The 128,058-nt window shown below is 43.3% G+C and overlaps 1 protein-coding gene, 2 long non-coding RNA genes and 1 pseudogene across 9 annotated transcripts, besides 2 other annotated features; 2 read left to right on the top strand and 2 right to left on the bottom strand.

Annotated features, from left to right (window-relative positions):
* The first annotated feature begins 7,107 nt into the window (after positions 1 to 7,107).
* On the top strand, positions 7,108 to 45,389 carry SLC18A1 (solute carrier family 18 member A1). Of its 7 annotated transcripts, NM_001135691.3 has the most exons (17): positions 7,108 to 7,181; positions 8,292 to 8,495; positions 9,157 to 9,403; positions 10,760 to 11,123; positions 11,751 to 11,809; positions 15,800 to 15,883; positions 17,116 to 17,208; positions 18,750 to 18,839; positions 19,098 to 19,141; positions 25,137 to 25,197; positions 25,280 to 25,375; positions 39,500 to 39,578; positions 40,517 to 40,568; positions 42,174 to 42,237; positions 42,522 to 42,641; positions 42,853 to 42,986; positions 44,368 to 45,389. In NM_001135691.3, exons 3-17 carry the CDS (start codon positions 9,280 to 9,282, stop codon positions 44,479 to 44,481), a joined length of 1,578 nt encoding a protein of 525 aa, NP_001129163.1. In that variant the 5' UTR covers positions 7,108 to 7,181; positions 8,292 to 8,495; positions 9,157 to 9,279; the 3' UTR covers positions 44,482 to 45,389. The 7 variants fall into 7 exon arrangements, with proteins under 7 accessions (NP_001129163.1, NP_003044.1, NP_001135796.1 ...); NM_003053.4 differs by lacking the exon at positions 8,292 to 8,495; NM_001142324.2 differs by lacking the exon at positions 25,280 to 25,375.
* Positions 24,655 to 25,854: an enhancer, noted in NCBI's record as "CDK7 strongly-dependent group 2 enhancer chr8:20021901-20023100 (GRCh37/hg19 assembly coordinates)". NCBI's record gives its function as "activates an origin of replication core promoter dependent on BRD2, BRD4, P300/CBP, MED14 and CDK7 cofactors, with strong dependence on CDK7, by STARR-seq in HCT116 cells {active_cell/tissue: HCT116}" and the evidence as "EXISTENCE:reporter gene assay evidence [ECO:0000049][PMID:35650434]".
* Positions 45,390 to 56,925: 11,536 nt separating the features above from the next.
* Positions 56,926 to 64,811, bottom strand: LOC105379312 (uncharacterized). Its single transcript, XR_949563.2, has 3 exons — positions 63,130 to 64,811; positions 60,325 to 62,042; positions 56,926 to 57,238 (listed from the first exon to the last, which is right to left on the bottom strand). It is a non-coding gene; the product is annotated as an uncharacterized LOC105379312 (long non-coding RNA).
* A 575-nt stretch (positions 64,812 to 65,386) lies between these two features.
* On the bottom strand, positions 65,387 to 111,045 carry LOC105379311 (uncharacterized). Its single transcript, NR_188140.1, has 4 exons — positions 110,722 to 111,045; positions 71,466 to 72,609; positions 69,566 to 69,621; positions 65,387 to 65,740 (listed from the first exon to the last, which is right to left on the bottom strand). It is a non-coding gene; the product is annotated as an uncharacterized LOC105379311 (long non-coding RNA).
* RPL30P9 (ribosomal protein L30 pseudogene 9) lies at positions 76,587 to 76,908 on the top strand (annotated as a pseudogene).
* Positions 85,717 to 86,218: an enhancer, noted in NCBI's record as "H3K27ac hESC enhancer chr8:19961537-19962038 (GRCh37/hg19 assembly coordinates)". NCBI's record gives its function as "activates a minimal SCP1, AML or CMV promoter by ChIP-STARR-seq in naive H9 embryonic stem cells {active_cell/tissue: H9 hESC(naive)}" and the evidence as "EXISTENCE:reporter gene assay evidence [ECO:0000049][PMID:30033119]".
* Positions 111,046 to 128,058: the final 17,013 nt, after the last annotated feature.

Raw genomic sequence — 128,058 nt, 5'->3', positions numbered from 1 at the left:
CTTGTTTACAAATCTGGGTAAGTCTGAGAGATCCTTTCTGATGCAGAGTAATAGTGGAGGGTTTATTCTAACCCCATCTAAGGGAACTTCGGAAAACCAAATTAGTTCTAAGACAGTTGTGGGTGTCTGCTCCTCTGAAATAAAAATCTAAGACCCAGGATCTGACCTGGCATCTGCCTGAAGCCTCTTTTCTGTGTCAAAGATCACCTGGGGACCAACTGGACTGATAACATCGGACAGTATCTGGAAAAATTTTAGGGACATATTCTAATTTGGATCATTTCCACCAGTTGTCATGGCAATGTGGCAGCACTGTCTCAAAGTCTGAATCTGACCATTGCCAGAAAAGGCCTTAATTCTTGGCTTATTTATGATGTGTTCATCAGAGAAGTCAAAGTACTTGAATGACATTTTCTATCAGCAAGTACATACCAAGTGAGCACTGCTCATGAACTCAACGTGGTGTTGAAAACCGCAGAACCACAGAAGGACCGTAGGATATGTTTCTGCTCTCAGTGGTGAGTACATTGGACTGAGAGTTGAAGGAGCAGCCTCAGGTTTGCTCCTAATTGGTTCTGTGCCTCTGGGCTTGGGTTGCATCTTTAAAGCAAAGGCGACATTACTATGTAATACATTATTTCAAAGCAGCTAAAGGCTGAATTGTAGAGAAGATTAACACACATGATTTTTCATCCAAAACACTGTGGAAGAGCATGCTGGGTTGCCTACCTGATAAGAGAAAGGTCAGAGAGTAGTGGCTTAGGTCAGGTGGTTCTCCACAGGGGCGCTGGGGAGGGGAGGTGGGTTTTTTCAATTAGACATAACTTGGGAAGGATTTGATTTTGAGGAACTATGTTGGGTGGAAGTAAGTCTTGAGCAAGGTTTATGCATTCTCATGGTTAGCATGAGATAAGAGTTCTGAGGCAGTTCACGGTGAATGCTGCATTTAGAAGAGGAATTTATTTTAGGGAACTTAATGTTTAGAAATTCCCTCAACAAAAAGAAGAGTTCAGTGAGAGCAGAGTTAGTGGTTTACTGTTTTTCCACTAAGTAAGTGTATAGGATAAATATTATGTGCCTACTGTGTGCCAGGCACTCTTCTAAGTGTTTATTGTTCATTTATTTTCTCGAATCTTCACAAGAATGCTCTAAGTCAGCAAATGGAAGTACTAAGAAATCAGGTAGTGTGTCTAAAGTCTCACAGCTAAGTGAATGGCAGACCCAGGACTGAAACTGATCATTCAGATGCTTCTTTTCTGTGTCCTAGTATTTCTAAAAAGATATTTGTAGAAAACACGGCACTTGTCTCTAAGAGATATTAACACTGGTCCTTCCTGCTCCATTGAAATTATGGATATTTCCATAGACTCCCTGGTCACCCACAATGATTTTGGGGATGGTAGATATTTTTCTATACCTTGCATATAAATTAAACTTAACAAGGAGCCATTGCCAACGCTAATATCTCAAGAATCTGTGGTGGATTTTAAACGCGTCAGCTCTGCCTGTGAAATTCTGCGCACACAATCAAGGACAGATGGGGTTGAGAGCTGAATTGCAAGTGAAAGCTGGAATGTCCTTATTCCCATTCTGAAGCACCAGGGCTCTGGGAGGTGCATGTCTCCTTCAAAGCTTCCAATACCTTGCCAGTCTTATGTGATGCTCAGAGAGGCGAGAATGACTCCTCCTCATCATTACCAACAACAACCATCAATAGTTATTGATCACCTCTCCTGGGCCAGATGCTTGGTGATGGGTGGAATACCAAGACGGGTAGGATAAAACCCCTGCCCTTAAAGTTTAGGCTCTAGAGACAGATAACCATAATCCAGGGCAATATCTCCCACGTGTCATAGAACTTGATATCTCTGCTTCTGGATCTGGCCAGTCTACTTCTTAAGCATCTCCTGCATAGCTCCAAGATGAAACAAAGGGAAGGAGGCAGAAGTTCTGGCCAGTCGATGTAACTGTGGCTGCATTTTCCATGCAAAGCAGGTTTGAGTCAAACTAGGCAGTTAATCCATCCTGACAATCGGGGAAAGTGGCCAGGCTGACACTGGATAGTTAAAGAGGGTTTTTGAAATGGTATGTAATCATCTCTCAGTATCTGTGGGGCATTGGTTCCAGGACCTCCTGCAGAAACCAAAATCCATGAATGCTCAAGTCTCTGATATAAAATGGTGTGGTATTTGCACATAACCTATGTGCATCCTCTTGTATACTTTAAGTCATCTCTGGATTACTCTTAATACCTGATACAAGGTAAATGCTATAGAAGTAGTTATCGTACTTTATTTGTTTTTTACTTGTGTTATTTTTTATGGTTGCATTGGTTTTTTTTTGTTTGTTTGTTGGTTGGTTGATTGGATTTTTGTTGTTGTTGTTGTTTTGAGACATGGGTCTCACTCTGTCACCCAGGAGTGCAGTGGCGCGATCATGGCTCACTGTAGCCTCGACCTCCTGGGCTCAAGCAGTCCTCCTGCTTTGGCCTCCCAAAGCACTGGGATTATAGATGTCAGCCACCACACCCAGCCTGTATTGTTATTTTTTATTGTTTTATTTTCCAAATATTTTTGATGTTGTGAAGGGATGCCAGTTTTGGTGGTTGGTTGGGGGTAGGGCCTGAATTTTCCTAACTGAATTTTCCTATCACTTATTTGTTGCTGAGTTTGCTACCGCTGTCCCTACAATAGAACTGTTCAATGGGGTTCCAGCTGATGTTGATTTTACTTTTTTAGAGCCTCCTATTCCCTTGGATCTGAAACCAGCACTTCCCTTGCATGTTTACAGACACGCAGTTCCCTATCTTTATGGACACATATCCACTCCTACAGGGTCCACAGTGCCCTGTAGATCATGGCCGTAAAGTATCAGCCCTGATTCCTCTTTGGCTTTGTTTTCAGAAGCCTGTGACTTCTGAACCAAAGTCAGCCTCCAATCTGAGGCTGGGATAATGACATATGCTGAATGGAAGAAGTTGGAACTGATTGTTAAAATGTTTGAACAGCACAGGAAACAGGAAGCAATGAGAAACAAAAGCACCCTCCAGCTCTGAGTCACAGGGCCGTCTCCTCTGCCAGGCCATGTCAGCCACAGCCCAGGGTACATGTAATTGGGTAATAGATATTATTTGGCCCGGAGAAAAAGCTGTCCGTCTGAGGATGTTGTATGCCAACCACTTTAACTAGAAAGATAACAGAGCCACTATCAAAGAGCCTCAAACTTCAATTTCAGTCTCAGAGAGTTCTCAACAGGATGCTCTGGCTAGAAATTATTAGTTCTTTGCAAGGGCTCGGAGTCCACTAGTATAGACTGAGCTGTTACTTTTTACTGGCAATGCTTCATTTTTAAGTTTTGTTCACTATTATTTAAATAATAAATCAAGAATCTTCCACAACTTTGCCATTGGGCCTAACCACTTACATAATCACAATGTACATAAAGTGTTGTTTTTATGTTTTTAATTGTGGCAAAATATACATGACATAAAATTTACCATTTTAACCATTTTTAAGTGTATGGTTCAGTCGTGTTAACTATACCCACCTTATTGTGCAACTGACCAATCTCCAGAAGTTTTCATCTTGCAAAACTGAAACTCTACACCTATTAAACAATCACTTCCCATTTCCCTCTTCCCTCAGACCCTGGAAACCACCATCATATTTTCTATTTCTATGAAATTGACTGTTATACTTACATCATATAAATGGAATTACATAGTATTTGTCCTGTGGTGACTGGCTTATTTCACTTAGCATAATGTCCTCAAGATTCATCCGTGTTATAGCATGGGTCATAATTTCCTTTATTCATCCATTGAGGGACATGTAGGTTGCTTTCACCTTTTAGCTATTGTGCATAATGCTACCGTGAATTTACATAAAGGTTTTTTTGTTGGTTTTTTTTTGAGACAGAGTCTCACTCTATCGCATAGGCTGGAGTGCAGTGGAGCGATCTTGGCTTACTGCAACGTCTGCCTCCGTGTTCAAGTGATTCTTGTGCCTCAGCCCCTCAAGTAGTTGGGACTACAGGTGTGCAGCACCACGCCTGGCTAACTTTTGTATTTTTAGTAGAGACAAGATTTTGTCATGTTGGCCAGGCGGGTCTTGAACTCCTGACCTCAAGTAATCCACCTGCCTCAGCCTCCCAAAGTGGTGGGATTACAGGCATGAGCCACCACGCCCAGCCCCAATTTACAAAAAGTTTTATATTCTACCTTTTTACTTTCTGTCATAATATCTGTGTGTATATACATATAATATAAATTAAATATATTATGTATAACATATTATAGAATATAAATTACATGTTGTATATGTAATCTATAAATATAAATTACATGTTATATACGTAATCTATAAATATAAATTACAGGTTATATATGTAATCTATAAATATAAATTATATATTTATTTTTATATATACAGTTTTTTCCAGTTTGATATATAGTCTTCATCATAACCTTTTTTTACATCTGTTTTAAGGGCCACATGACAGTCCTTCAAGCTCATGCACTTAAATAATTTCTACAGTTGGACATTTGAGATGTTTGTAGTTTTTCTCTAAATCCTATGACAAAAATTTTGTACCTATGATTTCCCTCCCTTCCCCCATATTTTAGCATACCTTTTTAGATAGATTCCAAGGAAGTGAAATTACTGGGTCAAAAGCAACATACATTTTATAACTTAAAAGATAAAAGATAGAAAGCCGCATTGCTTTCTAAAAGAATGGTATTTCCCTAGCTACTAACAGTGTATGTGAATTTCCATTCCACAGTACTCACAGTTTTTTTTTTTATTCTATGATTAAAGGGAGGAAGTTGAGTGCTCATTCATTTTTAATGGACAACAATTTGATTATTAATAGTGATGGGCATTTGTGAGGAGACCCCAGACTTGGCCAGCCTGTGAATACTAGCATGGTTACAGTAAACTGAAAAAATATATCTATTTGATCTAATATGTATTATCCCTATAATATATGAGTATGTATTAGAAACATGCCCAAATAGTACGTAATCCATAAATGATAGCTACTGTTATTGTTGCTGTTATTCTTATTATTGCCCAACATGTGATGATTCTTAGTCTATACCTGCTTTCCCAGGCCCTCAATTTCCCAAAATCATGATTTCCCAATTTTTGGGGGGCATCCCCAGTTAGGTGCTGTCTCGGAACATTCCTGTGAGGCTGCTCTACCCAAGCCCTCTCCCTCTAGCGCCCTCTATTGGACACAGGTACACTATGCCGGAGGCTGTCAACCCTCAGAGTTCTAACACTGTACTTAGGGTGGAGGGCATGGTGGCAGAATTGTCACCTGGACTCCAAAAAGGATACTGCCTTATGCCCAGAGTCTTGCAAATATCTTTATTAATACAGTTCCTCCATCTTTTGGCCCTAACCCCCTCATTCCCTAGAGGCTCAGGCCACAGGCCCTGCATGTAAGTGGGGGGCAGTGTGCCATGCTCCCTGTAGGGAGTGGACAGTGGCACCCCAGAGATGTCCACCTCCTAATCCTGGAACCTGTGAGTATGTTGCCTTGGTAGTCCCCTATGGTAAAAGGGACTTTGCAGATATGATTAAGGATCTTGAGATGGGGAGGTGATCTTGGAATATCTGGGTGGGCCCAGGGTCATCCCGTGAGTCCTTACAAGTGAAAGAGGGAGGCAGAAGGCTCAGAGTCAGAGGGAGAGTTGAATATGCATTGCTGCTAGCTTTGAGGGTAAAAGTGGCTAGGAGCCAAGAAATGCAGGAGATCTCTGGAAGCTGGAAAAGGCAAGGAAACAACCATCCCCCAGAATCTCCAGAAGGAATGCAGCCCTGCCGACACATTCATTTTAACCCGGTGTGATGTATTTTGGACTTCTGACCTCCAGAACTGCAAGATACTAAATACGTGTTGTTTTAAGCCACCAGATTGTAGTAATTTGTTACAGCAGCAAACTATAGCGATGAATACATTCTGCTGATGTCTTTGTTTCCTATCCCTATTTCTCGCTCTAGGTTTACATTTTAAAACTGTTTCCATCTAGGCCGCGCGCTGTGGCTCGCGTCTGTAATTCCAGCACTTTGAGAGGCCAAGGCAGGAGGATCACTTGAGGTCAGGACTTCGAGACCAGCCTGGCCAACATGGTGAAACCCTGTCTCTACTGAAAATACAAAAATTAGCTGAGCATGGTGGCATGCACCTGTAATCCCAGCTACTCAGGAGGTTGAGATTAGAGGATTGCTTGAACCCAGGTGGTGGAGGTTGCAGTGAGCCAAGATCATGCCACTGCACTCTAGCCTGGGTGACATAGCGAGACTCTGTCTCAAAAATAAAAAAAATAAAATTAAAAAACTATTTTCTTTTTTTTTAGCGTTAAATCGAAAGTTCCCTAGTTAATTCCCACAATTAGGAGGGGCCCACCAGTTCCACAAATAGGAAATCTCTGCACTGCTCTTGCTCGTAAAGTGTATTTGCTTTTTCATAAATTGCTTATGTTCTTTGAGCCACCAATGGTTTAATGTCAGAATAATATAGATCATTAGAGCCTCTCAAGATCCCACAAGGAACTGCACTTTCTCCTGTAGTTAACCATCCAGTCATCCATGCAAGAAATATTTATTGGATGCTACCATGTATCAGGCACTGAGCCAGTATTGAGATGTGAAGACACAGTGCATAATCTAAGCCTTTACAGAGGCCACAGATGTTGGGTTTTTATGGCTTGAGAACAACATACATTGTTTCTTTCCAGGAAGCTAATTGGGGTACATGGAGCCACTTTGACTAAGTAGCAAGGAACAGGAACTGCACACTGGTTCCATCTTGGCTTCCAATTTGTATTCAGACCCAGGCAAGAGTTAAAGAGTTCGATGATAGATAAGCACAGATGCAAAACAGTACAGTCCAGTGCCTCTTTGCTTAGGCTAATATCTGCCCTCTCTTTATCCTCTCCAGCCCTGCCTTCCTGCCTTTGACGCAGGGAGCTAAGGGTCTGAATGAACCCTGTTGGAGGTTGCAATTAAATCTTTGTGGACAAAGGCACACACACACACACATACACAGAATCCTCAGATAACAGGAGGCAATAAATCCAACAGCACATCCACGTTCAGAGAACAGTGTCCCTGCTGTCTTGCTAACAGCTGCCAATACCTCACTGAGTGCCTCACACCAACATGGGCTCCAAGGTAAGATTTTTCTCTCTCCGGACAAATTTAATCTTTCCTTGTGATTTGTGTCTCTGTCAGAGGATTTTGACTGTTAAGTAAAGTTTACTATTGATTTGTTGGCAAATTCCTGGTTTTGTTTGTTTTTGTTTTGGGATTTGGGTGTGTGTGTTTCTCTCTCTTTGTAGTACTTACTTCACTCACTATGTTTTTTAATTTTCCATGGCTTGTCTTTTATTCTTATCCATACATATCCTAAGTCAATTTGTATTCAGAAATACCTCCTTTATATAGAGAAATGAAGGATCTTAAGTAATTGCATGCATTTACTGGTTAAAACTTAACTGAGAATTTGGTTCACTTAGGACCTTGGTCACGTTAATATGTAGTAGTGAGAGGGTTCTTCCAGCCCTGGGCTTAGAACAGAGTACCTCAGTGTTTGGGGTACTCCCAACACCTGAGGCTGACTATTGAATTTCAGTGATAATCATTTAAAATTATTTACTTCTTTAATTACAAAAGTAGCTCATTATTGAATATTTAGAAATACACAGAAGATAACTGAAGTCATTGATTATAAATAACTGGCATTTGAGTATCTCTCTACTCTCTCAAAAATGTGCCCATATATTTATATTTAGACAATTGAGATAAAGTTGAAAACACAGTTTAATTTCCCTTTTTTACTTAACGTTATAGTAATAGTATTTTCTGTATCATTAAAATTATTTGAAAATATAATTTTTAAGAGCCGCTTAATAATCCACCATTAACATGTTTGACTTTTTTCACTAAGAAAAATAATTCTGCAATTGATCATTTTGAGTATAAGTCTTTGGCTGCATCTCTGACCTTTTTTCTTTTGTAGGATGGGTTCCTTGTAGTAGAGTTACTAAGTCAAAGAGTATACAATTTTTAGGGCCTGATAGATTTCATGATGGTAATCTATTTTAAAATTTAAATGAGTGATATTGTTGATACCACAACAGAAGCCACGTCAAAGAAAATGAAATTCTCCCCAGAAACTCTTATTACTTGAAGTTTGACAAGGTACTGTGACTTAATGCTGACTAATGATATGAAATCCTGAATAGAGAACTAATCATGAAAGTCAATATTTTATTTTCACAGATGAAGGCATCTTTCTGATCAGGGGTTTGTAGCTCAAACAAAAGAATGAGCGTGCTTCTAGAACCACAGAGCAAGGGAACATGGTAGAGGATAAGCTGGCAAGTTGAAAAGCGTGGGATTTCATCCCAGTTTGACACTAACTGTGCAACCCCAAACAAATCTCCTAACCTTCAGAGGCTCGGATTTCTTGTCTATGAGATGAAGGTTGGTCTACATCAGTGTTTCTCAGTGGGCAGCCCAAGTGACACTGTGCCACATGAAATATTTTGGGGTAGCACCTAGAACAAAGGTCATACTTTTTTTGCATGCCACATAAAATAACTTTTTGAAACATGATATCAATATCTATGTTGGTTTTAAAAATTTTTTGAGAGTTAGGGGTCTTGCTATGTAGTCCAGGCTGGACTCAAACTCCTGGGCTCAAGATATCCTCCCACCTCAGCCTCCCAAGTAACTGAGACTCCAGGCACATCCCACCATACCTGGCAGTATCTCAATATTTTAAAAGAGTGGATCTAGAGGAAAAAGATGAAGTAAATGATAGTACAGGTAGTCCTTAGATATGACATAAACCATCAAGGTGATAGGCAAATAAATGTCGGATGTTTGAAAAACACAGGGTTAAGTGATCTGTAGAGCATCTATTTTTATCTGGATTTATACCTAGCCATTAAATTCAAGGGAAATTAATGGCTAGATATAAATCCAGACATAAATAGCTAGTAAGCGATGCTTACCAGGAAGGCATTCTGGGAACCAGGTAGAGTTATTGAGATTTATAAGAAGTGAACAGTGATACAGACATGGAGATGTTTCCAAATATCATCCTACTACTTGCAACCCTTTGCACTTTTCGTTTTAATAGTGAGTTTCCTTCGTCTGGGCAGACTCCCTCCCCTCTTCCATAAAGGCTGCAGGAGACCTGTAGCTGTCACAGGACCTTCCCTAAGAGCCCGCAGGGGAAGACTGCCCCAGTCCGGCCATCACCATGCTCCGGACCATTCTGGATGCTCCCCAGCGGTTGCTGAAGGAGGGGAGAGCGTCCCGGCAGCTGGTGCTGGTGGTGGTATTCGTCGCTTTGCTCCTGGACAACATGCTGTTTACTGTGGTGGGTACGTTTGTGGGTCTTTGTGCTGAGGGTTAATTTGCTGTGGGCCCCAGCAGGCAGTGTACACCCTGCTTGAGTTCAACAGTGAATCCATCTGAGAATTTTCCTTTTTATGCTCAAAAACACACAGAGGTTGTTGGGGACTGGAAAAAAGCCCTGCAGAAAATGGAGTCTGACACTTGTCAAACACAGCTAAAAGACTCAGGAGGTTCAAAGAGCAGGAGGTCCAGAGAGGGTCTGACTGGAGAAGAGGATGGCCCGGAGCCAGAACTGGCTGTGCTTTTCTTTCTCCCCACACTGTCTTCTCAAGGTGCTAATGACTCCAAGTGCCTCTGAGGCAGCGAGATCTTCTCACAGGGGTGCCTTTCTGGACTCTGCTCTATAAAAACAGCATATTTTATTTGGATATCTGATTTAGTATCAAGACCTTGCCTTCCTTGTGGTTCTTTCCCTCAGAATCCTGCTTTTTTTAGTTGATACTCTCCTAATCATTACATTAAGTTACACCCTTGTATAAATGGGCACTAAAAGGTTTCTCCTCTTGGGTAAAACATATGTTTTTAAAAAAGGATCTTTCTGAGACAAGTTGTTAATCCAATACAATCACTTCTCATTATTCATAGTTCTGTAGTTATAGTTATGCTCTATAAAGTCGCTGCAAACACTGAATTAGTGAATACTGAATCATTGCTCCCAGGGAAACACACACACACACACACACACACACACACACACAATTATAATCTTAAATCTTAAACATCGTGGTACATCGTGTTTTCTTTATAAAAGAGAAAAAGAAGTTCAGAAGTGTTAAGTGACTTGCCCAAGGCCTCTCCACTAGCAGGTGCCAGAGTTGGGATTCAAACCCTGTCCAGGGGTCCCAGAGCTGAGGCTCCTCTGACCACCCTGCCCTTCCTCCTCCCATCCCCTCCTGTGGCCAGGTCTGTGTGAGAGCTGGACATGTCTGTGAAATGTCGTGGTAGCTCAGTGTGTGTTGGTTTGGGGGGTTACATGTCAATCTAAGTGAGTAGGAGAGTTAGCCAATGTGGAAACCATGAACAATGAGGACTAACTGTATAAGGTCAGAATTTAGCTACTTTAGCTAATAGGATAACTTGGGCAGGCACAGTCTTTTAGTAGGTTTTAACCATGCCACTCCAGATACCAGCCTTGGGCATAAGGCTGAACCTCATCATAGTCCCCTGATCCTAGTAGTGGTAAGATGACATCTGTCCTTAGCCCCCATCACCTGTCCTCCTTGACTTTCAGTAGAATTGACATCTGTCCTTAGCCCCTTGAGTTTCAGTGGTAAGATGACATCGGTCCTTAGCCCCCATCACCTGTCCTCTTTGACTTTCAGTGCCAATTGTGCCCACCTTCCTATATGACATGGAGTTCAAAGAAGTCAACTCTTCTCTGCACCTCGGCCATGCCGGAAGTTCCCCACATGCCCTCGCCTCTCCTGCCTTTTCCACCATCTTCTCCTTCTTCAACAACAACACCGTGGCTGTTGAAGAAAGCGTACCTAGTGGAATAGCATGGATGAATGACACTGCCAGCACCATCCCACCTCCAGCCACTGAAGCCATCTCAGCTCATAAAAACAACTGCTTGCAAGGCACAGGTTTCTTGGAGGAAGAGATTACCCGGGTCGGGGTTCTGTTTGCTTCAAAGGCTGTGATGCAACTTCTGGTCAACCCATTCGTGGGCCCTCTCACCAACAGGTATCTCACTGGGTGCAGTGCCCCGCAGGGTACACAGGAGTAGGAGGACTAGAAAAGTATAGAAAGGGGGTTGGAAGGGAAAAAGAAGAAATACTCACTTGTATGATTCCTCAGGGGAGTCAGCTATTCGGAAAGCTCGTTACTCAAAGAATAACATGTTACTGATGAAATGTTATGGGATCAGATTTTCTTAGTGATATATTGAGTATTGAGTACCAAGAAGAGAACCATGAACAGCAGTGTGCTGTGATGTTCTATCAGTGACCTGGAGCATGGCTTGAATGGGAAAAGGGTATGAATGGGACAGTCCTGTTGTAATCTAGAGCACTGGCTTCCCAGGAGTTGTATTGACGATTATTCTGATATTTTCAAGAGATATACACTCCACCTAGGCTATCATTTCTGGAAATGAGAATTTTGGCCCTGATCTATGGTCATATCTGCATGTTTGTTTGTTTGCTCATACTCATCCACATGCCCTATTTCATCTCCACACTACATTCAGAGGCATGTTTTACCATACACCCAAATAGCTGCATTTCTGCTCCCACTTACATTTAAAAATGTAGTCCATGTATGTGAGTGCCTGTTGGAATTGTATCTTTTTTTTTTTCAATTCCCTTTTAGGATTGGATATCATATCCCCATGTTTGCTGGCTTTGTTATCATGTTTCTCTCCACAGTTAGTAAGTAATTTGCTTCCTCTTTTCTTCCCTTCACTGATTACCTTTGATTTTATCAAGTGAATGCGGTGTAGATAGCAGGGTAACCTAGAATGTAATTAGGCATCTGACTAAGCAGACTGGAATATTGGTTTAAATGCTCTGCTGTTTTTGGTATGTGGACTAGAACAGTAGTGACAATTCAGTCTAGTTGGAATTGGTCTATTCTGCTATAGAAGAACAGATATTTTATTCACTTCACTTCAGCTGGACATAATGAGAGCTGTTTGAATATGTATGCTACGGGGTGTGTGTGTGTGTGTGTGTGTGTGTGTGTTATATGCATCAGTAATCCCTTGAGCAAGTTTAATACAAACTTTCCATCTATGAGAAGCAATGATATTATTTTGTTATGCCATGGAAAAGGGCAACTCACAAAAAAATGGAAATTGGACAATAACATCTGGAAAATTCCAAAAAGCCTACTGCTTTTCAGTTAAGGGCTTTAAAGGTTAAGCTTAGAAAAGTAAATTTGCTAAAGAAACAAGAAAGAGAAAGACAAATACTCTATCCAGGATCAGCTAAATGTTTCTAATAAAATGGAGATGGGATAAACACAGTACATGAGAAAAGTAAGTCTGGAAATTGATGCTGAGAAGTAAAGGAAGAAGGAATGAAAAGGGTTAGCGTTAGCAGGTTAAGGCAGGGGAAGGCAGCCTGTGGATCCAGCCTTGGTTCCCGATGGCCCTGCTGAACCTCTGCTCTCCAACAACACACCTCCTTCTCCCTCGCGTTTTTCTTTTCTTTTCTTTTCTTTTTAATTATACTTTAAGTTCTAGGGTACACGTGCACAACGTGCAGGTTTGTTACGTATGTATACATGTGCCATGTTGGAGTACTGCACCCATTAACTCATCATTTACATTAGGTATATCTCCTAATGCTATCCCTCCCCTCTCCCCCGACTCCATGACAGGCCCCGGTGTGTGAAGTTCCCCTTCCGGTGTCCATGTGTTCTCTGTTCAATTCCCACCTATGAGTGAGAACATGCCTCTCATTTTTCTTATTACCTTTCTGTTCCTTGTCTACTTTCTGTCTTCCTCTTCCTCAACTTTTCTTCTTTCCCAGCACAGAACTTGATTCCTAGCAACCCAATATTTAACAAGAATTTGTTGCATTCTGGGCTGGAAGGCTGCAAACTGCAAGAACTTGAGATGTGAGGTTGTCTCTGAGAACTACGTCTTGTTTGTGAAATTTTAGTGGACTTGAAGAAAATGAAGAAATTCAAATTAGCACTGTTCATGGAACTTCTAGCAGTTCAGCCTAAGTTAGACAGCAAATTTAAAAATAATAAGATGCCAGGTGCCCTATTTCATCAAATGAGGCTTAAGATTTATTCCAAACAACTTTATGCAGTGCATGTATAATGCCCAGATGGCCATAGTCACATAAAGAATGAAAAGACATGATTCCAGCTATCAGAAGTGTATATGATGGTTGCCTGGGGAGACATGAGACACACACTGAGAAGTAAGACAATGCGGTGTGCTAGTGGATCTGAGACGTTTTAGCATGATATCCTTGCCTGATTCTCTGCCAAGAATTCATGTGTTAAAAGCTTTACTTTTAAAGTAAACTGTATATGTTAAGTAATTATTGTTTAACTTATACCAAACTATATATGTTAAATAATTATTATTTCCATAGGATAGCTGTGTTGCTATATGGAGTTGGCCTAATTCTAACCAAAAGAAAATACATTTGATGTTTAGGGTATCCTTGTCCAATGTTCTAAAAAATACTTAAAAGAGATTGTTGATGCCCGTTACTACCCTTAAACCCTCCACCCCCCAACTAGGAGCCATGCCTAATGTAATCAAGAGTGAAATGGTGGCCCATGTAAAGGGTCCAAAGTGAAAAAAATAATTGCTTTGGTATTCCTAAATAGAATGACCAACTCTCCTGGTTTGCCTAGAATTGAGGGGTGTCTTAGTCCATTTAGCATTGCTATAAAGGAGTACCTGAGGCTGGGTCATTTATATTAGAAAGAGGTTTGTTGGCTCATGGTTCTGCAGGCTCTACAAGAAGCATGACACCAGCATCTGCTTCTGGTGCGGGCCTCAGGGAGCTTCCACTCATGGTGGAAGGTGAAGGGGAGCTGGCTGTGCAGAGATGAGAGAGGAAGAAAGAGAGAGGAGAGGGAGGTGCCAGCCTTTTTTTAACCAGCAGCTCTTGAGAGAACTGTAGAGTGAGAACTCACTCACCACCAAAGGAAGACATTAAAGTATTCATGAGGGATCCTTCCCCATAACCCAAACACCTTCCACTGGGCCCCATCTCCAACACCGGGGATCAAATTTCAACATGAGATTTGGTGGGGACAAACAACCCATGTCCACACTGTAGTGAGGGGCTTCCCAGGATGTAAGACTTCCTGTTTTTGTGGGGTATTTTGAGTTTCAGTTTTAAAAACAAGGAAGTTCTGGGCAGACCAAGATGAGTGGGTCACTCTATTCTCAAAGGACATTGGGAGAGTAGACAGAAAAGACTGGAAATAACAAAGTCTGAGAAAAGATGCTGGTGGCCAGGAAAGAAGAGACCAAGAATGTGCATCTTTGGGAGACAAGGAGAAGTTCGGTGTGATCATGTCTGCCGGGAAGTAATGGGAGAAGATTAAAAACACAACCAAAGACATCTGTAATGAATGGGCAAAGGGATTACAATTCTTCTGATTCAGACACTTCGAGGAGATTATTCTTACCCTAGGAGACATTTTTCTGGAATTGGAGGTGAGACATGTCTGGACTTAACTACCCTGACCACCAGCACCCTCTGATTTAGTTTTGTGTTGCGGGAAGTCAGGGACCCTGAATGGAAGGACCTGCTGAAGCCATGACAGAAGAACATAAATCATGAAGATTTCATGGACATTTATTAGTTCCCCAAATTAATACTTTTATAATTTCTCACACTTGTCTTTACTGCAATCTCTGAACATAAAATTGTGAAGATTTCATGGACATTTATCACTTCCCCAATTATCAATACTCTTATAATTTCCTATGCCTGTCTTTACTTTAATCTCTTAATCCCATGGTCTTCGTAAACTGAGGATGTATGTCGACTCAGGACCCTGTGAGGATTGCGTTAACTGCACAAATTGTTCATAAAGCGTGTGTGTTTGAACAATATGAGATCTCAGAACCTTGAAAAAAGAATAGGATAATGGAGATGTTCAGGGAGCAAGGGGAGATAACCATTAGGTCTGACTGTCTGGGAGCCTGGCAGGACAGAGCCATATTTCTCTTATTGTTTTGGATGACATATTCCTGTTGGATCTCAGTTTCCTGGGTGTCCATCTTCAACACACTGCCTCTCTTCACGGACAATAACTAGATGTTATTTTTATTTTGCATTTGCTACAGAGTCTAGCAGAGCTGCGCATTCAGTATAATTTAATACCTGCTGATTTTGTCTGGTTAAAAGATCGTTCAATATAAGATATAAAAAAGGATCTGATTGTATCACAAGATATTATTTTCTACCCAATTCCTATAATCCTCGAAGCACCTACTTACTGTCACTGTACTCCAGATGATCCTGTGGGACCCAGCAATGGTAAAGACCAGATCTGGATTTTGCACATGGACGATCCAGGAGTATGATCTAAGAACCAGTTTCCAGCCTAGGACACTGAGCTTCATGGACATCCCTCATTTCAGTGGACAGAATGTTGGGTTCTTGGCAAGAGATGTACAGACTCAGCCTTCCATCTGCTGTGTGGTGACTCGGTTTATACTTCTGTGGTTTCTCAGTTTTCTTGCCATTTAAATAGCAAAACTGAGGAGTGGGAGATTGAAAAGACAACTCAAAAAACAGGGAACAGTCATCATGCTTTATTAAAAACATATGCATCAAGACTCATATCTGCAGTATCACGGGCATGTTCTCTGGCGGCTGGGGAAGCAAAGGCAATTTGCTAACTGCAGTTATCTTGCTATTCTCTCTGCCCAGTGTTTGCTTTTTCTGGGACCTATACTCTACTCTTTGTGGCCCGAACCCTTCAAGGCATTGGATCTTCATTTTCATCTGTTGCAGGTAACACTGGCAACTCATCATGCACACACACATGCAGGCATGCACACACACACATCTCTTACTACCTCAGATCCTATATTTACATGGAGAAATTAAGGAAAATGTCACCTGGATAGGTAGAAATTGTGATTCAGAAATAAGGGAATTGGGCTGGGCACAGTGGCTCACACCTGTAACCCCTGCACTTTGGGAAGCCAAGGCAGGAGGATAGCTTGATTCTAGGAGTCTGAGACCAACCCGGGCAGCCTGGGCAACATAGTGAGAGCCCTATTTCTATTAAAAAAAAGAGAGAATAAGTTAGCCAGGCATGGTGGTGTGCACCTGTGGTCCCAGCTACTTGGGAGGCTAAAGTGGGAGGATGGCTTGAGCTTGGGTGGTCAAGGCTGCAGTGAGCCATGATTGTGCCTCTGCACTTCAGCCTGGGTGACAGAGCTAGACCCTAACTCAAAAAAAAAAAAAAAAAAAGAAAGGAATTACAGAGTTTCTAACAGGGTCCATAGATCTCTGAGCCTGACATAACTTCCTCTGCTAATATTCAGATGCAGCTAGCTCAGGTCAGAGCAAGCCTCCAGTGAAGCTATGAAGAAGGGCAGGCTTTCATTTAGTGCCACTCTATGGTCCTTTTTCTGTCCCCCTCTTAGTACTTTATAGGAATAATCATGTTAGTACTACTGGTAACACCAGCACAGTTTTCAAAGTACTGGTGAATATAATATCTAATGCAATCTTATGAAGTTGGCATTTTATGCCATTTTACCCATAGCTATGAAGGCCAGAGGGTCCAGCTGCCGTACAGCACTAGCCCACACTTTCTTCCAGGTCTGCAGTGCTTTCCTGCTCTTCCCTGGGCACCCCTGTTAAATAGAATGGTCTCTGTGTGCCTAGATTTTCCTTTCCCTGATCTGCTCTGTAACCCCTCATTTTGGGAAATGTGCTAGGAAATGATAAAATGTTATGAAACATGGTATAATCAGACAATGGATTTTCTGTGTTATCCTTCCAGAGGGCTTGCACTATCAACAATATTCTGAACAGGAGTGGACAATGTGGGGGCTTGGGGGACTAGGGAGGGTAGTACTTGAAAAATACTACGGGTTAAGTTTTGTAAAACCCCTCAAACTGAAACTCTAGCTAAGATTGTCACTGAAGAGATAACAGGGTGGGACCAAGGGCTCTGAGAGGCGGATAGAAGCCCCCCAGGGGGCCAGCTGCATCTGTAACTCTCTGCGCAGGTCTTGGAATGCTGGCCAGTGTCTACACTGATGACCATGAGAGAGGACGAGCCATGGGAACTGCTCTGGGGGGCCTGGCCTTGGGGTTGCTGGGTAAGTGGCACCAGCTGGAGCTCTGGGTTCGGGAGGGTGGGACTCTAGGAAGCAGGTGTTCCCGAGGTGTAGAAGACGAGTATTTTCCTTCCCTTGTTGGCCTCATCCTATTTCAACTCCTTTAGAAATATCACTGAGAAAAGGTTAAATTTCCTTCTCCTTAAGAAGCTGGGAAACACATAAACGTCGGAGAAAGGTCCGGAAGCCCAGCCTGTTGGAGGAAGTGAGCCTCCCCGATTTAGAGGCCACTGCTTCGCCTCGGTTCCCATGCACACAGCACCAGAGCATGGCTGCTGCCAGATGCTCTGCTAAATCTGTTACACGCATAATCTCTTTTATTCCTCACCACCAGGAATGAAAGGAGGAATGATTTTCCCCATTATAGAGATGAAAATAAGAATGGCGAAAACACCATCCAACATCACACAGCTAGGAAACGCCACAGCCAGGATACAGACTCCGATTTTCTGGGCTTGGAAACCCAAGCCCCAAACGATAAAACTACCCTTTCTTTGAGGCTCCTCCCTCATACAACTTAATTGACAAGCTACATGCTTTCACTTATTACATGCCAAGCACAGTGCCAGTACTGTAGGGTGGGAAGCCCCAGGCATAGTTCCTGCCCTCTAGGAGCTTACAAGCTCATCGAAAACAAAACACCTGAAATTTCTTCCCCGGCCTATGCCCCACCCTCTAGCCCCATGGGAAGCAGAGGAAACAGAATCCCTGTTATTTGCTAGTATCCATCAACCCAAATGCCCAAGCTAAACCCTGTGCATCTTGAAATCCTTTATCATGTCCCAAATGAATAAGCTCCCAAATGAACAAGCTTGTTAGATCCTCAACAGCCACTCCTGGCTCCTTGTCACTTCTGGGTTAGAATCTGGCAGCATCCTCCCTCTTGTGTACTCCCTCCTTCCACCACGATGCTGCCTGAACAATCTTCCTGAGCCCAGAGCAGGTGATGTTTCTCACCTGATGTTTCTCCATAGGCCGCAAGGCCAAGTACATGACTCATCTGCATATACAAGGTTCCTGCATATGCAAGGCTCTACTTTTCTCCTCGCAAATATTCATACTCTGCTAACACCCGCTTTCTTCTTTTTCTTCTCCAACTACACACTCTTTTCTGACACCTCTGTGTTCTTCACACAAGCTTCTTCCCCTCCAGATACTCTACACTTGGCAAAGCCCTCGTGGCTGCCTGAAATTCCTGAGACATTGACTGTGCTTTCATTGCATGCAACATTTTACTGTCAAACTTTCACCATGCTTTAATTATCTGTGTCCCTCCCTACACACACACACACATACATACACACACGCGCGCGCACACACACACACACACACACACTTCCTCCACTAGAAAGTGGGCTTGATGGGGACAGGGATCATGTCTCCATCTCTGAATTCCCAGAGCCTCAGGTGGAGCTTAGCCCCTAGCAGGCCTTCTGCAAATGCTCACGGGGTAAATATGGATAATTCTCACTGCAAAGGACTCACCCTCACCTCTGGAATCTGTGTCTCCTATGCCTCTCCAGTGGGAGCTCCCTTTGGAAGTGTAATGTACGAGTTTGTTGGGAAGTCTGCACCCTTCCTCATCCTGGCCTTCCTGGCACTACTGGATGGAGGTAAGTCACCATCAGAGCCTCCAGCAGGTGACAGCCCAGGTCAGGTTGGGAATGCATTATGTTGTAGTGTCAGTCTTCACTAAGAATGGGCGGTTTGGACATGTTTTGATGGATCAAGGACTGCCCCGTTGTAGAAAAGAAAGAAGAAACTCAGGGAGTTAAATTTATGCATAATAGGGTGGTAGCACTACAGCTGTTATTGGAGCCCCCAGCTAATCAGTAGACACGCTGAACTGTCTCACCTTCTTTGTTTCTTAGCACTCCAGCTTTGCATCCTACAGCCTTCCAAAGTCTCTCCTGAGGTAAGCAGACACAAAGCTCCATTTCTAACAGTTATACAGGATGGCTGAATGCAGGAACCCAGGCATGCCTGCCAAACCATAAGAAGAAAAGTGAAGAGGAATAGGGTCAGCGAAAGTGAGAACTGTGTTTGGATTCCAGGATAGGGTTACGTTTCAGGTAGTGTGGGGGATAGTGACGTATTTGGCTTGATGTTGGACAAAGATGGTGGAAGAACCTTGTGCATAATCAAAGAAGCCATAGAGAATCTATCTATCTATCTATCTATATATTCGACACATATATGGGGTATGTATATATATATTCATGTATATCTGGAGATCTCCATATATATATATATATGTGCACACACACATGTAATTATAGCTAGGAGATAATGACATTGGGGACTGAGTATTTGGAGCTGTAACATCATCTCAGAGATGAAGGCTGTGGGGGCCACCTAGACAACATCTTCTGCAATAAAAGACATCCTGTGTGAATATCCCTAACTGTCATTCTGTCACAGTTAATAAATATCAGAGTTGGTACTTGTTTGACTCTAAGCCAAAAACAGCTCTGGAAAATCCATATCCCACCACGAAGGAAAAAAAGTAAGAAAGTGCATCAAGTGTAAAAATGTTTGATCTAAAGGCCTTGACTTTGCATTCCACAGCTTGTCAAGGTATTCCGGAAGTCATGACACTAACACCTCATCATTCTTCAGGGCTTTTCACGCACCAGGAGCTCAGCTTAGTGCGCCATCTATGCTGCATCTTACACATTCCATGAAATAAGTACAATTTTTAGCCTCACTCTACAGATAATGAAATCGAGGGTGAACAGAGAAGCATCTGAAAGAATTTGAAACTATGACATAATCAATACTTTTAGAGTGCCAATTCCCCCAGAGCAACTAGGAGCCTCCCGCAGTCTCCTGAGATGCTCTGCTCTTTACAGACTGGCTTTAGGAGTAGGATGTCTGGGTCCTGGAGAGGGAAGTCATAACCACCACCCATCCAGGACTCCTCAGGGCAAGGAGCACCAAATACCCTCTGCACAGGCTCCCAGGCCTGGCATATGCTTGGGCCCAGCACCCCTCCAGCCCTGGCCCAGGCGTAGGGACACTCATCCAGGTGGTTCAGCCACTGTTTATTATTAACTGTGCAGCAGTGGTGAATTACTCAGCAAGTAAATCCAGCTTGAGATTCCAGGAAAGTGAGGCACCCATAAATATCTACTTTTTTGAGACGGAGTCTTGCTCTGTCACCCAGGCTGGAGTACAGTGGGGCGATCTCGGCTCACTGCAACCTCTGCCTCCTAGGTTCAAATGATTCTCCTGTGTCAGCCTCCCAAGTAGCTGGGATTACAAGCACGCACCACCATGCCCAGCTAATTTTTATGTTTTTAGTAGAGACAGGATTTCACCATGTTGGCCAGGCTGGTCTCGAACTCCTGAGCTCAAGTGATCCATCCGCCTCAGCCTCCCAAAGTGCTGGGATTGTAGGCATGAGCCACCGCACCCAGCCCATTCTCTCTCTTTCTAACAAATATACATTATTATTATTATTACTAATGTTTTGAGCCAGTTGACAGTAGATTGATTGTATCGTTCCCTTACCCCTTGATACTTTAGAGCATTTTCCCTAAGAACAGGATTTTTTTTTATGTAATGTCAATGGAGCTATCAAATTCAGGAAATTTAACATGGATATAATACTTTAGTCTAATTTGCCGTGCCTACTCTGATTGTGTCAATTATTCCGATAATGTCTTCCATGGAAGTCTTTTTTTCTCTAATGCAAAGCCCAGTCCATGACTGTGTAAGACATTTATGCATCACACCTCTCTAGCCTCTTTTAATCTGGAAAAGTTCTCAGCCTTTATCTTTCATGACATTGACATTTGTGACAATTATCTATAGGGTATTCCTAAATTTGGTTTGTCTGATGTTTCTTCATGATACCGTAGCCTTCTGAGTTTCATGTCTGGAGGTATTTAATGCCCGTCGCCTCTCAGTGGTGATGTCCATTTTGATCACTGGGTCAAGGTGTTGTCTGGGTCTCTTGTGTAGTAATTACTTCTTCACCTTGTAACTAATATATAACATGTGGGAGATGTTGTAAAGTCATATAAATCTCCTACTCCTCCTTAAATTTCCTTTCTGCCTAGATTTGTTATCCATTGATGATTCTTGACTGACCCAATCTTTACTATAATGTTTACAAAATACTGGTTTTTCTAGTTCACCAATTCATCCAAATCATCAGTTGGCACTTTGCTGTAAGGAATAGCCATTCCTCCAAGGCAGGCGGATCACTTGAGACCAGGAGTTTGAGACCAGCCTGGCCAACATGGCAAAACCCTGTCTCTGCTAAAAGTACAAAAAAATTAGCTGGGCATGGTGGTGCACACCGTAATCCCAGCTACTCAGGAGGCTGAGGCAATAGAATCCCTTGAACCTAGGAGGCGGAGGTTGCAGTAAGCCACTGCACTCCAGCCTGGGTGACAAAGTAAGACTCTGTCTCAAAAAAAATACTCTAAAAAACAAAAAAGCAATAGCCATTCCTTTCTTACTCTCTTTATATGTATATATTTATAAATATTTATACCAAATAGGTATATAATAATTTTATGTACATGTGATTATGTTCACAAAAAACTTAAAAAACATTTATTTATCTGATATTATCAGTGTAGAATCATGGAGTCCTATTTTTGTAGTTCATCACTCTATTTACTTGTTTAATTTTTTTTTGGAGACAGGGCCTCTTTCTGTGACTGAGGCTGGAGTGTAGAGGTGTGATCATGGCTCACTGTAGCCTCCAACTCTTGGGTTCAAGTGACCCTCTTGCCTCAGCTTCTTGAGTAGCTGAGACTACACAGGCATGCCACCACACCCAGCTTAACTTTTTATAGAGACCGGGTCTGCCTGTGTTGCCCAGGCTGGCCTTGAACTCCTGGCCTCCCGTCCTTAATTATTTTGATGCTCAAATTGTCCTAGATTTGACAAGTCAAAGCCCATTAACTTGTTGCTGTGTCATTTTAACATACCTTCATTGTTTTTTGAGTAATGTTTTACTTTTCGATACAAAAATATGTCCTACGTTCATCTTGTACTTTCCCTGCCTCAGCCCTGAATTCATTTCCCCAAGGAGCCCAGGTTCTTGTTAGTAGGGAATGGTGTTTAGAAACCAAACTATGGGGCCGGGCACGGTGGTTCACGCCTGTAATCCCAGCAGTTTGGGAGGCCGAGGCAGGCGGATCATGAGGTCAGGAGATTGAGACCATCCTGGCTAACACAGTGAAATCCCGTCTCTACTAAAAATACAAAAAAATGAGCCAGGCGTGGCGGTGGGTGCCTGTAGTCCCAGCTACTCAGGAGGCTGAGGCAGGAGAATGGCATGAACCCAGGAGGAGGAGCTTGCAGTGAGCCAAGATCATGCCACTGCACTCCAGTCTGGGCTACAGAGCAAGACTCTGTCTCAAAAAAACAAAAAAAACAAAAAAAACAAAAAACTATGGGGACTCAATGTGCTCTTTGCCATTGGGGTCACCTTGTTTCCCTGCCATCTTGATGACAGAGCTAATACACACACACAAGTTTGTACTGAGACCTCCACTTCCAGCCCAACTCCACGGGATTTTTCCCTGCTTGCCCCATTCCATACATGTATTCTTCTTTCAAAGTAAGAAATTTGTCTCCCCCTATTATACAAATAGGTGAAACACCTATTTTACAAATAGATTAAAAAATTTACTTACTTGTATAATTCTATAATACTTACCCATGCCATTATAAAAAACAAAGCTACCAAGAAATATTCAAGACTTTTCAGTTCTTTTTCCCTTAGACTTAATGAATATAGCCAAATACTGTATCTAGAAATTACCGTACTTCCATTAGTTCTTTTTTCCACCTTTAGTGTGATTATGTAATGCATGATACATTTGAAATTCATTTGCATCCATTTGTGGGGTTTTTTTTTTTTGGCATTTAGTTTTAGTTTTTTTTCTCCATTCTGGCTAATTATCTTAGTCTGTTCAAGATGCCAGAACAAAATACTACAGATTGGGTAGCTTAAACAACACATATTTATTTTCTCACGACTCTGGAGGCTGAACGTCCATGGTCAAGGTACTGTTGAGGGTTGGTTTCTGGTGAGGCCTCTCTTCCTGGCTTGCAGACAGCCACCTTCTCAGTGCGTCCTCACATGGCCTTTACTCAGTGTGCATGCACAGAGGAAGAGAGCCCTGATGTCCCTTCCTCTTTTTATAAGGAAAACAGTTTTTCAGATTAGAGCCCCCACTCTTATGACCTCATTTAACCTTAATTACCTCCCTGAAGATACTGTCTCCAAACACAGTCATATTAGGTTAGGACTTCAACATACTAATTTGACTAAGGTGGGGGGACTCCATTCAGCCCATAACACTAATATAATTTATTTTTTTAATATATAGGACATTACCACCTAAAAGTCAAAATTATTCCAAAAGGTGTACTCAGAAAGTGTCAATCCCTCCAGTCTTTCTAACCCTCCCCCTCTCCCACCCCTACCACTCATAGGTAACCAATTTTAATGCCTTCTGGTTTGTCTTTCCTGTGTCTTAGTGTTTTTTCCTCAAAATAAATCGCTTATGTGTTTTCTTATTTTTCCCTTTTCTATTATATGAAAGGCAGCACACTATGTATTCTTTTTTTTGCGTTCTCCTTTTTTTCTCAATAATATGTCCTGAAAATTACTCTACTAGTTCACAGAATCTTTCCTTATTATTTTCCACCTGGTGGTGTATATATATATATATATATATATATATATATATATATATATAGACACACACACACCCACACACAATTTTGTATGTGTACACAATAGTGTGTGCGCCATATTTTATTCCATCTCCTATGTTTAGGTAGTTTTCAGTATTTTATAGTTATAAATAGTGCTGTAATTTGCATGACTGCATGTTTATAATGTTGTCATTAATCTTTAGAGTCAATTCCTAGAAGTGGGACTGTTGGGTCAAAGGGTTTATTGTACTTTTAAATGTATATTTTAATGATTTACATCAGTTTCTTTACTTCGAATAATAATTGGGTAAGCGAATGATCTCTTTAGTTTTAGGATCTCTAAATTTATCAATCCACTATTGTGTGTGTGCAGAGAGGGTTATCATACCAAAATGATCCAATCTATTACAAGATAGAAAGTAGTAAACACCATGAAGGATTAGGACATAGTGTTCAGGATGTCTGGAAGAGAGAGAAGCCCCAGCTACTGAGTCAGGGAGCTCTCTAGAAAAGAAGGAGCCATTTAAGCTTGACTTTAAAGAGTGGGTAGAACATGGAACTATGGAGAAGCTCAGAACGTGTAGTTTAGGCAAAGGCAATAATGATGGCTGAGGCACTGCTGGGATGCTTGGAAAGAGGGTGGGGCGACCAAGTTTAGATGAGAGTGTGTCCTGACGAGAGTGGGTCCTGGATGTTTAGGCTGTATTTTAACCCTGCTTCTTCTACCTTAGTTCAGTGTGGCTCAAAATGATCAGAATGAAGAATTCAGAAAGCTTGAGAGGCTTTCTGAGTTATGGCTTCTGTGCTTGCTTTTGGGATTCGGTGCTCTGCCTGTGGTTCTCCCAGGACAAATATTAGTACCAGGGAGATCTAGTGGAAACCAGGAGTCCAGACATCTATTGTCCAACCCTGACCTTGCTACCAATCCACTCTGACCTTGTTGATGGTCACGTGAACGCAGGAACCATGGCTGGAATATGTTGCTTCTCTATCTGTGACTATTACAGTGCCTACCTTTCACACAGGAGGGGTCCTGCCTCCAGCTTCCTCTGTGGCATCAGACAAGTCACTTTCTCTCCCTGTACTGGGGTTCCTGGTCTCTGCAGTAAAGGAGATACTGTAGATGGTCTCTAAGCCCATAATTGTACTTTCTCAGATTCTGTGAAAATAGGAGAGATGTATGCACTGTACAAATGGACATTTTTTGTTATCCATGTTCTCAGAGTGCCAAGGGGACTCCCCTCTTTATGCTTCTCAAAGACCCTTACATCCTGGTGGCTGCAGGTAAGCTGGCGATGACCTCCCATTGGGCGGGGAGTGTCTGGGCTTCAAGCAGCCACGGCTGCTCACAGAACAGTCTCCCCAGGGTCCATCTGCTTTGCCAACATGGGGGTGGCCATCCTGGAGCCCACACTGCCCATCTGGATGATGCAGACCATGTGCTCCCCCAAGTGGCAGCTGGGTAAGTGACCTCAGCACCCCCGCTCAGGGCCTGGCAGGAGGAGGTGGGTGCCATGAGTCCTTTCGTTCAATGTCACACAGGGACAACATGCTTCCTTTGTAGAATGACCTCCCACGTCCACACCCATGAATCAAGCCCAAGAGGGTGTGTGGTCCCTCAGAGAAGCAGTCTGAGAAAGGGGAGGGTGAGAGAGGATGAAAGGGGCTATGGAGAGGTCACATACCTAGCTGTGTAGTAGGATGATTAATGATTTCCAGTCCAAAGATTCAGGTTTTGGTTTCAGCTCCTTTGATTTTCTGTGAAAACTTGTGCAGATGCCTTAAACCCTCTGAGCATCACTTTTCTCATTGCTAAAATGAGCATCAAAATACTATCTAGTTCAAGAGAAATTGGATGAATAAATGACATATGAGGTGAAAATGCTTTGTACCCTGTACAATATTAATGTGCACCATTACCATCCACATTCTCCTCCCTTCAGCTCCTCATCCTCAAGACTACCCTTTGGTTATCTTTTTTACCTCTAAAAAGGGGTGTATGTAGCACTCACTTAGGAAAAGCTATGGGCCCAGGAGAGAGGGTTCCAGCTTCCTTTGTTCATGCAGCGACTTAGAGAGGAGCTTGGAGAGGAGGATCTAGCCCTTCCCAGGAACCCTGAGGAAAGAGGACAGGGAAGGCTACGTGCAAATTGCTCCATCACTGCAGGGAGGAGAGGCTTACGGGGCCAGAGGGGAAGCTGATAAGAACATGATATAGTTCAGCATGCAATAAAAAGCACTAAATCTAATTTTGGGGGGGCAATTCTAAGCAAGACTCCCAGCTGCACTCCTAGTGCCAAATTGAATTTTTATGGGTTGCAAGTGCTTTTGACCATGACGATTAATTGAGTTAGTCGGTATTCAGTGCAGATAATTCATCGCCTGCCCTAAGGCTCTGACCACTCAGGGTCTCGATACTAGTGAGCAGCTACAACACAGAGCAGCTCCTCCCCAGCAGCCTAGGGACCATTCTCAGTTGCCAGTTACCAATTACTCAGTTACCAGTCACTCAGTTGCCACCATCTTTTACAGCTTTCTCAATGCTATCTGGTCTGTAAAGTCTGACATCAAAGGTTGTCCAACAACTACATCAGAATCACCTAGAGAGCTTGTTAAAACTCTGATTGCTGGGAGACAGTAGGCAATTTAGTCAAAACAAGTTTTCATCCCTAGTAAGTCTGCAGGTGATGCTAATATAGCTGGTCAGTGATCACACCTAGAAAATCGCTGCTGTACATGAAGAGCATCCCTCAAAGGTGTTGGGAGCCAAAGGAGTCCATGCTTTTGAAAGTAATGTGTAGTCTGCCTCTGAGTGCTTGCTATGTGGCCCACCATATACTAGGTAGCATCACCAAGGGGAGGAAATAGCCCAGGTCCACCTGGGTTTGAATGCTGACCACGTCACTTACTGATTGTGACCTCGGATAAGTTATTTAACCTCTTTGACCTCTGATATGGTGTGAATGTGTCCCCCAAAATTTATATGTTGCAAATTGAATCCCCAGTGCAACAGTCTTGAGAAGTGGGACCTTTGAGAGATGATGAGATCATGGGAGCACCCTCATGAATGGATTAAGGCCATTATCATGGGAGTGAGTTTGTCATAATAAAAGGGGAGTTCAGCTCCCTTTACATCTCTCTCATGTGTGCTCTCTCTCCATGTGACCCCCTTTGGCCATGTTATGATCCAGCAACCAGGCACTCCCCAGGTGGCCAAACAGACACTAGAGGCTTGCCTTTGAACTTCTTAACCTCCAGAACCCTGAGCCAAATAAATCTCTTTCATTGATAAATCATGCACTCTGGTATTCTGTTATATTATAGCAGCAGAAAATGGACTAAGACAGAAAATGGGTAATGAGAAACCGGGCTGCTGCTATAACAAATACTTGAAAATATGGAAGCAGCTTTGGAACTGGAAAATTGGTAGAGGCTGCAATAATTTGGAGGAGCAGGCTAGAAAGAGCCTGTATTGCTGTGGTTAAGGCATTAAGGGTGATTCTGGTGAGGGCTCAGAAGAAGAGGAGAGCTATAGAGAAAGTCTGAATCTTTTTAGACATTGGTTAAGAGGTTGTGACCAGAATGTTGATAGAAATATGGACAGTGAAGGTCATTCTGACGAGGTCTCAGATAGAAATGAGGAACAAGGTATTGGACACTAGAGTAAAGGCCATCCTTGTTATACAGTTACAAAAAACTTGGCAGACTTGTATCCATAACCTAGGACTTCATGGAATGAAGAACTTAGAGGCAATAAACTAGGATATCTGGCAGAAGAAATATCTAAGCAGCAAAGCTTCAGGCTGCTTTGTGGCTGTTTTAACTGCATATATAGTGACATGTGAAAGCAAAGAAATGATTTAAAGGTGAAATTTATGGTTAAAAGAGAAACAAAACAGAAAGACTTGGAAAATTTGCTGCCTGGCCTTGGAAAGAAAGAAAAGGCATCTTTAGGAGAGCACACCAAGACTGTGGCCAAGCAACCTAAAGTGATTAGTGTGGATAAAAGTGAGCCAGGCACCACTTATTAAGACTGTGGGAGAAAGACCCAAAGGCATTTTAGAGACCTTCGAAGCTGTGCTTCCCATTACTGGCCCAGAGATGTAGGAGGGCAGAATGGTTTGGGAATAAGCCTGGGACACCCTCCATGGGCTCACTGCCCAGGACCACCTTGGGACTCTGCTCTCTGCGTTTCAGTGCAGTGCCCCTCAACTGTGCCAGCCATGGCTCAAGTGGGCCCAGATGTGGCCTGGCCTCCCACTCTGGAGGGTGCAAGTGGTAAGCCTTGGTGGTGTCTATGTGGTGCAAATTTTGCACGTGCGCAGAATGCAAGAGCTATGGGTGCATGACTTCTTCCACCTAAATTTCAAAAGATGCCATGCACAGCCACTTCCAAGATCACGGAACTGTAGGGGCACCAGCATGGTGGCCTGCAAGCACAAGACTCCAACCCATGATTGCTGCTGGGTAGACTCAGCCCGGAAAGACCACAGACATGGGGCTGCCTGATGCCTTAGGGGTCCAAACTCCACTCCAGTGTGCCCAGGATTTTGGACATGGAGTCAAAGGCAATTATTCTCCAGCTTTAAGACATAATATTGTTTTCTGTTTTGGGCTTTGGACTTTCGTGGGACCTGTTACCCCTTTCTTCTTCCCTGTTGCTTCCTTTTGAAATAAGAATGCCTGTTCTATCTTTGTTCCACCATTATTTTTGAAAGTAGGTAAATTATCCCTTGGTGTGCATAGGAGAGTGGTTCTAGGACTCCTCACGGATACCAAACTCAAAGGATGTTCAAGTCCCTTACATAGAATGGCATCGTATTTGCATATAATCTACACACGTACTTCCATGTACTATAATCATTTCTCAATGACTTGTAACACCTAATGCAATGGAAATGCTATATAAATAGTTGTTATACTGTATTATTTTCTTTTTTGTATTATTTTTATCTTGTACTGTTATTTTTATTTTTTTTCCTCATATATTTTTGATCTGCGATTAGTTGAATCCAAGGATGTGAAACCTGCAAATACAAAGGGCCAAGTATAATTTGTTTTGATTTCACACGCTCACAGCTGGAGGGAATTTGCCTCAGGATTAATCGTACCTTGAATCTCACCCATAACTAATTTAGACAAGACTCTGGATTTTGGACTTTTGAGTTTACACTGGAACCACTTAAGACTTCTGAAACTATTGGGATGGATTGAATGCATTTTGCATTGTGACAAGGACATGAATTTTGGAGGCCGGGGGTAGAATGCTATGTCCTCCAAAATTTGTGTGTTGGAAACTTAATCCCCAATGCAACAGTGTTGAGAAGTGGAACCTTTAGTAGGTGATAAAGTCCTAGGGGCACCACCTTTATGAATAGATTAAAGCAATTATCATAGGAGTGGGTTAGTCACAAAAGGGGGGAGTTTGGCCCCTTTTTCTTTTCTCTCTCAAATGCCCTTTCTCCATGTGATACCCTTCGGCTGTATTATGACCCAACAAGAAGTCCCTCACCAGATGGCCAAGCAGATGCTGGTGCCATGCACTTGCGATTCCCAGCTTCCAGCATTGTGATCCAAATACATCTTTTTTCTTTAAGAATTACCCAATCTGTGGTAATATGTTACAGCAGCAAAAATAAAACAGACTAAGACCAACTTCAGTTTTTTAATTTGTAAAAAAGTAGGTATTTTTCAGAGTCATTTTCATCTGGAATCCTAAATGGATTAGCCCAGTGCGTGGAATACAGGATACTATCAGTAAATAAAAAATTATTTGTACAATTTTACTTTAAACCATTTTGATAGTCACAAAATGTGTAATCCCTCACCCCTTAGAGATTCACTGTGAAAAACAGATGTTTTTCATGCAGGGGTCATGTATCTATAAATACATATTCTGGAGCACCTATTTTGCACAAAATACTGCTAAAATGTAAGCTATAATCAGGTCCTAAAGAACGAGCAACGTGGATTGAGAAAAATCTAATTAAGGAAATTTTACACCATTTAAAATGATGTCAAGGAGGTGTATCTAGGAGGCTGTAGGCTTCCTAGAGGTGCTTACTTCCACATACTAGATAAACAATTGAGTAGTTTTAATTTTTTTAAGCAATTAAATATAAACGAATGGGTACAGTTTGCAACAGATTGCCACCTGTCCAGGATAGCCTACACAAATACACTAAGGTGTGCTTACTTCTACTCCATAGAAGAGAATATTAAAAGCAAACAAGTTGTCAGCCAATAAATGGTTGATTGTTGACTTTTAATTTAATTGTAATTGCCATGGTATTTTTTGTTAGCCTGCACTGTTTTTTTCTAGGTATAGAGAGGGATTAAAAGGGCTGGTGAGATCCAGACAAACTCACTCTGCTGATCTCAAACAGTTCCTTATACCAGAGCCATCTGTGCTACCACGCTGGGGGTGTGGCATAGTGGAAACACTTGGAGTTAGAGTGAGATGGCCTGGACTCAAGTCCTGACATGCCACTCACGAGTTATGATGATAATAATCAAGACCAGTGCTTGTAGGGCCCTTACTCTGCGACAGGCACGATGCAAAATGTTTGATATGCACTATTTTGTTTAAACCTCACAACTGGCCTGTCTGGTAGAAATTATGATTATCCCCATATTTCAGAGATTTCTTTTCTTTTCTTTTTCTTTCTTTTTTTTTTTTTTTTTTTTTTTTTTTTTGGCAGCTGCAAGATTTAATAGAGTGAAAACAGAGCTACCATATAATGGGAGGCGGCCCAAAGGGAATTGCCACTGCTGGCTGGAATGCCTGGGGTTTATATCCCGATCATTGTCCCTCCCTCTGTGCTCTCAGGTGATAGATTATTTGATTATTTCTTTACCTCCTGCTTTTAGCCTAATTGGTATTTTAGTGAGCTCTCTTTACTATGTGATTGGTCAGGTGTGAGCTGAGTTACTAGCCCCTTGTTTAAAGGTGGGTGTGGTCACCTTCCCCAGCTAGGCTTAGGAATTCTTAATTGGCCTAGGAAATCCAGCTAGTCCTGTCTGTTAGTACCCCCTCTCAACAGGAAAACCCAAGTGCTGTTGGGGAGGTTGGCTGATGACCGCTCTAACTGCTTCCTGCCGAACTGGGGCATAGTAGGGGTCATGCAGTTGAAAGTTCCTTGAGAGGGGTGCTTTCGATGTCATCAACATTGGAGCATGGGCTAGCAGGCCAGTCCAGGGGTCTGTAGTAGATCTTAGTCACAGACTGCATCTGGGGCTCCATTTGAAGAACCATTTATAGTTTTACAGCTTCAATTCTGGAAGAGACAAACTTAACCAGGAGGTTAAGATACAGAGATTGAAATGTATAGCCTAAAGTGCAGCGGGAGGTACATCCAACAGTTAGTAGGATTTTGGCCAAGGTTCCATCGAGCCTAGTGAGGGTGGTATTAAATAGGCTTACCAGGCAAGTATGGGTACAGAGGGTCTTCAAAGGCATACAAGAATTGAGAGTCAGGATGTACAGGGATGTAGAAAAAGGCATCCTTAAGGTCCAGGACTGTGAGTCACTCTGCTTCCTCTGGTATTTGGGAAAGCAGAGTATAAGGGTTAGGTACAGCTTGGTATAGAGGGACAATAGCCTCACTGATAATCCTGAGATCTTGCACTAACCTCCACTGTCCGTTGGGTTTCTGGACTCCTAAAATTGGAGTACTGCAGGGGCTGTTGCATAGTTTTACAAGGCCTTGGGCTTTTAGGTCCTTAACAATCTTTTGGAGTCCTTGTTGGGCCTCAGGTCTAAGGGGGTACTGCCTTTGGTAGGGAAAGGAGGTGGAATCCTTTAGTTTAACTTGAACGGGACGGGCATTCTTCGCTCCTCCATATTGTCCTTCTGTTGCCCAGACTTCAGGATTAATTCCCTCCTCAAGCAGGGCACAACAAACAGGTGTTCCTTCTGTATGTTCAGGTGTATAATGGCCCCTGCTTTTGCGAGAATGTCTCTCCTTAACAAAGAAGTGGGGCCTTCAGGCATAATTAGAAAGGCATGTGAAAAGAGCAAAGTTCTCCAGTCACAACTTAGTGGCTGGGAGAAGTATCTAGTGACTGCCTGTCCTAGGACCTCTCAGATAGTGACAGATCTGGAGGACAGTTGTCAGGGACAGGAGAGTAAGACTGAGAAGGCTGCACCAGTGTCTAGGAGACAGTTAACCTCCTGGCCCTCAAAGGTCAAGCATACCCAGGGCTCTGTGAGGGTGATGACATGGGCTGGCACTTGCCCTGGGCACCCTCAGTCCTGCTGCTGGATCATCTGTTAGTGGCTTCTGACTCAGAGGACCTTCGTCCCCTGGGACAGTGGGCCTTCCAGTGATTCTCTTGACATAAGGGGCATAGATGAGGGGGTGGCTTATTTCTATTCGGACAATCTTTTTTAAAGCGTCCTTGTAGACTGCACTAGAAGCAAGCCCTATTAGGCATTTGATTTGCCCAGGCTTTCCATATTCCAGAGCCTCCAAAGTCCACTTGCCGAGGGACATGGCTAAAGGGGTGGCCTTCTTTTTCTCCCGTTCGTCCCATTCCACCTGCTCCTCCTGATCTCTATTATAAAAAACTGAGGTTGCCAAGTTCAGTAGGGTTTCTAAGTTTTGCTCTGGGCCTAAAGTGGACTTTTGAAGTTTGTTTCTAATATCTGCAGCTGACTGAGTGATAAACTTATCTTTTAAGATTAGTTGGCCTTCAATAGAGTCAGGTGACAGAGAGGTATGCTTCCTCAATGCCTCCCTTAGTGTCTCCAGAAAGGCAGTAGGATTTTCTTCCTTTCCCTGTGTTATAATGGATATCACTGAGTAATTCATAGCCTTCTTCCTAGTTTTCCTTAGTCCTTCTAGCACGCAAGTTAGCAAATGTCTGCGGCACCAATCTCCATGTTGTGATTCTGCATCATAATGAGAGTCTACACTAGGAACTGCCTACTGGCCTGTGGGGAATCGTTCTCTTTCCTCTGTTGTCACCCTATCATTGACCTGACTGAGATACCAGAGATCGCCAAACTCTCAGGCTGCAATTATAGCTGCCCTTCTTTCATTTGGGGTTAGTGTCTGATCTAGCAGTAACATTATATCTCTCCAGAATACATCTTAGGGGCGTTTTTGCCTTGGGGAAAACGTTTCCCATCTGAAAAAAGAACATGAGGATGCCAGCACCCCTAGTCATTTTCCGATGAGCATTAGTCCTAGAGTGTCCTCTATGGTCCTAATGCTTATTCCTTTCCAGGGTGTGTAACCACCCAGGGACATCTGCTTACCGGATTAGTTACGCTCACCGATGTAGCAGTCCTGCACCTGTTTTCCCGCCTTTCTTGACCACAAAGAAAGGAGTCCAGGCTGCTGGATTATGGTGGTCCATTACCAGCGTGCCCAACATTGCCTTTGCGATCAGGGGTGAGTTCTTGAGCTGGGCTGCGCAACCCAGTTGCCCCATCAAGATGCATTCCCATAAACAACAATTCTTATGCAAATTCATTTCAGAGAGGGTGTAGGTAACCCTTTGAGTCAGGATTGAGATAGAGTTTTTGCCCACTAGGGCATTTGTCCTTTTCCTTTGTAGGAATACACCCTAATTATTGATCTTAAACTTTTTGTTGCCCCGGATTAAGTCCTTTTGGGTAAGAAATATGAGAGATGGATCCTGTTTATCCTGTGTGCCTTTTTCCTAAAAGAAGAAGAGCAAGGAGAAAAAGATGGGCTTACTGGTTTTGTAAGTACTTTAAGGCTTGGCTGAATGCAAACAGCTCACACCTTTGAGCAGACCAATTATTAGGCAATTTTCCCAACTCTGCTTCTACAAGAGTTTCCTTATCAATTACTGAATACCCATTACGGTTTTTTCCCTCAGTCACCCGGGAGGAACCATCTATCTTCCTGTCCTTAAGGGGGTACCTCCTGAGTCTGGTCAGACCTTCGTATGGTAATTAAGATTAAAATCCCCTGTTAGGAAATTGGCTGGGTTAAGGGAATTTTCAGTGGTTAATGTTAAGTCATCTTTTTTTTTTTTTAACAGACTAGCCCCATACTTTAAGATTTTTGAGTTAGTAAGCTACTTTTTTTTTTTTTTTTGACTTAGGATAGTTCTGAACTGGTGAGGTGTGCTCACAATGAGGTTTCCTCTAAAAGTTATTTTTCTACTTCCTTCTGTTAGCAAAGCAGTTGCCACTACAGATTGAATGCATTTGGGGCATCCCTTTAATTTACTCAATTCACTTTGATACTGATCTATTATGTTGTCGCAGGCCCAGTTCCAGTGTTAAAGTACTGGGTCATCAGTTCTAAGGCCCTCGCCAAGGAGCTGAGGCTTGGAGATTGTATTGCACAGGGTGGGTAAGTTGGATAGAAATTGAGAGAGGAGAGTACTTACACAATGGCAGAGCAATCCTCCTAGCCATTTACAAACTTGTGGCCCTTGCAAGGGTGGTGGGGAACGGGTCCCACATAACTGCCCATGTTGAGAGCTGTATACCTAAATTGGGAGGGACACCAGGGGCAAGACTCCGTGGGTTCATAGCCTTGGTGCCTAAGGACACAGTGTAGAGCTTCCTTAGATCCCCTTTGGAGATACAACTTGCTCTAATACTTGGGAGAGGAAGTGAAAGTCTGAAGCATTAGTACCTAGGAGGCAGGGATTGGAGGAAGTAGATTCAGAGGTAAGGAGAATTCTGGGGCTACACTTTCAAGAAAGTCATGGTTGGAACCCAGGAGGTATGGGTCAGAAGAAGAGGTAGGGGTGCACACATGGGCAACTATAGAGTAGAGACTTCTGGTTGCATCATGATCTTGACTGATCAATGCCCGGAGTTTGGGATGACAGCTTTCTGCCTCTAGTCGGCCTTCGGCTTCCCCCAAGAAAATTGTGAAAGCAGAAGCTGGTTCCAGGCAGACCAATGCTCCCATCCTAGAAGGATTGGGTGTTGTTAGAAAGCCTTTTCCCAGAAAGCCTCCCAGCTGAGTCTTAAGTCCAGCAGCCACGCTAATCGTTTGTAACTGGCTGACAGGTGCTCGGTATTTTCCTCTGATTCTAAGGAAGGATAGGACAGAATAGCAAGCAAAAGTGATCCAATATTACTCACCACTTTGGAGAAGCCCTGTACAGGCCACCAGATGTTACTGGAGGGTCTTTGTTCTTAGAGCTCCCAAGATGGGGCGGGCTGCTCCTAAGATGGCAGCGAGCCTTTTGTTCTCTGACCTGGGGTTCTTGGCCTCACAGATTCCAAGGAATGGAACCTTGGGCCATGTGGTGAGTGTTATAGCTCTATTAGAAGCCGTGGGTCACAGAAGAGAACCGTGGAATGCAGTGACTAGTGTTCAGCTGGATTAGGATGAACCTGGGCACTTAGGTGTGCAGGAACAATGGCAAGCTTTTAGCCCAATCAGGAGTGGCAATGGGTGCCTTGCTGGATCAGAAGTGCAGTGGACACCCTGCCAGATCTGGAGGGGTGGAAGTCAATGGTGGGTCTGTGATGGCAGCGCTCAGCCGTGGTGGACGGCGAATGAAAGCTCAGCTCGAGCCAGAACAAACACGGACCAGAAGAGTGTACAGTTGCAAGATCTAATAGAGTGAAAACAGAGCTCCCAAAGGGGGTTGCCCTCAGAGATTTCTTGATCTTACCAAATTTCCCAGTGCTCTTTCAAATCCTGGACTTGTCATCAGCAAGCATCCTATGCCCTCATCCTTTTCTCTGAACATGTCTTTCATCTTCTTGCCCTACTGAGACCCAGATGTTTTCTGTGAACATTGTTTTCCTGCAACATCTAGATGGAAGTTCATGTTCCACACCTTGCTCTCCTTTGTTGCTTCCGAGTCATTTCTTCTCTATTCTCCTTCAAAGATCTCAGCTCCTTTGAATGTCATGTCGTTAGATTACACCACCGAACCCTTGTTTGTTGCAAACATCTAGTGACCTCTTAGTTGTCCCTCCTCATTCATTAAAGCTGTCAACATCTGGTCCATGTTCTTTTCACCTCTACTCCTGTCACCATTTTTGGTGACTTCAATATCCAGGTGGATAACTGTGGATCTTGGCCTCCTAATTTTTTAATCTACTCTTTTGCAATGATCCTTTCCTCCTTCTCACCTTAACCAATTTAATCCTATTTATGCCCTCACTTTGTGTATTAGTTCATTTTGCATGGCTATAAAGGAATATCTGAGGCTGGGTAATTTATAAAGAAAAGAGGTTTATTTGGCTTATGGTTCTACATGCTGTACAAGAAGCCTGGCACCAGCATCTGCCTCTGGTGAGGGCCTCAGGAGGCCCAGCTCTTTTAACAACCAGCTCTTGTGTGAACTTACAGAGCAAGAAGTCACTCATTACCGTGAGGATGGGGACAGCACCACGCCATTCACGAGGGATTCATTCCCATGACCCAAACACCTCCCACTCAGCCCCACCTTTACCACTGGAGATGAAGTTATAACGTGAAATTTCAAGAGGACAAATATCAAGCAATATCACCTTGATGTCAGTATTAATTATATTTCCTCTGAAATCTCAATTCCAAACAATCCAGTTCTCATCTTACATATTCCCTTCTCAGGTGTTCTAATAGTCCCATATCAACAATTTTGGACCAAACTGGGATCACCAATTCACTGTCCTGAGTAATTTTTCTTCCATCACTACTCCTGTCCTCACTTCTTTCTTTTTTTTTTTGAGACAGAGTCTTGCTCTGTCGCCCAGGCTGGAGTGCAGTGGCTCACTGCAAGCTCCGCCTCTCAGGTTCATGCCATTCTCCTGCCTCAGCCTCCTGAGTAGCTGGGACTACAGGTACCTGCCACCATGCCCAGCTAATTTTTTGTATTTTTTAGTAGAGATGGGGTTTCACTGTGTTAGCTAGGATGGTCTTGATCTCCTGACCTTGTGATCCACCCGCCTCTGCCTCCCAAAGTGCTGGGATTACAGGCGTGAGCCACAGCGCCCAGCCTGTCCTCACTTCTTTCTTTCCTCAACTTGGATTCAATGGCTCATGATGGATGTCACTCTTCTGAAACTCCTCACTCCCTCTGGGCTTGTCACTTGCCAAAAACTTCACTCTAGCTAAGCTATCTTGTTGCCTACTCCTTGTCTGTAACTGAGCCATGGCATGGGGCTGCAAAAAAAACGCACAACCACGCTGTTGGTCTCACCTTATATTTATGGCCACAAACCTAAAGTGGGTTTCACATTGTCCAACAATCTTTCTCTAAGCCCCTAGTTATGTCCTCCTTCTTCTTTTCCAAAATGACTATTTTATATTTCTTCATTTTAGCCCCATATGCACTCCCGTCCCTTCACCATCATCATTCTCAGTGGTTGACTTTGCCTCCTACTCATTGAGAAAACAGAAGCTATGATAAAATGGAAGCAATGAGAATGGAACTGTCGTGTTTCCATCACTAAGTGTACCCAATATCCTGCATCTGAACCCACATTCCCAGTCTTCTCTTTAATTATGGTTGGAGCATCCCAGCCCTGATCAAAGGCCAGACTCCTCTTCTCGATTCCATCTCCCCTCACCTACTTCATTGGCTACTCCTCATCTCCTGTGCTATCTCTGCCTTCTTTGCTAATGTCTAAAGATAGGAGTCCCCCAAGGCTCAGTCCTTGGATCTCTATTCTTTATTTGTTCTTTCATAGGCAATCCCATCCATTTGCATGGCTTTAAGTATCTAACTGCCTGACAGCTCTGCTTGAATATCTACCAGTCACTTCAAACCTCTCACGTTCCCCCCATGCTCTTGCACTTCAACCAGTCTTCCCTATCTCCAGCTACCCAATCGATTAAGACAAAAACCTAGGTTATCCCTGATTTCTCACTTCCCCTCCTCACTCCCGCTATGTCTTTACCCAATCAAACAGAAAATGTCACCAACTTACCTCCAAAACCTACCATTTTGTTCACTTCTCTCCACCATGACTTCTAATCTGAGGCACCATCACTTTTCTCTTGGATTCTGCAAATAGTCTGACTTCCACTCTTGTCCCATGAACCCATTCTTCTAGGGGATTTTAGAAAATATAAATCCAATTATGTCATTTCCTTCCAAAGCTTCCATTGCCCTTGGAATAACCAGATTCATTTCTAGGACCTTCATTTTCTCACCCTCCACTTTCCTCTTATATTTCAGGCACACAGATATCCTTTCTATTCTTAGAGCAAACTAAATGATTTCTTTAAGACATCTTAATTTCCATTAGGTGCTTTTTATTTTCTGCTTGAAGTGCTCTCTTTTGGTTATTAAGGTCTCAGTTTGAATGTCACTTCCCCAAAGAAGCCTTCCCCAACCCTGAAATCCCAGATAGCCCTTCTGAGTTGCTCTGCTATATCACCACATTAAATTTCATGCACATAACTCAACACTTTTCAAAATTATCTTTTTTGTGTATTTGTTTACTTGTTCATTGTATGTCTCCCTCCCCTGGAGTGTAAGCTAGCTGAGGGCTAGAATTTTGTTTGTCTTATTCACCGCTGTATTCCCAGCCCCCAGAATACCTGACACATGGTCAAAGTTTGTTAAAATGAATGAATGAATGAATGAATGAATGGAAGAGACTCAGACAGGTTAAGTAAATTGTCCAAAGTCACAGAGCTAACAAGTCATCAAGCCATGGTTTGAATGCAAAATTTGGAGCTTTGTGTGGCTCCAAAGCCCATGTTTCCTGAACACTTCCCTCTACTGTCACAAAAAGCCATGTGTTCAGGACTTCAATTTACAAAATACTTTTGCATGCATTACCTAATTTGCTCCACATTGTAACCCGGTATGATATAATCATAGCTTTGCTTTTTCCAGATGTGGAAACCAAGGCTCAGAAAGGTTTAGTAATTAATCCAAGATCCCTCTCAGAGAAATAGAAGGGCTGGTAAGTAGCAAGGCAGGAATTCACTTCCCAGGAATTATGTATGGGTATGTGGCACCCAACCACACCACCTCTGAAGCTCACATTCTCACGCTGATAATCAAGGGTATTTTATACATGAGAACGGCTCATCAGGGCCATTCATTAGGAATCTAAGTGGGGAGCTGGAAGCACATTAAATGTACTGAGGCTAGGCCAGGTGTGGGGGCTCACATCTGTAATCCCAGCACTTTGGGAGGCCAAGGCAGGCAGGATTTCATGACCAGCCTGGGCAACATGACGAGACTCCATCTCTACAAAACAAACAAACAAACAAACAAACAAAAAAAAAACAAAAAAAAACAACTAGGTGTGGTGGTGTTCATCTGTAATCCCAGCCACTTGGGAGGCTGAGCTGGGAGGATCACTTGATCCCAGGAGGTCGAGGCTGCAGTGGGCTGAGATTGTACCACTGCACTCCAGCCTGGGTGACAGAGTGAGGCCCTGTCTCAAAAAAAGAAAGAAAACAAAAAGAAAAGTACTGAGGCTAAACAAAGCCTTGCTCCTGAAGAAAGGAGAGGTGTGGGGGTCCTATGGCAACTACTGTGGGTTTGCACAAAGGTCCCCAGATCATAAAACAAAGTGGTTTGGGGATCTTGGAAGGTTACAGGGGTGGACTTCAGTGTCTTGTACGAGACAAGGCATTTTAGAGTAAATTGGACATGTCCTAAGGTAAGGATCTGTGTCCTTCCACAGGTCTAGCTTTCTTGCCTGCCAGTGTGTCCTACCTCATTGGCACCAACCTCTTTGGTGTGTTGGCCAACAAGATGGGTCGGTATGTAGCCTCGGGATCTGGGACGAACAGTAGAAATGTAAGATGGAAGAGCGCCCGTTCCTGATCTTGGAATGATGAACAGCTTCCATACGGTTGAAAGTTTAGGATGAGTACACACCGATAAAAACTTCCCACTGGGAGGATGGGCAGTGAGTGAGTGGTGAGGGTGGTATGGAGAATGGATTGTCCTGAGCTCTGAGCTGATTGTTATAGAAGAGGCAGTGGATACATGAGGGGCACCCCTTACTTTCCATCCATTTGCTGTCCAGTTGAGGAGATAAAATAACCACAACAGAGAACAGCTATGAAAAATGCAGTACTTTGGGAAAGTAGTTTTCAAATTATGTTCTGTGGAATCCTAAGGAGTTCTATAGAGGCACCCCAGAGGCCACTGAGGAGGAAGGGTTGGGGGCCAAGAGCTATGAGTCTCCATTCTGTCCCTTCACTACAATAAGGACAGCTTTAATTTTATCTTTGGAGTTTAGCATCAAGATTTTAGAAGCACTGCCATAGGACATCAGAGAAGGAAAGAAGTTTGGTACTTTCTGTGTTTTTTGAGACAGACCTCAAGGACCAAATAAAATAGGACAGGTAGGAGGCAGTCTGAGCTGGGCAACAGCATGAGTTAAGTTTGAGGGCTACTTCTAAGGAACAAGTGCCTCCTGAGTCAGCTGATTCCTCCTGTAAGGGAAGGAAGAGTGTGTCCCACGGCACCTCCTCTGCCTTTCTATAGAAAAAGGGATGGAGCCAGGGGAGACAAGGAAAGGGCAGGGAGAGAGCTCATTTGGGTACAAACTGGTCATGTAGGGATGCTGTCCTCAGGTCCTAAGGGGTTGCTGGGATTAGGGCTGGTGGGACAGGTCAGCATGGCGGTGATGGGGTACAGGTGGAGGGGAGCTCTCCCCTAGTGGTGTTTGATGATGGCTTTTTTCTTCCAGGTGGCTGTGTTCCCTAATCGGGATGCTGGTAGTAGGTACCAGCTTGCTCTGTGTAAGTATAAGAAGACCTGGGGGAGGGGAAGGAGAGAGAGAGCGAGAGACAGACAGACAGAGAGAGAGAGAGAGAGAGAGAGAGAGGGAGAGAGAGAGAGAGAAAGACACAGACATTTAAAGACTAATTTCCTTTAAGATGAGCAGAGATGGCTTGGCAAGGACTGTCAGAAAGACTGTTTCTGAATAGGCAGGAATTTAGCACGGGGGAAGAGGCCACCAGCTGCAGTGGCTTTCCTTTGAGGGGAAGTGGGAAAGGAGAGGAAGAGGGCTGTAGGGCAGCTGGAGCCGGAGGTCTGAGGCTGTACATGTGGGCATATGAAGTGATACATGTTGGTATCCATTTCTGGGGATGGCAAAATGGTGCGTTTTATGACTTCATTTACTCATCCCACCCTGACAGAGCCTCATAAATCCCCAGGGAACCATCATCTATGTCCCAGTCTCTGGCACCAGAGGCTTGATAGAAGAAGAAAGAAAGAAGGACTTTTCCATTTCCAAGAATCCCCCTCAAGTTCTCAAAGCCTTCATTTCCTCCTCTCCCCAGTGGGGATGAGAAACACACAAACCTCCTAGGCCTGAGGGAGAGAAGAACAGGGCTACAAGGCACTGTAAACTGTGCTCAAGACCAGCTGGAGGTCCTGAGCAGGAGCATGGGATCCGGGTTCCATGGCAGGTTTTGCCACTTTCTATGCATGTGACTTTGAGCAGGTTACTTCATCTCCGTGTGCTCAGCATCCTCATCTATGTAGAGAGGGTTCTGATGGTGTCCACAGGGTTGTCAAGGTAATCCAAATAAACCACAGTGTCTGGCACATGGTGAGCCCATAGTGAATCTCAGCCAATACTATTGATAATTTATAAACATTTCTTGAGGCATGAACCCTAAAAATTGTTATCAGCCAGCAGCATCTAAACGGTATGCTAAACCCTTAAGGGGTGAGTGTCCTGGGGTAGCAGGTTTGAATGGCAGGTACCCAGAGAGGGAGGTAAGGAACCTGAAAAAGAGGGAAGAAGGGGTTTTTGTTGGGGGATTGGGAGGGCAATGGGAATGAGTCTCACAAGCTTCCTGACAGGGGACCCAAGCCACACCACCTGCCCCCTCTAGCTTACAGCTAACTGGTTGTTGGGGCCTCTTCTCTATCTTCTTTTTCCAACAGCTACCAAGTTAGAAGTCTAAATGAAACCTTTCAGTGATGTCCATAATGGAAAACAGAGGCAACTTTATTCCATGAAGAATGAGACCAGGAGTGTATGTTTAGGTGAAGAGGGGTAGAGGAAGGGGAGAAAGTATCCATGGAACAGAGGAAGACCCTCGTTAGAGCATAATGGAGCCAAGTCTGAGGTCCAAACTTGATCTTGCCACTCATTAGATCTGTAACTCTGGATAGAGCAATAAATAAACACAACAGCGCTGGTCAAGTTTTCATATCCTTAAAATGGAGGTATAGATTCTTTTCCATGAGAAAGTCTGAGAGTGCAGGAGGATGATGTATGTGGCCAATAGTGCACTCTGAATAAATGCATTTCATGTGAAAACTCTTTGAACCTTGCTCCCACCTGACCCATCTGGAGTCCTGATGACTCTTCCTCCTTCCCCATGCAGGTTCCTCTGGCTCACAATATTTTTGGTCTCATTGGCCCCAATGCAGGGCTTGGCCTTGCCATAGGTAAGAAGTGCCCTCAAAGAAAACAATAAGCCCCTGCATGTTGGCTTTGGGTCTGATGCCTTTCCTCCCCCTTTTCTCATCAGAGGAGGTAGGTGCAGAGGCAGAAGGATCAGGAGGGCAGCTGGCAGGGTTGTGGAGAGATGAGCTCGTAATTCCCACCTGGAACAGGTGTTAGTCCGAGGCAGAAGACAGCAGACAAAGCAAATGGACTAAATGGAGGAGGAGAGGCGGGGTGGTACTAACTGTGGGTGGGGCTGACTGTGTCCTGTTTGCTCTGGCCACAGGCATGGTGGATTCTTCTATGATGCCCATCATGGGGCACCTGGTGGATCTACGCCACACCTCGGTGTATGGGAGTGTCTACGCCATCGCTGATGTGGCTTTTTGCATGGGCTTTGCTATAGGTATGTTGGCAGGACCTGGTGCCCCACTTTCCCCTGTCTACTCTTTACCAGCTGGAAGTGCAGCCAGGAAGCTATCCTCCTAGGGTTCTGGAGATCTTTGACGCTGAGACATCCTCTGGGTCACCCACTGCCCCTAGCATAGTGTCCTACGTGGAGGATGCTCCATATGGAGGCTCCATAGACACTTATGACTTTGATGTATCCCTCCCAGGTCCATCCACCGGTGGTGCCATTGTAAAGGCCATCGGTTTTCCCTGGCTCATGGTCATCACTGGGGTCATCAACATCGTCTATGCTCCACTCTGCTACTACCTGCGGAGCCCCCCGGCAAAGGAAGAGAAGCTTGTAAGGAGCACCGACTGTTAAAAGAGAAATTCACTTCTGTTTCTTTCCATCATCTCTCTCATTCCCTTTCATCCTGGGCTGTTATTTCCTCCCTCTATTGCTCTGTTGATACTCTCTCTGCTTTGCCATGTTTCCCAATCCCCTTTCATCTTCATATTTCTTTTGTGCACTTCCTTAATTTCCCTTCTCTAAGTAACCACTTCCCTCTTTCTGGGGCTATCAGGAAGGGTCTTCAGTAGAGAAGGGAAATGGGGGCAGAGGACCATCAAAGACATCCTGTAGTTACTGTTCTTAGCTTGCTAGTTACTAGCAAGATGTGAGTTACCAAGTTAACTCCCTCATAAGTGGGCAGAATTCCATTGGCACATCCGTTCATCCACTCATTCACTCTAGTGCAACATTATCCTTACCAGGTCACTTTTTTTTTTTTTTTTTGATGGAGTTTCACTCTTGTTGCCCAGGGTGGAGTGTAATAGTGTGATCTCGGCTCACCACAACCTCTGCCTCCCGGGTTCAAGAGATTCTCCTGCCTTGGCATCCCAAGTAGCTGGGATTACAGGCATGTACCACCATGTCTGGCTAATTTTTTGTATTTTTAGTAGAGATGGGGTTTATCCATGTTGGTCAGCAGGTCACGTTTTTAAAAGTACAAAAACCCCAGGGAAGAGATCCATACCATAGGATTTTCTTTAATAAAGCACTTTCCTCTTACTGCAGCACAAACATCCTGAGGGCCTGATGGGTTTGGGATACCGACAGAGGCTGCTCAAGGGAACAAAAGAAGACATGAAGGTGTGATAGGGAGTGGTGGTGATTCCATTTGGCTTCCTGCTGTAACTTTCACTACCACTGTTAAATTCAGTTAAAAGCAAATGAGATACTTGTCCTGACAAGGGTTGATATACTAGGTACCCCGGGAGGCTGGTGCATGTACATGCAGAGGGTCCTATGCATGTTTCTTGAGTACTTAGCAATGCCAGCCTTGGAAGAACTAGTGGGAGGACGGAATGAGGAGATTGGTAAAAAAAAGATGTGCGGTGGTTGGCCGGGCGCGGTGGCTCACGCCTGTAATCCCAGCACTTTAGGAGGCTGAGGCGGGCGCATCACGAGGTCAGGAGATCGAGACCATTCTGGCTAACATGGTGAAACCCCGTCTCTGCTAAAAATACAAAAAATTAGCCTGGCGTGGTGATGGGCGCCTGTAGTTCCAGCTACTCTGGAGGCTGAGGCAGGAGAACGGCATGAACCCGGGAGGCGGAGCTTGCAGTGAGCCGAGATTGCGCCACTGCACTCCAGCCTGGGCAACAGAGCGAGACTCCGTCTCAAAAAAAAAAAAATGATAATAATGTGCAGTGGCTTCTCTTCTTGCCTCTCTCTGCAGGCTATTCTGAGTCAGGACTGCCCCATGGAGACCCGGATGTATGCAACCCAGAAGCCCACGAAGGAATTTCCTCTGGGGGAGGACAGTGATGAGGAGCCTGACCATGAGGAGTAGCAGCAGAAGGTGCTCCTTGAATTCATGATGCCTCAGTGACCACCTCTTTCCCTGGGACCAGATCACCATGGCTGAGCCCACGGCTCAGTGGGCTTCACATACCTCTGCCTGGGAATCTTCTTTCCTCCCCTCCCATGGACACTGTCCCTGATACTCTTCTCACCTGTGTAACTTGTAGCTCTTCCTCTATGCCTTGGTGCCGCAGTGGCCCATCTTTTATGGGAAGACAGAGTGATGCACCTTCCCGCTGCTGTGAGGTTGATTAAACTTGAGCTGTGACGGGTTCTGCAAGGGGTGACTCATTGCATAGAGGTGGTAGTGAGTAATGTGCCCCTGAAACCAGTGGGGTGACTGACAAGCCTCTTTAATCTGTTGCCTGATTTTCTCTGGCATAGTCCCAACAGATCGGAAGAGTGTTACCCTCTTTTCCTCAACGTGTTCTTTCCCGGGTTTTCCCAGCCGAGTTGAGAAAATGTTCTCAGCATTGTCTTGCTGCCAAATGCCAGCTTGAAGAGTTTTGTTTTGTTTTTTTTCATTTATTTTTTTTTTTAATAAAGTGAGTGATTTTTCTGTGGCTAAATCTAGAGCTGCTAAAAGGGCTTTACCCTCAGTGAAAAGTGTCTTCTATTTTCATTATCTTTCAGAAACAGGAGCCCATTTCTCTTCTGCTGGAGTTATTGACATTCTCCTGACCTCCCCTGTGTGTTCCTACCTTTTCTGAACCTCTTAGACTCTTAGAAATAAAAGTAGAAGAAAGACAGAAAAAATAACTGATTAGACCCAAGATTTCATGGGAAGAAGTTAAAAGAAACTGCCTTGAAATCCCTCCTGATTGTAGATTTCCTAACAGGAGGGGTGTAATGTGACATTGTTCATACTTGCTAATAAATACATTATTGCCTAATTCAGACCTGGTAAACTAGATGTTGTTTTATAGCACAAGAGAGTGTATGGGCAAATAGAGCAAATACTATAAATATTATCACACTTTCCTACCTTTTTGAAATACTTATTGGGTGATGGGATTTCAAAGAGGTGGGAGACATGGCATCCCCCTAAGTAGCTCCCCATCTGTTTGGGCAAACAGGGTGTGAACAGTGTAAAACATGATTAATGCTGCAAGTTAGTATACATTCTGTGTTCAAGTATGAACAGGTGGGATGCTCATAGGCTGGGTGGGAAATAATGGCAGAGACAGAGGTAAGAAGCAGGATGGAGAGACCCACACAGACAGGCTTTTGGGATGCCTGAATATCAGATTGGGGTTTTCAGACTTTACCTGGAATGACACCAGGGTCTGATTTTTGCACTGCTCTGTAGGAGTCTGAGGCTCCAACACAAACCCTGAATCAAAGAGCACATTCAAGCTGAACCTTTCAATGAATCTTCACCATGCAAATGATAGATACCTGACTTATGGATATGTTTTTAGGGGGCTGGCATTAACTAGACTACCTGATTTCCAAAACCAGATGTGTTATAATCATCTTTGGTCAGGATGACATCTTTCTCAGACTTTGAAGGAGCTCAAAGGTGAAATTATAAAATTGTTTGTCAAAATATATAAACTGTAAGTACACATGCAGAGTGAATGAATGACCATTGGGATACCTTACACAGGTGGCAGTGGGGTGGGGCGGGATGTGGAGCTCTGGCAATGACAGCCTGCTGACTCTGACATCCACCTGGGGCAGGGCTTATAATAAAGACTGGGCTTGCTACAGAAATGAACACATTTAAAAAATGGGAACAATTTTTTGTCAGAGAAACTGATTCCTGGCTTGCCAGCTAACATTGTTTGAACAATATGCAAAGATGTGGATAAAGGGAAGCCAGTGGACACAATTTGAGACTTTTAAAACAATTCTTGTCAAGGGTTAACACCAGGCCGGGCACAGTGGCTCATGTCTGTAATCCCAGCACTTTGGGAGGCCAAGGCAAGAGGGTCACTCGAGCTCAGGAGTTCAAGACCAGCCCGGGCAGCATGGCGAAACTCCTTCTCTACAAAAAATTTAAAAATTAGCTAGGCATGGTGGTACGTTCCTGTGGTCTCAGCTTCTCAAAGGGCTGAGGCAGGAGAATCACTTGAGCCCGGGAGGTGGAGGCTGCACTGGGCCATGATCGTGCAAATGCACTTCAACCTGGGCAATAGACTGAGACCCTGACTCAAAAAATAAGAAGTCAACACCAAACACTGTAAAGTAAGTCAGGACACTTTTTAAAATTATAGATCAGAGGTAGGTTAAAGATCATATATATAGCGTATATATGGAAGAGTATAAAAAGAAGAATTCCACAAAAATAGGAAATGGAATTAGTCTTTATTAGTGGCCTTATAAAGAAGGCCACTAATATAAAGAAGAGAATGCACGGTAAATTTCCCATATTCACAGGTCAGATGAATTTCTTGTAACAATGAAAATGCCACCCAGCAAGGATGAGCCACAAGAAGTTTTCTATGAAAGTATCATAAAATGGCACTCCACTCCACTGTGGGACAGTTGAAGAGATGCGTTTTTCCCTCATGAAAGGGAGGAGGTGCAGAGACTATAAAAATCTTTGTAGAAAGACGGGCTTTCAACCACCAATTACCATGTAGCAAAGAAGACAGTGCAACTAACGAGCTATGGTGCTCAATAAGCCAGGAAAATGTTGGAGTTTATCAGAGCATTAGAAGCAAACCAGAAGACACATCCTTTCCAAAGTACAAAAGCAGGAAAAGTGTGGCAGTTCCACATTAGGGTGGGAGCTACAGCACCTTAAATTAAGGAGGTAACTATGGAGGCTGAAGGAATGCAGAGATCACACAGGATGATGAATGGGTGGCAGGAACAGCAGTGTGGCAAGTGACAGGAAAGTTCTTATGGGGAGGGACCCAAATTCAAGGGGATGTTATTAAAGTAGCCTACACCTTTAAGGAGGCCCATTTGTGATGGCCACAGTCTCAGAACACCACTGGAGGAACTCTAAAATCACTAGAGGGCTAACTCTAGGGTGAATATTAGGAAATACTTCCCCGCTACCCACCCACTGTGTTCTTATGTATGGAATTGATTTTTCCAAGATAAAGCCTTAGCTACATAAAATAATTTTTAAAAAAATTTTAGAGACAAGGTCTTGCTCTGTCACCCAGACTGGGGTGCAGTGGTGCAATCATGGCTCACTGCAGCCTCCACCTCCTGGGCTCAAACAATCCTCCCATCTCAGCCTTTTGAGTAGCTGGGACTACAGGTGCATGCCATCACACTCAGTTTATTTATTTTTTAAATTATTTATTATTATTATTATTATTTATTATTATTATTATTATTATTTTGTAGACACAGGGTCTTGCTTTGTTGCCCAGGCTTAAAATAAATTTCCTAGTAACATTGCTCCCTACTCCTGGAGGTAGCTCTGTAATGCTTGTACGAGTCAGTCCTCTGAGGCTTACTTGAAGAAAGGGCGGTGCAGCCCTTCCACACACCTTCCCTGGATGTGTGGTTGATTCTTGGCAAGCTTTGACACCCCAGGGCTGCTGCGTTACACAATTCAGTTCTGCTGAGCTCACCCCTACAATTTCGTGTATGGGACAGGAGAACTTTCTCTGCAACAAGGCAGGAATGGAGCATGGTGGCTTTGGTACAAAGCGCTCTCTGCTGTTTCTGGGAGGTGCTGAAGAGAGAAATGGTCAAGTCACAAGGTGGTTGAGGGAGGACCAAATCAGGAATAAAGAGACATAATCCTGAGGTCCTAGCCTAGCTCTGACATTAACTAGCTGTGTGACCTGGGACAAGTCATTTCACGTCTCTGGGCTTTGGCATCAACTTCTGTAGCTCTGGCTTTCTGTGGCTCCATCTGCCACTGGCTCATTTTGGGGTGGCTTTCTGTGAGCTCAGGGGCAGGACCTGAGCGAGGAGCCAAAGACAAAGCTGAGAGGTCAGACAAAGGTGAGAACCAGCATCACCCCAGAAACACAAACGTCATTTCAGGTTTCATTTGTTGCTTTCAAGAAATTATTAGAAGCAAAGTGTGTTGTGATCCCCTCCCCTCCTCCTTGCCCTCCTTGTTGTCCTCCTTCTCCTTATCTTCTTCCTCCTCCTCTCCTCGCTCCTCTCCTCCCCTGCTGTCCCTTCTCCCCCTCCCCCCTCCTCCTCCTCCCCCTCTTCTTCCTCCTCCTCCTCCCCCCCTTGTCCTCCTCTCCTCCTCCCTGCTTCTTCTTCCCCTTTTTTCTTTCTTCTTCTGGAGAATGATGAGTACAGTGTTAGCAGAGGCATGAGCGTGGTCAAGGTCTTTTAGGATTTGTCATCCAAATCGAGTCATTATGTGGTCTCTGGAAATCATAAGGGAGAAGAGTGCAGTTTGGGGATCATACATTGCTTGTTTTGGCTATTGACCCCAGGTCAGTAATTGACAATTTTTCTTCTTTTCTTTTTCCTTTCCTTTCCTCTCCTCTCCTCTCCTCTCCTCTCCTCTCCTTTCCTTTCCTTTCCTTCTTTTTTTTTTTTTTTTGAGACAGTGTCTTGCTGTGTTGCCCAGGCTGGGGTGCAGTAGTACGATCTCGGCTCACTGCAACCTCTGCCTCTCAGGTTCAAGCAATTCTCCTGCATCAGTGTCCCAAGGGGTAGCTGGGATTACAGGCATGTGCCACCACGCCCGGCTGATTTTTTGTATTTTTAAGAGAGACAGGGTTTCACCATATTGGCCAGGCTGGTCTCAAACACCTGAGCTCAGTCAATCCACCGGCCTTGGCCTCCCAAAGCGCTGGGATTACAGGCGTGAGCCACTGCACCCAGCCAGCAATTATACCTATTAGGTAGAATTAGGGTGTGCTGAGGGGCAGCCGACCATGGTGCAGGTCACAACAGGTTGCTGAGCAAATCGTCACAGGAAAGCAGGAAGTTTTGTGTGTTCAGGTGTGACTCAACGTGCAGGTGGCCTGGTGCTCAAAGTAGGTCTGCCATGATATTCATGGAATGACAGGGAGCGGGTGGGGGAGCAGTGTTACAGTGTTGCAAACCAAAGCCCTCTGGGGAATCTCCACAACATAGAAACAATGTGACAGTGAAAACTTTGTTATTTGTAACGTGAGAATAACAATGACACAGTTGTAACAGGAGTGTAATTAAGATGAATGAGGTAATAAGAAGTAGACAAAGAACACACTTTATCAACCATAAACCCCTATTTAAGGCCAGATGCAGTGGCTCACATCTGTAATCCCAGCACTTTGGGAGGCTGAGGAGGGCGGATCATCTGAGGTCAGGAGTTCGAGACCAACCTGGCCAACATGGAAGAAACCCCATCTCTACTAAAAATACAAAAAAATTACCTGACTTTGGTGGCACACATCAGTAATCCCAGCTACTCAGGAGGTTGAGGCAGGAGAATCACTTGAACCTGGGAGGTGGAGGTTGCAGGGAGCCAAGATCACACCACTGAACTCCAGCCTTGGTGACAGAGTGAGACTGTCTCAAAAAAAACAGAAACAAAAACAAAAACAAAAACCCCACAAAACTTGTTTAAGTGCTACTTTCTATTATCAGTGAGTTCAATTCTCTTATCCTACAGAAGAGGAAACTGATGAGATGGGTCTCACTATGTTGCCCAGGCTGGCGTTGATCTCCTGGGCTCAAGAGATCCTCCCATCTTGGCCTCCCAAAGTAATGGGATTACAGGAATGATCCACTGCCACCAGCCAAAATCCATTTTTTTTGGTAACAGCTTTATTGAGATACAATTCACATGCCATACCGTTCATCCATTTAAAGTATACTATTCAGTGGCTTTAAGTATATTCACAGGACTGTGCAGCCATCACCACCATAAATTTTATATTTTCATCAGCCCAGAAAGAAATTCTGTGCCCATTAATCATCCCTGAATTTTCTTTCAACAACACCCTCCAGTCCCAGGAAACCACTAATCTTTCTTTCTCTATAGATCTGCCTATTCCAGACACTTGACATAAATGGAATCATACAATATGTGGTCTTTTGAGACTGGCTTGTTTCACTAAGCATGTTTTCAAGATTTATCAGTATACTATCACATCTGGGATTAAGTAAAAATTAAAAAAAAATTAAAGGTTCATCTATATTGTGGTATGTATCACTACCTCTTTTCTTTTTATTATTAAACGATGTCCCATTATATGAATATATTACACCTTATTTATTCATCTTATTTCATTCATCAGCTCATGGGCATTTGCGTCATGTTCACCTTTCAGCTGTTGTGAATAATGCTGCTCTAAACATTTATGTATAAGTTGTTGTGTGGGCATATGTTCTCATTTCTCCTGGGTATATACCTAGGAGTAAAATTGTTCGGTCCTGTGATAACTTGATGTTAAAACTCTGAGGAACTGCCAGACTGTTTTCCAAAGTAGCTTTCATATTTCCACAGTCAGTGGATTTCATATTTCCACAGTCGGTGGATGAAGGTTCCAATTTCTCCACATCCTTGCCAACATTTGTTATTGTCTGTCTTTTTAATTATATCCATCCTAGGGGGTGTGAAATGGTCGCTTGTGGTTTTGATTTGAATTTTTCTGATGACCAATAATGTTGAGCATCTTTTCATGTACTTATTGACCATGTATACATTTTCTTTGTGGAAATGTCTATTCAGAGCCTTTGTCCATTAAAAAAAAAAAAAATGGTTGTCTTGGCCGGGCTCGGTGGCTCACGCCTGTAATCCCAGCACTTTGGGAGGCCAAGGCAGGTGGATCACGAGGTCAGGAGTTCAAGACCAGCCTGGCCAACGTGGTGAAACCCCCTCTCTACTAGTAATACAAATATTAGCCAGGTGTGGTGGCACGTGCCTGTAGTCCCAGCTACTCGGGAGGCTGAGACAGGAGAATCGCTTGAACCCAGGAGGTGGAGGTTGCAGTGAGCCGAGATTGTGCCACTGCACTCCAGCGTGGGTGACAGAGTGAGACTCCATCTCAAAACAAACAAATAAAAAAATAACAAAGGTTGTCTTTTTATTATTGAATTGTAAGAATTTAAAAATACATATTCTACATACAAATTCCTTATCAGATATGTGGTTTACACATATTTTCTCCCATTCTGTGTGTTGTCTTTTTACTTTCTTGATGGTGACCTTTGGAGCACACACGATTTTAATTTTGATAAAGTCCATGTGTTTATTTTTTCTTATTGCTTATGCTTCTGGCATGACGTCTAACAACCCATTGCCTACCCCATGGTCATGAATATGTACACTTACGCTTTCCTCTAAGAGTTTTTAGGTTTAGCTCTTACATTTTCATATTTGATCCATTTGTATTTATTTTTTATATGGTGGGAGGTAGAGGCCCAATTTCATTCTTTTACGCGTAGATATCCAGTTGTCGCAGAACGACTTAGTGAAAAGACGATTCTTTCCCCATTGCGTTTACTTGCATCCTTTCTGAAAGTCAATTGACTGTAAATGTGAAAATTTATTTCTGGATTCTCAGTTCAGTTCTATTCACCTATCTGTCAGTCTTTCTGCTATTATTTCATGTCTTAATGTAACTTTCTAATAAGTGTTAAAATTACGTCGTTAAAAAGTAATAATGCCTCAAGCATATGACAGAAAACAGCAGGCTTTTGTGTCATCTTTTCCAACTCCTGAATCCTGTCCTCCACTTTCACACTTTTATCTATTTTATTATTTTTACTTTTTTGCATCTACAAAATCTGCTTACTCAGTTCTTTCTTGATTTGCCATTTTTTTTTTTTTTTGACATAACCTACCGTCTTAATTTAATGGTAGATGGAGATTGAATATCTTTACTGGCCTCTTCCTGTCCTTCAACCTTCAAGCTTAATTATTTCATGATTTAGTCACTTAATAGGTATTTGCTCTATAATGACCATATTAGCAATGCTTGTTGCAGAATGTGGTATCTGCAGGGATGGTGTCTGATTTCACTTCCTTGCTCTATATTTTGCTGTTGTTGAAGCTGATGAAGTCTGCTTTGTTGTTTCTGAAGTTCCTTTGTTTACTTCATTTTCCAGATTACTCTCACCCATTGTTCTCAAGTCCACTAACTGATTTATGAAGACCCCTGACTATTTGTTTCTGATCATAGCAGGTCATCTGTCGGTACGTTTTGTTTCCAGCCCTGTGTCCTCTGGATTCATTCTCAGAGCCACCTGCATGGGCTTTGGGCTGGGTTTTCTTGTGTTGCTCTCCTAAACTGGACTCCAGTTTCCTGAATTCACTTTCTTGTTCTTGGTGCATTTTCATCTTCTGTTGGAGTATGTCCTCCAATAATTCCTCAGATAGCTGCAAGGGTGGCATATAATTTGAGACATCAGATGTGTGTGAAAATGTCCTGCTTGATTGATAATTGCCTGGGTGCAGAATTCTGAGCTGAATATTATTTTCCCTCATATTTCCAATGCTGTTCTTTCATCTAGTCTCAGCATTGCTGTTGAGAAGCCCTGTGCCATTTGATTCTCCGTGTTTTGAATGAGATCTGTGGTTGCTTTTAGCTACTGGGATCTTATTCCAGGTCTTTAGAAATTTCACAATAATGAGTATTTGTTGGGGTCTTTTTTATTCACTGTGCTGCACACCCAGTGGGGCCTCTCAATCTGGAAACTCATATTGTCTGTTCTGGGAATTTTATTGTGCTATATCTTTGATTGTGCTATATCTTTGCTTTCTTTCAGAAATCCTATTGGTTGGATGTTGGATTGATTAATCTTCCCTTTTCCTCCTATTCTATCATTTTAACTTATTTTATTCCACTCTCTAAGAGACTGTCTCAGTTCTACATTCAGCTGTTCTTCAGAATTTTTTTTCATCTATCATAATTTAATTTACAACAGCTCTCTGAGTTTTCTCATGGCCTCCTAATCTCATTTTATGGTTGAGATATTTTTTCTCTCTCTGAGGGCGGGTCAAGCTATTTTTTCTCCCTGCATTTATGTTTCCTCAGTTCCAATCTTTTTTTCTTTTTTTTTTTTTTTTTGAGATGGAGTCTCGCTCTGTCGCCCAGGCTGGAGTGCAGTGGCGTGATCTCAGCTCACTGCAACCTCTGCCTCCAGATTCAAGGAATTCTCTGCCTCACCTCCCGAGTGGCTCGGATTACAGTTGCCTGCCACCAGGCCTGGCTAATTTTTGCATTTTTTTTTTAGTAGACACGGGGTTTCATCATGTTGGCCAGGCTGTTCCTGAACTCCTAACCTCATGACCCACCCGCCTTGGCCTCCCAAAGTGCTGGGATTAGAGGCATGAGCCACTGCGTCCAGCCCTCAGTTCCAATCTTTGCTTGTTTTGAGCTGTTTCACTATGGAGACTTTCTTCAAATATCTTGCGTGCATTGTAAGGCTTCTGGAAGTCTACATGAAAGACTGGGGCTTGTGAACTCTTAGGGTGACTGGTAGGTGTTGGCTCTTTTATTGGAGAACTCCCCGATATCAGTGTCTGTAGGACTTCTCTCGTAATTCCTCCAGTGGAGACTTCCTCGTGGTGGTGAGGATGGGTAGAGTCAACCTTCTTGGAACAAAGTGACTAATGGGGGCTCAGGGTGGGGAGCAGACTCTCAGCCAGGTCACTCTCATGGTGTTAAGTGTGGCCCCGCTCCCCTGCCTCCGTGGCGAGTCCTCACTTTGTACCCTCTGGGCTTTAAGTTTTCCACATAATAAATCTTTCCACCTGGGTGGTGATGGGGCTATTGGCTACCTTCAGGGCATGGTGGATGGGACTGAGGTGTCCTTCCTTTCACTTTTTCTTTTTTCTCATGAATCTGCCTTTTTTTTCCCCCAGCCCCATATCTTACATCACCTTCAATTCCTATGTCTTGCGTTCTGTGGCACAAGTTGACTATTATTATTGGCATCTCCTTGTGTGTAATTTGGTATTCAGTCAGCTTACTTTTGCTAATGTTCTTATCAGTTTTCACCCAACATTTTCATTCCAACAATGTCTAAAAAGCATTTCGATCTTTCACGGGCTATTGTTTACTTCCCCAAGTTATTTCCTTTTAAACCTTTTCATATAGTAGTTACCAGAGCTTACAAGAGTCTTTATTCAAATCTTTCCAGCTCATTTAAAGGAAAATGGGGGGGAAATTCCTCACAGTTTTAATTTGCTCATAAGGACATTGGAAGGAACCAGTTTTGAGCTCCTTCACTGCAGAAGAGAGTTTGGCCTATGGGCCTGTGGGCCTGTGCTTGTCATGCTTGCAAGAAGAGGCTAGAGTTAAGGGCTGTCTTTCTGTAACTGGCATGACAACTCTTCTTAGCGAGTAGCTGGGGCGGAGCCCTGGCCGAACTGCTTGTGGCATGCATAGTATGCTTGCCATACAAAGGTGTGGGAGCTGATGTGGGAATTCCCACTCTTGTTGACGCTCCACACCTGAAGCACTTTCCAGAAATTATGGTAGCGAACCCTACTCACCCCTCAACTCAACTCTGGCTGTCTCTCAGTCCATCCTGGTCTCCAGCCCCTGCCACTTTGAGCCAAGGGGTTTCTTTTGGAAATCACATCCACCCACTCACTGCTCACAGGCTTTGCCTTCACCTGGGTTGAATCACAGATTAGTTCGCCTTCACTCTATCTGCTCACAGCTGTGGCGGCAGAAATTCTTCATAATCAGCATGTTCATGTCTCCTCCCATAATTTTCAGAACCAATACAGGTTGTGGAATGAGCAGGTAGAAGAGATGTGGCCGTCTTTAGAAAGCTGAGATAACTATTCTGACTCAAGTTATAGGATCTCCCCCACTTCACCACTGTTTTCAGTCTTTTTCTTGGGCCAGGCATGATGGCTCATGTCTGTAATCCCAGCACTTTGGGAGGCTGAGGCAGGTGGATCACCTGAGGTCAGGAGTTGGAGATAGACCTGGCCAACATGGTGAAACCCCGTCTCCACTAAAAATACAAAAATTAGCTGGGCATGGTGGTGCATGCCTGTAGTCCCAGCTACTCAGGAGACTGAGGCAGGATAATCGCTTGAACTCAGGGGGCAGAGGTTGCAGTGAGCCAAGATTGTGTCACTACCTCCAGCATCTCAAAAAAAAAAAAGTCTTTTTCTTTTTTTTTCTGCTTCTCCTTTTCCTCCTCCTCCTTCTTCTTCCTCCTCTCCCCTCTTTTTAAAGGTTGTGTATGTAAAGTGCATAAATTTTAAGTGTGTGCTTGATAAATTTATGTGTTTGGGTAACTACCACTCAGAACAAAATATAGAGCACTCTCAGCACTCCAGAAGCCTCCTTCCATCCCTTCTCTGTCAATACTTACCACCTCCAGAGGGAACCTCTGTTCTGACTTCTCTCCCCATCAATTACTTTTGCCTATTCCTGACCTTAATAAATGCTTCTCCCCTTACTCGGGTCTCTCCTCATTTTTCTCATTAGGATTGTATAATTTTCTCTACCTGAATTTCTTGAAGGGGAGTCTGTGACATGTTGGTCCTCTTAAATGCATCGTTTCACTTCATCCCCCTGGGGTGGGCATTGTGGTCCCCATTTTACAGATGAGAACAGCCCGCGAGGTTAAATAATCAGCTTGAGGTCACTTAGTCACTTACACTTACACAACAAGCAGCAGAGCCCAGATTTGACTCAGGTGGGTCTGACTCCACAGTCTGAGGCCTTTCCTTAACAAATCAATCTTTTAACACCTTTTGCTCATGAACAAAATTTAACACAAGGCTTTTTTTTTTTTTTTTTTTTTTTTTTTGCAACAGTGAATTTTATTACTAATGTTTGATTGGGCTGTAGAAACTTTTCTGCATATTTTAAGAAATGTGCTATGTTACCTTCACCTTCTTCCACCTTGATTCTCCTTCCTCCTGAGCCACCTACCAAATTCTGTCTCAACTCTCAAAATGAAATTGGCCTCTGATTTCTAGTATTTGTGACTGACTTGAAAAACCACAAGTAAAGACCAATTCCCAGTATTTCCAGAAGAGGGCGGTAGAGCCCACACTAAATTGCTCAGACACCGAACTAGTAGATTGGATCGGCCTGGACCAAATTCTGAGACTTGAGACTTGATGTACTTTACTTTCTATTAAACAAAGTAATAGGGCCTTACACACACTGGCTTTGGCTTACACATTTTAAGTAAAGTTTATGATATAGTTAGGCTCTGTGTCCCCATCCAAATTTTATCTTGAATTGGAATTCCCAAGTTTTGAGGGAGGAACCTGGTGGGAGGTGATTGGATCATGAGGGCAGTTTCCCCCATGCTGTTCTCGTGATTTGAAGGAGTTCTCATGAGACCTGATGGTTTTATAAAAGTGTTTGGCAAGTTCCTCCTTCGCTCCCTTTTCTCTCTCCTGCCGCTGTGTGAAGAGGATCCTTGCTTCCCCTTCGTCTTATGCCATAACTGTAAGTTTCCTGAGGCCTTCCCAGCCATGCAGAACTCTGAGTCAATTAAACCTCTTCTCTTTATAAATCGCCCAGTCTTTGGTATGTCTTTACAGCAGTGTGGAAAGGAACTCATACAGTTTATTTGCTGTATTCCCTTCTCCCTTCCCTGCTTTTCCCTTGTCCACATCCTTGTCTTCCTTTCCAACTCCAGGCTTCCTGAGACAAAGGTAGTTTCCTTTCACTCTGTCTTGCCTCTGAACTTCTCCTAGCTCTCATAATAAGTGGGTGAAAATTCTGTTTTCTTCAGGCTCTGTTTTTTTTCCCTAAGAATAATCCTAAAAAGTAGCTTACTGGATGTGTCAATGACTTACCTCAAAGTGACGACATTCTAATGGCTGACTTCAGTGCAACAAGCATTGCCTACCATGTGGCTGATACTAATCAGATCTATATGGGATTCTGTAAAGAAAAAAAAAATTAAAAATAATAATAAGCACTTACTGTGTGGTATGATGTGCTTCTTCTAGCTACTCAGGAGGCTGAGGCAAGATGATCACTCAAGCCCAGGAGTTAGAGGCTACAGTGAACTATGATGGTAGTATTGCACTCCAACCTGGCCAATAGAGTGAGACCCTGCCTCCTAAAACAAAAACCAAAAAAACACGCCAGAGTCACTTACCCAGACAGCCATAGCCACTGCCAGTGTCATTCTTACTATTCAGGGTGTAGGAATGGTATCTCCCAAGGCCAGACTGTGGGCTCAAGGGTACTTCTGTGCCACATACGTCTCTTGCCCTCCTCAGAACTTTCCACAATATGTGAGCTGGAAAATCTTGGTTGATTGGAACTTGGAGAGGGAATCCCACTGAGAGTACTCGCTAGCTGTCATTTCCCTAATATGGGTTTAGTGTCTTCATCTATGAAACAGGGAGTTGGTCTTTACCAGCCCAACTATTCTAGGATTCTGCAAATCCTGCTTTTACCTTTTATTAGGGCCTTGGAGAGAAACACCAAGCTGGAATCAGCCAGAGTTCCTTAGGTGGACCAGTGGAATGTTTTACTTACCTGTGACTGGCAAGTCTGTTCACTTCCTGTTTTCTAAGACTTTTGAATATGGATATTTTTTCATGGGACTCCTCAGATCAGTGCTCAGTAGTGAAAGAGAGACAGAGTTTGGGCTGCGGAGATCCCTGGGAAGTTTCCACCACTTCAGATAAAGCTTTAGTTTCCTGATGGCACCAGACTTGGGCCTCTGTCTGACTCTTCAGAAACAAAAGAAGAATTGCAAATAGCATCACTGCAAGGCTGCAGAGAAGGGGAGAACGTGCCTTCTACATTCTTTGAGAGTCAGAAACCAGCAGGGCTTTCCTTGGCATAGGACTGAATTAAAGAAAAAATTCGGGGCCGGGCGCGGCGGCTCATGCCTGTAATCTCAGCACTTTGGGAGGCCGAGGTGGGCAGATCACGAGGTCAGGAGATGGAGACTATCCTGGCTAACACGGTGAAACCCCGTCTGTGCTAAAAAAAAATACAAAAAATTAGCTGGGTGTGGTGGCGGGCGCCTGTAGTCCCAGCTACTCGGGAGGCTGAGGCAGGAGAATGGCGTGAACCCAGGAGGCGGAGCTTACAGTGAGCTGAGATCGCGCCACTGCACTCCAGCCTGGGCGACAGAGCGAGACTCCATCTCAAAAAAAAAAAAAAAAAAAAAAAAAAAAACGAAAAAGAGAAAATTCTGTGTTCAAATGAATGACTTGAGTAGCTCTGTTGATGAAATACAATTACGTCCTGTAAATCCTATGTGAAATGTTATCCTACACTTGATTCAATTCCTTAACATCACTTTCATTCCATTACACAACCTAACTTTTCATCGTTGATCAGACCTGAAATGAGGTTTAATGTTGGGCATGGAAGACCATTGAAAGACGTGAGGGTCAGAGATTAGGCATTAAGAGCACTGGGCACACGTCGTGGGTATTAAACACCTGAAAAATAATTAGTTCTGGCATGTTCATTTTCTAAAATAACCATGTCATACTGGATGGAGGTCTTGCTTCAAAATCAAAGACCTAGTTTGGATTTTGCCTGCCCTAGGAGGCTCTAGGAAGACGTCTTCTCCTCTCTGAATCTTATTTCACGGAGGGTAGTAAGACTTGGGAACTATATTTACCCTTCCTTCCCCAGGGTTGCTGCAAGGATCAGAGGAGGGGAAGTGTGTGCTCGTAATTGTAAAAACCAGACAATATGCCAGTTATGAATGCTAGTCTGCAGGTCACTGTACCCATGGAGTGAGTGGCAAGACAACTATTTTGCTGGTTTTCTGCTTATCCTGGTGTAGAATTCAAATGGAGCCTGAGATGATAGAACAGAGAACATCAGTGTCTGCTGTGGGTCTTAGGCTCTGCCTGTGATGCTTCTTTCTCCTACAAAGGCTACTATAGTTGTAGCTCGAATCCATCAATCAAATGGACCATAGATATTTACAGCCAAGCTATTAAGCCCAGTTTAGATGGGAGGCGTAGACAAGGCACGGCCAGCCCATCCTCCAGAGGCTGGGAGGACCTAGGCAGGCAGTGCAGGAGACGCACAGTATATGGTGGGGACAGGCAAACCCTAGAGGGATTACAGAGAGTGATGATCAGAGTGAGGGGGCAGGGAGGTCTTTATAGACAACTGGGGTCCCAGAAAGTGGGTCCTCAAGGTTGGGAGGGAATCAAATGACTAGATGACAGGTGGAGTCATTCAGAGCGAGGGGCCGCAGTAATCAAAGGCCACGAATTGGGGCAGTGACTGAGGAGCTGGTGCAGGAGGAGGCAGCAAGGCTGGGAGGGTGGGATGGGCTGGATTCTAGAAGCAGATAGCTTTTGGGCCAGGGTCTATGAACTGTCTCCTAAGGCATCAAAACAAAAGGAAAAAAGGCCTGAAAGACTGGCATGGCTGTCACACAGGATGAATGGGGAGCAGGGAGGCCCATGTGGGACCCAGTGGTAATCCTGGCAGGCTTCCTCCCCTTTCAGAGCCCCAGCCATGGGTTCTCAGTGTCTGTCTGCTACAAGGCACCATCAGTTTTTGGGGTTGTAAGCTCTTGTCCATTCCCTTGGTTTCAGCCTCCTACTGTCCCTCACCAGCAAGCCACTCATTGTCCCTGTAGCTGCCCTGTGGCTCTTTCTGTCTTCCTGACAGCCTCACAGAGGGTGGCCCTGGGGCCACGGCTCAGCCCTGGTGGCCTCTGAGCTGTGTCTGTCAGGCAGACACACAGGTACCAGATCGACGGCAGAGCAGGCCAGTTAGTGCCTGGTCCTCCTGCCTGTATGGGACCCGGCCTGCGTTGAACTATGATCTTCAACACTCACAACCACAAGCCACCACCTCAGCCCAGCACCCACTTGTGGCCACAGCGAGCTCTAAAGACTGATTTCGGTGCGTGTGGCCTGTTCACATTCCGGCTGGAGCTATGAGTCCTGGAAAGTCCTCAGCCCACTTCAACTCACCCTGGATCCCAGCCCTGCTCACCCCTTGCCAAGGAATACCCAACCCTTGCTCACCAGGCCATCTGGTATATGCAGAAGAGAACCCAGGCTTCAGGGTCAGAAAACTGAGCTGCGATTTCTTGCTGCTCCACTTATTCTCTCTGTGACTTCAAGAGGGCATCACCCCTGGGCCTCGCTTTGCTACGTGTGTGCAGTAGAAGGTTTGGATGACACCTGTACCAGAGCCCTGGGTCCGAATGGAGTGATGTGTGTGAAGCCACGTTGCATACTCTAGAGTTCTGCGCAAATGGCATGTCCCAGGCTCTCAAGAACTTTGGGAAGATTGACTTCCTTCCCAGAACATCTTTGTGAATTGAGCTGGGACTTCTGGAGGCAGGATTGTAGCCCAGAGGCGTGATGGCTGCTGGGAAGGAGAACAGAGTGAAGAGAATATCGGCTTCTCGGTATCACTGGTGTTGATAGATCCAAGGTTTGCTTTAGGATGCCAGGACTGCAGGAGGTAAAGGGACATGTTCACTACAAACCCCTCAATTAGTCACAACAAGTCCCGCTTGCAGAGGGAAACGGCACAGCCTGACCCATCTGATTAGCATGTGTTGATATGGGCCAAGGTATGAGATTAACATTTTATCTGCAAAGCTTCTGTGACCTCCTGCTTGCAGTTGTGAAGTCAGGACTCAACTCACAGTGTCTTGCTCAAGGTCCACATAAACATATTATGCTCACATTTGGGCATGGCCCTGCTTGGCAGAGCTGAAGCTGCGTACGTGAGGCATATGTATGTATGATCCAGCTGCTGTCTGATGCTTGCAGAATTGGTAAAGAGGTTGCCGAGATAGAAGAGCCAGCATCTGTTCTCACCTGTCTAAAAGTCCACTTGAGATCAGATTGTAGCAAGTGAAATGTTTGGACAATGATTCGGATAGCTTTCTTTGTAGCCTGGGGCAAGTCACTTAACCTCTCTAGACATGTTTTTCCATTCCTCATAGAAGAACAGGAAATTCTACTTTCAAAGGGAATCATGGCCTCTTAGCTCTGGAAGAAAACTGAGCGGGGTATGTTAGGCCAACCTTCTTTGGTCCCAAACCTCCCTTCTACCACAGCCTGGAAAAAAGGGCCTATCCTATCACTTTTACTTACATACCTCCTCCCACAGGGACCTCACTACCTCTCCTGAAGCCCATTCTTATGTGAGAAAGCTCTGATAGTTAACAAGCTACTTCTCATTTTCAGAAGAAGGTTTGGTAGCCAGGTTGATCAGGGAATGTTCAGCACTGGTTTGGGGAGTCGAGACGCCCCTGAGCTGGCCTGCCTCTCAGCAGTCAGGGCCATACTACTGCCAAGGGGGGTGATACAGTAGCAGCAACCGCTGCTCTCACTGGTTCTGTTGTCTGCCTGGACCAGCTGCCCTCATCTCTCATCCTCCACACCCCAGCTTACACTGTTTCTGCAGACTGAAATGAGTTTCCCTTACACTAGACAGAAAGCTTGCTATCTTTCTTCAAGATCTAGCTTAAATGCGTCATCTTCCATGAAGTCTTCCTAGATTTATCCAGGCCACACAATTCCTCGCCTGCATCCCCAGAACACTGAGCTCTTGCCTCTGTTATAGCAGGAGAACATAACATAGCAGTTGTATTGTTACAAATCATCCCTCAGTACATTCTCTGCTCTTCCAGGCTAATTACTGGGTCTCATATCCATGCTGGCATCCTCAGTATCTGTTGCAGGCCACAGCATATAGTGTGAATTCAATATTTGTGCTGACCCATCTAGACATAGACATAAATAAAAGTATATACATACATATTTTACTTCCTCCCTTCCTTCCCTCCCTCCCTCTCTCCCTCCCTCCATCCCTCTTTTCCCTCCCTTCCTCCCTCCCCTCTCCTCCCCTCCCCTCCTCTCCCTTCCTCCCTCCCTCCCTTCCTTCTCTCTCTTTTCTCTTTTCTTTCTCTCTCTTTCTCATTTTATTTTTTTCCTGCTACAAGCTCTTGCATGTGGAAGACAGAGTGAAATGCCCTTGGAATAACTGTAGTTTGTAGGAGAAGGGTCGTTGTCTACTGGAGGTTCAGAATTTCTCATAAAACACTTTAAAATGATGTGTGTTGGATGCGTTTAAAAGTAGCACAGTTAGTGCATTTATACTAAGCATATCAATGTACTGAGTAAAAGCAAATTAGAAAATTTAATTTGCTAAAAAGAACATCTGGATATCTAAGTAAAAGAGGTAAGGCTGTTATTTGACTCTGACCTGCATTCTTACTTCCATCGTCCTGCCCCAGTCAATAAACTCTTTTGGCCGGGTGCGGTAGCTCACACCTGAAATCCCAACACTTTGGGAGGCTGAGGCAGGTGGATCACCCGAGGTCAGAAGTTCAAGACCAGCCTGACCGACATGGTGAAACTCCGTCTCTACTAAAAATACTCAAAAATTAGCCAGGCATGGTGGCAGGCACCGGTACTCCCAGCTACTTGGGGGGCTGAGGCAGGAGAATCGCTTGAACCTGGGAGGCAGAGGTTGCATTGAGCCGAGATCGTACCGTTGCACTCCAGCCTGGGCGACAAGAGCAAAAATCCACCTCAAAAAAATTTAAATTTAAAAATAAATAAAAACCCTATTGATTTCTAGCATCTGCAGGACTTTCCACTGAGAATGAATGATGGATGCCCTAAACTGTATAATACCCAGAGGTGTCTGCCCAGGTAGGATTTTTGAGGTGAGCCAGAGAGGGCTGCCTTTGAAACCCTTCACCCACAGCCCCGCCTTTGCACCTCTGGACCCAGAGGCATGTGAGGCTTGGTCTTTGAGGAATAGCTTGTAGTTTCGAGGCCCTAAGGGCCCCTATACTTCATCACCTTTAGCTCCCTTCCTGTTCCTGGAAGCCCGGGGTGTGCTGTGGTGACACAGCCAGCGGGCGCCCCGTCCTCTCCACAGTCCTGGGCCCCGAGGGCTGAGTGCTCCTCCTGCTCCTAAGAAGACTTCAATGCAGCTTTCACCCTTCCCAGATGGTGTGGATCTTGAACTTTTCTAGAGCTTCGGGTAGGGGAATTTCATTAGTCTCTACATATGGGAACCTGATGGGCAGAAACTGCCACCATGGTTCATTTAACAGTGACATCTGAAATAAGTTCTCTGCGTCCTTTAACATTGACATGTGGAATAAGTTCTCTGCATCTCTTTTGTTTCAGGATTGTTATATGATCCATAGCGTGTCTCTCAGGGCTCTCTCTCATGCATGCTGGAGCCTCAGGTGTGGGGAAGCATACACGTGACAGGTTATCCTCTCTGTCACCCTGCCCATATTAGCTGTGGCTGCTCTCTGGGTCTGGTTAAGATCTTTGGTTGGTCTAGGTCAGAGATGCTCACCCAGGCCCCCAGAGCTCTAGACTGTCCCTGGAGATAGGTGGGCAGAGTTTGGGGTTACCCCGCTTCACATGTTCACCTAAAATGTTGTTTAAAGGAATGATTATGCTGCTTGAAGAACAAAGACAAAACACTGGGAACCACTGCCGCAGAGGGTCTCTGGGGTCCTCCACATTTCCAGCAGCCAAAGCCTCCTTCACTCTCAGTCAGTGAAGCCCCAGGGTAATAATTATTTTCATTTGTTTCACTTGTTGGACACCCAGCAAATGCATCCAGCAAGACTGCATTTGAACCAAGTTTTCTGAGGATAAAAATCATTAAAAAACATTTAAAGCTCACATTTAACACAGCTCTCAGCCCCCTTGGGAACCATTTCTGTATGTAGTTATGCATCTCTGTTCTTTTCATACAGTTCCCTCCCTCCTGGAAGCCAAGTAGTAAAACAGTCCATAATTAGTGGGTGGAGGAGCTTCTAGTTGGAGACAAGGCGTGTGTATTAGTCCGTTTTCTGCTGCTTATAGCAGAATGCCTGAAAGTGGGTTGTTTATAAGGAATTTATTTCTTACAGCTCTGGAGGCCGAGAAATCCAAGGTGCTGCATCTGGTGAGAGGCTTCTTGGTGGTGGGGACTAAACAGTGTCCTGCGGTGGTGTAGGGTGTCACATGGAGAGGGACTGAGTGTGCTAATGTGCCAGCTCAGGTCTTAGTTCGTCTTTATACCACACTGATCCCTTAACCCATTAGTTCATGAATGGATTAATCTACTCCTGAGGGCAGAGCTTTCATGATCCCACTACCTCTGAAAGGACACTGCCACACTAGTGATGAAGTTTTGATGTGAGTTCGGGAGGGGACATTGAAACCACAGCACCATCCAGTCAATGCTGTTCTTAATTCATCTCTGGGCTAAGGAAGCCTCCCCGCTGGGAACCTGTCTCTAATGTCTCCAGGCAGAGCTAGTGATATGGTTTGGCTCTGCGTTCATGTTCAGTTGTAATCCCCCGTGTTGGAGGTGGGTCCTGGTGGGAGGTGGTTGGATCACTGGAGTGGTTAGCATCATCCTCCTTCGTCACCATAGTGAGTGGGTTCTCATGAGACCTTTCATCCTGCTCTGGACATGTGAGATGTGCCTGCTTCCTCTTTGCCTTCTGCCATGACTGTGTTTCCTGAGGCCTCCTTAGAGGCAGAAGCCACTGTGCTTTCTGTCCAGCCTGCAGAACATGAGCCAATTAAACCTCTTTTCTTATAAATTACCCAGTCTTGGATATTTCTTTTTCTTTCTTCCTTTTTTTTTTTTTTTGTTTTGAGACAGAGTCTCACTCTGTTGCTTAGTCTGGAGTGCAGTGGCACAATCTCAACTCACTGCAACCTCTGCCTCCAAGGTTCAAGCGATTCTTCTGCCTCAGCCCCCTGAGTGGCTGGGATTACAGAGGTGTGCCACCACACCCAGCTAATTTTTGTATTTTAAGTAGAGACAGCGTTTCACCATGCTGGCTAGGCTGGTCTCGAACTCCTGACCTCGAGTGATCCCCCCGCCTCAGCCTCCCAAAGTGCTGAGATTACAGGCATGAGCCACTGCACCCAGCCTCAGATATTTCTTTATAGCAGTGAGAGAACTAATACAGATAGTGCTTTTCCCTCAGTGCTCCCACAGTGTCTCTGCCTTATATAAGGTGCACGATGCCAAAGGCTGTTTCCAAGTCCGTTTCCCTTGAAAGAGTGAGAGCTCCACGAGGGAGGGAACATACTATTCATTCTTTACTCTGGCACTTGGAATGTGGCAATCAGTGATGGTGGAATGACAGTTCAACAGAAATGTCCCCAGCCCAATCCCCACAACTTGTGAATATGATCCCTATGTGGCAAAAGCGCGTTGCAGATGTGATTCAGGTTAAGAATCTTGAGATAAGAAGGTGATCTTGAGGTACTCCTGCAGGTCCAATCTAATCAAACGAATCCTTCAAAGAGGAGAAGCTTCCCCAGCTGAGGTCGTGGTCAGGGGACAACACGACAGCTGAAGAAGGGCCAGGAAGATCTGCCGTTTTGCTGACTTTGAAGGTGAAGAAAGGAGCCATGAGCCAAGGCACGCAGTGACCTCTGGGAGCTGGAAAGGCAAGTAAATGAGCTCCCCCCAGAGCCCCCGCTTTCAGAAGGAACACATCCCTGCCAGCCCCTCGATTTCAGCCCAGTAAGACTGGTTTTGGGCTTCTAATCTACAGAACAGTAAGATCATAATTATGTGTTGCCTTCGGCTACTATGTTTGTCATAATTTGTTACAGTAGTGAGAGAAAACTAACACAGGTACAAAAATAGAGAAAATCCAATAACTGGATAAGAGGAAGAGAATTAGGAAAGATTCTTAGGCCAGGCACGGTGGCTCATGTCTGTAGTCTGAGCACTTTGAGAGACCAAGACTGGAGGATTGCTTCGACCCAGGAGTTTGAGACCACACTGGGCAACACAGTGAGACCCTGTCTCTACAAAATATTTTAAAAATTAGCCAGGTTTGGTGGTATGTGCCTACAGTTCCAGCTACTCAGGAGGCTGAGGTGGGAGGATCGCTTGAGCCTGGGAGGTTGAGGCTGATTGCACCACTGTACTCCAGCCTGAATGACAGAGGGAGACCCTGTCTCAGAATAATAATAATAATAATAATAAGATTCTTTTCTCATTTTATGTAGATCCACCAGGAGGAGCCCTTATCACACTATTGAAATCTGACTCCTCAGAGGCATCTAGGTTTTTAAGTATAGGGAGTTTTCTACAAGCATGCAAAACTTACTTTACAAAAAGGCTCAAGGAAAAATTGTGAAATGTTGTATTTCTGGTCAATTTTCTGCCCCCTTTCAGTTTGGAATGCACAGGCCACCCGGAGCCCGATGCAACCCTCGCACTGCCGGAACTGTGTTCTGCTCACCGGGGCTTCTCACCTCTCCTGGGGTTCCCAAGGCAGCTTTCTGGTTCTAAGCTACCAGCCTGCTTCTGTCCAATGAAACTGACCCGGTCCTTCATTGAACTCTGGCTGGTGACCCAGTAAACTACCTTCTATCTGTGCCCCTGTCTCTCTCCCTCCCTCCTTCCTGAAAGTCATTGAAAGAATGATTGCAACTCAGTAGCTCACTCACTCATTCATTTATTTCTACGGTCATCATGATTATTCATTACGCACCTATGATGTTTCAGTTACTTTACTAGAAAAACAAAGTCGGATAAAACCTGGCTATGCCTGCCCAGCAACCCCATATAATAGAGGGGCTTTGGGAGGTGGGAGGACTTAAGTATGGTGGGGGCACAAAGCGACCTACTCAGCCTTCAGCCATTCTTAGGGGAAGGGGCTGAGGGTAGAAGGGAGAAACTTGTCCAGAGGAGGTGACATTTGAGCTAGACCTTGAAGCATAGACAAGAGTAGCTTTTTCTAAATGGGAGTTGAGCAGTAAAGACAGGGAGGAATGGTGGGTGTATTGAGGGAAGATAATGGCAGTGGCAGCTGTAGGCAGGTCTGGCAAAGCACAGTCGGATTCCTGTAAAAAGAGGCTTACAGGCCGGGCGCGGTGGCTCACGCCTGTAATCCCAGCACTTTGGGAGGCCGAGGCGGGCGGATCACGAGGTCAGGAGATCGAGACCATCCCGGCTAAAACGGTGAAACCCCGTCTCTACTAAAAATACAAAAAATTAGCCGGGCGTAGTGGCGGGCGCCTGTAGTCCCAGCTACTTGGGAGGCTGAGGCAGGAGAATGGCGTGAACCCGGGAGGCGGAGCTTGCAGTGAGCCGAGATCCCGCCACTGCACTCCAGCCTGGGCGACAGAGCGAGACTCCGTCTCAAAAAAAAAAAAAAAAAAAAAAAAGAGGCTTACACACTAGCCAGGAAGCATTCAGACCTGAACTTACAGTAAGTAAGGAGGAGTCAGACAGACTTGCATTTATGTCTTAACGTGGCTGTATTTGCTGTATTTGTTCTTCTAAAACATCTCTTTGACAGCCATGTGGAGGTTGGGGAAATATTGTGAGCAGGAAGACCAGCTAGGAGCCTTCTACTTAAAAGTGACCTAAAAGGGGGCATGAGCAGATCTAATGGAGGCGGCAGGATGAATTTTAAAAGGCAGAATTTATAAGACTTTGTGGCTGGGCTCAGTGGCTCATGCCTGTAATCCCAGCACTTTGGGAGGCCAAGATGGGTGAATCACTTGAGGTCAGGAGTTCCAGACCAGCCTGACTCACATGGGGAAACCCCATCTCTACTAAAAATACAAAAATTAGCTAAGCGTAGTGGCGGGTTCCTGTAGTCCCAGCTACTTGGGAGGCTGAGGCACGAGAATCGCTTGAACCCTGGAGGTGGAGGTTGCAGTGAGCCAAGATCATGCCACTGCACTCCAGCCTGGGCAACAGAGTGAGACTCTGTCTCAAAAACAAAAACAAAAACAAAAAAAGACTTTGTAGGAATGAATGTGGAGAGTGAGGAAAAGAGGAATAGAAGGAGGTGTCAAAGCATAGAGATTCATTCCTCTACCTTGGGTGATGGTTTCTAAAGAGAGATCTTTGGCTGAGAGGGAGGTAAAGAGGGAGAAACAGAAGAAGGGATGGATTGCAAATTGGAGATCAGTCTAGCATGCAGGTAAAGAAGATGGGGAATCATCAAAATGCTATAAATAAATAAGAACAAACGAATTTGTCAGAAGGTGAGAAAGAAGACTGTTCAAGGAAATGGTGGCCTGTAGATACTGAATGCCACAGAACAGTTATGTAAGCAGAAGACTGAAAGATACCATTACAGGTGACAATTAGAAGTCACCTACTAGGCACCTTAGGAATACGTTGTTTTAGCAACTCCAGAACTTGTTATAGGAGGATAAGAAAATGCAGTGGTGCTGTGATCCCACTTTTCCAAAGAGTTGGAACATCAAAGGTAAGATTGTAAATATAAATAGAGGGGCAGGCAGAGGTGTGAAAAGTTTTTGGTTTTATTATTGTCATTATTATTTAAGAGACATGGTTGTGCTCTGTTGCCCAGGTTGGAGAGCAGTGGTGCAATCACAGCTCACTGCTGCCTCGAACTCCTGGACTCAGGCGATCTTCCCACCTCAGCCTCCCCAGTAGCTGGGACTACAGGCGCACAAAACCACACCCAGCTAATTTATTTATTTTTATTTATTTTTGTAGAGGTGGGATCTTGCTATGTTTTCCAGGCTAGTCTTGAACTCCTGGGCTCAAGCAATCTTCCTGCCTCAGCCTCCCAAAATTCTGAGATTACAGGCATAAGCCATCATGCCTAGCCAGTTTTATTATTATTATTTATTATTTATTTATGTTTTTTGAGACAGAGTTTCACTCTTGTTGCCTAGCCTGGAATGCAATGGCGGGATCTCGACTCACTGCAACCTCTGCCTCCTGGGTTCAAGCAATTCTCTTGCCTCAGCCTCCCCAGTAGGTGGGATTACAGGCATGTGTCACCACGCCCGGCTAATTTTGTATTTTCAGTAGAGATAGGGTTTCTTTATGTTGGACAGGCTGGTCTCGAACGCCTGACCTTAGGAGATCCACCTGCCTCAGCCTCCCAAAGTGCTGGGATTACAGGCATGAGCCACTGCACCCAGCCCAGTTTTATTATTTTTAGAATGGTGAGTGTTGAATGCTTTGTGGACTGAGGAGAAGCAAACAATAAACAGGGTGAGATTGAATACAGGTAAACATATTTACAATTTAAACACCCAAGAGAGTGATTTTGGTCTGAGTTCCAGGCACTGCTGGTGAGCTCCTGAGGGTTACTTTCCAGGTGGCAGCACCCCTGAAATCCCCCAGGTGGGCCACCCCCTCCTTCCCCCTGCCTGAACAGACAACTGGGTTCTGTCATGCCTTAGAGGAGGGGGTCGTGTGAGGCTTTGATTTCTGGGAAAGCCTACAAGGAGAAGTCAGACAGACCTGTATACCAACCTCAGTCCTGCAAATAGTCACTGTAGGCAAGATGACCTCTGAGCCTCAGGTTTCCCCTGGAGAAAATGAGGGTAATACAATCTATTATCTATTTTGCCATGAGGCTGGATGACATACGTATGTAAAGGCCTCCCTGCAATGCTGCCTCTGAAGTAAAGGCCTCCCTGCAATGCTGCCTCTGATGTGGCAAGCAAATTCAAGAGTCCTTATTTTCACACTCATGCCCAAGAGGAGATTCCTGACCAGGAGAGTTCTTTCTTTCCAGAGGTTATGGGCAGCCCTGCATGTGTTTGCTTGGTTTTTTGTTGTTGTTGTTGTTGTTGCTGTTGTTTGTTTGTTTGAGACAGAGTTTTGCTGTTGTCGCCCAGGCTGGAGTGCAGTGGTGTGATCTCAGCTTACTGCAACCTCTGCCTCCCAGGTTCAAGTGATTCTCTTGCCTCAGCCTCTCGAGTAGCTGGGATTACAGGCACCAGCTACCACGCCCGGCTATTTTTTGTAGTTTTAGTAAAGACGGGGTTTCACCATGTGGGTCAGGCTGGTTTCGAACTCCTGACCTCAGGTGATCTGCCCGCCTTGGCCTCCCAAAGTGCTGGGATTACAGGCGTGAGCCACTGCTCCTGGCACTTGTTTTTGTGTTTCTGTGTGTCTGTGGCTGTCCGCTGTGCTCATCAATATCTGGGCTCCTCCCAGCTGGGACAGGGAGCCTCTGTTTACTGCCCTTTGCCTGATGTTTACTACAATGTTGGACAGTTTGAGCTCTCAAACACCCAGCAGATGAACTCCCTCATTCAACAGATTTAGGAGGGAGCTGGGGAGACCAGACACAATAAAAACAGCATATTTCCCCCTAGAAGATTCCTGGCCAGCCTTCTTTCTTAGAAAGCCCTCCCTGGTGAGTCAGTGCATTGGCCCGCCCTGACCTCCCAGAAGATTGGACAGAAGATTATCTTGGCACAGGCACGGCAGACAATTTCTCTGCCTGCACAGATTTCCTGGTACCCAGCAATATTTGGCTAACCTGAACTTTTATTTTTCTAACTGAAACACCATACTGTTGATTTTAGGAACATTGCTTTTACCTTCTCTAAGAGGACAAGGTCTCTAAATCTTTCCCTATTGAAGAATTTGATTTTGGTTCATCCAGGTCATTGTGGCTAGGGCTAAGGGTGTAGCGAGGTCTGAGCTTCCAAAATGCTGGTTATGCAGGGAGCAGATGGGGAGGGAGATGAGTTAGCAGGGCTCTCTCCTGCTCTGAGAGTCATCTCTGAGCCCCCCAACCCCCATAGCACCTGGCCAGTGGCTTGGACAGAGAAGGTGCTCAGAAAATGTTGGATAAGCAAGTGAATACGTGGGGATATGAATGGATAGATTTGACTTGTTTACTCAAGAGGCAAAGAAGAACATGAAGGAGCAATGGAAATGGGCTTGGAAGGAGTGATACTGGTAGGTCACCATGTTGAGGACAGGACAGGGTGAATACTGGCTGGCATGTGTGTTTCGGTGTTGTTGTATTAGTCCATTCTTGCACTGTTATAAAGAAATACCTGAGACTGGGTAATTTATAAATAAAAGAGGTTGAATTGGCTTACTCTATTGTAGGCTATACAGGAAGCATGGCTGGGGAGGCCTCAGGAAACTTACAATCATGGTGGAAGGTGAAGGGGAAGCAGGCACGTCTTACATGGCCAGAGCAGGGGGAAGAGAGAGAAGGGGGAGGTGCTACACCCTTTTAAACAACCGGATCTCATGAGAACTCACTCACTATCATGAGAACAGGAAAGGGGAAATCTGCCCCCCTGATCCAATCATCTCCCACCAGGGCCCTTCTCCAACTTTGGAGATTACGATTCGACATGAGATTTAGGTGGGGACACAAATCCAAACCATAACAAGTGTATACCTAAAGCTCAGTAGTCTTGAAGCTGGCACATCTAGCCTTGTGAAATTCCACATGCCTGTATCACTCTCACTCCGTGCCCATTGATAGGATATAGGAAAAGTGGATTTTAAAATATTGAGAAAACAATTCCTAGAGAGAGTTCTTGCAGGGCCTATCTCTGCTTGAAGGGGCCAAGTGAGGAATGAGCCCAACACAATCACCGATCAGGCTTGCTCAGGTGGGGCGTGTAAACCCAGCTTTCCAGACTTGGTGTTGAGAACCAAGGCGTCCTGCTGATATTTTCTGTGAATCTATTGAATTGGCCATGGCGGAGGTTAAATAGAGCAAGTATAGTGTTAAAGGAAAAGGCTGTTGTGATTCAGTTCTGGGTTGTGGCTTGTTTTTTTGAGCCACTTCTGGGCTCAGCTTCATAGGTTGGGCTGCATACTTGGTGGCTGGATCAGTGGCGGTCACGGGGAAGCTGTGTCACTCAGCCAAGGACATTGGCTGTGGGTGATCTGTAGCAGGTGGCAGCAACCTGGTTTCAGAGCTTAAGATGATCCTTCAAACTGTCCCCAGCAAGTTCGCTGCACTCCCAGCACCATTAGATAAGGCAGTGTCCTTGATTTCAGGGAACTCACCTCTGATTGTATTCTTCTATAGCCTGGAGTAATTGAGACTTTTCAAAGCAGCCTGGAAAAACCTTACATCCTGGAGGAAAGAACAGGGCCCACTTTCTCTCCTCTTTCCTCCTAGAGTCTTAGGAATATTTAACCTTCAAGTAGGTAGAGATATTACTGGGGCCTCTTCACTCTGACTTTCTCAGCTGCCGATTCATTCTCTTGGTGCAGAAATTCGTTTTTACTATTATGGGTTGCTTTAGTACTAACACATAGCAACTTGCTTTGAGTATGGAAAAATATGCCAATAAATGCATGCAGACATGTCTGAGCACGTAGGGAAAATGTCGGTAGACCCAAAGGCTTTTATCATCACGAGCCATTGGGTCTTGAGGATCCTGAGTTCTCTTCTCCAGAGCCATTACTGAAGTATACTGAATCTCCAGGACAGAAGCTCCATGAGCCTCAATAAGAAAGATCAGGAACTCCCTTTCTTCCCCAGCAATTTGGGGGAGCAGCAGCTTCTCCCATTCAAGAGGCATTTCCTGGAGAGAGGTAGATTGATGGAAAACAGTCAAGTATACACATAAATATGAAACACATTTAGAGCATTTGACCCAATGTCTAGTTCTAGTTCTACAGCAGGGAGAGTAAAGAATTTAGTCAGCCCTCACTGTGGGAGAAGCCCTCATTGATCTAATCAGGGAAAATGGGAGGAGGCCCATTTGTAAGAGACACTAAAGGAGAAGATTAGGAAGTCATCAGGAGGGGTTTCAGTGGACTACGCCTTGGCCTCTGTATAATGAAACCAGTATCCTTAGAGCTTCAGGAGTGAAACTCCCCACAGTTGCAATAGAATAACTTATATTAAGTCCTGCTTTACAGTAAATAACACCTGAGTGAGATTCCAGGGAAGAGGTTTAGAGTTATCATTTAATCAAGCCAAGACTTGTCATTGAAAAATTATGTGTGCAGAGCCCTGTGTTAAATACAGCAAGGAATACAGAAATGGAAAATGTGGGGATGGGCACGCTGGCTCATTCCTATAATCCCAGCACTTTGGGAGGCCAAGACAGGCAGGTCACATGAGGCCAGGAGTTCAAGACTGGCCTGGCCAACATGGTGAAACCCTGTCTCTACTAAAAATTCAAAAATTAGCTGGGCGTTGTGGCACTCGCCTGTAATCCCATCTACTTGGTAGACTGAGGCATGAGAATTGTTTGAGCCTGGGAGGTGGAGGTAGCAGTGAGCTGAGATTGTGTCACTGAACTCCAGCCTGGGTGACAGAGCAAGACTCTGTCTCAAAAAAAGAGAAGAGAAGAAAAGAAAAAGGTGTGAATTCTGCCTTCCAGGAGCTTCAGGCTGGTAAGAGAGTAAGACCTACATAAATAACCTGTTAAAGGGCAGAGTAGTTACGACCAAGACAGAGACCCAAGCAGTGTGCTATGGAAGTAGAAGACAGGGAGAGATCTATTTCATTTAGGGAGCTCGGGTAAAGCTCATTAGAGGAAACGGCATTGAAACAGGGATCTCACAGACTTTTACCAGACTGAAGGTGGGGATTAGGGTAAAATGAGTGGGACACTTGACTGGGTTACAGCATGTACAGGAGTGCCAAAAAAAACTTCAGTAATCAAGATTAATAATACGTTAATGAAATATTTTAAAATCAAAATAAATGCAAAAAACCCCACAAGTAATAGAACATCCATTATTTCAATAAGTCCAGGATGTTTTGAATGAGCCTGCCTTCTCATACAAGGAAACTATTCTTTTTAATCAGCTCTTGGTTCCTAGTTCCCTACCAGGAGCCTTTATAAGGGTTGTCAGCAACCTGTGAGCAGATTGGGCAACCTAGAGGTTTATATATAGTCATTTTTTAAAACTGTAGAGCTTTTATTAGCTTTTACACTTGATATGGTTTGGCTGTGTCTCCACCCAAATCTCACCTTGAACTGTAATAATCCCCACCTGTCAAGAGTGAGGCAAGGTGGAGATAATTGAAACATCAGGGTGGTTTCTCCCATACTGTTCTCATGGTGGTGAATAAGTCTCACGAGATCTGATAGTTTTATAAATGGGAGTTCCCCTGCACAAGTTCTCACTTGCCTGCCACCATGTAAGATGTGACTTTGCTCCTCATTTGCCTTCCACCATGATTTGTGAGGCCTCCCAAGCCGTGTGGAACTGTGAGTCCTTTAAACCTCTTTCCTTTATAAATTACCCAATCTCAGGTATGTCTTTATTAGCAGTGTGAGAAGTGCATATGGGGGTGTGTATCTTTCCTTTTGCTTGGACTCCAACATGGCTCAACACAGCACTGGCCAAACTGGTAAAAAATGAGGCCATGTGGAAGGAGAATAGTTTGAGCAAAGGTAGGAGACACTAGCGTAGGTCCAGACCCACGGGGGTTATGAATCACATCCTTGGGAAGTTGTAATGAGAGAGAAGGCTGGAACATTTAGAAGCAGCGAGAGTGTGAAGGGCTTTGAATACCATTTTGAAGATGTTTGGAATTAATAGTGTGGATACTTCAGGTACCATAAAATGTTTCTGAACAAGGATTGTGGACACAAACACACCTAAGGCCAGTCTATGGAGCAAACACACCTGAGACCAGTCTGCGGGTAGTAGGGAGCATCTGTCGGAGAGGGTGAGTCAGGAAAGAGAATTGCTGGAGGAAGCAGCCACTGCCATCGAGCAGGAGAAATGGAAGAGTCCTCCCAACCAGGCAGAGGGCCTCAGGCTTAATAGACCGTGCTGTTCAGAGTATAGTTATAAGGACTTCTTCAGCTGCTTCTTCAATAATCTAAGAAGCTTTGCTGAGTGCTTCCTGTAGATAACAAACTAACATCCACTTGAGGACAGGAAATGCATTGTGATTCTTTTTCCCGATGAGGACACAGCAGCCCCAGTGAGTTAGGTATCCTGTCTAACAATCTCACACCCTTCTTTTCATCAGCTGCTGTGATCTCTGGGCCACGTAAATTTCTAAGTGGAGGTACAGTGAGTTCCTAAGAAGCCAGGCCTTTCCTTATCTGTGCTATTAGAGCTGTGTTGCTATAAATTTCAGAGACAGAGTCAACATCCCATCTCGGATGGAGGGGAGGAGTGGAAAACCAGCCCTCAACTTTTTTGGGGTGTTTTTCTTTCCCATGTTGTAGTAAGCATGCTAAGAAAAGATAAAGTTTTGCAGATGTGAACTGATTGGAGAAGAAAACTTGTTCTGTAAAATACACATATTGTTAAACCTCACTAATTCTGTTTTAATTTCCTGAGAAATCACAGTGGATCAGATGAAGGATGAATTGATTTATGATTGGTTATAAAGGAAGTGTGGTTCTTGCTGTTGTTAAAAACAGCAGACGTATTAAAAGAGTTTTAATTGAGCAAAGAATAATTCGAGAATCGGGCAGCCTCTGGAGCCAGAATAGACTCAGAGACTCCAGCACAGCCACGTGGTGGAAGAAGATTTATGGACAGAAGAAGGAAAGTGACTTAAAGAGAACAGATGTGAGGAACAAACAGGTGGATTCGTTACAGCTTGGCGCTTGCCTTATTTGCACACTTTGAATAGATGGCCACGTTTGATTGGCCGAAACTCAGTGACAGGCACAAAGTAGGCTACAGTCTGTTTACACCTCCATTTAGGTTATAATTCATGATGTATAGAGAAACCTTTAGGCTGATCATAAAATACGTAAGGAGGTAGCTTTAGGCCAAACTTGATTCAACACTGAATGTAATGTAATGTAAACACGATGGCAGGTTGGAGATTCAGAATACTTCAGAGGCATGAAAAGCCCACGTAAGCATTGTCAAGAGTAAGAAAAACCCATTAAAATCCAACTAAGTCAACAATTTCTATTTATACGTTAAAGACTCAAAAGGAGTTCTCTCAAATGATACGTTTAGAAAATGATTTTAGTTAGAATACAATTTTAAAAATATAAAACTAGATCTCTTGAATTATATTCAGAAACATACTTTCTCACAAATGTAGACAGGCCTTTCCTCAACTGGTCTGAAATGCTGAACTGGATTGAATGAGACAAATCCCTATTTGAGTGTCAGTTCCTGGGAAGGATGCTAAGGTGGGTACGACCTTGCTCTCCAGGAGAGGGCACTATCCTGTCGGGAATTAGAGAGTAAAACAAGAGAAAAAGAAGTTACTTAGCAAAAGACTTGAAATATTATCTGCTTTAGTCAGCTCAGGCTGCCATAACAAAATACCATAGCCTGGGATTCACGTGGAGAGATGAGTCTCAGCAGGAGTGGGCAGATGCAAGCCTACTGAGGTGACAGCATGGCCACTGGCATTTGCAGGGCCCCAAGGGACCCCAGAGGCCCTCTCAATGACTTGGGGAGGTTTTATTAATGGGCTTGGCTTCAGAAAGCTAGATCCAGTTATTTTGTTTTTGTTTTTAATTTTATATCTCCTCAAATTCCCTTTACCATGGACATAGTTTTGAGGTGGTGGCAAAAGAGGCCTTCAGGTCTGTGCTTAATGTTTGCTTTGTAGAAAAACTCACTGGAATGCATCAACTCTTGATTATAACACATGAAAAGTAGAAAATCTGTTCTGGGATGTAAGCAGACTCCAGAGATGATCAGGTGAGGCAAAGCGAAACAGGCCATGCCTGCTAACAGCTGCCCAACTTCAAGGAAATAGAAAATAGACGACAACATGATGTTGGCCAAAACTTTTCCATCACTAAGGTAGCAATAATATCCAATCAGGCACAGCATGTGGAAAATACTACAGAGTAGGCATACTGGCTACCATTGATCAGGGCGATCGTAGTATCATCAGTGGTGTGCCAGAACAGACTGGTGAAAGGTAGACCATGACAAGTTTTTCTCGAAAAAACCTTGCTAGAGCTTATTTTTTAAGAAAACAGAATAGGCTGGGCACAGTGGCTCACGTCTGTAATCCCAGTACTTTGGGAGGCCAAGGCAGGCGGATCACGAGGTCAGGAGTTCGAGACCAGCCTGGCCAACATGGTGAAACCCCATCTCTACTAAAAATACAAAAATATTAGCCAGGCATGGTGGCGGCAAGTGCTGTAATCCCAGCTACTCAGGAGGCTGAGGCAGGAGAATTGTTTGAACCTGGGAGGCGGAGGTTGCAGTGAGCCGAGAGTGCCACTGCACTCCAGCCTGGGTAACATAATGAGACTCTGTCTTCAAAACAAAACAAAACAAAAACCTATAGATTGGATGGCCTACATTCTGGAGGCTGGAAGGCTGAGAGCAAGGTGCCAGCGTGGCTGGGTTTTGGCAAGGGCCCCCTTTCTGGCCTGCAGATGGCTGCTATCACTCCACCTTCTCCTGTGGACTTTCTTTAGTATACGCTCCTGGAGAAAGGGAGAGAGAAAGCTCTCTGATATCCCTTCTTCTAAGGGCACTAAGTCCACCAGACCAGGGTCTCATCCTCCTGAACTCATTTAATCCTAATCATCTCCCAGAGGACCCATCTCCAAATATCATCCCCTTGGGTGTTAATGCTTCAATATACAAACTTGGCAAGTGGGGGACAGAAGCATTCAGCTCCTAGCATTATCAAGGTTGATAATTGCAGGAGACTGATTGAAGTGAGAAAGAGCGAAATGTTTCTGAAACAGTTAAAGGGAAGAAGTGGGCCCAGGAAAGTGCTGTGGAAGCCAGAGTTTGGGCTGTACTCCTTAGAAGGGACTGGGTTTAAGTCGGGCATCTGACTGAAAGGGAATGCATCTTGGGAAAGACAGAAGCAGGCATGTTGAGGAAAGCACAGGTATGCTAGGGACATTCAGGCCACGGACAGAGAAGGGGGAGGAATGGCAGGGTGAAAAGCCACCAGGACGGAAGTGTCAGGTTGAGCAGAAAAGAAAGCTAAGGAGCAAGAGGTGGCTGGGTCTGGGTTAAGGGACCCTCAGAGTCTCTAATGGGTCAGAGGAAGCTGGCTTTCATCCTACTGGTAGAAGGGAAGGGAGCATATAGAGGCAGTCGTCCAGGAAGATGATTGGCCAGGGCCATGAAGTGTAGATGAAGGGGGCAGCAGGAGACAGGCAGACTGGTGAAGAGGCTGCAGCAGTGTACCAAACCTAAGCAAGCCAGAGCCCAGGTCAGGGTCTTGGATCCTGCCTGCCACTGCTTTTGCCTTAAGTAGCTGGTCGTTCCTGGCTTCATTTTCTCTCTGTTGAAGATGTTGCATAATTTGGGGGCATGTGCAGAAGTCCGAGGGCCTCTTTCAAAATACTTGTCCTTTCTGGCCTAAGGAAATCATAGAATAGCAGAAAGAGTTCCAAGAAGAAGCCTCAAGCCCAGAGAGACCATGAGCACATACCAGAAGGTGTTAGAGACATAAATTATGATGAGCTAAGATTGAATGAGAGATTGTGATAAGATCACTTGCAAAAGCATTCGCTGGGGAAAATCTATGTTCTCTTGACCATCAGGAAGCATGGACACACCTAGTACTGCTATGCCTTCTACCCCACACACAGGGAAAGTGAACTAGAGGAAGCATAGGGAATTGAACTGATTTTGTAAGATTCACTTTTCCACTAAAAAATCAAAACAATGCTTGCTTTCTATCCAAACAGGATATCTCTGGATAGTTCTCTGAAAATCATTTCACAATTCACATTGCTGGGCCAAATGTTCCTAAAATATATGACTATTTCTCCTCCGAGAGCCCGGTAAAGGAACTTGATTACATTTGGCAAAGAAATCTAGAGACACATCCTTGTAGGTGAAAGAGGGCCTCATAAAACCGTATCAGCCAAACTCCCCACATAGGTCATAAGCCCAAATGAAGACAAATCCCAAGTCATTGGTAAGCAGTGTCTGCTTTAGTTTTTCCCATCAGAGTCTGTTTCTTCAGAGTCCTGGATAAGGAAAAGATATGGTGGCTTTTGGTCGGGCACGGTGGCTCACTCCTGTAATCCCAGCACTTTGGGAGGCGGAGGCAGGTGGATCACGAGGTCAGGAGATCAAGACCATCCTGGCTAACACGGTGAAACCCCATCTCTACTAAAAAATACAAAAAAAAAAAAAATTGCTGGGTGTGGTGGCAGGCATCTGTAGTCCCAGCTACTCAGGAGGCTGAGGCAGGAGAATGGCATGAACCTGGGAGGCAGAACTTGTGGTGAGCCGAGATCGTGCCACTGCACTCCAGTCTGGGCGACAGAGCAAGACTCTGTCTCCAAAAAAAAAAAAAAAAAAAAAAAGGTATGGTGGCTTTTGACCCTGGAATGTGGTCCATGGTCAAGTCAGCCTTCTTCTGCAAAGCCCCAAGACAGAAAGCTAGCTGACAAGACACCTGCAGCCCAAATCTTGGGTACAGCCCACAGCTGGGTCTATTAGAGAAATAGCATCGTAATAACCTGTTCTGTTATGCATCAAGTTGTGTTCAGACAAAGAATGAGAGTTCTGTTTCTGGCAATCTCTACGGAGGGGTCTTGAGCCACATTCAGTCTTGGGAAGAAGAACCATAGCACATTCTGGAAACTCCTGTCTTCTCAAGTGTCAAAGACAAACTTTAAACCAGAGGGAGGGTCTTCCTTTGGCCTTGAGAGAGATGGAAATTTTGTACAGAATATGTAGGTGGAAGCCTCCAATGGAAAATAATACTAATAACATCTTAAATTTATGTGGCGCCTTACAACATATAGAAACCCCCTCATTTGATCCAGTATGAACTGGCAGGTATCATTCACTCCACTTTGTAGATGAAGACACAGATATTCCAGGAGGCTCAGCATCCTGCTCGGGCCACATACCTAGTGAGTAGCAGAGTCAGAATGCAAATCCCCATCTTCTGACTCCCGTCCACAGAACTTTCTGAACACCAGAAAGAAGGCCCTGTAAAAAGAACCTATTTCCTTGTCTGAGTAAATAACCTGTAGAAATGGTGGTTATGGGCTGGGCGTGGTGGCTCACACCTGTAATCCCAGCACTTTGGGAGGCTGAGATGGGTGGATCACGAGGTCAGGAGTTCGAGACCAGGCTGACCAACATGGTGAAACCCTGTCTCTACTAAAAATACAAAAATTAGCTGGGCGTGGTGGCATGCACCTATAATACCAGCTGCTTGGGAGGCTGAGGCAGAAGAATCACTTGAACCGGGAGGCGGAGGTTGCAGTGAGCCGAGACCGCGCCATTACACTCCAGCCTGGGCAACAAGAGCGAAACTCCATCTCAAAAAAAAAAAAAAAAAAAGGTGGTTATAACAGCCATTTATAATAAATTTTTACCTGATTTTTATTCAGTTGACAATCACCATTTATGATTAAAGCCAAAAGACACTTGATTTTATGCTACTTCCAATGCAAGCAGGAGATGAGGAAATGAGACAAGCTCTAAGCTTGGTTGCAGCCAAATTCATTCATTACTTTACCACTCTATTTTTTAGCAAAAGTTATGCTGCAACTCCCCCTCTCTACTCCAAACATGCAAAAGAACCTCGAACTGTTTCTAAATCATTTACCTACATGAAAGCTCAGTCACTTTTCCCCCGGGCCCTGAGACTTTGGAGCAGGAAGGGCTGGTGGGGAGAATGTGTGGCCCTTCATCTCATTTCCCTTGCTGAGATCACAGGATTCGTTTCTGTATAGGGAGCTCTGCTTAAATCTCCAGACTGGAAACATGTTCTAGCAATCCATTCTCTAGAATAAACTTCTACCAAAAACAAATCATAGATACTCTAGAGTTGTCATAGTGACATTTTTCCGGGGATTGTATCTGTTTTCTTTTAGAATTTGCAAATGGAAGAAACTCAAAACATTCAAGTCATGCAGCTATGTCTGGACCAGGTTTTGTCTTAAAACATTTAACTCCCCATTTTGAGGTATGTTAGCATAAATACATACATATGTAGGTAAATACAATTTTAGAAAATAAAACCTAACAAACATTTGTGAGAGTTGTTGAGAATGTGGGTCAACATATGCAAATTAACTTCCTGGTGGTGTCACTAAGTTAATGGAATTGGAATCAGTGACCAATAGGCTGAATAAGAACTTAGGGCCACCCACTCCTGTGTTTCTCAGTATTTTCTCTCCATATCCCCTTAGATAAGGGGATATAATGATCTTATAATCTGCTTCTAAATTAGTTGAAAATTTAAAAAAAATTGCCATTGATGACAAATTTAATAAAAATAAAAAACAGATCAAAGCAACGGATGAAAGTTCTGCTTCGTTTTCACACCTCACGTCACCTCTATGCCTCTTGGGATAACAAAATTCTGGTCCAGTCCAGCTTTGTAGAGGAAACCAGCCAAGAGAAGGGTGGTGACGCGACAGTTAGTGTGATCAACAGAGACCTGAAATGGGAATCAGAACACCTGAGTTTCAGGTACAGATACTCACTTGAGCCTGTAGGATCTCCTAAAGGCCTTTGTTTTCTCATTCATAAAATAGCTGGGTTCTTTTAAGCCTTAATTTTGCTTCTTTTTATAAAACTACATCAAGATCAAGACAGACCATGGTTATAAAAGCTATCTGTGGAAGTAATGGACTATCTGCCAGTGAATGAAGGATGCTTACTGTTATTCTAGTAGAAGAAATGGATTAAATAATTGTTTCTCCAATAGCGGGGGGTTACTGGCCCATTTGATTTTAGAGACTCCCCTGACCATATAGTTGTTCAACTTTCTATGACCGTCTTCTGGATTCCTTTCTGTGGCTGCCAGCACTTCCCAAGCCCCTAAAACTCACCATGTTACTTTCTGTTAGGACTCCTAAAATTCTCTTAGGACTCCTAAAATACAAGGTAAAGAACGTAGAAGTGAATAAAAGTCACTTGAAAACACAAGCACTTGCGGGCTGTGGGCAAGGCCACTTGAGGCCCAGGTGAGACAAAGGCCCACACAGAATGGGGCAATGTCCCTCTTCCTGCCCTGGACCCCAGGCCTTCAGAAAACCAGGAAAACAGAATCAGCAAGGGCACCCCGTAGGATGCAGGGTTAGAGAGGCCATTTTCAGGCAGTGGCAAAGGCAGGAGCGGTGGCGAGGGCCTCTTGCAAACATGGCTGTTGGACACAGACCTCCAGGAGGAGATGCCCTCAAGAGAATAGTAGCCATGGGTGGTGCTGTGTGCCCAGCTACTAAAGAAGCTGAGTTGGAAAGATTGCTTGAGGCCAGGACTTTGAGGCTGCAGTAAGCTATGATCACACCACTGCACTCCAGCCTGGGTGACAGAGAACACGAGTCTTACTGGAGCTAATTTATTTATTTATTTGAGACAGAGTCTCACTCTGTCACTCAGGATGGAGTGCAGTGGTGTGATCTCTCCTCACTGTAACCCCAGCCTCCTGGGTTCAGGGGATTCTCCTGCCTCAGCCTCCTGAGTAGCTGGGACTATGGGTGCATGCTACCACACCTGGCTTTTTTTTTTTTTTTTTTTTTTTTTGTAGAGATGGGGTTTCACCATGTTTGCCAAACTAGTCTCGAACTTCTGGCCTCAAGTGATCTACCTGCCTCAGCCTCCCAAAGAGCTGGGATTACAGGCATGAGTTTAAAAGGGTTTTTGATTCCATGGCCACATCTGAGATGATTGGAACCCATGGAATAAAATAAGAATTCTTGAGTCTATGTCAATACAAATAAATAAATAATTAAATAAATGAAGGGAGGTCAGGTGCTGTGGCTCACATCTATAATCCCAGCAATTTGGGAGGCTGAGGCAGGCAGATCACCTGAGGTCAGGAGTTCAAGACCAGCTGGGCCAACATGATGAAACCACATCTCTACTAAAAATATAAAAATTAGCCAGGCTTGGTGGCACATGCCTGTAATCTCAGCTACACAGGAGGCTGAGGTAGGAGAATCACTTGAACCCAGGAGGTGGAGGTCAGTTGTAGTGAGCCGAGATCGCACCACTGCACTCCAGCCTGGGTGACAGAGAGACTCGGTCTCAAAATATAAAATAAAATAAATGAAGGAAAAGAAAAAGCTTTTTCTTTGGGTAGAATTTCAATGAGTAAATACAAAAGGGCTAATAAAATAGAATATCACCTTTAGGGAAACACAACAGCAATTATTGTTGCAGGTGAGAATCATCAACGTAAGCCAAACTTAATTGACAAAGATATGATGATAACGTGGTCTTTGCATGTTCTTAAAGGATCTAGTTATTAAGTACCAAAGGGAAAATATTTACTATGGAGAAACTTGGCAGACACAACCTTAATAAGGGGTCCAAGTCACCGTCACCTGTAAAGGGACAAATAAATACCATGTGTCTCCTTGTATGATGCCCTGACGAGGACAAAACAGCTCATCTGTGCTATTCTTACCCCAAATAGAAAGTGCGAACACAAATCATGAGGAAACACCAGACAATGCCAAACTGAGGAACGTTGGGCAACATAACTGATCAGTCTTCTTGAAAAGTATCAGGATCATGAAAGCCAAAAAGATTGAGGAAATGTGTCAGATTAAAGAAAACCAAGGAGAAATGACAACAAAGCACAATATGTGATTCTGGATTGGATCCTGGACAAGAAAAAAGTGACATTAGTAGATTCTATAACTGTTATTTACACCTGTGTTAACTTCATTGTGACCATTGTACTGTGGTTATATAAAATGTTAACATTTGGGGAGTTGGTGAAAGTACATTAGAATTCTTTGTGACATTTTTGCAATTTTTATGGAAGTCTGAAATTATTTCAAAATGAAAAGCTTGAAAAAGTTAAAAAAAATTTAAAAACCTCACACATACATACTCATGAGATTTCCAGGGTTCCAGAAATAACTGGGAGTTGGGTGGAAGAAGGTGAGAAGGTCTTCAGTGAGGTATGGGAAAATGAAGAGTTACCAAAGGGAGAAGCTAGTATCTATTATTTTTGGGTACTAAGTTAAATATAGCATTTTTCATTCACATCTCCTTTATGTGGCTATTTTGAGGTTAAGTAGAATGGTGAATATAAAATGCTTAGAGCAGTCCTTGGCCCACAGTACGTGCCTAATAAATTCTAGCCACTGTTTTGTCATCTCCATGGTTGCCATCCTGGTTGTAATAAGCTCTTGAGGCCTAGGGGTGCTCTGGTTACACACATATTCCACTTGGAAATGTTCACATCTGTACTTACTTTCCCTCATGTACAGACTCGGCTTGACCCAGATTTGGTTTGACTGTGTCCCCACCCAAATCTTAATGAATTGTGACTTTTCTCATACAGCCTTGCTAGTGTCCAAACAGTATGGACAGAGCCACTGTTCACCCCACCCCACCCCCTTCTCCCTCTGTGCAGCCTTGGCTCCCCACTAGGGAAATGCCAGCCTCATGAGTCCCCGTCTAATTGTGCAACACCGTTTCCACTGTCCCTCCCTCCCCACATCAGCCCTCGCCTACCTTCGGTTCCTGCCTTTTTGTCTGGGGCTGGCTTGAAGCCAGTTCAGTGCATCAGATGGCGCCTACTCAGCAGAGATGAGGGTGCCAGAAGAGCCCTGAACACTGCCCACCGTCGCCCCCAAAATAACCTCCCACACACTCCTGTTTGCTGATCTTTGAAATTCTTTAGCAGAAGATAAAGCCTTTGTCCAGGAAACAGAGAGATGTGGGGGAGGAGGCCATGGCTAAAAGAATAATGAATTTAGAGGACTTGGATTTTAGTCTTAGCACACACTTTGGCTGTTTATCACTTGCCTTTGTGAGACTCATTTAACTCTCCCAGGGTCAGGTTTGCTTGCCTAAAGGGGAGGACAGTAAAACTTGCTCTGGATGTCCCAGAGCTTTGATGGTTGAATGACTTAACACACATGAACTGCTGTGTGCATGGGAGGTGGCCTTACTGTCATGAGAGCTGATAATTGAGTGTACTCATTCCTGGGGGAGGAATTACACTGAGCTTTTAAGACTGATTAAAATCAATCAATCCAATGGGATGGAGAAGTGGATGCTGGCTACTGTACCTAGGGTTATAGTTGAAACATAAGTATGAAAATTTAAAACGACTGAAATGTTTTTAGATCATTAAACAAGACGTGTGTATTTCATAGGTGCCACTTCCAAAAAGTGCTTTGTGGTTGATCCCTTCCTCCTGCATCCCATGAAACCCAGATGAGAAACCAAGAAGATAAGATAAAAGCAATTTTTCCTCAGGTCCCAGCTTCTTGAATCTCTTGTTCGTGTTTGTGGGATGCCAGGTAATTTTCAGGCCTCAATCCCTGCAATAAGATGCTCAGAAAGGAAGCAACATGTATCAGTCAGGGACCAGCCAGGAGATAAAAACCATACAGATATTTGAATGTGGAGAGTTCACTATAAAGAATTATTCATTGGAAAAAGGTATTGAAGTAGTGGGGAATTGGTCAGTAAGGAGGGGAGAAAATCCCAAATAATGTAGGATTTGCAGCTATAGAGAGCAGTTGCTATCCCTAAGGCTGAGACCCAGACCTCTTTGAGAGCCCAGCCATGGCTCAGTGCTCAGCCACCAAGTTGCAGAGGTGCCATGGTGGCAGAACTTGCTGTTAATCTTCCTTCTGAGGTGCCAGGGAGAACTGTCCACAGGTAGGTGATAGGTCTCAGGACTCACTGCAAAGATTCCTGAGGAGGTGCTGAGGTCCTGCAGGAGCTGGGTGCAGATGTGGTCACTGACTGCTGGGCTCAGATACTGAATAGACTGTGTATGGCAAGAGTCCAGAGGGGAGAGTGCTCTGGAACCTGGAGGAGAGAAACCCCTTCTGGTGGCAGTGTTCTTCCAACATCTTCTGCTAACAAGGGTCCACATTGTGCCAGCTAGCAAAGGGGAAATACAGGGCCAGCTCCGTTGACCCAGAACAATGAAGGGTGAATTTGGAGCAGAGAGGCAATAAATTGATAACTGACACAGATCATGGCATTTTACAGGGAACATTGGGCTCTAGGCCCAGCATGGGGACATATGGCCTCAGACAGGTCTCATTCTCTGAGCCTCAACTCTCATGGCTACAAAATGGGATCTTATATACTTATCTTTCAAGGCCGGGATCAAATAAGACAGAGGGTGGAAATTGTCATGAATAACAGGAGTCACAGCTTCAATATGTATAATGACACCTATTTCACTGACAATTTTAAAGTAATTTAACAATATGAGTTAATCAAAACAACATTTATTGACTCATTTCTCACTCTTGGGAGGCGTCAATGAGAGAATATGCTCAGTGGGTTTGCCCATATTAAGTGCAAAAGTAAATGTTAGTTGTAATCAACTCATTGTTAAGTTACTTTCTCTATAACAAAATAGTGATGCATTTATTTTTCCTTTACTATGTAGTCACTCACTTTGTTTATTGAGTGCCTACCATTTGCATACATGAAGCCGAGTGTTGCGTTAGAGGCCCAGGAGCCATGATCACTTTGAGGAGTGGGGAGATAGAATGCTTTCAGGGATGTGACTCCTTGGGAAGAAATGCTGTTTATTTCTCTCAAGAGCAGAAAAGCCGCCCATGTTCTCTTGAATTATGGCTACTCTAAAGTCAGCCCCATGTGGTTTCTCTCCTGTTCCCACCCTCCCTCGTTCCCGCTGTCCCTCATTTAGTTGCTTATGAATTCTGAGCATTTACACAAAGAAGCTTTCATTTTTGAAGAAAGCTTTGCAGGCTGAATTCCTCAGAACATGTTCTGAATGGAGGGACTGAGGTTTTCCTATGTGTTTGTTTGCATGTGAATAAACAGGAAGTGTATAAACCGCTAAGGAAGAATTCCTCTGGAGGAAGTGAGTTTGGGAGCCAACTCAGGACCTCCCGGGCTTCACTGGCTCTTTTCTGCTTTTGCACCACAGATGCTGGGAGGGGAGATGCTAACTGGAATGACCGACGTGGGGGCATGTTCAGAGCCCACAGGGCCTGCATGGCCGCTTAAATTGTTTCCTTGATGGTAGTCTCTTTGCCCTTCAGTCTCTCCAGTAGAGGGACTATGCACCTCCATGCTATGGATATTTGGGACTGGATAATTCTTTGTTGTGGGCGCTGCCCTGTGCCTTGTAGGGTGTTGAGCAGCACCCCTGGCCAATGTCCACCAAATACCAGGAACACCTCCCCCTCTGCTGACCAAAATGTCTCCAGAAGTTGATATACCTTCAGGGACGAAATTGCTCCTAGTTGAGAATCAAACTGCAGCTCTTAAGAAACTTCCTAAAGCAAGCCTTTCACCTGCTTGAATGAGATCCATGTTCTTTAGCCTGGCATTCAAAAGTCTTCAATAACCTGACTCTTCCCAGAAGCCTCATCCCCGCTGTTGTCTACTCTTTCTTTGACTCCAAAAAATAGATCTGTCCAGAGTTCCCAGGGAATTTCTTTCACAGCTCTTTCATCTTCTCATCCTACTTTCTTTACATATTCTTTTCTCTCCTCTCCAGCTACCCAAGGAAGATTTGAATAAATTGAAAGATATAATTTGCAAAGAAAAACTTGATATTGTAAAAAGATCAGATCTCTTTAAAATAATCTATAATTTAGTATCATCCCAGTAAAAATGTCAAAAGAAGGGTTTTTAATAGCTAGACTAGTTTCTTCTAAACTTTTTTTATAGAAAGTAAACACGTAAGAATAACTGAAAATATTTTGAAGAGTATTAAGGTACAAATCCTACCAGTTATTCAAATATACTATAAAGATATAGTTATTTTTAAATTATGGTATGATGCTTAATTACAGATGCATAAACAAAACAAAATAAATATTCTATAAATATGACCTAATGCATGTGTGAGTCTTATATATAATATATAATAAATAAGGCATTTCAAGTCACTGGATAAATGATGGATTATTCAGTAAATGGTTGGGGAACAACAAGGTAGCCCTTTGGAAAACATAAATCCCTACCTTCTTACATTAAAGTATTTCCCAAGTAGTTCATAAGTATTAACATAAAAACTCCAACAGGTATGTAATAGTAAATTGTATCATTTTGTTAGGAGTTTTAAAATAAGAGGCAAAACCCAAGAGTCATGAGAGAAAAATATTAGTAATTTTATTGAATAAAAATGTGTGCTTCACAAAAACCACCTGTATTAGTCCATTTTCATGCTGCTGATAAAGACATACCCGAGAATGGGTAATTTATGAAGGAAAAGAGGTTTAATGTACTCACAGTTCCATGTAGCTGGGAAGGCCTCACAATCATGATGGAAGGTGAAAGGCACTTCTTACATGGCAGGGGCAAGAGAGAAAATGAGAATCAAGTGAAAGAGGTTTCCCCTTATAAAACCATCAGATCTCGTGAGACTTATTCACTACCACAAGAAAAGTATGGGTGAAACCGCCCCCATGATTCAATTAACTCCCACTGGGTCCCTCCCACAACACGTGGGAATTATGGGAGCTGCAATTCAAGATGAGATTTGGGTGGGGACACAGCCAAACCCTATCAACACTATAACAAAGCTAAAGACAAAAATAATTAACAACGGTATTATAAGACATGTGATCCAACAAAGGGTTAATTTTTATAAAGAGTTTATGAATGAGAATCAAATCAAATAGAAAAAAGCAATAGAAAATCAAATAGGATCCAATTAAATGGGAAAAAAAAGTCAAGAACTCCAGAAAATAAGAAAGTAAATATCTGAGGTTTTCAAAGTTAGCCTTGTTATAAGAAACAAATAAAAATAAGTCTCTGTTTTTATCTATCAAAATGTCAAAGGTCAAAAGGTTATTAATAAAGCTTTTATAAATGTACAGAAGTAGTATACCCTTACATTGCTACAAATTAAAGACAGAACAGTTTGCCAATAACTTTCAAAATTATAAATGCACATATCCAGTTATTCCTTGCCCAGGAATATATCCTACAGGTACACCCGCATGAAATGTGCAAAGAGGGATGTGCAAAGATATTCACTGGAGTATTGTTTAGTAATTAGTTAATAGCAAAAACCCGAAAGCCTTCAAATGTCCATAAATATGAGAAATGGTAAAGTAAATGATTGTGCAATTGATTGAACACTCTTTGGACATGAAATGCGATGCTGCCGATTTGTATGGGTCGAAATGGATTGGATTGAGTTCCTAGGTGTATTAGGAGAGAAAAAGTAAGTTGTAAAACCATGTTGGTGCAATGGGTGTGTGTGTGTGGCTGTGTTTGTCTCTGTGTGCACGTCTGTGGATAAGATAGTTCTGGAAAATGACATGCAGAATTCACTAAATTGGCTTCTGAAAATATATATAATACGTATACATGTAATATTAGCTAATATATATTATATATTATATAATATGTAACGTTATATATTATATAATATGTAACATTACATATTATAGTATATGTAATGTTATATATTACATTTAATATATAAATACCATTAGGTTTTAAAATATATGTTTTGCTCTTTTAAATTTAAAAATAATAAAACTTTTATCATTAATATTAATAAGAAAGCCTTCTTATTATCTGCCTTCACAGCACATGTCACTCATATCTCTCATTGTTAATTGTCAAGTGACATTTTGTGAGCTCACATGTTATTATCCACATAGCTCTATCAGCCAATTACATTGTTGACTGTTTTTTAACTCCTTTGCTTTCCCTATGATACTGCTGTAGAGTTGTAAAAATCATAAATTTTCAAATGATATGGGCATGGACTATGACTTCTTATTAAATATAGATGTGTTAAATTCTGAAATGATCAAATACTTCACCATATTAGGCATTTACAGATGGAAAATTGAAAGGAAAATTGTCAAGGGAAGAAAGAGAATATCAGAAAGGGAAGCCAACCAGGTGAGTTGGTTTGCACCTGTAATCTCAGCTGCTCGCGAGGCTGAGGTGGGAGGATTGCTTGAACCCAGGACTTCAAGACCAGCCTGGGAACACAGTGAGACCTCATCTCAAAAAAAAAAAAAAAAAAAAAAGTTGAAAAAAATGGAAGGCTTCCAGTTACCCTGCAAATAAGTGGGCCCTGAGAACTGAGTCACGCAATTACCAACTACTTAGTAGGAGAATTGAGATCAGAACCAAGGTCTGAAAAAACAATGATAGCAGCAAAACAGTCTCTACCCTGGAAAGACTGACAAAGGACAAATATGAAAAATAATTTTACAAGAAAATTTGTGTATACTTGTAAGATACTATCAGAAAAGTAAGCATCTTGTATTTCTGTGATCTCCTTCTGTTATTTCACGTTTCCCAAACTCACCTGTGAGAAGAATTACCCAATTCTCTGGAGAGCATAGAAATCTAGAAAATTTACATTTTTTTAAACAGGCAACTCAAGGAAATCTTATAATTAACCCACCTTACAAAACATTGCTTTATCTCACTTCACTCTCAAAACAAGCCACTGAGGTAAGTAAAATATATACTCTTTATTCCTGTTTAACAGATAAGGAGACTGAGGCTCACTGAGTTTAAGTGTCTTCCCCTTAGTCATAGAGTAACATCTCTGAACTTGTAACATTTCTTTTTTTAAATATGTATTTCTTTCTTTTGTAGTCTTCCAATAATTATTCACTTTCAGCAATTAGAAAACAAAAATATTTTATGAATGCTAGGATATCCACATCTTAATTAAGGCTGCCATTGATAAATATACCACTGGATGAAACTCCGTTCTTTAAGTACCAAGAAATGAAGGTTACTGAGGGTGGACATAAACCAGAACCTAGAAGCTTACATAGATTCTGCCCAACTCTTCCTGTTTTAGAAGAAAAACATGGAATAAAAAGGAGAAGGGGGAGTCTTGCAAGTCGGCAAGCAAATTCTGATTTGCCACTAAATCATTATTTTTTCTCCACTAGAAACCCTTTTCTAAGACAATGTGGGAGGAGGAAGTAGTTGCATGAGTCATGCTGTCACTTGTCTTAAAAGAAAAAAGTGAAAAATGATTTTCTTTTTTTTTTCTTTCTTTCTTTTTGGTTTTTTTTTTTTTTTTTTTTTTTTTGAGACTTAGTCTCGCTTTGTCACCCAGGCAGGGGTGCAGTGGCACAATCTCGGCTCACCGCAATCTCCACCTCCCAGGTTCAAACGATTCTCCTGCCTCAGCCTCCCAAGTACCTGGGACTACAGGCGCGTGCCACCATGCCCAGCTAATTTTTTGTGTTTTTAGTAGAGACAGGGTTTCACTGTATTAGCCAGGATGGTCTTGATCTCCTGACCTCGTGATCTGCCCGCCCTGGCCTCCCAAAGTGCTGGGATCACAGGCATAAGCCACCACGCCTGGCCAAAAATAATTTAGGGAGAAAAGAGGAAGCAGTGCCTTGAACCCACACGTGTCCACCAGACATAGGAAAGAGGCTACAAGCTAAGCTTTTTCAGGGTTACCTAGACTGGAGGAAACACCCTTCCATTTCCCCCCAAGGTATCTTTTGTGGCTTTTTGCCCCAACTTCAAAGTGTAGTTGAATTTTAGATATTCAAAACCATTGGGGAATTAGTTATTTCTCAGGGCTATTTTGTATTTTAATAGTTGAGAGTCTATGCCTTTGAGCACCAACATCTGAACTCATTCTTGTTGTTTGAGGATAGAAATCAATATAAAATACATTTTGGCAGCCTTGTGTACAGACTATACTGAGCAGAGTCTGACTTTTTCATAATGATTAAGGGGCATCACTAGAAATACCAGTCCTGGTAGGTTGCTATAACTATAGTGATCCCAGGCTGAGCCTGAGGAATTATATTTGAAATTTTGAGATGACCTTGTTGCCCCTAAGCTAAAACTGAATTTTTTTTATTTGCTTTGGAATGAGTTTATTTACACCAAAGGCCTTATAAAGAGCAAAAAGTTTCATTTTGTGGCACAAAATCAGAATGATTTGAAATTGATGTGCCATTTCTTTACAGCTGATTTTTTTAAAAAAATTTTAGTACCTAGTATCTTGAATTGTTAGTGATTTTTTCACAGGTCTTTTTTCTGCAATTAGACTGAAAACTCCTTAAAAGAAGGGACTGTGCACTGGGTCTTTGGGTATTACCCATAACAGTGTATTATAAAAACAGGTACCTATCAAATATTTGTTGTTTAGAATGATACTGAAAAGAGCAAGATGTCTGAGCCACCTGGAAAGGCTTTAAACCCTTGTGATGAGTGGGAAGGAGAGAAAACTGAATAAACTGCAAAAAGGATTTCCACCCTGAAAGCCATTTTCAGGGCCAGCTTGAGAAGACCCAAGGCTGGGGGAATATTAAAGACCAAAATAAATCACTAAAGAAGATCTATGTTATAGAGAGATTTTTCAGTCTTCAGAGATAGGAGTATTTAATATCATAAATGTGATGGTTAATACGCAGTGTCAACTTGATCGGATGGAAGGATACAAAGTATTGATCCCGGGTGTGTCTGTGAGGGTGTTGCCAAAAGAGATGAACATTTGAGTCAGTGGGCTGGGGAAGGCAGATCCACCCTTAATCTGGTGGACACAATCTAATCAGCTGGCAGAAAAATGTGAAAAGGAGAGACAGGCCTAGGCTCCCAGCCTAAATCTATCTCCCTTGCTGGATGCTTCCTGCCGTCGAACATCGGGCTCCAAGTTCTTCAGTTTTGGGGCTCAGACTGGCTCCCCTTGCTCCTCAGCTTGCAGACAGCCTATTGTGGGACCTTGTAATTGGGGGAGTTAATACTTAATAAACTCCCCTTTACATATATATATATATATATATAAAATCTCCTATTAGTTCTGTCCCTCTAGAGAACCCTAATACAATAAAGATGCTAATTCTCTTTAGATAGACTTACAGACTCTAGGTTGGATGCAACTACAGTGAAAATTCCCAATGAGATTTTCATGGGCCTTGACAAACTGATTTGAAAGTTAAAACAGGGAGGCATGGCCAACAATATTTGAGATGCTTCTGAATAAGAAGAATAAGGAGGGGGACTTATCCTACTAGGTATCAGAACTTATTATGAAACTAAAGTAAGAAAGTTTCATAATAATACTTCTGTCCCAGAAGTAATACTGGGACAGAGATAGGAGATAGACAAACTGAATGATGGGACAGAAGGTCATGCAATAGGGCCAATACAGAAAGCTGATATATGACAGGAGGGGATGAAATATCAGAGGCAAATAAATGCAGCTAAAATTAAATAATTATTCAGTGGTGGTGAGCGAGCATAGAATTGCATCTCTACCTTATGTTATACACAAAATGAAACTTAAAGTGATTTAAGAACTTACATGCCAGTAGGAAATCTTTAAAGGTTTTAGTAGAAAATATAGGTCAACATCTTTCCTTTCATAGAGCAAAGGATTTCTTGAACAAGACACTTAACAACTGAAAGTTTAACCAAATTAAGAAGTATGTTCATCAACACGATTTAAAGCGGGAAAAGGATCTGATGGCAACAGTTTTAGGCTTCTCAGGCCACGTGGTCTCTGTCTTATCTTCTTTTTGTTGTAGTGGTTTTGTTTTTACAACTGTTTAAAAGCATAAAAACTATCCTTACCTAAACGCCATACAGAAACAGGCCATGGATTAGATTTGACCAGCTAGTTGTAGTTTGCAGACTTCTGCTTTCAACAAAGTGAAAAAACAAGATACACACTGGGAGAAGACATTTTTTAACACATCCAGTAGTCAAAGGATTCGCTAATATCAGGAATATAAAAGATACGGCCAGCGCAGTGGCTCATGCCTGTCATCTCAGCACTTTGGGAGGCTGAGGCGGGCAGATTACTTGAGATGAGGAGTTCAAGACCAGCCTGGCCAACATGGTGAAACACTGTCTCTACTAAAAATATAAAATTTAGCTGTGGGTGGTGGTGGGTACCTATAATCCCAGCCACTTGGGAGGCTAAAGCAGGAGAATGGCTTGAATCCAGGAGGCAGAGGCTGCAGTGAAGTGAGATTGCACCACCGCACTCCAGCCTGCGGGACAGAGCCAGACTCTGTCTCAAAAAAAGAAGAATATAAAAATATAAAAGATCAACTAATTCATAAGAAAATGACAAACAATAGGAAAACATGTAAAAATCATAAACCTGCATTTCACAGGAAAGGAAGATTTTTGTTCAGTAAACATATAAAAATGCCCTCCTTAATAGCAATCAATACTTTAAGCTTTGCAGTCCATATATTCTCTGTCAGGGTTGGGGTTAAATATAATTTTACACTTATGTGATTATTAAAAATTGATACAACAGACATTACCAAGTGCTGGAGAAGATCTTTTAATCAACCAGACCTTTTTTTTTTTTTTTTTGAGATGGAGTCTCACTTTGTAGCTCAGGCTGGAGTGCAGTGGTGCGACCTCGGCTCACTGCAACCTCCGCCTCCTGGGTCCTGGTTCAAGCAATTCTCCTGCCTCAGCCTCCTGAGTAGCTGGGACTACAGGCACACACCACCATGCCCAGCTAATTTTTGTATTTTCAGTAGAGACGGGGTTTCACCATGTTGGCCAGGCTGGTCTTGAACTCCTGACCTTGTGATCCCACCAACTCGGCCTCCCAAAGTGCTGGGATTACAGGCATGAGCCACCGCTCCCAGCCCAATCAGAGCTCCTATACATTGCTGGTGAGGAGGTAAATGGGTTCAACCACTTTGGAGAACAATTTGGCATTGTCCTATAGAACTGAACTTTCACGTACCCAAGGACTCGGCCATTCCATTCCTAGGTATACAGCCAAGAGAAACTCTTGCACATATAAATCAGAAGATATGCCAAAAATGTTTATAGCTGCACTGCCTGTAGTCATTAAAAAATGGAAACATCGAAATGCCCTTTGTATTAGTTTCCTATTGTTGGTACAACAAATGACCACAAATATGGCTACTTGATACGGCACAAATGTGTTATCTTACAGTTCTAGAAGTCCAAAGGGGATCTCACTTAGCTAATATCAAGGTGTTGGCAGAGCCACGTGTGAAGGCTCCATGGGAGGGAATCTGTTTCCTCTCTTTTTCTGACTTATAGAGGCCACCCATGTTCCTCAGCTCAGGGCCACTTCCATCTTTAAAACCAGCGATGGCTGGTCCAGTCTTGGTCATCCTGCATCCCTCTGACACAGATGATTCTGCCTTCCTCTTCCACGATGGCTCTTATAATTATATTGGGCCCACTTGGATGATCCAGAATAATTAACCCATTCCAAGGTCAGCTGATTATCAACTTTAATTCCCTCTGCAATGTTAACTTCTCTTTGAAATGCACTGGCCTACATGCTGGATTTTCCCAGCTCCCATATTCCCAGGCTCCAGGGACAAGGGCATGACTTCTCCAGAGGAGCTGTCATTCCACTTTTCCACATCCATGAGAGGAGAATGTATAAATACATTTTGTGGATATGATAGAATATTATGCAGTAATAAAAGTGATGAAATGTAGCTAAGTGCAACAATATGAATTCCTCTTCATAACATAATGTTACAGAGGAAAAAAGAAGCAAGTTCTCAAACTATATAAAATAGGACGTCTTTTTTAGTAAGCCCCAAAACAGCAAGAATTAAATAATGTGGTTCACTCCCAATCAACCCTACCCCCTCTCAATAATTGTCTTCACTACTAGCCACCTAGCTGCTTAGGCCCAGGTCCTGGGGCTTGGCTAACACACATTCCAATGTATCAGTAAATCCATTTCAAAATACATCCTGAGCTTGACCACTTTCCCCATTTCTGCTGCCGTATACTTAGTTCAATCTGCCATGGTCATTTGTCACATAAATTAACCCAGTAGCTCCTTCATTTATTTTTCTGCTTCCACTCTTGACCGTTATAATAATCCACCCTTTACAGAGTGACCTTTATAATGCATAAGTTGGATTACAGCATTCCACTGTTTAAGCCTTTTAATGACTTCCAATTATAACCAGCATAAAATCCAAAATTCTTTGCAAGGCCTACAAGGCCCTGTGAAGCCTGCCCCCACCTGCCCATCCCAACTCACGTTAAGCCACCTGCTTCACTCTTCCCAGACTCACTGGCTCCCTTCTTCTTCCCCAAACAAGCTCTTTCCATCTTGGGGCCTTTGCACTCTTCAACCACATATCTCTCCCCAGGTTTTCAGGTGGCTGCCTTCTCTATTCAGATGGCAGCTTCTCAGGGACCCTTCTCTAACATCATTAAAGCATCAATTCCAGTTACTCTTTAGAATATCATTTCATTTCTTAAAAATAACTTGTGCGTTTGTTCCTGTGCATCCCACGGTAAGTAAAAGAGTAGACTTGGGAGTAAGTCTAACTGTGTGACATTGGATCCCTTAAACTTGCTAAGCCTCAGTTTTCACATCTATAAAATGGGGGAAATAACAGCATGCATCTCATAGAGTCATATGAGAATTAAATGAGTCGATATACAGAAAGTACTTAGAGTCTTGCACCCAGTAAGAAGACCCATGAGTGTTGGCTGTTCGTCATTGTCTGCCTTTCCTTCTTAGGATGCGAGGTATTCTTCATAGGTGTTGTGTAGCCTAGAGAGTGGTGAGTACTCCATGAACATCTGCTGCCTGCTGCCTGCCTGCCCCTCTGAAGTGCGGTGATTATATTTGTGGATTAGCTCCTTTAGGGATGGAGTCAAAGCAAAGTTCAAAGATGGACTAAATTTATAGAATATAACTCTATATAGAAATATACCAAAATGATAGCACCAGTTGAGTTATGGAGTTGTTACCTACACAGAACATGTTTGCAGGTAGGTAATTTTTTTCTTCTGTATTTATTAAAATAATTATGAGTAAATAAAATTTTAGGACTTTGAAAATTTAAAAAATCAATATAACTAACATTTTATAAAATGATATCCTAAAAGTATAAATTTCTTTGTTATGTGAACACATGCGTTTTTGGTTCTGTTTTATTACGATTTGTGTTGAGTCATTTCAAAATTGTGGATGACCTAGTTTCAAAAATGGAACTGGACAACTAATTTCTGTAAGAATCCCTATGGAGATGAACTTCTGTGGTTTTTATTTAAGACATTTTAAAAGCCAAAAGACATGTTCCAGAAGACAAATAGAACATAACTTTGGCTTGGAGACAAAATATAATATTTACCAAAAAGACTAAATTGTTTATGTGCAAATGTGTGTGAATCCATTGCCCCAAGAGATTCCATTTGTGGTTAATTTCCACTCATATGACTTTTCCAAATAGGATTCTCCCCTGAAGTGATGCCATTGTAGACTAATTTAGAGTGGGAGCATCCTTAGAGAGCCTCAGGGTCTCAGAGTTATCACTAGAAGATTTGGTTAGGAAAAATACATCATATGGGGCCCTCTAGGAGTTATCATCTGGATGAAACTCAGCTCAGATGAAATTCAGGGAAGCGTTAGAAAGAAAAACTATCCTAAAATGGCTAGGTAAGGGAAGATGCATTCATTTATTCATTCAACTAATATTGAACTCCTACAAAGTGCTAACTCAGCACTGTGCTGGGCACATGGGCTCCATCAGTGAACAAAACCTAGAATGATCACTGTCTTATGGGGCTTCCATTCACATGGAAGGTGGAGGGGCGATCCATGATAAGTAAATGAGATAATTCTGGGGGCGATAGGTGTCTTGAAGAATGAATCAGCTGGGTGAGAGTGACAAGAGAGAGATGTGATTCTAGAAAATGCACTCAAGGAAGCCCCTTTGACATAGTTGTCATCTTCACTGTTAGACCCTAATCAATACTCTTAATCAATAGAAGAAGCAGAAGCCTGAATCCCCGAGGATGGAGTAGAGCAGATATCCAGGGAAAAAAACATTTGGTCAGAGAGGAGAACAAGAGGGAGCTTGCTGGGGGATGGCCAGTGATCAAGTGATGTAAGTACCTCCTTGCTCCCCCAAATCACGCCCTCTAACAACACAACCGCAATCGTATCTTTTGTCAGCTTCCAGTTGTAGGAATTGCTTATGAGTGAATAGGATGAGCAGGAGAAGGTGCATGGTGGAGAAATTAGGTCAGCAAGACAGTTGCGGTAAGATTGTGGAAAGCCTTGAAGTCTCGTGCAAAGGGCTGTGAATTTTATTCACTCTGAGATGGGGAGCCCCTGGAACATATTCAGTGATAGCTTCTGGCTCATGGTTTTTGTTTTTTTTTTTTAAGTTTAAATGTTTTTAATATTTACTCTCGAGGTGTGTGAAGAATAAAAGAGAGAGGTGGAAGCAAGGAGACCATTTGGATATTGCAATAATTTAGTGATAGCTGATGGTGGCTTCTCTTAGGATGTAGCAGTAGAAATAGAATTACTCACCTTCTGGATATATTCAAAGAGAGAGTCAACAAGATTTCCTGGTTGGATGGATGTGGGATATGAGAGAAAGAGAAAAAGCAGCACAATTTCTAGGTTTTTAGCCTGATTAAACGGAAGAATGGAGTTACTGCTTTCTGAGATGGGGAAGATCAGATGGGAAACAGACACTTGGGAGATTAGTCAAGAATTCAGTGATGCCCATGCTAAGTCTGAGATGTCTATTAGACATACAAGTGCAGATGCCTAGTGGATAGCTTGCTATGTGAGTCTAGAGTTCAGTGCGGAGGTCTTGACTGGAGAGATAAAGTTGAAAGTCACCGATCTGTATTTGAGGCTATGGGATAGAATAAGATCAGCTGGGTAGTGAGTGTAAAGAGAAGTTATCTGAGGACTGAGCCCAGGGCCAGAGGAAGGATGATGAGGAACCAGCACAGGATGCTGAGACAGAGTAGGTACAGATCTAAGGGGTCAAAAGCTACCCCCAACAATAGCCAGGCCAAAAGACTGTTAAGGAAGAGAGGGAGTGATCACTTCTGCTGCGGGTAGTTGAACAAGCAAAGATCTCAGAGTGTCTGAACTTTGGATCTGGCACGTGAGGCAGTTGTGGAATTTGACAAGAGCATTGTCCATGGACTGGTGTAGATGAAAGGTTGACTGGAGCAGATGTAAAAGAAAAGGCAGGGAAGATGGATTGAGGGAAGGACCTGGAGACACTACTTACAGACTACTCTCCCTTTGATTGTTGCTGTAAGGGGGAACAGAGAAGTGGGGTGGTGGCTAGGAATGGATGTGGGAAAAAGTTATTTTAAATTACAGAATCTTTGTATATTGTTGATAATAATGATCTAGTAGTAGGAGAAATGATGATGGTAAGAAATACAAGGAATAATTACACAAGTAATGCCCTTGGGCAAGGGAGAGGGAAGAAAATCCAGCATGTAGGCCAGGCATGATGGCTCACGCCTGTAATCCCAGCACTTTGGGAGGCTGAGGCAGGCGGATCACCTGAGCTGAGGAGTTCAAGACCAGTCTGGCCAACGTGGCAAAACTCCGTCTTTACTAAAAATACAAAAATTAGCTGGGTAGTGGTGGCATGCACCTGTAATTCCAGCTACTTGAGAGGCTGAGGCAGGAGAATCGCTTGAACCCAGGAGGTGGAGGTTGCAGTGAGCTGAGATCACACCACTGCACTCCAGCCTGGGTGACAGAGCAAGGCTCCCTCTGAAAAAAAAAAAAAAAAAATCCAGTGTGTATCTGGAGTGCAGATGAAGGCGTTTATGGGAACATGGACAGGTAACTCCACTGTAACAGGCAGAGACATAGCACAGATGTGTAGAAGATTTGATGGCAAAAGCTGGCCTTGTTGGGCAGACAAGATCTAGTTTTTTCAGTGGTTTGCAACTCCAGCTACATATTAAAATCACACGGTGACATTAAAAAATACCAATGAGAAATGCAAATTAAACCACAATAAGACACACCTGTGAGTATGGATAAAATGAAAAAATACCGACAATACCAAGTTCTGATAAATATTTGGAACGACTAGAATGGCCACACATGGTTACTGGGATTGCAAAACAGTGCAGCCACTTTGGGAAACAGTTTGGCAGTTTGGTAGTTTCTTACCACTTGGCCAAACAATTTCACCCTACAGCATGGACCTGAGAGTTCTATTATAAATAACTAAAGACCAGAAGTAACCCAAATGTTCGTCCACAATCAGCACTGCTGGCTTAGTGGTATCATGGGAGATTCTCCAAAGTCCTTCAACAGATGAATGGATAAATAAACTGGTGCATCCACACAAAAGAACAATACTTGGCAGTAGAAAGGAACAAACCCTTGATCCACACAGCAGCTTGGATTGATCTCAAGTACATTACGCTGAATGCAAGAATCCAGTCTCAGAATGCCGCATGCTTCATGATTCTATTTACATCCCATTGCCAATAGACAAAATTACAGTGATGGAGAACAGACCAATGGCTGCCCAGGGTTGCAGGGGAATTGAGTATTTCACTATGAAGAGGTAGCTTGAGAGGGTAATTTGGGGTGAGGGAACAGTTCTGCATTCATGTATTAAAACTCATACAATTGTACATCAATTAAAAAGGCAATTTTAGGCCGGGCGCGGTGGCTCATGCTTATAATTCTAGCACTTTGGGAGGCCAAGGTGGACAAATTGCCTGAGTTCAGGAGTTTGAGACCACCCTGGACAACATGGTAAAACTCTATCTCTACTAAAATACAAAAATTAGCTGGGCAAGGTGGCGGGCACCTGTAGTCTCAGTTACCCTGGAGGCTGAGGCACAAGAATCTCTTGAACCCAGGAGGCGGAGGTTACAGTGAGCCAAAATTGTGCCACTGCACACGAGCATGGGTGAAAGAGCAAGACCCTGTCTCAAAAAAAAAAAAAATTGGTAGATTTTGAGTAGAGCAAATGAACCTCTATAATGTGGTTGAGTGGGCTTCATCTAATTAGTTGAAGGCCTTAAGAATGAAAGACTGATCTCCTCCAAGAAAGAGAAAAATCCTGCCAGCTGACTGCCTTTGGACTGAAGCTGCAATATTATCTTTTTCCCAGGTCTCCAGCTTGGCAGCCTATGCTGAAGATTTTGGATTTGTCAGCTTCCACAATCATGTGAGCCAGCCTGGGTGTGCTGGCTTATGCTTGTAATCCCAGCACTTTGGGAGGCCGAGGCAGGAGGATAACTTCAGCCCAGGAGTTTGAGACCAGCCTGGATAATGTAGGGAGACTTTGTCTCTATTAAAAAAAAAAAAAAAAAAAAAAAAGACTCTTACTGATAGCAAGTACCCTGAGGGAGTGTGTGGTGGGTAGACTCCAATTTTTGCTGAAGGTGGCAGTGGAGACATCCCCCTTCCCCTGTTTCCAGGGCTGCCCCAAGACAGAGGGTCCCCTCTGCTGCCTGGCTGGCCTAGCCAGAGTTCCGGCTCTTCTGGAGATCCTGCACATCTCCTGAGAGCTTTGACTCAACCCCTTTCTTGTTTGAAATGTTTTAAAAATAACCATGCTTAAACTCCACCCAGCCCCCGCCCCCACCCCTGCCCCCAAATCCTTACTCAATTATTGGGGAGGGGAGGAAGATGGATTTTTTTTAATTTTTTTTTAATTTTTAAAGTGCTTTACAGGCAGCTATAATAGGCAGCCAAAGATAAAAGGCGTGAGTTCAATCAAGACAGTGAAGGCAAAATTCAGGAAGAGTTTTAGATTAAGTGGTACTTTCCTGATGAATGACAGCAAGTTGCAGAGGGCCTTGGGCCAGACTGTCAGGGTGTGCAGGCCCTCTGGGCATGGGGGTCTGGCCAAGACAGTCCGTCTGGGGATTTGCAGGCTGACCCCCACTGGGCACAAAAAGACTAACCCTGGTGGTCTTCAGGGAGATTGTGGCAGTGAGGCTATGAGGGTTGGGGAAGGGCCAGGGGTCTTGACTGAAGCACTGGAGCTTTATCAATCTTCCCTAAGCTATTCTAACAGCTAAGCAGTCAACAAGGGAAGTGCGGGGACGTGGTGGGTGCTCACTGTGGAACAACCAACAAAGGATGTGAGACAAGAGGGAATATCCTACCCGTTTCCTCTGACAATGGGAGAGGGTGGGTTATGGAAAGATCCTCTCTATGTGGTCATCCCCAACAAGGTTAAATTTACATGCTGAATACGGTCACACATTTAAAGTACTTAAAGCAGTGCCTATGGCATAGGAAGAGCTTAATTAATAAAGGCTAAGCAGAAAGTAAAAGAGATGTCTCTGAAAATGCTTTTCCTTTCTGTGTATCAGTGTAAGAATTTTTTTTTTTTTTGAGATGGAGGCTCTAAAAACAGGAGAGCCCTGTTGCCCAGGCTGGAGTGCAGTGGCGTGATCTCAGCTCACTGCAACCTCCGCCTCCCAGGTTCAAGCGATTCTCCTGCCTCAGCCTCCCGAGTAGCTGGGACTACAGGCGGGTGCCACCATGCCTGGCTAATTTTTTGTGTCTTTAGTAGAGACACAGTTTCACTATGTTGGCCAGGCTCATCTCAAACTCCTGACCTCGTGATCCGCCTGCCTCGGCCTCCCAAAGTGCTGGGATTACAGGCGTGAACCACCATGCCTGGCCCTGTAAGAATTGTTTGTCTTCAAAGAACTAATGTAGTTGACAAAGCCAGTGCATTTACCCATCAGATCTCTTTTCCTGCATCTCCTGGACCTGGGGTAGATTCTGTGATTTGGCATATTCTCAAGATTGATGGCAAAAAGTTTCCTGCAAATACATTCCAGAAGACCCATGATCCAGAACCCATTTCCAGGGCTCTGCATGGCTGAAAACATAGGCAGAACACGTGAGGAAATGTTCCACTGAGCTCAGCTCCTTTTGGAGTCTCCAGAGTTTGGGATTTACTGGTCCAAAGGCTGTGTCTCTCTCTATCTCTTTTATTTCTTTTGCATAATTGATCCCAGCAGAATTCTGTGAGAGGAGTAGGAAGACAATATGTCTTCCGTTTACTCTGATGGGCCCCTCACACATTGAAGTTTCTTGTTGAGTGCTATGAAGCAAGAATTTATGTCTGCTTTGGAGATCTTCTAGAACACGTATTGAGAATTTACTCCTTACTGTGTGTTGGGACCTGTGCTTGCTCTCATTCCTGTAATCTCATGATCTTTATGACAATCCTGTGAGGTAGGGTAGGGGAGTCATTAAGATTTTAAAGACAAGGAAGCTTAAATTTAGAAAGCTGCTCATCTAAGGCCATGGAGTGAGTTGGTAGCAGAGCTGGGATTTGAACTCATCACCTCCCCAACAGACCTTTCTTCTCCTCTAAGTGCTGTGACCCACAGCTGTGTCCTGGAATACAGTAAGCCTCTGTGGCAGTAAATGTCCCTTGGTATCCCCCTAAGTGCTGGCTTCCTCTTGGACTGGGCCGTCCAGTGGGAAGTGAGATTATGTTAGATCTACTCCCAGCCATTCACATCAGCGGCCCCATTTGTTTCCCAAGACTCAAGGGTCCCAAGGGTTTGGAAGCACAAAGAAGTGCCTCAGGATACCCACGTCCTGGCTCCCTAGACTGATTTGTCTCCAGGCGCCAGTGTCCTGACCCCTGGTATATCTGCATTCCTCATCTTCTTCTGTCTGTTGCAGGGACAGGAAGTGGGGAAATCACTGACCTTTGACTTAAGAGGAAACACGGAGAGAATAACAAGCAAATGCAAGATGACTGTTAATCAGATGATCCTGCCATCTCCAGATGGCTATCTCCATGCTGGGGGCAAAGGAAGGGAGCCTGCCGGGCCAGTCTGTTTTTTGAGGCGTGGCTTCTCTGTGGCTTTTGTGTGGGTTCCTTGGTCTGAGTACCAAGAAGCTGTTGCTTCCTGGGATGTTTAAAAATCAATCAAATATGGAACTTAAACACGTAATTCATCCAGGGAACCAAAGTGGCAAAGGTGGGGCTAAGAATTAGAACTGGGTTTCTTGTCTCTTTATTCAGTGCTCTTTCTGATAACAGTATAAAGGACAATTTCTGGAAATATTAAATTTCTATTTCGAAAACAATGTGAAGTTTTCTAAATAACAGGTGGAGATACTGCCCCCTGTCTATGAAGTTCCCAAAGCTGGGTCAAATTTGGAAGACATAATTTCTTACACTGATACATAGAAATAAAAAGTGTCTTCAGAGATATAATCCCTTTAATTTCCTCCCCAACCTTTATAACCTCTTACGGTGGGCTAGGCACTGCTTTAGCAATATAAACTGAGTTAAGGCATTTAATCATGTATGTAGTTTTAATCATGACCACATTAAAGATATTGCTGGAAAATCATAGCATTGGCTAACGCTCATGTCCAGATGCTGACAGAAGTGTTTTGCACATGTTACCTTATTTAACCAAAACTCCTCCTCTGAGCTCTAGACCCAAATCACCACCCACCACTTCAATATCTCCTGTTGAGTGTCTCAACAACACATTGAGTTAAACATGTCCTAACGGAAGTGTGTGCTGCCCCGCCCCATCCCAGACCCTCCCAGTGTCCCCTGTGGCAGTGAACAGCATCTATTAAACAATACCTAGACTGAGGAGTTGCCCTTGACTCCTCCCTCTCCCTTGCACCCCATTTCTGATCCATCACCAAATTCTGTGGATTTTATGGAACCCTATGTTTCTCTCAGGCCTATCCACACTTCTCTACCTGACTACTCTATTCCAAAATACCATCATTTCTTACTTAGATTTTGACGGAAGCCTCCTAACTGGTCTACCCATATCTACTCTTGTGCTCCTTGAAGTGTTTTCTAAATTGCATCCAAGATAATTTCCTTAATAAGACAAATATTAACATATTCTCTTTTTAAACACACATTAACAAGTCCCCACTGCTCTTAGGATAAAGACAAAACTCAGTATGGTGAGGAGGGCTCTGTATGGGGCTGCTGCCTCCCCTGCCCCCTTGGTTTCTATGGCATTCTCCTGCCTCTGCAGCTATACTGTACTTCTTTTAGTCTTGTTCCATATAATAGTCCCAACAGTCACAGGACCTTTGCACATACTGCTTCTCCTTGTCTAGTTAAATCTCTCGTCATTCATATCTCGGCCTTCCCTAGCCTTTAAGATTAATGAAAATCTCTCCCATTCCATCTTTTCATAGCATCAAGGACCTCTCACTTATAAGATTTGTCATAATTATTATTTTTATGTATTTATGTGGTTCATATCTTTCTTCCATAAGGGCAAGTGTATCTATAATTGCTCAAAATTGTATTCCCAGTGCCAAGAATAGTACCTAACCTATAGTAGATGCTCATTTTATAGGTGTTATCTGATAGACGAATGAAATGAATAAACAGATTTGCCCAGCATGGTAGAAATCTTATTATGCTGTCACTTGTATTTCAGTAAATTTTATACTGATTATAGAAAGCCTTCCTTCTGTAATATAAATATAATGGGGTCACAAGCTCAAATGCTACCAGGGTCAGGCAGGTACTGAAAATGACAGGGTAGCCCCCATCTAAAGGAGGCAACCATGGGGAATTATAGGCTTAGAGATTTTTCAAGAGAAACTATATATTTGAATTTTTTTCGCAAACTTTTCTTGTGGGTTGAAAAAATATTGGAGTGGTCAGAAAGATGAAGAAACGGAATGGGGAAATTTTGTTAAATGTTGCTTACAAGGTATAGTGGGTTGATTAACACCTCCCAAAAATTCATGTCTACCCAGAACCTCAGGATGTGACGTTATTTGGAAATAGGGCCTTTGTAGAAGTAATTAGTTAAAGATTGAGGTGAGGTCATATTGGATTAGGGTGGGCCTAAATCCAGTGACTGCTCTTCCCATAAGAAAAGGTGAGGACACAGAGAGCTTTACAAAGTCCGTGTGAAGAGAGGCAGAGATTGGAGAGATGTTTCCACAAGCCAAGCGTCAACCGGAAAACTAACAGAGCAGATTTTTTAAAACTAGGACTGAACATTAGTTGGATAAGACTTGGGTACATGGAAGTCATTAGAGGCCTTTGCTGGTGGCATGGTGGCATTCCAGAGGAGAGGTTTGAAAAGTGAAGAGGGACTGAGAAAGTGAAAGTCATTGTCTATTCCTGCCCTGACCCACCCATCCCCCCACACACCAGTCCCTGCTGTGAAAAGAGGCTTCTTGGTAAACCTGATGTCTAGGGGGTATTGCCTGCCTGCAGGTCTGTCTGAAACACACAGAGATGAGGGACTTCCAGTCCTTGGCCATCTCCCTGTGAACATGTGAGACAGGCTGGGTGCAGGACCAAGGAGAAGTTTGGCTCTGCTCAGGGACCATGACATGGCTCAGGTGAGAGAAGTGAAAGAACCTGGTAGCAGGAGGAGTTGGGGGAGCTGGGGACAGAGAGCAGCTGGGGAAACAAACGTGACTGCGGAGGCCGTGCCAGCCAGCATACCGCCAGAGAGCCCTAGGCACCGTCCTGATAGATATCAAGGTCAGGCAGGTTTAAGAAAAGCGCATCAGGAGGCCCAGCCAGTCAGCAGGAAAGCTGGCAAAGATTCCAAGCAGTGGTGATAAGAGAGGAGTCACGTGGATGTACCTTGTCGTTCTAAGGTACCTATTCTTGGCTGGACTCTGGCAGCAGAGGCATGTGGACTGGGATGTGGTGCCTTTAGAGAGGAGTCTGGGTCTAAGGAGATAGTGCTGGAGGAAGTCACCACTGCCCCAGGGGACCCCTGCGGTAAACTGATCGAACGGCAATGGGAGTTTATAGACTGTACAAATGACACTGCCAGCCATCAGAGATGGTGGAGCTCGGTGGAACATGACTGCTTTCCATCCCTTAGCCTGGACATCCCTGGTAAAGGTTAGGACCCAAGGATCAACATGATTGGCTAAACTTAAAGCAGTCATTCCAGCACTGGATGCTTTTAACAAGGTCTCTGTCTTGCCCTAAGCCTTAATCTGTCTTGGATAAAATTTGTGCTTTAGTTTGAAATTTGTGGACAGTGTGACTCAAGTGTCTGGGCCTCAGCTGGGATGGTTGGACCTCTCTTTCCCTCTGTGGGATTTCTTATAGACAGGGAGCCTATCCCAGGCCTCTTTGCAGCTTGGTGGTCTCAGGTTTCAAAAGGGTAAAAGTGGAAGTTGCAAGATCTCTAGAGGCCTTTCCCTGGTTTGTGCAATGTTGAACTTCTCCCTCTGTGAGATTTCTTATACTCAGAGGCTACCCAGAACCTTTTCAGAGTTTAGCGCTTTCAGATTTCAAAAGGATAAAGATGGAAGCTGCAAGGTCTCTTGAAGCCTTGCCCTGGTACTCACACTATGTCACCTCCCCACATTCTATTGGTTAAAGCAAGTCATAGCCCTGTTTCAAAGGGTGGGGAAATAGACCCAATTTTGATGGGAGGAGCTACAAAGAAACTGTGACCATTTGTCATCTACCACATCAAACCACTGTGTTCCTGGACTTGAAATCAGGTGCAGAATGATGTAAAAATCATGGGAAAATTGCTGGAGTTAATTCACCACGTAGGAGACATTTGGAGAAGACAGTATATTAACTAGTTCCTGCTACCCAGACCCTGGATGCCCTTTCCTGTGCTTTCCAACCCTGTTTCTTTGGCTTCTCCTTGGATTCTGTGAACTCTACTATATCTTTCTAAAAAATTCCTTTTGTAATTGACTTGGATAGATTGGTTCTGTTGCCTGCATTTAGTGAACCCTAGTATAAATTCTCCTTCATGGAGGTACTGTAGGGATCAAGTGAGATAATGTAAATAAGGCACTTAGTAGGGTCTAGGTCCATAAAAAGCACTTAAGACATTTAGTTATTATAATTATATTAAAGTGATTTGAACTTTCGGAAGGGTGACTAGAAAGAAAGGTATAAGTAAAGAAGTATGACATTAAAGAGTCTTGATCTAGGCCAGGTGCGGAGGTCGACACCTGTAATCTCAGCACTTTAGGAGGCTGAGATGGGTTAATCACTTGAGGCCAGGAGTTCAAGACCAGCCTGGCCGATAAAGCAAACCCCCATCTCTACCAAAAATTAAAAAAAAATTAGCCAGGGATGTAGTCCCAGCTACTCAGGAGGCTGAGGCACAAGAATCGCTTGAGCCCGGGAGGCAGAGGTTGCAGTGAGCCAAGATCACACCACTGTACTCCAGCCTGTGTGACAGAGCGAGGAAAAAAAAAAGTCTTGCTCTGTCTCCCAGGGACACTATGAGCATTGGCGGTGACGCTTGTCTGGCACCACATGCGGGCCACGACTTTTTTTTTTTTTTTTTTTTTGAGATGAAGTCTTGCTCTGTCACCCAGGCTGAAGTGCAGTGGCACGATCTTGGCTCACTACAACCTCTGCCGTCCGGGTTCAAGTGATTCTCCTGCCTCAGCCTCCCTAGTAGCTGGGATTATAGGCACATGCCACCATGTTTGGCTAATTTTTGTATTTTTAGTAAAGATGGGGTTTCAGCATCTTGGTCAGGCTGGTCTTGAACTCCTGACCTCGTGATCCACCCGTCTCGGCCTCTCAAAGTACTGGGATTACAGGTGTGAGCCACCGCGCCCGGCCAGGACTCTTTTTTATGACTTCTACAGACAGGCACAAAGAACCTCAGTCCAGTCATTGGGAGGCTTTACTGTTATTTTTATGTGATTTCATAGTAAATTTACTGTCTAGAAAAGAGAATAGTGCCTGCCCAGAGACTGCCACTTTCTATATCACAGTTCCTTCAGAGTGCTAAAAAAGACATTAAAGCAAATACTAGGAACATATTAACAATAGTGATCCAGACCAGGTATGCTGTTCTTGTTCTCCTGCCGATGAGATTTTATTCTCTGGCAGATTCACTCTTTGGGAGATCTGGTCTTTAAAAATCTGAAACAGAATCAGTAACATGGGAATGTAGTATATGATTATTAAAATAGCATCTCAACATCAGTGGGGGAAAGTACTACTCAATAAGTGATGATTGTGGGAATCATTTAGGGGTAAATGCCTCAACCACACACTAGGATTAACTCCACATAAATCCAATATTAAGATTTTTTTTCAAAGATTAATTAAAGGACTAGAGGAAAATACGGAAGAATTATTTTTTATGTCTTTGTAGTAGAAAAGCCTTTCTCAGTATGACTCATAATCAGTAAGACCTAAAAGACTGATAAATTTGGCAACACACAAATTTATTTGTTTGTTTGTTTGTTTGTTTATTTATTTATTTATTTATTTGAGATGGAGTCTCGCTCTGTCGCCCAGGCTGGAGTGCAGTGGCACAATTTCTGCTCACTGCAAGCTCCTCCTCCCGGGTTCATGCCATTCTCCTGCCTCAGCCTTCCGAGTAGCTGGGACTACAGGCACCCTCCACCACGCCCGGCTACTTTTTTTTCTGTGTTTTTACTAGAGGCGGGATTTCACCGTGTTAGCTAGGATGGTCTCGATCTCCTGACCTCATGATTCACCCGCCTCGGCCTCCCAAAGTGCTGGGATTACAGGCGTGAGCCACCGTGCCCGGCCCAACACACAAATTTAAAGAGTTGTTCATGATAAAACACACACACGTACATGTCATAGCCAAAGCTAGTTGATAAGTGACAAACCGAGAACAAATATTTTACAAACCATGTCACAGACCCAAGGTAAATCCCCTGAATACACAAAAAATCTCTAAAAATCAAAAAGAAAAAACAACCTAATGGAAAAATAAGAGGCAATTTAGAAAAAAGGAAATAATAAATAATTTCTACACATTGTCCATTTAGGAATAAACTTGTTAAACACACATATGGAAACATGCACAACTTAAAACTATACTGAGATAGCATTTTCACCTCTCATATTGGTAAAATCTTCAGGATTTGATAACACTCATAGTTGGCAAGGCTGTGATGAGGAAATTGGTACTTTCAGACATTTCTGTTGGGAGGGTAAATTAGCACAACCCTGTCAGAGGCCAATTTGTCAATAAATACTAAAATTGTAAATACCTACGCTTTCTGCCTGGGAATTATAGTTTTAGGAATTTCTACTACAAATACACTCACATACATATGGAATAACTTGTAACAACAAAGTTAAGAAGTAATTTAAATTTCTATCAATAGGGGACTGTTAAATTATGGAATATATATACAATGGAACTCATTCAATGGTTACAAAAAGAAACAAAAGAAAAGGAAATGAGAAAACTTTCTATGTACTGATGTGGAAGTTCCTTTAAGATTTCAAGGGAGTAAGTATGGAACAATGGGTATAGTGTGACATCATTTGTGGTTAAAAGGCGGAAAGGAGGGGATAATGTATTTTGAAATGGACAAATGCCTTTGTCTTCATATTTATCCAAAAGATCTGGGAGCTCACAAAAAACAACAAAAACCTAGTAACAGGAGGCAGTGGGAATTTGGAAGATGGGGAAGGGACATCTTTTACTGTTATTTTTGCTTCTCCAACTTCTTGAATGTATTGTTTAGCTAAGAAATAGTAAACATTTTGAAATCAAACAAACAAGAAAACAAATTAGGTTATTGTCTTTTAAGGAAGACTCAGGAATTCAAGTCCTTCAATGTATTGAAGCTATAATGAGAATAATTATGACTCTTACAGTGTAAGCCTATACATTTTACAAAATATCTTCTCCTCCGTGATAGCTCTAAACTGCACGATTGCTCCCTTAATTCTTAAAATGACTTATGAACCTGGTTTTGTTATCCCCATTTAGGAACCGAGAAAATTGAGCCTCTGAAGTTCAGCAATCCCCAGATCTCATAGGCTGACACAGAGCTGGAGCATAAGCCGGAGTCTCCTGGCTCCAGACTGACCTCCAACCATGACATGCTGCCACTGGGCACTTGGCCTCAGCTGGTGGCTGGGTGGCTGTACTCTGCACATTCCCATTGCCTGGTGGAATATATAGTACATACTGATTCTCTGGGGTGATAACACAGCATCTCCCCCACTTATCCACGGGGGATATGTTCCAAGACCTCCAGTGGAGGCCTGAAATCACAGATAGTACCAAACCTGATTGTAATCAATAGGAACACATTTCTGTTCCTGTCTTTCATTCACAAATGTAATTTTTTTTCCATCTCAAGCACTTACCGTGCACTGTGGCAGTAGCTTTTGCAGCAGCAAAACTAGCACAAATTTCTTTTTCCTTCTTCACAATTTCACAGATAGAAGATTCCTTCTTATCATAGATCTTAGCAACCTCAGCATGAAGTTATTTTTTTCCTTCCTTATTAAGTCGAGAACTTTCACTTTTCACTTAAAGGAAGGACTTTATGGCTTTTCTTAGGCAGATCCGAATTGTCAGCATCACTCCTCTTGTGGTTGGGGGTTATAACCATGTAAAATAAGAGTTCCTTGAACACAGCGCTGTGGATACTGTGATGGTTGATCTGATAACTCAGGCAGCACCCGAGTGACTCACGGTGGGGAGTGTCTATGGTGTGGATCTGCTGGACAAAGGGATGATTTGCATCCCAGGTGGAACAGAGCAGGATGACACGAGGTTTCATCATAATTTGAAACTTAGGAACTGGTCATTTCTGTAATTTGCCACTGTATATTTTTGAACTGCCATTGGCCACTGGCCACTGGTAACTGAAATATTAGAAAAGAAAACCTCTAATAAGGGGTGGGGGAACTACTGTACAGACATGTGTACCAGCCCTGTTCCAAACCAAGGCTCCTGGAGTCTCCTTCCTGTGCAGGAACATGATGTTGTTTTCCTGAACATAATACTGCTGTGATCTGTTAAACATCTGATTTCCCAAATGGACACTCCTAGCAGATGGCATCTTTGTCACCTAACTGAACCAACGATGGCACATTGAAACAGCTCCATAATTTCTGCCAAGGAGGGAAGCTGTGAAACTTGAAAGATGAATGAAGTTGAATGGGTGGGGAAAGGGAGCAGGCAGGTAGCGAGAGACTCAGTCTCTGCAGGGAGGATCCCAGATGACTCACAAAGTGTTAGTTCTATCATAGTAGGAACTTCAGAGATGGCACAATCCCCTTATTTTACAGATAGTAATAGAAATCTATTAGAATAATGAGGAGATATTAGGCTTTTGTGCTAGGTACAGTTTAAAGTGGTCCACATTAGTAACTCATCGAATTCTCACACCAACCTTGTGAAATAGACACTGTTGTAAATCTCCTTTTCACAGATGGATAAACAGAGGCACAGAGAGTTTTAAGCAACTCACTGAAGGTCACACAGCTAGTAAGTGGTAGAGCAGGCTTTTAGAATCCAGATAGACTAATTCTGAGTTTATGCTCTTAACCGTTCAACTCTGTGGTAAAAGTGATTTGTCCAACTCAATTAGTGAGTGAGCCAAACTGGGTCTAGACCATACAAGTCCTGAGAACATCCAGTGTAGACACACAATAGGCACTGTGTGGAAAAGACAGCCATGAATGACAGAATTAGAAAGATGTATCAGGAAGGAAGGAAGGAGGGCAGAAAGGGGAAGGGAGGGAGGAAGAATCATTTTCCTTGTCCCAGGGTGTATGATCCAGCTTCCCACTGGCCTCTCGTCTATCTGCAGACCAACAGCTCTGATGCTGACATGTTGGTTTGCTGCAGGATGATTTAGACAGGAGAGTAACATCATCTGATCACTTTGGCCAAGTTTCACCAGATGGACTATGTTGTCTTCACTACCTGCCTTCTGTGTTCTCTTGTCAATGAAGGGTAAATCATCCTGGTTAACAAAACTATGCTCCTGGGTTTTTGGAATAATCATTACAAACAAGAACAATTTGTTGAGCTGTTTAAATGCATTATCTCATTTTATCATCCCAGAAAAAACTGATGTATATATTATTATTCCCATTTTGGAGATGAAAATATTGAGTCTCAGGCAGCTTAAGTAATTTGCTCAAAATTATATAACTCATTAGTAGAAGGAATGAGATTTGAAGCAGGACTATTTCATTCTAAAGCCTAGTCTTTAGTATGATGATGTATTGCTTCTGCAGAGTGTATTCTGAATCCTCTAGATAATTTCATATGGTGAAAATATTCAAGTCCTGGCCGGGTGCGGTGGCTCACACCTATAATCCCAGCAATTTGGGAGGCCGAAGTGGGCGGATCACCTGAGGTCAGCAGTTCAAGACCAGCCTAGCCAACATGGTGAAACCCCATCTTTACTAAAAATACAAAAATTAGCCGTGCCCGTAATCCCAGCTACTCGGGAGGCTGAGGCAGGAGAATCGCTTAAACCTGGGAATATATATATATATATATATATATATATATATATATATATATACTCAAGTTCTAACATCGTTATATTAACCAATTTGAGCAAATAATCTACAAACACCTGTTTTCAGATGGCAGAGAAGTGGCCTCTTTTCCATTCCCTCTCTATTCCCAGCAGGTCAGAGACTGACTTTGACCAGATCACAGTGAGGTAACTGTGTCCTTGCATAAAGAACTGACCCAGAAGCAAGCCATTTGAGAATAATTCAGTGGCACATTCTAGGCCAAGAGAAAATAACTCAAGATAAGAATATAACCCCCAAAGGGGAATAGATTTCTTGTTGGCAGAACTCTATATGCTTCCAGTTCTGCAGCAATAGCAGATTTCTCCAAGTTACTGAGTTCAGAGGATATATTTTGTTTAAACAACAACAAAGAAAGCTCAAGAGAGAGCTTGTTTTTTCTTTTGCAATAAGCTACATGTATTTTTTGAATGCCTGTTAAACATTCCGTTGTCTGGCATGGGGCTCTCCACATTTTCTTTCCCCTGTGGGGCTCTTACAACCCATCTCACTTCACCCACAGCCTTCCCTGAAATATGGCTCATTTCACTAGTAGGTCAGCAAATATGGCAAATTGGCAAATTGTCAACTCCAAATTGACCTTTCATTTCTCAATGCTGTTTGCTGGGCAACAAGCAAGGGGAATTAAAACTTCAGTCCTGGAGTCTCAAAAGGAATTGGAGCAAAAATCAAGATTGATAGCAAAGTGCTGAAACAGACATTTTATTTGGTGGAGCCATTTCAACCGAAGTGCAAAAGGCATCCTGGTAAGGAGATGAGCTTGTGTCTTTGAACAGCTTTTTCCCTTTCATACATCTGATATTTTTTTGAGTGCCTACCAATTTTCTAGACTTTATTTTTGGCTTAGGATCCAAAACATTATAATCACTGCCCTCCAGGAGCTTACATTCTGATGGGGGAGGACAAAACATAAACATAGGAAAAAGTAAATTAAATTGTGCATTAGACAGTGATGTGTTTGGGATAAAAAAAAAATAAATAGGGAAGGGTTTAGAAAATGCTAGGAGGTGAGCATTTTAAATAGTGTGTTGTCAGGGAAATCTTCACTGAGAACTTGATGTTTGAATAAAACCCAAAGGAGGGAAGGTAGCAAGCCAAGCTGATGTTCTGCAGGACAGTGTGCCAAGCAGAGAGAAGAGCCACTCACAAGGCCCTTGGGGACAGGTACTGGAGGAATGCAAAGGGGCCAGTGTGAGTGGAGTGGATGAGGCTAGCAAGAGGAGACAGATACTGCAGGGTCTTGTAGGCCATTGATAGGTCTCAGCACCCTGCTAAAACCATGACCACTGCGTCATGTGTAACCCTGACATTTGCAAAGCATTCATTTTCAGTGTTTGCTTATATCCTTGATCAAACTTGGTTCAACCCCGAGAGGAAGAGAAGCAGACCACTTCTCATTGTCTCCACTTTAGAGATAAACCAGACGCCAAGAATACTGAATAAATGACCAACTTCTCAGAGGGTGATTTGACCTCCCGTCTCTTAATTTCTAGACTGTTGCTTTTTCTACTGCATCTTCATTGTATTTCAGGCCATTTGTGCTTTGAAAATGGAGAGCTGATAAAAACGAGGAAGCTCAAGCCTTATCCTCAGCAATTATCTTGGATCATTTTGATTCAAGGGCTCTCTCATTTCTTGGTTTATTTATCTCACTATCCACAGCTACAAAGCAATGGTGCAGGGTACACACAGCCCAGCTCTACTGGGCACCATTCGTACAGACTGCAGTGTGAATTGTGCCCCTTGGTGTTGAGCCAAGTGCAGGCACTGCTGTGGTGTACTGTCTTTCCTCATCTTGACTTTGTCTCTTATTTCTAGCCTCACATTTGAATTCTCTGTAGCAGAATTTCATCTTCCCAGTTTTGAGTTTTGGCAGTCCCTAGATAGAACATGGTTTGCACCCACACTTTCGCAAATAATTGACCTAGACCCAACCCAGTCTTGAGACATCTTCTGGCATTAACTGCCTAGAAGGTATCTCAGTTGTTCCTGTTCCCTCCTGTCCCTCATGCCTAACAAGATTTGGGACAGTTTTGAAACCACTTTTGCAAAAATTTTAAAAATGTGAAAATTATGACAGTAAAAGAGATCTGATCTAACCAATCTCCATCTTGCCTTTAACTTCCAGACTGTCCTTGGCCATTCCTAGGCTTGGGTCTAGCTAACTTTGGGAGAAATTTAGTTTATCATTTAAATGATAACAGCCCTTCCCCAAAAGTAAACCATCTTTCTAAAACTAATGAAAGACTACCAGGTTAGGAGGATGAGAGGAGGCTGAATTCTGCTAAGATGTAGGCAGAATAAACTATTACCTATAAACAAGGTAATGAACCATTACCGGCCATTATTCCAGAGGTCACAAGATTTGCAAATTCTCCGATTACTCCTGTAGATAACATCGCTATTGTGGAACCTAACAAGATTGGCCTTTTGAGATGTCCTTTCAGATTTTTGCATTTCTAACTACCAGATGGCCCACCCGGACCCAGGACTCTGCTCCTGTGGCTCCTACCCAGAAGGGACTCTGTACAAGGACCACTTTCCACACCGCTGTGATTGCATCCAATCAAGCAGTACCCATTCCCTCAGCCCCCCGCCCACCAAACTATTCTTAAAAAACCCTAGCCTCTGAATTCTCAGGGAGATTGATTTGGGTAATAACTTCATCTCCCACATGGCATGGCTGGTCTTGTGTCAATTAAACTTCCTTATTGCAGTGTCACGGTTGCAATGAATTGGTTTTGTCTGGACAGTGGGCAGGAAAAACCCATGGAGCAATTACAGTTTCCTTCTATATCTAACTATCCACCCTTGAGGAAATCAGCTCATAATCTTAGGTAGTTGGTATTTATCTCTGATTCTTGTGTTTATATATTTCAAATCCTCCCAAACCTTGGGCTGCAAGTTTTTTCTGTATGCTGTCTTTGTGGGGTCTTTGGCAGTTTTTTCACAAATGACTAAGCTTGAGCCAATTTGATGAATGGAGTCTTTAGAAACGGATTCTCGTTTGACACACAGATCTGCTAAGCTAATAAACTTTGTTATGAGCTGAGCAAATTTCCTCTTCTGGAATCTTCCCTGTGGTGACCGGCCTGTGCTGGGGAGGAAATCAGCTGCTTTCTCAAGGGCCTTTGTGTCCCCAGCCCCTGCTGCAAGTTACAGAGGGGTGACCTCTACCATGTACTTTCCCACGCCCCACCTCCTGACTCTGGGGTGTGCGAGTGAGTGTGAGAATCCTTGAAGTTACATAACAGAGAGCTCAGGCAACAGACTGCTTCTGCTTCCTCCATCACCAGGAGAGCTTACTTCTGACTTTGGATCCCAATTCTTCACTAAGGATGCCCTGTCCTTTCTCAATTAAATTTCCTTTCACTTCCTCTAACCCTTCAATCTTGGATTCCCTTTGATCACGTAGTTCTGTTAATCCATAGCCAGGAAGTTTTTGGAAGAAACAGAGGCACCCTTTATCTCTTAACATATGAAATACATACAGGATATACGCATATGAGCACATGCAGTACCAATATGGCACCATGCAAGGACAGCCATCAGAGGATATCCCCACAATGCAACAGCAAATTTTCTTGCTTTCTTATTTACTTATTTATTAATTTTTATTTTTTGAGATGGCATCTCACTCTGTCACCCAGGCTGGAGTGCAGTGGCCCGATTTCGGCTCACTGCAACCTCCACCTCCCGGGTTCAAGTGATTCTTCCGCCTCATCCTCCCGAGTAGCTGGGACTATAGGCGCGCATGCTAATTTTTGTATTTTTAGTAGAGACTGGTTTTCACCATATTGGCCAGGCTGGTCTCGAACTCCTGACCTCGTGATCCACCTGCCTTGGCCTCCCAAAGTGCTGGGATTACAGGCGTGAGCCACCGCACCCGGCGTACCAAACCAATAAAAGAAAAAAAACCGCTCACAAAGCAGGCCACACTGACCCTCCCAATAGTGACGCAAGATAGAATTTCTGGGAGGGGTGTTATAAGAAATTAAGAACTATATATTTGATTTCTGCCCCTGGTTCCTGGTACAAGAGCGTCTAAGAACCCCTAGGAGCTCCCTGAGTGATGGGAGTGGGAGGAGCTTCTTTTGTCGTTCCTAACAAGTTGGGGACTGGTTGCCAGAGGAATCAAATTCAGCCCCATCACCCGCCCCAAACCTAAGGAAGGGGAGAGAGGCTGGGGATTGAGTTAATCACCAATGGCCAATGATTTAATCAATTGTGTTTATGTAATAAAACCTCCATAAAAACCCCTAAATAATGGGGTTTGGAGAGCTTCTGGACTGGTGAACACGTGGAGGTGCCTAGAGGGTGGTGCTCCTGGAGAGGGCATGGAAGCTCTCTGCCCCTTCCCCATACATTGTCCTGGGCGTCTGATACGGTTTGGCTGTTTCCCCACCAAAATCTCAACTTAAATTGTATCTCCCAGAATTCCCATGAATTGTGGGAGGGGCCCAGGGGGAGGTAATTGAATCATGGGGTCAGTCTTTCTCGTGCGTGCTATTCTCGTGATAGTGAATAAGTCTCACGAGATCTGATGGTTTTATCAGGGGCTTCCGCTTTTGCTTCATTCTCATTTTCTTTTGCCTCCGCCACGTGAGAAGTGCCTTTCGCCTCCTGCCATGATTCTGAGGCCTCCCCAGCCATGTGGAACTGTAAGTCAAATTAAATCTCCTTTTCTTTCCCATCTCGGGTGTGTCTTTATCAGCAGCGTAAAAACGGACAAATACAGCCTCTCTTCCATACGCTGTTCCTGAGTCGTGTCTTTTATAATAAACGAGTAGACTGTTTTCCTGGATTCTGTGAGGCAGTCGAGCAAAATATTAAATCCAAGCATGGGGTCGTGGGGACCCCTTATTTGTAGCCAGTTGGCCAGAAGTTTGGAGGTCCAGATTTACTACTGGCATCTGAAGTGGGGGGCTTGTGTGTGGGACTGAGCCCTTCACTAGTGGGGTGTGATCTAACTCCTGGTGGTTAGTTTCGGAATTGAGTTGAATTACTGGACACCTAGTTGATGTCTGGAGAGTCACAGTGTTGGTGATTGGTGTGGAAAAAAAACAAAACAAAACAAAAAAACCTCCCGCATTAGGTGTCACAGGTGTTGCGAGTATAAAAACAGTTTTTTCCTCAGGTGGGCAACAATCGCTTTCTTGCTTCTGGGGCAGGAGGATGTAAAGGAGGGAGATGAGGCAGTGGGGCACTGAGTGAATCTGGCCTGGGGTTGGTTAAGGCTGTTTCAGGAGAACATGTGGAAACTTACATCAGAATCACACTGAATAATTCTTAAAGTCATATATAGCTGCTGCTTCTTATTCATGGTAGTTATGGTCTGTAAAGTCGCTGTAACACTAAATTAGTGAATACTGAGTCATTGCTCCTAATGGAAATACAGGCACCTGCAAGCCTCTGGTTACAGTATTTTCCTCCAGTGGTCAATACATAACCTTGTTTGACGTGTATCACTGTTTGAAGACACTTTATTTAACATTGTTGATTCATTGACACTGAACTCAAGGCCAACAGCACTATCATTCCTAACTGAGCAAAAGCTTATCTGACACATGTATTTCTCTATAACATATCACAGCCTTCTTGCACTTAGGAACACTAGGCCAGCAGTGTTTGGCACCAGGGACTGGTTTCATGGAAGACTATTTTTTCATGGACTTGAGTGGGGATAGTTTCAGGATGATGCAAGCCCATTACATTTATTGTGTACTTTATTTCTATTATTACATTGTAATATATAATGAAATAATTATACAACTCATGGTAATGTAGAATCAGGGGAAGCCCTGAGCTTGTTTGCCTGCAACTAGACAGTCCCTTCTGGGGATGATGGGAGACAGTCACGGATCATCAGGCATTAGATTCTCGTAAGGAGTGTGCAACCTAGACCCCTTACACGCACAGTTCACAGTAGGGTTTGTGCTTCTATGAGAATCTAATACCACCAGTGATCTGATAGGAGGCAGAACTCAGGCAGTAATGCAAGCAATGGGGAGCAGCTGTAAATACAGATGAAGCTTTGCTCACACACTGCTAACCTCCTGCTATGGGGCCCAGTTCCTAAAAGTCCACAGAACAGTACCAGGCCCAGGAGTTGGAGACCCCTGCACTAGACAAAACTTCAGCAGCTACACTTGCGGGCCATTTTAAATAGCAAAATTACCAACACAAAGCACGCACAAAACCCATGATACAATGAAAAGGACACTCGTTTACATCATGAGAGCTGAAACAGAAAGGCAGAGTAATCATGTCAGTATTTCAAATGTCTTGCTACTCTATGGATGTGCACAAACACTGCAGAAGTGGCATGTGTATTGATTCTGAGGTTAGAAATACATTTTAGGGAGCAGGCAAATTCACAAATATGGAATCCATGAATCCGTGTCTCAGTCAATGTACGGTCATGTGCTGCATAATGACGTTTTGGTCAATGACAGACCACATATACGATGGTGGTCCCATAAGATTATAATGGAGCTGAAAATTTTCTATTTCCTAGTGATATTGTAGCTGTCATAACAAATGTCATAGTGCAATGCATTACTCCCATGTTTGTGGTGACACTGGTGTAAACAAACCTACTTCACTGCCAGTTATGTAAAAGTATAGCACATACAATTATGTATATTACATCATAATACTTGATAGTGATAAAATGACCAAGTTACTGGTTTATGTGTTTACCATACTATACATTGTAGCATCATTTTAGAGTGTACTTCTACTTATTAAAAAAAAAAGCTAATTGTAAAACAGCCTCACATAGGTCCTTTAGAGAGTATTCCAGAATAAGACGTTGTTATCCTACGAGATGACAGCTCTGTGATTGTTACTGTCCCTGAAGACCTTCCAGTGGAACAGGAGTGGAGGGGGAGGACAATGATATGGATCATCCTGACCCTGTGTAGGCCTAGGCTAATGTGTCTGTTTGTGCTTTAGTTTTTAACAAAAAAGTTTTAAAAAGTAAAAACTAAAATAAAAAATTTAAAAATAGAGAAAAGCTTATAGAATAAGGATATAAAGAAATAAAATATTTTTGTACAGCTGTACAGTGGGTTTGTGTTTTAAGCTAAGTGTTATTACAAAAGAATAAAAAAGTTTAAAAAGTTTTTAAAGTTTGTGAAGTAAAAATGTTACGGTAAGCGAAGGTTAATTTAATATTGGAGAAAGAATTTTTTTAAAAATTTACTGTAGCCTAAGTGTACGCTATTTACAAAGCCTACAGTGTTGGACAGTAATGTCCGAGGCCTTCACATTCACTCACTCAGGGCAGCTTCTAGTCCTGCAAGTTCTTTTCATGGTAAGTGAACTATACAGGTGTAGCATTTTTTATCTTTTGTACTGTATTTTTACTGTACCTTTAATTTTTTAATTTTTTAATTTTTCCATAAGTTATTGGGGGACAGATGGTATTTGGTTACATGAGTAAGTTCTTTAGTGGTGATCTGTGAGATTTTGGTGCACCCATCACCCAAGCAGTATACACTGCACCATATTTGTAGTCTTCCATCCCTCACCCCTGCAAGTCTCCAAAGTCCGTTGCACCATTCTTATGCCTTTGTGTCCTCACAGCTTAGCTCCCACACATCAATGAGAACATAAGATACTTGGTTTTCCATTTCTGAGTTACTTCACTTAGAATAATAGTCTCCGATCTCATCCAGGTCGCTGCAAATGTTGTTAATTCATTCCTTTTTATGGCTGTGAAGTATTCCATCGTGTATATATATATATACCACAGTTTCTTTATCCACTCGTTGATTGATGGTCATTTGGCTTGGTTCCACGATTTGCAATTGTGAGTTGTGCTGCTATAAACATGCGTGTGGAAGTATCTTTTTCAAATAATTACTTCTTTTCCTCTGGGTAGATACCCAGTAGTGGGATTGCTGGATCAAATGGTAGTTCTATTTTTAGTTCTTTAAGGAATCTCCACACAGTTTTCCATAGTGGCTGTACTAGTTTATATTCCCGCCAGCAGTATAGAAGTGTTCCCTGTTCAGCACATCCACACCAATATCTGGTTTTTGATTTTTTGATTATGGCCATTCTTGCAGGAGTGAGGTGGTATTGCACTGTGGTTTTGATTTGCATTTCTCTGATGATGAGTGATGCTGAGCATTTTTTCATATGTTTGTTGGCCATTTGTATATCTTCTTTTGAGAATTGTCTATTCATGTCCTTAACCCGCTTTTTGATGGGATGGTTTGTTTTTTTTTCTTACTGATTTGTTTGAGTTCGTTGAAGATTCTGGATATCAGTCCTTTGTTGGATGTATAGATTGTGAAGATTTTCTCCCACTCTGCATTGTCTGTTTACTTTGCTGACTGTTCCTTTTGCTGTGTAAAAGCTCTTTAGTTCAATTAGGTCCCAGCTATTTATGTTTGTTTTTATTGCATTTGCTTTTGGGTTCTTGGTCATGAAATCCTTTCCTAAGCCATTGTCTAGATGGGGTTTTCCATTGTTATCTTCTAGAATTTTTATAGTTTCAGGTCTTAGGTTTAAGTCCTTAATCCATCTTGAGTTGATTTTTGTATAAGGTGAGAGATGAGGATCCAGTTTCATTCTCATACATGTGGCTAGCCAATTATCCTAGCATCATTTGTTGAGAGGGTGTCCTTTCCCCACTTTGTTTTTGTTTGCTTTGTTGAAGATCGGTTGGCTGTAAGTATTTGGGTTTATTTCTGGGTTCTCTATTCTCTTCCACTGGTCTTTGTGCCTATTTTTATACCAGTACCATGCTGTTCTGGTGACTATGGCCTTATAGTGTAGTTTGAAATCAGGTTGTGTGATGCCTCAAGATTTGTTCTTTTTGTTTATTCTTGCTTTGGCTATGAGGGCTCTTTTTTGGTTCCATATGAATTTTAGAATTTTTTTTTCTAATTCTGTGACGAATGATGGTGGTATTTTGATGGAGATTGCCATGCTTTTGGCAGTATGGTCATTGTCACAATGGGAGATATTACAAATGACACCACTGAAATACAAAAGATCATTCAAGGCTACTATGAACACCTTAACACACATAAACTAGAAAACCTAGAAGAGATGGATAAATTGCTGGAAAAATACAACCCTCCTAGCTTAAATCAGGAATAATTAGATACCCCGAACAGACCAATAACAAGCAGCGACATTGAAATGATAATTTAAAAATTACCAACAAAAAAAAAAGTGCAGGACCAGACGGATTCACAGCAGAATTCTTTTTTTTTTTTTTTTTTTTTTTTTTTGAGATGGAGCCTCTCTCTGTCGCCCAGGCTGGAGTGCAGTGGCGCAATCTTGGCTCACTGCAAGCTCCGCCTCCCGGGTTCATGCCATTCTCCTGCCTCAGCCTCCCGAGTAGCTGGGACTACAGGCGCCCGCCACTGCGCCCGGCTAACTTTTTGTATTTTTAGTATAGACGGGGTTTCACCATGGTCTCGATCTCCTGACCTCGTGATCCGCCAGCTTCGGCCTCCCAAAGTGCTGGGATTACAGGCGTGAGCCACCGCGCCCAGCCCACAGCAGAATTCTTCCAGACATTCAAAGAAGAATTGGTACCAATCCTATTGACACTATTCCATAAGATAGAGAAAGAAGGACCCCTCCCTAGTTTATTCTATGAAGCCAGCATCACCCTAACACCAAAATCAGGAAAGGGCATAACCAAAAAAGAAAACTATAGACTGATATCCTTGATGAACATAGATGCTAAAATCCTTAACAAAATACTAGCTAACTGAATCCAATAACATATCAAAAAGATAATCCACTGTGATCAAGTGGGTTTCATACCAGAGGTGCAGGGATGGTTTAACATACACAAGTCAATAAATGTGATATACCACATAAACAGAATTAAAAGCAAAAATCAAATGATCATTTCAATAGATGCAGAAAAAGCAGTAGACAAAATCCAGCATCTCTTTATGATTAAAACTCTTAGCAAAATTGGCACACAAGGGACATACCTTAATGTAATAAAAGCCATCTATGACAAACCCACAGCCAACATAATACTGAATGGGGAAAAGTTGAACACATTCCCTCTGAGGAGTGGAACAAGACAAGGATGCCCACCCTCACCAGTCTTCTTCAACATAGTGCTAGAAATCCTAGCCAGAACAATCAGACAAGAGAAAGAAATAAAGGGCATCCAAATCAGTAAAGAGGGAGTCAAACTGTCCCTGTTTGCTGACGATATGATCATTTACCTTGAAAACCCTCATGACTCCTCCAGAAAGCTCCTAGAACTGATAAAAGAATTCAGCAAAGTTTCTGGATACAAGATTAATGTACACAAATGAGTAGCTCTTTTATACACCAAAAGCGACCAAGTGGAGAATCAAATAAAGAACTCAAACCCTTTTACAATAGCTGCAAAAAAAATGCAGTACTTAGGAATGTACCTAACCAAGGAGTTGAAAGACCTCCATGAGGAAAACTACAAAACACTGCTGAAAGAAATCATAGATGACACAAACAAATGGAAACACAACCCATGCTGATGGATGGGTAGAATCAATATAGTGAAAATGACCTTACTGTACCTTTCCTATGTTTAGGTATGTTTAGATACATAATACCTACCGTTGTGTTATAATTGCCTACAATATTTAGTACATTCACATGCTGTTACAGGTTTGCAGCCTAGGAGCCAAAGGCTATGCCATGCACCCTAGGTGTGTAGAAGACTATCCCATCTAGGTTCATGTAAGTTCACTCTACGATAATCACACAATGATGAAATCACCAAATGACGCATTTCTCAGAAAGTATCTCAGGTGTTAAGCAACATGCGACTGTATATAGTATACGTGTCTGGGTCTTATTATAGAATGTGGTCTTCATCAAGCCCTCCCAGGCATTATACGTACATTTGAGGGCTGGATATAATGGATTCTTCCTGACTATTCAAATCAAAGCTTAGGTGCCCAGAGTGTGCAGGACTAGGTAAAGAGAATACATTCAGCAACACTTACCTGGGCCTGGGTGCATGGCAGTTGGCAAAAGTTGACAAGTGTAGTTGGCAAAAGGATGCCAAGATCAAATAGATGTGAGTCTATGCACTCAGACATATGACAGACTCACTTCTAGGTGGGCTGACACAGCCCCATGTGAAAGGAGTGATGGCTTTCCTCTGTCACTGGCCTGGATGGAACCCAGAGGGGTTAGAATCGCCTATGCTCCTCTTTTAGTATTATTGAAAGGCTCCCAGGAGCTGTCTTCCAGTGCTGAGGCCACATGAGCTACTGGATCACCCACTGCCTGGGAAGCTGCATGGGGGCCTCACCACTGCTTTTGGTTCCCACTGCCAGGCCGCTGTGGCCAAGGGCTTCTGCCTCTGACTGTCACCTCCACAACACCTCTGTTGAGCCTCACTGCTGCACTTCCCAGGACCCCCAGAAGCCAACACCAATTGGTATTCTGAGCAGATGTAGAAGGATTCTTGTCAGTCCTGAGGCTGCCAGAACAGATAATCACAAACTTGGTGGTTTAAAACAGCAGGAATTTATTTCTCACATTTCTGGAGGCCCAAAGTCTAAAATCTGGCAGGGCTGCCCTTCCTCCCGGGGTTCCAGGGGAGATTCTTCTTTGCTTCTTTCTGCTTCCAGTGGCCCCAGGCATCCCTAGGCTGGTGGCCATATTACTTCTATCTCTATCTCCATTTTCTTTTCTTTCATGGCTCACTGCAACCTCCTTCTCCTGAGTTCAAGCGATCCTCCTGCCTCAGCCTCCCAAGTAACTGGCATTTCAGGTGCCTGCCACCACTCCCGGCTAATTTTTGTATTTTTAGTAGAGACAGGGTTTCACCATGCTGGCCAGGCTGGTCTTGAACTCCTGACTTCAAGTGATCCTCCAACCTCGGCCTCCCAAAGTGCTGGGATTACAGGTGTGAGCCACCACACCCAACCAGAAGATGCCAACTCTTTCCTGAATCTCCAGGCTACCGGCCTCCACGATCAGATTTTGGGATGGCCAAGCTTCCACAATAGCATGAGCCAATTCTTTAAAATAAATCTCTTTCTCTCTACATACACACACATCCTATTGGTTCCTTTTCTCTGGAGAACCTTGACTAATATATCTATGCTATGGTAAAGGACAAACAAAGCCAGTGGCGACAACACTATTTTTTTTTTTCCTGGCTATAGTTGACATGGCTCTGTTGACTATTGAGTTAAAAGGCTTATTATTCCTAGAAGTCACGCTGTAATGTTTATTTTCTTTTTGTATCTCATTATCTCAAACAGTAAATGCAGTTCATTTTTTCATATACGTACTTAATTTTTAGATTTGGGGTTATTGATATGAACAATTTCCTCATGCCTGTGTCTGGCATCTCTGTCGAGTTTTATAAGCAGGGATGGGAACCCCCACTTCAGCTTGGCTCTCAATTAGTGGTATTCAAAGTGTGATCCCCAACCAGCAACATCAGCATCCTTGGGAACTTCTTAGAAACACACATTTTCAGGCCCTACGCTAGACTTATTGAACTAGAAACTCAGGGAGTGGCCCGGCAATCTATGTTTCAAGATTAAGCTAAAGTTTAAGAACCACTGCTTTAATTATAGAAGACTAAGACATTTCCCCAATTTCCTGAATGATAGAAGGTACAGATACTCCTTCAAATAACTCTCTTGACTGATAGGAAAATAAATAAATTTCCAGATGGGTTATTGAAAAATGTGTACAACCAGAAATTCACATAGATTTAGAAAACAGTTCTAATTTGACTTTTGTTGCATCTCAGAAATTAGCAACAGTGGTGAAAACAATCAAATCTCAATCAGTGCTTAAGACATAGCCGTCACATCATTAGTTAGACTCAGTTCCCCTTCATTCCTGATTCTGTGCCTTCCCTGTTACCTAAATTACCCATCCTTCTTTCTAATTTATTGATTCATTCAAGGCCCAGCTGAGGTTCTTTCTTCCTTGTAAAGCCTTTTAGCTACACTATTCTCTCCCCGTTTACCATCTACCTGGTTAGATTATTGCATTTTCTCATTTAGTTAAATAACCTTGGATTGCATTGATATTTATATTTTCTCCCCAGAAAATATTGCAAATATCTGGAGGAAAAGACATGCAAATTTAGGTGATTGTCTGTGCCCCACAGCACCTAGCATGGTTTTGCCATTAATGGCAAAAACCAGAATTACTTTTGCTCTCAACCTAATACATAAGCAACTACTGCTTGTTAAGTTGAATTGAACTACAGTGGTATCATCAATTTTATTGGTATCTGGCAAATGCTAACAGATTTGCTTATCTTTTATTTAGCTATCGTGAAAAAGTCTCCATTCCTTGCCCTGGAGGAGTTACAGTCTAGAAAAAGGAAAGTAAATATACACAAGTAAATACCAAAAGTCAAACTGGGCCCTTGCAGAGGCACAAACCACATGCCACAGGATCACAGAGGTGGGAGCAATGTAACAGCATCCAGGAGAGCTGTACCTTCAGCATCCAGAGCACTGCTAGGGCTCAGTAAATATTTCTGATGGACTAAGTGGTGTCCAGATTTTTTATTTTTTACAGTAACTAGACTGGAACTTGATACATACTCAAAAAATTGTTCATGGGCTGACGAATCAACTCTCCAATTCTAGTGCCATCTGGACTCATGCCATGCCAGCCTCACAGGCCAGGAATACACCTGATATGTGTATTTAGAATCAGGAGATTCTAAAGTCTGTGAAACTTAGTTGATTCTATAGCAGGAATTTGCCTTTGCATAGAGTACATCAGGAGTGTGCTTCTCCTGCACAGGGCATTTGGAATTCTGTTGTGGTGACTACATCTGGCTTCCCTTAGAGAGTAAACAACATACTCTGCATCATCTCACGATTCTCAGGCATCTGCTCAGCAAACTCTGCATCCCTGGGAGCTGAACAATTCTGTTCCTCCTGGAGATCCTAAATTTGATCTTGTAGAACTCAGTAGGTGAAACTCCCCATGCTTTCGCTAACATGATTCACAAGTCCACCAACACAGCTGCCCTCCTTTGAGCTCTGGGACTGCTGAGAAACCCTGGGCTGAATAAAGGACCTCTTCTTGAATAGGGATGGTGACTTCCCTAGCCCAGGGGTTTGTTACTTATTAGGAAGAAAGTGATATACGCATAAATTGGGCAACTTTTGGGTGTACTAGAAAGAAGACTAGAATGAGAGCCAGGAGATTGCAGTTCTGAGCTCCATCGTTAGCTAATTGTGTGACTGTGGGAAAATCAACAATTCGTAGGCTTCAGTTTTTTTTTTTGCAGAACAGTTTGTCCAGCTTATACAATCATTCTGGCTTCAACATTCTATTATCTGTGATTTCACTGTGGTTTTATGCCTATTTATTATCAGTCTCCATGTAACAAAGAAGGTGTTTGCCTGAAAACACTGTGTCTAACTTGTTTATACCTTCATACTTTCTCAAGATTCAGGATAATTTATCATTATTTTCTGCATACTTCAGAGATTTCTGGCAAATTCTAATATATCAATCTCTTTATATCTGATTTATAAAGCGTAGGACTAATCTTGAGTTTACTCTTTCATTTGCTGTATTTTAAAATCAACCCTAATTATCCAGACTATAAGATCAAGTTCTAAACCATAAACAAAAGAATTTCCATAATTTAAATCGTATTTTTCATGAACAAACACTCACTGGAGATCAGAGAGGTTGGAACTGTAGAAATTGAAGTTACTTAGACGTCAGTGTCTACAAGACTGCCTGGCCCAGAATGGTTGGTATTTTTAGAAGCTGATTTAGAGTTCTATTGAGAAATGTGAGTGTGATAAAATTACTTCCAGCAGTATTTGTTGGCTGAGCTGAACAGTCTTGAAGCCTGCTTTGTATCGAATGACAGGGTGAACAAAGTGCATGGGAGTATGGGATCTGACGCATTCAGGGATCCTTTTTTATTTTTTTCGTAAGCTTCTAGGTAGAGCTAATCCCAAACACCAAAAAAAAAAAAAAACACCGCATTCTCTCTAGGGACTTTTATGGTATCTTCGGTTGACTTGAGGGTTGCAGTATTAGGGACTATGTGGTTCTCAATTTAGGATCGTAGGAGGACACTTCCTTATGTCATATTTGACATAATGGCAGCAGAGGTGGCATACCAGTGGTGAGAAGGGAGGGAAGTCC

This window comes from Homo sapiens, chromosome 8, assembly GCF_000001405.40.
Source record: "Homo sapiens chromosome 8, GRCh38.p14 Primary Assembly".
In the NCBI taxonomy this organism is placed as follows: domain Eukaryota; kingdom Metazoa; phylum Chordata; class Mammalia; order Primates; family Hominidae; genus Homo; species Homo sapiens.
Note: the sequence above shows the minus strand (reverse complement) of the source record. Positions and strands in the feature narration are given on the sequence as shown.

Bases quoted from the DNA above. Each gene is read 5' to 3' on its own strand.
- SLC18A1 (NM_003053.4), top strand. From the start codon at position 9,280: ATGCTCCGGACCATTCTGGATGCTCCCCAGCGGTTGCTGAAGGAGGGG. The intron at 11,124-11,750 runs GTATCTCACTGG...ATTCCCTTTTAG, and splicing joins GTGGGCCCTCTCACCAACAG to GATTGGATATCATATCCCCA. The intron at 17,209-18,749 runs GTAAGTGGCACC...ATGCCTCTCCAG, and splicing joins CCTGGCCTTGGGGTTGCTGG to TGGGAGCTCCCTTTGGAAGT.